The 130,729-nt window shown below is 36.8% G+C and overlaps 4 protein-coding genes across 6 annotated transcripts; 2 read left to right on the forward strand and 2 right to left on the reverse strand.

Annotated features, from left to right (window-relative positions):
- Positions 1–8,552: 8,552 nt before the first annotated feature.
- On the reverse strand, positions 8,553–41,325 carry LOC138335588 (spermine oxidase-like). The gene is made up of 5 exons (XM_069284747.1): positions 40,900–41,325; positions 34,350–35,258; positions 27,494–27,623; positions 14,086–14,203; positions 8,553–11,352 (listed from the first exon to the last, which is right to left on the reverse strand). The coding sequence occupies exons 1-5, from the start codon at positions 41,090–41,092 to the stop codon at positions 11,236–11,238; spliced, it is 1,467 nt and encodes a 488-aa protein (XP_069140848.1). The 5' UTR covers positions 41,093–41,325; the 3' UTR covers positions 8,553–11,235.
- Positions 41,326–41,361: 36 nt separating this feature from the next.
- On the forward strand, positions 41,362–58,374 carry LOC138335589 (uncharacterized). Of its 3 annotated transcripts, none has more exons than XR_011210303.1 (5): positions 41,362–41,446; positions 45,995–46,400; positions 56,743–56,824; positions 57,422–57,710; positions 57,847–58,374. XR_011210303.1 is itself a non-coding variant. In XM_069284750.1 (5 exons), exons 3-5 carry the CDS (start codon positions 46,026–46,028, stop codon positions 57,457–57,459), a joined length of 495 nt encoding a protein of 164 aa, XP_069140851.1. In that variant the 5' UTR covers positions 41,370–41,446; positions 43,884–43,927; positions 45,995–46,025; the 3' UTR covers positions 57,460–58,368. The 3 variants fall into 3 exon arrangements, 2 of the variants coding, with proteins under 2 accessions (XP_069140849.1, XP_069140851.1); XM_069284750.1 differs by adding an exon at positions 43,884–43,927 and having other exon boundaries at positions 41,370–41,446; positions 57,422–58,368; XM_069284748.1 differs by having other exon boundaries at positions 57,422–58,365.
- Positions 58,375–63,945: 5,571 nt separating this feature from the next.
- LOC138335590 (LRP2-binding protein-like) lies at positions 63,946–77,064 on the reverse strand. The gene is made up of 8 exons (XM_069284751.1): positions 76,922–77,064; positions 72,305–72,556; positions 71,897–72,010; positions 71,165–71,310; positions 70,529–70,686; positions 70,234–70,405; positions 69,104–69,269; positions 63,946–64,546 (listed from the first exon to the last, which is right to left on the reverse strand). Exons 2-8 carry the CDS (start codon positions 72,521–72,523, stop codon positions 64,481–64,483), a joined length of 1,041 nt encoding a protein of 346 aa, XP_069140852.1. The 5' UTR covers positions 72,524–72,556; positions 76,922–77,064; the 3' UTR covers positions 63,946–64,480.
- A 3,337-nt stretch (positions 77,065–80,401) lies between these two features.
- Positions 80,402–119,686, forward strand: LOC138335591 (armadillo-like helical domain-containing protein 3). The gene is given in 27 exon segments (XM_069284752.1): positions 80,402–80,489; positions 82,231–82,383; positions 82,909–82,965; positions 83,312–83,377; positions 84,102–84,182; positions 84,757–84,864; positions 85,080–85,173; positions 87,295–87,416; positions 87,418–87,456; positions 89,478–89,534; positions 89,955–89,998; positions 90,372–90,432; positions 90,718–90,764; positions 92,191–92,266; positions 93,122–93,191; positions 97,210–97,311; positions 99,388–99,446; positions 99,924–99,989; positions 106,767–106,836; positions 107,940–108,000; positions 108,470–108,558; positions 109,323–109,408; positions 109,817–109,947; positions 114,566–114,634; positions 117,501–117,579; positions 118,095–118,211; positions 118,809–119,686. Coding segments are annotated over 26 exon segments (2,091 nt in total). The 5' UTR covers positions 80,402–80,489; positions 82,231–82,242; the 3' UTR covers positions 118,908–119,686.
- The last annotated feature ends 11,043 nt before the right edge of the window (positions 119,687–130,729 follow it).

Raw genomic sequence — 130,729 nt, forward strand, 5'->3', positions numbered from 1 at the left:
GTATGCATGGGAGAACACTCATAATGCAATGGTAGCATCCTTACAGGGTGGGGATTAAAAATTGTGCAACTGATGGGGCAGACCCCCCGGGGGCCTGATGGGCGGGGTCAAAAGGGGTCAATTTGGCTATTCCCATGTAAACGACTTCTTCTCTGAAACTAAGCATGGGATAGCACCCATAATGCAATGATAGCATCCTTATAGGATGGAGATTCAAAATTGTACAAATGATGGGGCTGACCCCCAGGAGACCTGAGGGGCGGGGTCAAAAGGGGTCAATTTGGCTATTTCCATATAAAAGACTTCTTCTCTGCAACTGAACATGGGACAGCACTCATAATACAATGGTAGGATCCTTATTGGTTTCGGCTTCAAAATTGTACAAATGATTGGGTTGGTCCCCTGGGAGCCTTAGGGGCGGGGTCAAAAGGGGTCAAGTTGACTACTTCCATGTAAACAATTTTTGCTCAGAAACTAAGCTTGAGAGAGCACTAATAATGCAATGGTAGCATCCTTATAAGGTAGGGACTCAACATTGTACAAATGATGCGGCCGACCCCCGGGGGCCTTAAGCGCGGGGCCAAAAGTGTTAATTAGGCTACTATTTTCATATAAATTACATCCTCTCTGAAACTAAGTATTCGATAGCAAATTTGTAAAATATCTATAGCATCATTATATGGTTGGTATTCAAAATTGCACAAATCGTGGGGTAAATTTGTCTTTGTGATTTTGAATCACTAATTACTAAATTACAGAATTACACACAAAAAACAACCAGTGAGCGATACAGGCCCTCTGGGCCTCTTGTGACAATTACCACATCTACCAATTGAGCGATATAGGCCCTCTTGGAGGGTCTCTTGTTTAAATTCATTGGGGTATGAACCAGATGAGCGATACAGGCCCTCTGGAGGGTCTCTTTTTTAACTTCATTGGGGTATGAACCAGATGAGCGATATAGGCCCTCTGGTTGGGTCGTTTGTTAAACTTCATTGGGGTATGAACCAGATGAGCGATACAGGCCCTCTGGAGGGTATCTTGTTTAACTTCATTGGGGTATGAACCAGATGATTGGTGGGCCTCTTGTTTAAAGATGCTCCACATTGAAAAGTTTGAGCTTCTTATTTTACTTCAAGTTGAAAATATGAAAAATAATTAATTGCATCCCGAAAAAACCGTAGCACTATATCCTATATGGAATGAAGTAATGATTGCGCATGCACCAAAGGCGAAATAGATTATTTTATGTTATTTTTGTGTTAATTAGGCACATATATACACGATTAAACACCAATTATTGCTCAAATAATAAATATCATTCATGTTCTGTCGGCGGTGGAGCATCTTTAACTTTATTGGGGTATGAAAGAATTTTTTTGTTAGCAAACTACGCGGATTCCCACAAAAGTTTGCTAACAAAATTTATTACTGAGTATTAAAACAAAGGAAAATTAATTATTATAGTTTAAATAGGCAAAAAAAATTTTTGTATATAATTTCCTCAATTTTTGATTGGTCGGTATGATCCAGTATGAGATAGCACTTACAAAATTATCAGGTCCAGACAGTTTACCGAATTGTCTCCTGAAAGAATGTGCACAACAAGTTGCGCCGATATGAACAACTATAATGCAAAAATCCTTAGACACAGGGGAACTATACCAAAAGACTGGGGATATGACGAAATATCAATCATCTTTAAAAATGGAGATAAACACCAGCCAGAGAATTAACGACCGGTATCGCTTACATCTGTAACATGCCAAATTCAGGACCACATCATCTGTAGCCATATAGCAAGTCTCAATCATGGGTTTGGAGCAGGCTACTCGTGCAAAACCCTACTACTAACAACATTGGACAACTTTCTACGAGATTACGACAAAGAATTCACTCCAGACACACGATCTGTGTGTAACAGGAGGTCAATCAAACAAATACATATAGAGATGACAGAACAGAGATACATCAATTACATAATAATGTTCTACAAGTTTAGCAATAATACATACATTACACATCCTTACATACATCCTTACATTAACATGTAATATATTTTCATACATACTTTACATACCTGTGTAAATACATTATATTACATTACATATATTATACACATTACATACGTACATCATTCTACATAAATACATTACATATATTATACACATTACATACATATATTATACACATTACATACATATATTATACACATTACATACATATATTATACACATTACATACATATATTATACACATTACATACATATATTATACAACATTACATACATATATTATACACATTACATACATATATTATACACATTACATACATATATTATACACATTACATACATATATTATAACATTACATACATATATTATACACATTATATACATATATTATACACATTACATACATATATTATACACATTACATACATATATTATACACATTACATACATACACTATTCTACATAAATACATAAATCCATTACATTATATACATATATTATACACAATACATATACATACATTTTTCTACATAAATACATCACAAACATTACATTTATTAAGGTACTTGCATACATTACATTACAATTCACACTTTTTTTCAGAAATGCAACATTACATATTGAAAACATACCTTTCATTTTGGATTCACTTGGGCAGTTGTAATAATATTCCGGAATATGTTTGTATCGAATTTCCTTTACTAAATCATTTTCACATTTGTATAAATAATGGAACTCATCACCAATGTCTAGATAACATAATGTACAAATCCTATTTTCTCTACTCACACCCGCCCACCGACCTGTTTCAATCGGTAGCTTAATATTCGAAGTTCTTAATTTACATAAAGTTTTTCGTTCTTCTGGATACAATTTTTTGAGATACATTTCTAGTTCCAACTTACTTTTAAAGATTGAATAAGTTTTACCACGAGATGAAGTATCAATATCGTTATTCCAATGTTGAATAAATTGGTCAATTAATCTTTGTTTAATACATAATTTCAACTTATCTTTACTAATAGTGCATGTGTTGTGGCAATTCCATATATTACTAAAACCAGTATTATCAAAAATGGATTGAACAAAAGCCAGCCATTTGTACTCAATTTGACCTTGCGAATGAAGTTTATTAACGAGAGTATATAATACACTAGATAGTTTTCCACCCCCTGTGATGAGCTTGTGCCAGAAAGTCAGAGTTCTTGTTTTAATTTCAATTTCTAATGGATATCGTCCCAATTCGCCATATACCATAAAATGTGGTGTTTTATTTCTTAATTTTAAAATATTTTTAACAAAATTACATGTGGATTTTTTCAATAATTTGAGTATTTTCATATCCCCATATTTCGCAACCATACAGTAACATAGGAGCCACAAGTGAATCAAACAATTTAAGTTGGATATCAATCGGAAGAGAAGCATTTCGGATTTTCCTGTATAGAGCATAAAGTGCTTTATTCGCTTATTCTATTAACTTATTTTTAGCTTTGCGAAATTTCCCTTTATAATTGAATATAATACCAAGATATGAGTAGGAATCTTCAATTTTTAGCCTATCATTATTAAAAGTAAATGTATGTGTTCTTCTATTTTCTTGTTTTCAAAAATCACTACTTTTGTTTTATTTACATTTACAGTAAGTTTCCATGTTTCGCAATATCTATGGTATCTATAAGTGAATGCGGCCATCTTCGACTTCTCCAAAACCTTTGACACTGTCCCTCGTGACAAATTACTCCGTAAACAAGATCGATGTGGAATCAAAGGTAAATTACACAAATGGCTCATTAACTTCCTAACAACTTGGAAGATGAGAACAATAGTATAAGGAGCCAAGTCAGAAGAAACAGCAGTAGACTACGGACAACCCCAAGGCACCGTTCTCGAACCAATACTATTCCTATGCCATATTAATGACTTACCGGATAGTGTCCGTATCTTTGTGTACAGATCGGCTCTGGTCACCGTCCGGCTGCTGCGTTTTCTCTGGTATACATGTATCTGCCTGTGTTGAGGTATCAAATCGTTCGATTTCTGTAGGAACCGAAATACATAGCTTCTACCGACAGACGAACCATGTTGATTGGATCTTTAGGCGCCCTTCTCTCTGTCTGTCCTCCCACGAGATGCAGGTAAGGTCCTCAGCCATCAGATACAACAAGCGAATTGTCCCAAGGTCCTGCTCCTTCCTGCTCTATAGATATGTCTGTCGACAATGCTTTACTGACCGGACATGAGGTAGAGGTTTGGGCCTTTACTGACTGGACATTTCGAATCCCCTCCCAAGCAACTTGTCCGGAATAGTTACCCAGGAAACCGGATCAAATTTCTGCGACTCAGTTTTTGATATATCTTACATACTGAACTGAAATCAGGATTCCTGTCCATGCATTTTCTGAATACACCTACAATACTTAGTGTCCACTTAGTATTGTACACATTGTAGGTGTATTCAGAAAATAGTTTAATTCGTGTCTTAGCATAACCATTTGCAAAGAAATAAATGTTCATAATACAAGTATTGTACAATACCCAACAACAGTGATGATAAAAAGAGTGATATTTTCAAAATAGCATATACATTACAAATCGTACGACTGCATTTTATACCCACTTACCTTCTTTCTCCTTTTTTACTCTCACCGCACCACATCCTTACCACAGTGTATGAACGGTAGTGTATAGTATTTTTTAAATTTCGTAGTTGCGAGTCTGTATAGCGGTACTCGATCACTTGCTAAGACAAATGAAACAATGGATAGTGGATGATTTTTGTTAATTTTATTTATCATATATGGTTTTTTTTGTAATCTTTAGTTATAAACGGCGTCATGGATAGCAACCTGTACTACCAGTGACTAATGAAATGTTGAGGGTTAACATTTTTTGACACTTTTCGTGAGTTGATCTGCTGTTCATCATCGAAGAATTGAGACACCCGCCTAATATTTTGCGCTATTTTAAGGTATTCTGCCTGGCTTTCATTATTTCAAGCACTATTACATGTTTATAAATGAATGCAACAATATAAAACACATAAATACATATTAATGGACACAATATTTTTTTTACTTAATCGTATTTTGAAGTTGTAAGATTAGCAGTTAAAATTGTATGGTCACTTGCATTGTTTTTAAACTGGCGATGTGTAGTTGCTTGCGAGGATACTTGTATAGTCGCTTGCTATAAGAGGAAATATATTCAGTGATTCATGGCTCTGAAGCTAAAAAATAAAACAAATAAGTCTAATAAAGATATCAAATACACTATCAATATAAACGTTTAGTTTACTTTGTTGCACAGATCATATATATTCATTTACAATTTAAATGGAGTAAATGCAACAAATAGTCAATAGAATGCACCACGTTGATACTTCAGGTATAACTTGGATTTCCATGGACTAGTCATTACTTCAAAAAATGTCGGAATTACGTAGAAAACAAATCCTTCTAAAATCATAAACAAAAATAACTTACGCCATTTCAATATTTCTAATTTCTAAAAACACGCGTTTTTGTAGTAAAAAGTAGTAAAAAAGTCACGTGCTTATACAATGTACCTCATTCATGCGATTGGCAGATATATGGAATTTGTTTTATGGGTAACTAGAGATCACATGATTTGATCACATGATTGTGTGTTTACTTTGACTTTGATTTCTATGACCTGGTATTATGTATATAACTTTGATCCACCGACTTCTCGAACCCATGCATCAGGTATGAAATTCCAGTGCCATATCAAAAAGGAAATATAACCCAAACCAATTTTACTCTTGTTAAATTGAGGTAAAAAATATATAAAGGTTACAGTGATTTGGTTTTGGTACGTCACAAATAACCTTAACAAGGTGAAACCACACATCACATTATAAGTACTAATGCCCTATAGTATTGGGGATAAAACCCAGACAAGACCAAGTACGCAAGGATAAAAGATTGAGTGGTGGAAGGCCGAATTTACTCACAAAAGGACGAACGGACTGACGGAACAACATTTTGACAAAATTTAATTTGGCAATAACGATAACAGTGTTCATTACAAGTTGGGTAAACATAACAGAAAATGGAAATGTATGCATTTAACTGCCTTATTGGGAAAATTATGGTCCAGGATTGCAGACGAATTAACCATAACGAGCTAACGCGCATTATCCAATATGTCTGTTTCTGAAAAATTTCTTACTTTTGATGATGTGGTGTTTTATTCTTGACAACTAATGTAATCTTATACCCGTACATATTACCATACGGTGGTACGTGTGCTATTCCTTTGGTAGCCCCAGATCAACTGTCCACTTTGAATTTCCTGATTGTATTTCTATATATTGGCATGCTTGGTAAAGGATGTACATTATAGATACGTGTAACTAGTTACCACTGATCAGCGTGGGTGTATGGTAGTGACGACGTCTACTTTGTTTTCCGAATGTCATTTGTCAAACTTCGCGTGCTTTGTGGCACGTAGACATTGTCATAGACAGCGATAGGCAGTTCTGACTCGTATCTCTGGGTCAGGGTTCAGAAAAAGGTCAAAGGCCATTGCAGGTCACATGTGTATGTAAGTGTGGGTCAGAGGTCGTTTGAAGGTCACCAACTTTAACTGTATGCTACCAAGATCACTGGCAATATCAATCTGTCACGAAGGAAATGAATAGTGCAAGGTTGTGTTATTGTAGCCAGTTCGTGGGATTTAATTGATTTCAAAATAGCGTAAAGGAAAATGTAAACCTGCAATTAATCTATTAATTAACGTATTAATTAACCCAGTTTTAACAAAATTTTATACTAATCAAATTATACAGATAGCCAGTTCAAATATTTGTTAAAACCAATCGTAAATGACAAATAATTTGTCGCATAAAGGTTTCATATTTAAAGTATGTATTCTCACATATCAAGATTTAATACCGATCTCTAGGTCTTATATTCTACCATTAACCTTCCATCTCTAGGTCTTGGTGGTTAAGTTGGTATTGTGTCTGATATTCTACCATTAACCCTCCATCTGTAGGTCTTGGTGGTTAAGTTGGTGCTGTGTCTGATATTCTACCATTTACCCTCCATCTCTAGGGTTTGGTGGTTAAGTTGGTGTTGTGTCTGATATTCTACCATTAACCCTCCATCTCTAGGTCTTGGTGGTTAAGTTGGTATTGTGTCTGATATTCTACCATTAACCCTCCATCTCTAGGGAGATTAAGTTGGTATTGTGTCTGATATTCTACCATTAACCCTCCATCTCTAGGGTTTGGTGGTTAAGTTGGTGTTGTGTCTGATATTCTACCATTAACCCTCCATCTCTAGGTCTTGGTGTTAAGTTGGTTTGTGTCTGATATTCTACCATTAACCCTCCATCTCTGGTTTGGTGGTTTGATTGTGTCTGATATTCTACCATTAACCCTCCATCTCTAGTTGGGGAGATTAAGTTGGTATTGTGTCTGATATTCTACCATTAACCCTCCATCTCTAGGGTTTGGTGGTTAAGTTGGGTATTGTGTCTGATATTCTACCATTAACCCTCCATCTCTAGGTCTTGGTGGTTAAGTTGGTATTGTGTCTGATATTCTACCATTAACCCTCCATCTCTAGGGTTTGGTGGTTAAGTTGGTATTGTGTCTGATATTCTACCATTAACCCTCCATCTCTAGGTCTTGGTGGTTAAGTTGGTATTGTGTCTGATATTCTACCATTACCCTCCACCTCTAGGTCTTGGTGGTTAAGTTGGTGCTGTGTGAATTGAGTTTTCGCATTAACCCTCCATCTCTAGGTCTTGGTGGTTAAGTTGGTGTTGTGTCTGATATTCTACCATTAACCCTCCATCTCTAGGTCTTGGTGGTTAAGTTGGTATTGTGTCTGATATTCTACCATTAACCCTCCATCTCTAGGTCTTGGTGGTTAAGTTGGTATTGTGTCTGCGGTATATACATGCATTCTACTATTCTACTAGCCACTATTTAATTAAGTATTTGTGGCTAAGTTGGCCACATGGCTGACATTAAACCCCTAAGGCTTTCCTCCAACACCTTGATTCCTGTAACAGTAACTGTACCATTTTTGACAGTGGGCTATATGTTGCAAATGAAGATAAAGACAATGAATTTCTGATGCCATGTATGCATGTTTCCTTCTAACGAGGAACTCACTCGTAAACTATTCAAGCAGGTGGCATACACAGTGAGCCGTGTAACACAGTAACCAATGTCTCATTCCCTAAACACCAGTATCATTTCTTCCCATGCCGTTTTGGGACAAAAAGTGTGATTTGGTATTAACTGGTCACAACAGAAGCTTTATTTTATCATGAATTTTTATATGTATAATAAAATTCTATGATATACTGAAAATGAAAACTTACTAAGATATTAGTAAAACAATCGTGCATATTGACAAAATGTACATATTATCAATCAAATTTTATTACATAAGTGGCCCGTTCTCCAATATACTCTGACAAAGCTCTTCACAACATAGGACTCTATAACTATATCCATCGCTCCATAAAAAAGAAAAGGTCAAAAGCTCCAAATATTTAGTTTTCAAACATTTTATTCATATTGAGTTACAGTTGGTCACCGTCCTGTTGTCAAAATGTTTACAGAATCTAATTAAAATAGCTTTCCCTTGTCTACAGCACAACTTACAGGAATGACATTGTAAAACAAAAAGCCATCACATTTAGCAATTTCACCACTGGAAGTGGAGAGACTTCAGATTAGCATTTTCTGCCTTACAAAAACAACTACTCAATGCATGATGAATAAAGATAATTTCAATTCTACACACACATGCAATTCAAGATCCCAAAACAATGTGCGTAAAGTACAATTTTCTGTCAATTAATGCCAATTTCTGGTGATTGTGATGTCATATTTTCACGTTGCTTTTTGTGATGTCACAATCACGAGAATGCGGGACTACACGACGGTAAATCATACCTTACTCATGTTGTTTTGGGATCTTGAAACACCCCGTATAACAGTTAAAAATTGTATCGAAGAAGTCTGATGGACATTGACCAATATTTGTTTTATCCAAATGAGCTGGCAAAATCAGTGTTGTGTTTTTGTCCTCCTTGATACTCCCGAGAAAGCAGACGTCTTCATGATACTGATGATATCCTTGTTCTCTATGTTACAGAGTTATCTGTCCTTGCTTTGAATGCGCCTTCGTCATATGTTTGAGAACATAACATCATATTTTTTCGCAGAAAACAATTGAAATTCTCCGCTCAAACTAATGATATACTGATCAATTACTACCCTCAAAAGCAGACAACTCTAAAACATGTAAAGACAGAAAAATACAAATCTTAGCCACTCCACCATAGTGTTTCAAACCATGTCATGGCCTTCATATGATTTTATTCTGATTCTAAAATGACAAAATCAAAATTTCTGCTAAAATATGCATAAAAAATAAAAGTAACAAAAATAGGTCATAAATAATTACGGGTCTAGCAACTAGTAAAATGGGAGTTACATAAACACAACAGTTTACTAGTATTGAGCAAATTAAAAGATGTCAATTCATTTCTTTACACCACTGTAAGACTGCTATCAAATGTTAGCTATTTCTTGATGGCCCAGGTTGGGTCCAGTTGAGGAAAATATTTTGAAAATTTTCTCATTACTAAAAATGAAATCTAAAATCAATACCGATATTAAACTGAATCTGGTAAAATTTGTGACTTTATGTTTTAGAATTTCAGTTAGCAGTAAAACCACAGAAAGAGACTAGTAAGTGTGTAACAGTGTACTGCATCTGTGTTGATTAACACCGAACACATGCCCATAATACCAAACTACCTGTCACAGCAATTGTTACATCTGGAATTCTATTACGGTTTGAGGAGAAAGATACATGGGATTAAGATATATGATTGCTTTAGATAACACTACATGTAAACAGGAGACTTTCATACTCAACATCCATCTCCAATGTTCATTCACGATCATGATAAAAAATCAGCGATAATCATTCTATATAAGATTCTCAGAACCTAAAGAAATTTATTATTTTTGGGTTAAAGTAATTTCAAAACAATTATCAATAGTATTCAAGGAATCATTTTTGTAGTATGCATGTCAACATTACAGCACTTCTTGGGTTGAATTTTTTTGAGTCAGTTTACACAATAAGTCTTCAAAGTGAATTGATTTATCCTAAAAAAACTGAAATTAAAACAAAAAAGAGCAGACAAAAAGTTTCAATGTCGGTTTGGACCAGTAGGACTGTCAACATTTAACTTGGGAAAATACGTAAACAATCTGAAAATAGAGACACATACGGAAACAATTTCATCAGTGACCACGTATCAATATGTGCGACTCCAAGACTAGATTTTGTAAATAAGACGTTTGGCTGCTAATTAAGCCGTAATTAACTAATTAAAATCACACTGAAGGACTGTTCTGTATATATATATATCACACTACATTCATTCATCGATGCAAAAACGTTTCCATTGGTTGTCAACAGCATGTGACCTAATGTCAGCATTCATTGCCCAATATCCTTAACGTGTATATATATATATATTATAGAATATTATCTATGTAAGGACACAGTATCCACATCAGTCTCTTTACAAATCCACTTTCACAGAATTCCTTGCCAATCTGACACATGTCCCCATCCAACACTTCCATTCACAATATAAAATCACGCTGACACCACTTCACATCTTTAACATGTGACAACAGAATATTGATAAATCACACATACAACAATCATATTTTCCAACTTTGAGCTGAACACATGTGTAACCGTTTAACAAGCACCCTAAGTGTGACGTAGGTACACTGGGCCAGGCCAACCATGCTGGGCCAGAAATAAACAATCTTTCGTGGAGCCCTTTTCAGGCAGAACACTGTATTTTTTCTCCTAAGGAAACTGTCATTTCAGTTCAAATCAAATATCTATAGCACTGAGAAATCAAATTTACATTGTCTCACATATCCTTTTCTTCATTCACACCGTAAGTGAAAAGGCTGATGATTATTCCAGTCATTGTTTGCAGAGAGAAACCAAATCACAAAAGTAATTCTCACATATCATACAATAGTTGAACATTTTTTTGTTGCTATATAAATTGCATTCTCAACATAATGAATCTCCAACAGCATAAAAAGGATAAGGATCTCTCTCAAACTTCTTAGAAATGTGTCGGTCACGTAACGTTTGGTCAGAATACGCCTAGTAGTACTTGACCTCAGACTCTGGACATATCTAGGATGCGAGCGGCCTCCCTCTTGCCTGTCTCCAGGGCACCGTGGGTAGTTGAGTAGTATTCCGAGTGTGTAGCCTCTCCAGCAAACAATAACTGAGGCTACAACAAATTAACATCACAATGTTAGATTTTAATCCAATTATTAATCTGTAATTGAAATAAGAATACATTTTTGTCAATTTTAGCTAAAGCAAAACTTTTATATTTATTTAATTTTTCTTCTTTTACAAACATTTTCTATAATATTTTGTGATTATGGGGGACAGTCTGATCGCCAAAAATTGACCCACGAAATAACTAGAACTGTCGCCAGGGTGGACTTATACCCCTGCTGCACAAATTTAGTAATAATTCAATTAAAAGGGGACATTGCAGAACCCTATATAGTTGACTCAACTTTGCTTTATGTCAGAGTTCTGTGTACCAAATTTTATCAAAATCTGTCAAGCAGTTTAGGAGGAGTTTGCCTGACAAAGTTGTGTCTGCAGACAGACGGACTGACAACTCAATTCCAGTATACCCGCCTGACAAAGTTGTGTCTGCAGACAGACAGTCTGACAACTCAATTCCAGTATACCCGCCTGACAAAGTTGTGTCTGCAGACAGACGGACTGACAACTCAATTCCAGTATACCCGCCTGACAAAGTTGTGTCTGCAGACAGACGGACTGACAACTCAATTCCAGTATACCCGCCTGACAAAGTTGTGTCTGCAGACAGACAGTCTGACAACTCAATTCCAGTATACCCGCCTGACAAAGTTGTGTCTGCAGACAGACGGACTGACAACTCAATTCCAGTATACCCGCCTGACAAAGTTGTGTCTGCAGACAGACGGACTGACAACTCAATTCCAGTATACCCGCCTGACAAAGTTGTGTCTGCAGACAGACGGACTGACAACTCAATTCCAGTATACCTGCCTGACAAAGTTGTGTCTGCAGACAGACGGTCTGACAACTCAATTCCAGTATACCTGCCTGACAAAGTTGTGTCTGCAGACAGACGGACTGACAACTCAATTCCAGTATACCCCGCCTGACAAAGTTGTGTCTGCAGACAGACAGTCTGACAACTCAATTCCAGTATACCCGCCTGACAAAGTTGTGTCTGCAGACAGACGGACTGACAACTCAATTCCAGTATACCCGCCTGACAAAGTTGTGTCTGCAGACAGACGGTCTGACAACTCAATTCCAGTATACCTGCCTGACAAAGTTGTGTCTGCAGACAGACGGACTGACAACTCAATTCCAGTATACCCGCCTGACAAAGTTGTGTCTGCAGACAGACGGACTGACAACTCAATTCCAGTATACCCGCCTGACAAAGTTGTGTCTGCAGACAGACGGACTGACAACTCAATTCCAGTATACCCGCCTGACAAAGTTGTGTCTGCAGACAGACGAACTGACAACTCAATTCCAGTATACCCGCCTGACAAAGTTGTGTCTGCAGACAAGACGAACTGACAACTCAATTCCAGTATACCCGCCTGACAAAGTTGTGTCTGCAGACAGACGGACTGACAACTCAATTCCAGTATACCCGCCTGACAAAGTTGTGTCTGCAGACAGACGGTCTGACAACTCAATTCCAGTATACCCGCCTGACAAAGTTGTGTCTGCAGACAGACGGACTGACAACTCAATTCCAGTATACCCGCCTGACAAAGTTGTGTCTGCAGACAGACGGACTGACAACTCAATTCCAGTATACCCGCCTGACAAAGTTGTGTCTGCAGACAGACGGACTGACAACTCAATTCCAGTATACCCGCCTGACAAAGTTGTGTCTGCAGACAGACGGACTGACAACTCAATTCCAGTATACCCGCCTGACAAAGTTGTGTCTGCAGACAGACGAACTGACAACTCAATTCCAGTATACCCGCCTGACAAAGTTGTGTCTGCAGAGAGACGAACTGACAACTCAATTCCAGTATACCCGCCTGACAAAGTTGTGTCTGCAGACAGACGGTCTGACAACTCAATTCCAGTATACCCGCCTGACAAAGTTGTGTCTGCAGACAGACGGACTGACAACTCAATTCCAGTATACCCGCCTGACAAAGTTGTGTCTGCAGACAGACGGACTGACAACTCAATTCCAGTATACCCGCCTGACAAAGTTGTGTCTGCAGACAGACGGACTGACAACTCAATTCCAGTATACCCGCCTGACAAAGTTGTGTCTGCAGACAGACGGACTGACAACTCAATTCCAGTATACCCGCCTGACAAAGTTGTGTCTGCAGACAGACGGACTGACAACTCAATTCCAGTATACCCTGCTTAACTTTGTTGCAGGGGTGTAATAATGGCTTTAAAAAGACTTTAATTCATTGAAATTAAATTTTACTTCAAAATAATGAAAAATAGCTTAAACTAAATAACTATATAAAACTTGCACCATCTCATAAAGAAACATTTTGACTGGAAATACAGTTATAGTCTTGAGAACACAACTTCAATAGGAATGACTGGAAACAGGCCAAAATTAGCGTGGTCTATGGTGTAATGTCCTAATGCTTTTGTGGGAGGCAGGATATTCCAAAACCAGAGGAAAATGGCAAATACAAGATTGTGGCACTTGTGGGTATCAGTTGTAATAAGTAAGCACCTAAGGTTGCAGAACAAAAACACAGTCTAAGGACCACATAGTGGTACAAATGAATACAACAAGGTCAAGGGGGCTTGACGGTCATCGAACACAGAATGACACAAAAATGTGTTAACACATGGCCTTAACGATCAACCAAGTTTTGAGAAAGATACATGTTTATTAGTTGTAACATGGAATTGAAGACAAAGCTATGTGAGATGTGCTGACCTTTTCAGAAGCAGATCCATACACTGGCTCAGCTAGTACTTCCGTGTCACTCATACACGCGCCCACCTGGATGAAGCTGTAGGAGCCTCGAGTGTAGCGGTTATTTCCCCATCTTGTTCTGAAAAACAAAATATCAAATTCATTATACTGCTCTTTAAAAGTTTGGGTTCGTAACAAAACAAATTTATGATTACTCTGACTGCTGGGTGGTCTTAATAGAGAGATTTTACTGTATAACCATACATAACAACGAGTGATATCTCGCTTAAAATCTACTCCACAAAATATAGAAAAAAATTAATTTGTTTAATGAGGAAATCCAATTATTATTTTCATTCATAACCATACTATATCAGGTATTGCTAAAACCATGATGCAGCATTTTCTCCTTTCAATAAACATGTCTGCCCTCTGCTCAGCAGTTTCCGAGTGTATTTGCTCTGTAGATCAGAGGAGCGCGATCTCCCAATAAATCTGCCATGTACCTCATTAGACCTTTCTAAATCTGCTTTTACTAAATCAATAAATCAAGTCAATGATGCCGTCTACAAGTATCTGGGACCAAGATTATAGGCCCATACAGCTTATTACTCTTCCTTGATTTATCGACCTAAACAATACAGATATATACCTATAGCTAGCAGCAGTATATATATATATATATATATGTGTAAATGATTTTTATACATTTTACATGCTGCATGTGCATATGTATAGAAAGTCAGAAAGTGATAAATGAATAGACAATACAACTAGGGCCCATGTGGAGCCTACATATAAAATTGGAGCCCTGCAGTACTTTCTGAGAAATGGCGGTAACAAGAATTGTTAATGGATGGACAGAAAGACAGACAGACAACGGACCAGAGACAAAATAAGATTTGTTTTAAGCCCCCCATCTGATGATTATAAAAACAAAAAATAAATTTAACTCTGAAGGTTTGTGTCTATTTTCTTCTTTTGTAGAAATCTGCACAAATTTTCTTGATTTCACTTAGCAGACAAATTAGCAATAACTAAAACAAATATTGTGTAACAGAGTGTTTCATTTTTAGCCCCTTTTTATGAGATAAATGTAGAGGACAAAGAAACTCACCTTTCTCACATAAACAATTAACACAAGAGTCAATAGCTGTTGACAATGCCATATAATATAATGAAATAGACCTGCTGGCATGGTTATATCATAGACCTACTATACAATAAGTGCTCCATGAATAATAAGTCCTACTGTACAATAAGTGCTCCATGAATAATAAATGCCTACACAAAGAAGGCAACACCTTTGATATTGAACTAAATCTGACAACGCTACATATATATATATATATATATATATATATACAAGCCTCATATCATGTCTTAATATCTCAGTAAGTCTGTCCATAGAATTGACAATAGGACAATATAGTTTTCACTGACAACAATATACTTATCTTTGACCACAGAACAAGGGGAGAAAATATAGCTCAATGTGACAAAGTTAACTTTTGAGGTCTGAAACCTGTTACTTGAGTTTGACGGGACACATTCAGCATGTGAGGTCTTCACACACAAATCAACAACAGACATATAGACATGGGAATCTGACAATTGCTCTCCTTGTAAAGAACACTGACCTTTTGCATGCCTCTGTGTTTACTTTTGACCCTCTGCTATTTTATTTATGTCCACTTTCCTGTGATGCAGAAATGGTATACCATCTATCCCCATTCACCAAGTTATAATCTGTTTTATTAGGTTTGTGTTAGGATGATGAGCTCTACATGTATATTTACAAATAATGCCTATGGGGACGGGTACTTATCTCACAAATACATGTGTTCTCTGATCAGTTAATCACCAATTCAGGCTGTGAGTTAGAGTTAAAGATATTGCTTAAGTTTCATTTAACTTTTATATGATATATTTAACATAACACCCGAAACATAATATAGCTCTGCCCAAAATCTTGATTACATTCCGAGTAGGGTTTATTAATTAATTGATGGATGTACAGCTATACATCATGTCATTATGCCTATTATCTCTGACTAGTGGTATGTTAGAGTAATTTTCTTGATGACTATAAGAATCCAGTAGCACTTATCCTCAATATGTACCTGTACTGACTAGGCCCTACAGTGTATGTGTTTACTAGTCTGGTCCCCAATCCTCAATATATAGACCTGTACGTGGTCACTGATTGACCCTTGTATATGTTTACAAGTCTGGTCCCCAATCCTCAATATATAGACCTGTACGTGGTCACTGATTGACCCTTGTATATGTTTACTAGTCTGGTCCCCAATCCTCAATATATAGACCTGTACGTGGTCACTGATTGACCCTTGTATATGTTTACAAGTCTGGTCCCCAATCCTCAATATATAGACCTGTACGTGGTCACTGATTGACCCTTGTATCTGTTTACAAGTCTGGTCCCCAATCCTCAATATATAGACCTGTACTTGGTCACTGACTGACCCTTGTAATCTTTACAAGTCTGGTCCCCAATCCTCAATATATAGACCTGTACTTGTTCACTGACTGACCCTTGTATCTATTCCCAATCCTCAATATATAGACCTGTACTTGGTCACTGACTGACCCTTGTATATGTTTACAAGTCTGGTCCCCAATCCTCAATATATAGACCTGTACTTGGTCACTGACTGACCCTTGTATATGTTTACAAGTCTGGTCCCCAATCCTCAATACATAGACCTGTACTTGGTCACTGATTGACCCTTGTATCTGTTTACAAGTCTGGTCCCCAATCCTCAATATATAGACCTGTACTTGGTCACTGACTAACCCTTGTATATGTTTACAAGTCTGGTCCCCAATCCTCAATATATAGACCTGTACTTGGTCACTGACTGACCCTTGTATATGTTTACAACTCTCGTCCCCAATCCTCAATATATAGACCTGTACGTGGTCACTGACTGACCCTTGTATATGTTTACAAGTCTGGTCCCCAATCCTCAATATATAGACCTGTACGTGGTCACTGACTGACCCTTGTATATGTTTACAACTCTGGTCCCCAATCCTCAATATATAGACCTCTACTTGTTCACTGACTGACCCTTGTATATGTTTACAAGTCTGGTCCCCAATCCTCAATAGATAGACCTGTACTTGGTCACTGACTGACCCTTGTATATGTTTAAAAGTCTGGTCCCCAATCCTCAATATATAGTACCTGTACGTGGTCACTGACTGACCCTTGTATATGTTTACAATTCTGGTCCCCAATCCTCAATATATAGACCTGTACGTGGTCACTGACTGACCCTTGTATATGTTTACAAGTCTGGTCCCAAATCCTCAACATATAGACCTGTACTTGGTCACTGACTGACCCTTGTATATACAAGTCTGGTCCCAAATCCTCAATATATAGACCTGTACGTGGTCACTGACTGACCCTTGTATATGTTTACAATTCTGGTCCCCAATCCTCAATATATAGACCTGTACGTGGTCACTGACTGACCCTTGTATATGTTTACAAGTCTGGTCCCCAATCCTCAATATATAGACCTGTAATTGGTCACTAACTGACCCTTGTATCTATTCCCAATCCTCAATATATAGACCTCTACTTGTTCACTGACTGACCCTTGTATATGTTTACAAGTCTGGTCCCCAATCCTCAATATATAGACCTCTACTTGTTCACTGACTGACCCTTGTATCTGTTTACAAGTCTGGTCCCCAATCCTCAATATATAGTACCTATACAGAGGACTCCACATAATCGAATAACGGTTATTCGAATATTTTGGTTATTTGCATAAAATTCTGCGGTCCCGATTTTTTCCTTCTTTATCTTTGTTTTTCAACTCCGTGTATTTGCATAGACTTTTACATGACCTCCGGTTATTTGAATAAAATATTTGGGAAATTCTAAAAATAAAATCTAATGTTTTTCAATTTTGTAATATATTTTTAGCGAAATTCACCTTTACTAGAGATCATCCAGGTAACAGATTAATGTTATAGTATGGCTTGTTATTTTATGCATGAATCTGCAAAGGTATTCGACGCTGTTACGATTTACATCAGCAGCGGTTGATCATAACTTTAGTATATTCACTGACTCAAACATCTAATTAAAGCATTTGCACTTTCAAATATGTTTATTTATTAACGTAACGTACCTTAGTTCGCGATCGGTTGGAGAAACCATGCTTCCTTACAACAATTGCCATTCATGAGTAGTCTCATTCAACCAGAGTCTTGTTGACTACGACAGACATGTGCGTATCAAGCGTCTCGTTGAACGAGACATAAAAGCATGCAAAGTCGGCGTGCAATGACTACTGCAAGTTTCGTACAGTATGTAAGCTTAGGATACAAAAGATACTTGCTACGTTAATTGTTTCATTGCTACTTGAATATGCATTAATTTCTGAAATGTTATCAAGCTATTCGCCGCATAGATCAACAATACAGGGAGAATTCTCAAAAGACATTTAGGTTGAGTGAACGCATGGCTTCATCACCTGCCGCCATTTTCGAATTCATATGCACATGTGTAAAAGCAACACTACTAGTTGATCGGCACTTTGAAGTTTAATCACGATCGTAAGTTCATTTTGCCAGGCAAATGTACTTAAATTTGTTTATTATTTAGGTTTAGAATTGTAGACACAAATTCAATCCTGTTTAGTAGAATCTAATTGCATTTGATATCGATCGTTTAGTTGTTTCTCAAATATTCACGTGTCGATCTAACGTAAACAAGAATCTAATATTGGAATATTTTTTGTAATTAAACAATTAAAATTGGTTTGCAACTTCGAAAATAATTACTTGTGGTTCGTTTTAAGTGTAAATAATTTACGTATTTATCAAGTAAACGAAACGATATTTATTTGCCTATTCACATACATATGTGTGGGGTCAAACGGAGGTGCAAAATGTCATCTCCGCCTATTCGAATACTCCGGTTATTTGCATATTTTCTTCTGGAAAATGATCTATGCAAATAAGCGGAATCCTCTGTACTTGGTCACTGACTGACCCTTGTGTATGTTTACAAGTCTGGTCCCCAATCCTCAGTATATAGAAGATGTACTTGGTCACTGACTGACCCTTGTATATGTTTACAAGTCTAGTCCCCAATCCTCAATATATAGACCTGTACTTGGTCACTGACTGACCCTTGTATATGTTTACAACTCTGGTCCCCAATCCTCAATATATAGACCTGTACTTGGTCACTGACTGACCCTTGTATATGTTTACAAGTCTGGTCCCAAATCCTCAATATATAGACCTGTACTTGGTCACTGACTGACCCTTGTATATGTTTACAAGTCTGGTCCCCAATCCTCAATATATAGACCTGTACTTGGTCACTGACTAACCCTTGTATATGTTTATAAGTCTGGTCCCCAATCCTCAATATATAGACCTGTACTTGGTCACTGACTAAGCCCTACAGTGTATATGTTATATAGTACCTGTACAGTACTACTTGGTCACTGACTGAGCCCTACAGTGTATATGTTATATAGTACCTGTACAGTACTACTTGGTCACTGACTGAGCCCTACAGTGTATATGTTATAGTACCTGTACAGTACTACTTGGTCACTGACTAAGCCCTACAGTGTAGATGTTATATAGTACCTGTACAGTACTACTTGGTCACTGACTGAGCCCTACAGTGTAGATGTTATATAGTACCTGTACAGTACTACTTGGTCACTGACTGAGCCCTACAGTGTATATGTTATATAGTACCTGTACAGTACTACTTGGTCACTGACTGAGCCCTACAGTGTATATGTTATATAGTACCTGTACAGTACTACTTGGTCACTGACTGAGCCCTACGTGTATATGTTATATAGTACCTGTACAGTACTACTTGGTCACTGACTAAGCCCTACAGTGTATATGATATATAGTACCTGTACAGTACTACTTGGTCACTGACTAAGCCCTACAGTGTAGATGTTATATAGTACCTGTACAGTACTACTTGGTCACTGACTGAGCCCTACAGTGTATATGTTATATAGTACCTGTACAGTACTACTTGGTCACTGACTAAGCCCTACAGTGTATATGTTATATAGTACCTGTACAGTACTACTTGGTCACTGACTGAGCCCTACAGTGTATATGTTATATAGTACCTGTACAGTACTACTTGGTCACTGACTAAGCCCTACAGTGTATATGTTATATAGTACCTGTACAGTACTACTTGGTCACTGACTAAGCCCTACAGTGTAGATGTTATATAGTACCTGTACAGTACTACTTGGTCACTGACTGAGCCCTACAGTGTATATGTTATATAGTACCTGTACAGTACTACTTGGTCACTGACTAAGCCCTACAGTGTATATGTTATATAGTACCTGTACAGTACTACTTGGTCACTGACTAAGCCCTACAGTGTATATGTTATATAGTACCTGTACAGTACTACTTGGTCACTGACTAAGCCCTACAGTGTATATGTTATATAGTACCTGTACAGTACTACTTGGTCACTGACTAAGCCCTACAGTGTATATGTTATATAGTACCTGTACAGTACTACTTGGTCACTGACTAAGCCCTACAGTGTATATGTTATATAGTACCTGTACAATACTACTTGGTCACTGACTAAGCCCTTCAGTGTATATGTTATATAGTACCTGTACAGTACTACTTGGTCACTGACTGAGCCCTACAGTGTATATGTTATATAGTACCTGTACAGTACTACTTGGTCACTGACTAAGCCCTTCAGTGTATATGTTATATAGTACCTGTACAGTACTACTTGGTCACTGACTAAGCCCTACAGTGTATATGTTATATAGTACCTGTACAGTACTACTTGGTCACTGACTGACCCCTACAGTGTATATGTTATATAGTACCTGTACAGTACTACTTAGTCACTGACTAAGCCCTACAGTGTATATGTTATATAGTACCTGTACAGTACTACTTGGTCACTGACTAAGCCCTACAGTGTATATGTTATATAGTACCTGTACAGTACTACTTGGTCACTGACTAAGCCCTACAGTGTATATGTTATATAGTACCTGTACAGTACTACTTGGTCACTGACTAAGCCCTACAGTGTATATGTTATATAGTACCTGTACAGTACTACTTGGTCACTGACTAAGCCCTACAGTGTATATGTTATATAGTACCTGTACAGTACTACTTGGTCACTGACTAGAGCCCTACAGTGTATATGTTATATAGTACCTGTACAGTACTACTTGGTCACTGACTAAGCCCTACAGTGTATATGTTATATAGTACCTGTACAGTACTACTTGGTCACTGACTGAGCCCTACAGTGTATATGTTATATAGTACCTGTACAGTACTACTTGGTCACTGACTGAGCCCTACAGTGTATATGTTATATAGTACCTGTACAGTACTACTTGGTCACTGACTAAGCCCTACAGTGTATATGTTATATAGTACCTGTACAGTACTACTTGGTCACTGACTGACCCCTACAGTGTATATGTTATATAGTACCTGTACAGTACTACTTGGTCACTGACTGACCCTTGTACAATCAATAAGCCTAACATAAAGATAACATGCAGTATATACAGGCCAAGCAGTCAACAACCCAGTCAGAAACTGGGCCACTCTCCTATTTATAGCACAACATTCTTGACCAATGACCTTTAGAAGGTGATGTGACAGCCATGATGGCTACCTCAAACACTAACTACTGGACAGTGAGAGATTTAAACTTGCCATCCACCAAACTGACTTAGACTATAAGCTAGACTTAGTGACATACTTCTTATACACCAGGCTAGGAATACATCATTATAATGGATTTAGGTCTCAGTGTGCTGCCAGTCATGCAGACTATATGTGTGCTGGCAGTGACTAGCTTGTTATATCACTGCACTGTTGTGTGTATATGATACAGGTATACAAATCTGTATGTGTGTGTGTTCACAAATCTGTATGTGTGTGTGATCACAAATCTGTATGTGTGTGTGATCACAAATCTGTATGTGTGTGTGATCACAAATCTGTATGTGTGTGTGATCACAAATCTGTATGTGTGTGTGATCACAAATCTGTATGTGTGTGTGATCACAAATCTGTATGTGTGTGTGATCACAAATCTGTATGTGTGTGTGATCACAAATCTGTATGTGTGTGTGATCACAAATCTGTATGTGTGTGTGTGATCACAAATCTGTATGTGTGTGTGATCCACCCTTCTTCTCCTTCATTTTAAACCCCTCAAAAAATTGTTTACAGTCATAATACACCTGTGTCTCTAATGACGTAAACAAACCATGAACCATGATACATTGACTACGTCATGTGGCTCGACGGATGAGTCTGAACCTCTAACTATTTATTGATATGTATGTATTTTATATTGATCCTGATAGCTACACTCTAACATTCTAAAATACATTTGACGACTTTTCATTAAGCATTTCATACGTTTGTAACACAGATTATGATTATTCTGTCATATTTTGTGTAAGATATTCTAATCTGAATGTTTTGAAAGTGCCACAGTATATCTGATCAATACTACTAAGAAATACCAGTAAACAGTAACAACGTCTAACTGAATTTTCATTGAAACATGCAGTAGCTAGAAAATGAGTTCACACCTGACTGACCTCAGAACTGTAAACAACACGGTCAAATAAACACACTGTTCTGACACAAGTCATCTGGTTCATCACACCAGTGAAATGTCAAACTGCTGCACTCAATAAGTGCACTATGATGGCATATAAACTGCCTTCACCACACCTATCCTCACTTAGTATATTTGATCTGTTTTACCACACCTATCCTCACTTAGTATATTTGATCTGTTTTACCACACCTATCCTCACTTAGTACATTTGATCTGTTTTACCACACCTATCCTCACTTAGTATATTTGATCTGTTTTACCACACCTATCCTCACTTAGTATATTTGATCTGTTTTACCACACCTATCCTCACTTAGTACATTTGATCTGTTTTACCACACCTATCCTCACTTAGTACATTTGATCTGTTTTACCACACCTATCCTCACTTAGTACATTTGATCTGTTTTACCACACCTATCCTCACTTAGTACATTTGATCTGTTTTACCACACCTATCCTCACTTAGTACATTTGATCTGTTTTACCACACCTATCCTCACTTAATACATTTGGTCTGTTTTACCACACCTATCCTCACTTAGTACATTTGGTCTGTTTTACCACCCACACCTATCCTCACTTAGTACATTTGGTCTGTTTTACCACACCTACCCTCACTTAGTATATTTGATCTGTTTTACCACACCTACCCTCACTTAGTACATTTGATCTGTTTTACCACACCTACCCTCACTTAGTACATTTGATCTGTTTTACCACACCTATCCTCACTTAGTACATTTGATCTGTTTTACCACACCTACCCTCACTTAGTACATTTGATCTGTTTTACCACACCTATCCTCACTTAGTACATTTGATCTGTTTTACCACACCTACCCTCACTTAGTACATTTGATCTGTTTTACCACACCTACCCTCACTTAGTACATTTGATCTGTTTTACCACACCTATCCTCACTTAGTACATTTGATCTGTTTTACCACACCTACCCTCACTTAGTACATTTGGTCTGTTTTACCACACCTATCCTCACTTAGTACATTTGGTCTGTTTTACCACACCTACCCTCACTTAGTATATTTGATCTGTTTTACCACACCTATCGTCACTTAGTACATTTGATCTGTTTTACCACACCTACCCTCACTTAGTACATTTGATCTGTTTTACCACACCTATCCTCACTTAGTACATTTGATCTGTTTTACCACACCTATCCTCACTTAGTATATTTGATCTGTTTTACCACACCTACCCTCACTTAGTATATTTGATCTGTTTTACCACACCTATCCTCACTTAGTACATTTGATCTGTTTTACCACACCTACCCTCACTTAATACATTTGGTCTGTTTTACCACACCTACCCTCACTTAGTATATTTGATCTGTTTTACCACACCTACCCTCACTTAGTACATTTGATCTGTTTTACCACACCTACCCTCACTTAGTACATTTGATCTGTTTTACCACACCTACCCTCACTTAGTACATTTGATCTGTTTTACCACACCTATCCTCACTTAGTACATTTGATCTGTTTTACCACACCTACCCTCACTTAGTACATTTGATCTGTTTTACCACACCTACCCTCACTTAGTATATTTGATCTGTTTTACCACACCTACCCTCACTTAGTACATTTGGTCTGTTTTACCACACCTATCGTCACTTAGTACATTTGATCTGTTTTACCACACCTATCCTCACTTAGTACATTTGGTCTGTTTTACCACACCTATCCTCACTTAGTACATTTGATCTGTTTTACCACACCTATCCTCACTTAATACATTTGATCTGTTTTACCACACCTACCCTCACTTAGTATATTTGATCTGTTTTACCACACCTATCCTCACTTAATACATTTGGTCTGTTTTACCACACCTATCCTCACTTAGTACATTTGGTCTGTTTTACCACACCTATCGTCACTTAGTACATTTGATCTGTTTTACCACACCTACCCTCACTTAGTATATTTGATCTGTTTTACCACACCTACCCTCACTTAGTACATTTGATCTGTTTTACCACACCTATCCTCACTTAGTACATTTGATCTGTTTTACCACACCTATCCTCACTTAGTACATTTGGTCTGTTTTACCACACCTATCCTCACTTAGTACATTTGATCTGTTTTACCACACCTATCCTCACTTAGTACATTTGATCTGTTTTACCACACCTATCCTCACTTAATACATTTGATCTGTTTTACCACACCTACCCTCACTTAGTACATTTGATCTGTTTTACCACACCTATCCTCACTTAGTACATTTGGTCTGTTTTACCACACCTATCCTCACTTAGTACATTTGGTCTGTTTTACCACACCTATCCTCACTTAGTATATTTGATCTGTTTTACCACACCTATCGTCACTTAGTACATTTGATCTGTTTTACCACACCTATCCTCACTTAGTACATTTGATCTATTTTACCACACCTACCCTCACTTAGTATATTTGATCTGTTTTACCACACCTACCCTCACTTAGTACATTTGGTCTGTTTTACCACACCTATCGTCACTTAGTACATTTGATCTGTTTTACCACACCTACCCTCACTTAGTATATTTGATCTGTTTTACCACACCTATCCTCACTTAGTACATTTGATCTGTTTTACCACACCTACCCTCACTTAGTACATTTGATCTGTTTTACCACACCTACCCTCACTTAGTACATTTGACCTGTTTTACCACACCTATCCTCACTTAGTACATTTGGTCTGTTTTACCACACCTATCGTCACTTAGTACATTTGATCTGTTTTACCACACCTATCCTCACTTAATACATTTGATCGATTTTCACCAGATCTACCCTTCCTGTTTACAAAAATATTCTATTTTATTTTTGAGGATGAATTGTTTCCTTTCCTACCATCATCCTTTGCTCCTACATTGACAGTACACTTTGATACTTTGATAATTATCATTTTTGCCGACTACATTAACAGCTACTAAAATAGTCTATCATTTCACAGCTACTAAAATAGTCTATCATTTCCTGTCTGCAGTCATCAACAACTGTTATTATTGGATGAGTCTGGCCTATAAGAATACTGAAACAGCATGTTCATAACCTTGGTATTTAATTTCTTATATCAAATACTATTAAGATAAGGAATGTGATTTTTTCAAATTTAACAGAAAATGTAAGGAATTTGGCAAAATAATGGATACATGTTCTGTAAAACTCTCCCTAAAGCATAGAACTGTATAGATCTATTGACATTGTTATAACATATGGTATGGCGTGGGAGTAAGTCACTAGCGTAACACCTAATCCTAGCTATAACAGCTGATGTACCGAAGGAATTATACCTTTGTATAACACCACAGCGTTTCAAATCAGTGACACCAGACAGTTATATAGATACATGAACTTGTAACCATCACACCGTTTAGTACAGTTAAAATCTCATTTAAAATGTGGTACATGTTACGTTTGAAAACAAGATCGACGTAAAGGGGTCTCGTTTATATACACGAACCATGGCACCTTTCTTTGAACAATAGACCAAGATATTTACTCTGTGAGTTCTATCTCTAGCCAGCGTAAACATACCCCATTTCTTTATCGATAACCTCAATTCCACCTTCACCTAGCCGTATCAAAGTGTCGATTGGTTAACCCACTCACTCCCACATTCACTCCCTAATAATACGTCACTTCAACAGATCCACGTACATCAGATGTAAAGAATTTTAAATTTCTTGACATGATTTTAACAGGATTACATTAAACTTGTGAGACCACTCCTCTTTCAATAGACACAGTTATATATCAAACACATGGACACATAGGGCTGATATTGATTTTAATGTTGTCAGGACCTTTTATACAATACTGTAGCTAACAGTAATTGCACCATCATGTTTTAATGCCAAATTAATTTTGGTCAACCGTAGTTGTATAATTAACACACAGAAAAGTTGCATGTATTGTTTCCATTACTGTGCTGTTGTTAATACTTATCACTATCAATAAAGAATCTTACTATTTAATTTCATTTTCTTGCATCTTTTCTCTCCAAGACATATATATCTGACTTTGATCTTCAATGTATAATGTACTACCATTGTGATATTTTGTTTTCTTTCATTAAACCATAACAATGCTCTAGCAGTTCTTCCATTCGAGGGAATCAACAGGACACTTGCAAAACCATCGTTCAGTTTGACAGTGATTGATAAAGGAGTTTGGAATTCAACATTTGTAGATAATGCATCGCAGGGGAAGCTGTCTAATAGTTGTTTCCTGACATGCAGATCAGCAGGACTTTGGAGTACACAACTAGTCATGTGCAAGCCCGTTTATTAAGATTGCGTTTGACTTTAATTGTGGACAAAGATATTGATTTTGACTTCAATCCATGCCAAGTAAAACCAGCAGAAATTGCTGATAGTAAAAGACACAATCACAGATGATCCCAGAGAAGTAGGCCTGAGAAACACTGTGGAGAGTAAAAACAGCTAGTTTTGTAGTTTAGAAAGTAACAAATTTGTTTTAGTAAAAACATCACCAATTTGCTACATAGATTTAGGCCAAAGCTCAGACCGTCAATATTCCACGGATGAGCATATGTAGCTATAGTGGCACTGAAAGTCTTAGATGAAAATTCACATCACTGGCATGTAGGGATTATTTTACGAAAAATTCATGACCCTTGTTTTGGATCGATGCTTCGAAAAAATTATAAGGGCTACATGGACAAAGAAAGTGTATTTGAGTTGTAGAGAAGTTTACCTGATAACTTTCTTGGGTTGGGGAATGTCTTTTTTCTTGAGGAATTTCTTTAAAAATGAAACAATGTCCTGCCCCACTTGCTCTTCTGTCAGAGATTCCATGTACAGAGCCTCTTTTCCACTCAGCCAACCTGTAACATTTACAAAAACTGTCTTAAAGGCAAAGCATTCAAACGGATTATTTTTTGTAGATAAGAAGGGACAAAACATATTTATGTAACGCACGTACAGTATAGGTGCGTGATTATAAGTCATCAGTATTGGACACAGAACATCTATATGTATCCACATAAAGATATTACCACTGCAATACGAGTGCTATCCCATGCTTAATTTATATGGAAATAGCTAAATTGACCCTTTTGTAAAAGGTCAGTCTTATCATTTTTACAATTTTGAATCCACGCCCCATTCAGATGTTAGAACTTAACAATACAATATGAGTTTCTATAGAAATAGCCAAACTGAAACTTTTGTTTCCGCCCCTCAAACCCCCTCAAAGGAGCACAGCCCTATGAATTGTATAATTTTTAGGGCTGAAACGATTAGTCGAATAATCGGAGGCGATTAGATTAATGAAGCTAATTGCTGATAATCGATTAAAGATTTTATTAATCGTTAATCGTAACATGCATAGCCAGTGCATTGTAAGCTGACTAACACGTTGACAGATCATGGATTTCTGAGTAAGCCATTCCGACTGGAGTTTCATCTCTTTATGTACATGTTTTGAACTCAACAAAACATAAATAATGTGAGAAATACTTGTTAAATTACGTCACTGTGGATGTTAAAGTCATTAATCAATGAAAAAGTGGATGTCATGAGAAAGCTTGCAACACGCTGTTCGCCAATTTTCACTAGCGATCGACTCCATGTTGTTACGTCACGGAGGCCTAATCGCCGCCGGGACGCTCGGGAGCGGAAGGAGCAGTAATCTTGAACATTTAAATTTTACTATTGCATGTGTTTATCATATAAAAAGAAAGTTTTTGTTCATATTCTAATTGAATATAAGAGTTGTTGATATATTTTATTTTTTTGATCACGGAAATAAAAAAGTTAATTGACGAAAATTTGGTCATGTCGCTCCGTGGCGGCCAGATTTGGTTGATTAGTCGTACGTGTGAAGGTCACGTCAAAACAGCGGGTTAGCAGACTTGATTTAAACGATGTTACGGAAGACAACACAGGAACGGAATTCAGAGCTAATTTGGGATAAAATACGTTTGTTTTGTCAATAATTTTTTTCTTATTTGTTGGTAGGCTTATATTATATAAGGCATGTCCTCTGTCATATTATACGGTAACGTTAGGTGTTATTATTAGTTGATAAACATGGCGGACGTTTTCAGTAGTCAGTAGTAAACAATATATAGTTGCCTTCAATTCAAACGATTAATCGATTAGTAATCGATTACATGTGACCGAATAATCGAATACAAAAATTACTAATCGTTTCAGCCCTAATAATTTTGCATCCCCATTGCATAAGGATATGCTTAGTTTTAGTCATTTATATAAGAAAAGCCAAATTGACTATCTAACATAACTTTTGCCTAACACGACTATTGCCTAATCCAAAGCCTAACACATCTATTACCTAACATGTCTATTAGCTAATGTCTATTACCTAACACATCTATTACCTAACATGTCTATTAGCTAATGTTTATTACCCAACACATCTATTACCTAACATGTCTATTAGCTAATGTTTATTACCTAACACATCTATTTCCTAACATGTCTATTACCTAACACATCTATTACCTAACATGTCTATTAGCTAATGTCTATTACCTAACACATCTATTTCCTAACATGTCTATTACCTAACACATCTATTTCCTAACATGTCTATTACCTAACACATCTATTAGCTAATGTCTATTACCTAACATATTTATTAGCTAATGCCTATTACCTAACACATCTATTAGCTATAAATGTCTATTACCTAACACATCTATTGCCTAACATGTCTTTTACCTAACACATCTATTAGCTAACGTCTTTTACCTAACACATCTATTAGCTAACGTCTATTACCTTACACATCTATTGCCTTACATGTCTATTACCTAACATATCTATTAGCTAATGTCTATTACCTAACACATCTATTAGCTAACGTCTATTACCTTACACATCTATTAGCTAATGTCTATTACCTAACACATCTATTGGCTATAAATGTCTATTACCTAACACATCTATTGGCTATAAATGTCTATTACCTAACACATCTATTGGCTATAAATGTCTATTACCTAACACATCTATTGGCTATAAATGTCTATTACCTAACACATCTATTAGCTAATGTCTATTACCTAACACATCTATTAGCTAATGTCTATTACCTAACACATCTATTAGCTAATGTCTATTACCTAACACATCTATTAGTTATAAATGTCTATTACCTAACACATCTATTAGCTAACTTCTATTACCTAACACATCTATTGGTTATAAATGTCTATTACCTAACACATCTATTGCCTTACAGATTCTAGCTAGAGACCATGGAATGTTAAGAATGCTCTACATATATATACTGCTACATCCTAAAAGGCGAGTATAATAACACAAACTACTAGCAAACTGTTCTCTAATTAACCGTTCAATCAACCTCAGGTACTACAGGTATTTGGTGCAGCAGTTTAAAGTAATGTAAGTGATTGGAAAGGTTGTACATAACGTGATGTAGCAATACTCTAGATCTGCCCATCATGATTTCAGGGGCTAAAGCATAGCCTGATATAATTACTAAATATAGCAACTATATAGCAACTCACTGACTGGTTAAGGATGTTTACAGGTTTTCAATATATTTACAAACTTTCAAGGTTGCTAAATGTGTCATTTGAACTGAATCCATATTATGTATGATATTCATATCATGGTATGAAGATCATCAAAATAATCTTTTTTCATTTCTTCACTTGTGGATTTTCTGCATCATGTTATGCAATAATGATAAAAGGAATATCAGATAAGCCTAAATTGTTATAGAAACTCTGAGTCTGTTTTGTGTTACATGATATTCTATATTCATCCAATTCAATTCAGGTATGTGTATAAATTATAATACACACAGTTAATGTCTACATATACTTAGTCATGTCATAGGTTCGCTTGCTCTAAAATTATTGGTATGTTCAGAAATAAACAAGCCCCTCTTACGTCAACAAGATCTAATCTTACAAATTCCATCTGAACCAAAGCAAACATGACCTATATTTTAAATGTGATGATCATTCCTGACCATACAGGCTAGTCAAGCCTGTGTAGATAAATCTCAAGGTAATAGAAATTCCAAGACCTTATTTATGAAATATGCTGTACATATATATACATATATATATTAATATTTCATGACAATACATATTTGGTGGTATTCTTTGCTTTTATCTAGCTGTCACGCTGGTTCTAAAGTCTAAGATCATTTATGAAGTAATCATATTTTTGTAAGTCAGGATTGCCATGACTTTGAACATATATACATATCATGCAGTGTCATCACTTTCCGAGAAATAGCACTAGCAGAAAAATTAAAATTAACTACAACTATCACAATCCAAGATGGCTGTAACAGTGTGTGTTGGCCATTGGATCGATCCATACACAGTAGGTGGATTGGCATGCTTTAAAGCACATTCAGGACGACACTCTGATCTGGGAACCGGTTGAAATTTCATGGTCGATCATCAGTTTTGTTTAACCAATCAATGATCAATTAAAATAGATTATTTTTTCCTTAATGTATAAAAAAGTCTCATAAAAAATTTCCTTCAAAAGCTTACGATCGCGAGGCCTCTCTTTCTGTGCTGTCATGTTTTCATGTCGCTTATTTTCTTCACAAATCAAATCATGCTCATCTGAACATTTACATAACTAAGTAGTGCTTATGCACTCTTCAATTCGTCTAGACCGTGAGATTTGAAATGATATGAGTGACAACCACACACAAGGGAATGATTTTAACAAGTTGGCTATGATTTTTTTGCATGTTTTACTGATCAGCTAACTTTAAACTTTGGTTTATCATGGTGTCGAACACCTAAACCAACGATACTCGACAAACTCGATAAATCGGAACACCACTAGTACTACTACAGACTGTTTGGATGCAGCCCTATAGTACATTTAAGTGAACAATGTCGCGGTATGGATTCAGCCCTATATATACCACATGTAAGTCCTGTATACACATGCGAGTCCTATACCACATGTAAGACAACAATGTCCAAATCATGTGTTTCATAAGTTTGGTCCTGATGAACAGCCTCTCCCATCAAGGAAATTATCCATCATACCTGGCCTAGTATGTCATGTGTAAATGAAGAACGTCAAAATATATGTCAAGTGGACATAAATTACATGAAACACTACTACGTATGTACAACAACGTGAATGAACTAAAAATAACTTTATAATATGTTTACCTACATAATTAACGTTTTGATATGGGACCTATATATGAGGAAACAGTAAACTTCACCACACTCTAGCTACAGTCTGCACACATAGCTTGCCAGATATTATCCATGTCAGAAGGAAAGCTCAATGCCTGGCCATATGAATGTATGACCTCTTAAACCGAATGTTCAATCGGATATACAAATTCTATATGTAACTCATTATAATAAGCTTTAATCTTATTTACATTAGTCAGGCTCTATAGTCATGTGTACTTGATATATATGGTGGCATGTCTAGGTAAAACAAATTTTGTATCAGCAAGTTCTAACATCTGTCATATATATATTCTGCAAAAAGGCATCAGATCTGTGATATACCCCTGGTACTTATAATTACAATTGTGACAAAGTTTGGTGTTTTTCATCTCACTTTTGCCAGTTTTGGCTGGTCATCATCAGTTGATCATGAGCAGCTCTGTGAAATAAAATCTGAGTTCTTTACACCGTCTAATATACCTTATTTTCCCTAATGAGGGCGCCAGGCGCGGGTAAATCGCCGTTATTTGAGACCATTTTTAGATGTTTTTTTCTGAAACAGACTATAGTCATCTTGCTTTAAGTTTCATATTTTTCTGAAACTTACTATTACCAACTTACGTTTTGAAGAAATGTATGCACCAGAAGTATTAAACATTGGTTAGATATGTCTGTTTCACGGAATTTCGGCATTTCATGCTAGCCTGCTTGTTTACCATGCGTACACAAAATGGCGGACGGTGTTTTCAATAATCGCTACTTTCGTTTTGTGGCAGATGGGAATTACCGACAAGAGAACACAATAAAATGCTTAAAAATGATAGCTTTCCTGATATTTAGGAACCTTTATCATAGATATACAGTAAGTATTCATAAAACCTGTATAGACATTGCTAAAATGTTGTTGCCAGTTAGTCTTCATCCATACACGTGTGTGGGGCATTATTCAAGTCACACGTTTTATTTTGAACATGGCGTTCTCGCTGTATCTATGTGTAAACACTTGACAAAGATGTCCTAAGTTGCCCAATGCAATAAATTTAGTTCTTATACAAGCTGATCGGATATTGATTAAGCATCAGATTGATGTGAAACAGTATTTTTTTAGCATCTGCAAAAACAAATTGTCACAATCTGGCACAAAAATTGTATGAAATTAGTTTCAGCAAAAAACGTGGGGACACCCTTATTCGAGGAGGCGCACTTAATAGGGAAAATACGGTATGTAGGTTACAAGGAGCTTGTGACAGACAACCAATGTATATTTTATAGGAAAAAAACTATTACAAATAGGCCAAATATGATGACATTTTCTGACATTTTCACAATTTGCTTAAACTTCATACAAGCAACACACCTTATACATGCATATGGGAGGCTGTCCTTACATGACCCTGGCTGTTGATAGAACGTTAATTCAATCAGATAAACAAACAAGCCATGGTAATTAGCTTTAGTACAAGTATCCAAACAAAATATTTAGTCACGCAATATAGATGTCTGTTGTTCAAAATTCAAATTACAATCTGCATTTGTTAATTAAGCCCACATGCCTATGCATGTATTTTTGACACACTCCAGTTTCTTGGCCTGAAACATTTAGGGTCTGTCAGCAGGTGCCCCAATTGTACCACCGATATGGTGCCTCCACAACACTGACCTCATAGAATTCCACAAAATGTGCGTGTGTAGCAGTAGCTGCAGTATTGTATCTTGTTATATGTAGGAGGTGACTTGTAACGTTTCATGGAAGAATGTATAAAGATCTGCTCCACAATTGTAGTTACTATATAACAAACCAGCTGGAAGCAGTAAAGTCGTTATTTTTGGATTTGACTTTTTAATGCCCTGATTAAGGGTTCTGATAAAGCAGCATGTGCAAAAAAATCCTGAACTCGACATGATGCGCGGCTGCACGTAGGCCAAGGTATATAAATGTTATTATTACTTATTTAGATTTTACAGATTTGGTAATCATCCATTTCCTCAAAGATCTCTGGAAAGTGTTGCATCATTGAATGGGTACACATGTGGTCATGATGACTGTTTTGGCAGACAAACAAATGGTAGGAAATGAAGTTACACATGTTCTGGAAACTTTAAATTAAAGTTTATCATTCAATTTTCTCATATAACTTTTTAAACTTTAGTGGTGAACACGGTTTTTGTCTTAAAAATACTGTCATGGGACATAACTTAAGTATTAGTCACAGATGTTTTCTCCCTATATAGTCTTACATCATAAAATCTCAATCCACAGAAATAAAACATCGGGAAATTTTCAAATATTGTGTGCAGAGAGTGTAGACTCTCTATAAGGATACCAAATTTGGTGAAGATGTATTAATCAATATGTGAGACCAGGGAAATTTAAAGAAAAACATTACTTACCCACAAGAACGTTTCCTGCAGTAACCTCCAGAGAGTAGATTTTGCGATACCAAGTGTGACGGAGATCAGGAATTTCAACCTTGGTCTTGTCCCAAAGCATTTCAACATGGAACAATTCTGGAGGTGTGATCGGCTCATCAAACTGAACTATCACCTTGTCTACAATACCAAATCCCACACGATCAATTGACTGCAGCTTATCCGGTGGCAGCGGTGGGTCAAACATGCGATCACAGGCCGCTTTCAGAACACCGAGCGAAACAGTCACTAACACATGATTTGCATAGAACACCTCGCCATTCTCGCACTCCACTTTGACCGGGTACTGGTTGTCGTCGGAATGCTTGCGATTCCAGTGCACACATTTGACTGGGGTGTTGAGTAGGATGTTCTCTGTTGGGATATTTTTTTTAAGAATATTTAACACAGATTTGAAGCCATTAGGAATGGAGTAATGAACTCCAGGCAGTTCCTGATAGCCCCCAAACTCACTGAGTGACACTTCATGTAAGGTGTCACAGCCAGATATACAGCACTCCAGCAGTTTCCTTTGGTCAAATAAAATTTCACGTACATGACGGTCTCCATTGGAATACCTCTCGATCATTGCTGAAAACTCGCGTTCTAAGAATGCACCCACACTGTCATTTTCCTCCGGAGTGGGAATGTTGCTCTGGTAATAATCCTCAGCCTGAATGATAAGTTGTCCATACATGAGGTTGATTTGGTTTACAGTTCGTTCGTTGATCTCCTCGCCGTCCTCTGTGAGAAATGCGTTCTTGTGACGCAGGCCTTTGTCGCCATGTCTCAGTTCCAACAGATTATTGTCATAGGCAATCTTAAAAATGGGATTTCTTTCGATGCCGTGGATCCAATTTGCACCCAACTCCACTTTGTTGTTGTCATCATCTACAACACATATAAGTCATAGATACAAGACCAATGACATTACAAGTCATAGATACAAGACCGATGACATTACAAGTCATAGATACAAGACCAATGACATTACAAGTCATAGATACAAGACCAATGACATTACAAGTCATAGATACAAAATAAATGACACTACAAGTCATATATACAAGACAAATGACATTACAAGTCATAGATACAAGACCAATGACACTACAAGTCATAGATACAAGACCAATATGACATTACAAGTCATAGATACAAGACAATTGACACTATGCTACAAGTCATAGATACAAGATCAATGACACTACAAGTCAAAGATATAAAACAAATGACACTACAAGTCATAGATACAAGACAAATGACACTACAAGTCAGCTTGCCCGAGGTATTTTCTACAACAACAATTGAGTTGACCCATGGAGTCGGTTCGTTAATTTTATAATTTGGCTACAAACTCAGACGATTCCATTATTGTGCAACGATAGGAACTTTACGCGGTGGGCGCTCCACAGGCGGTGCCTTTGGATCAATGCAAATTTTGTGTTCGCCTGGTAAACAACTGATACCTTTGATTACGTCACTGTATTCAGAGAGTATTCGAGACCTATGGTTGGTTGGAATAGCTTCTTGTGGGATGTTTACCTTTCTAGTAAATACACAAGCTTGATAAGTTTAAGGTCTAATCATGTGCTAAAACCAAGTATTGGGTTAGAATATACATCAACAACTTAACAAGACAAGATTGAATGATCTTTGTAATTTTGATTCACATTGCTCTTAACTCTGTAATGGGCTAGCGCCATATATGGATAAACACTTTGTAGGTTTAGCGAAGGTTGGGTATAGGAGAAATTTTGTCAGACTCACTCACCCTTAGGCAACTTACCTGAACCCTTGTGTCGAATTAACCTTTACTTGTTGGGGCCTTCCTTAACTGCTTGGTCTGATTTAGTATCAGAGGTAACAGAGAATACATAGAAATCTGAAGATTCAGCAGACTCATCACTAGCTACATTGATTTCATTCACTGACTTACATTTGATAGCAAAGTGATTGAATTTTTCACATTTCAGGCATTGTCTCCCTTTAGCAGGTCTCTGTACGCGTGTGTCCTCTCTCACAGTTTCTACATTTGCATTGCTGTTTACTTCTGTTTATCCCAATGTTTTAATTTTCTTCTTTCTGTTGTTGTGTTTAAATTTATGCTGGTCCCTTCTAGGTCTGTTATATTTTTTTTTTAATTAGTTGATACTGGTGTTGTTTCACGTTTATCTGTTCGCGAGGACGATGCTAGTATACAGTTAAAGTATGGGGTTGAGGGATATAGCAAGTTTCTGGTTTCCCGAGACTTGTCTATTTCCCGAGGCGGAGCCGAGGGAAATAGGCAAGTTCGAAGGAAACTGGAAACTTGATATATCACTCAATCCCATACTTTAACTGTTTTAATATACCGATACATACAAAAGCTATGATAAGACTAAAAATATATTTCTGTCATACGCTAACGTTCTCTCTATTCCTGTCGCGTACGGCAATGGCCATTGGAGATTGAGATAATTTTACATTGTAATCGATCTACGTAATCTTATCTTCAAACATACAAATTATTCTGAGATGATAACTGTGATTCTATGTCCGTTTTGTTTTGCTTCTATTCAAACCGCAGGTTAAAATTTGATTCCGCTATGATTTCTCGATATTTCAACATTTATACCACTAGGCATAATACTAAATTTGTATATAAATATTGTTGAAATTCCGAGACGTTAACCACTTACAGGTAGCCTAAATATATACATAACAACTGTACGTACATGTAAAAGGTATCGTCCTCTGACCCCATTACATTTTTTCACAAGCCTCTCACTTACAAGATAAACATAATGACGTGTTCGGTAACAGTTTCCGATCGATACTAACGTCGTCTGAGTACGTCAACGGAGATGGCGTGATCGGAAACTAGCTCCGTCCAATTGTTACGTCACCTAGCAACTGATGGCGTGATCGGAAACAAGTCCCGCCCACCTCAAATCTGATTGGTTAAACGGAAATACCCGAGTGCAAGGGTGTGTTAGCTTCCAGGAGTGTGCTAGTTCGATGACTAACACACAGCGGAGAGAGGTTTTTGGAAAAAGCAGGGGGCTAGTAAATTTAACAAAATATCTTTTATATAGTGTAAATAAAGTAGAGGTATATTAATGTTGTTTCAAGTTCAACTGTATGTGAAGATGATGCTTGTTTTGTTTCATGTTTACCTGTGTGCAAGGACGATGCCAGTGTTATTTTACGTTTACCTGTATGTGAAGATGATGATGCTTGTGATGTTTCACGTTTAGCTGTACACGAGGACGATGATGCTTATGTTGTTTTACGTTCACCTGTATGTGATGACGTTGATGTTTGTGTTGTTCCACTTTTTCCTGTATGCGATGACGTTTCTGCTGGGGTTCTTTCATTTTTACCTGAACACGAGGACATTGATGCTTGTGTTGTTTCACGTTTACCTGTATGCAAGGACGTTGATGCTTGTGTTGTTTCACTTTTACCTGTTCACAAGGACATTGATGCTTGTGTTGTTTCAAGTTTACCTGTATGCGAGGACGTTGATGCTTGTGTTGTTTCACTTTTACCTGTTCACAAGGACATTGATGCTTGTGTTGTTTCACGTTTACCTGTATGCGAGGACGTTGATGCTTGTGTTGTTTCACTTTTACCTGTTCATAAGGACATTGATGCTTGTGTTGTTTCACGTTTACCTGTATGCGAGGACGTTGATGCTTGTGTTGTTTCACTTTTACCTGTTCACAAGGACGTTGATGCTTGAATTGTTTCATGTTTACCTGTATGCAAGGACGATGATGCGCGTGTTGTTTCACGTTCACCTGTATGCAAGGACAATGATGCATGTGTTGTTTCACCTTTACCTGTATGCGAGGACGTTGATGCATGTTGTTTCACTTTTACATGTATGCGAGGACGTTGATGCTTGAGTGTTTCACGTTTACCTGTATGCGAGGATGTTGATGCTTGTGTTGTTTCACTTTTACCTGTTCACAAGGACATTGATGCTTGTGTTGTTTCACTTAGGGCTGTTACGAGTACCCGAGTACCCGGTTACAGGTCGGGTTGGGGATGTAACCGGGTCAAAAAATGTGTACCCGAGTACCCGTCAAAATAGGACAATTAGTCAAAATAGGACAATTCGTCTGGATGTACATAAACAAGTCTAGAACTTATATTAAAAGTATTACAAAATCCAACTCATTTGTTTTTGTTTTCACTCACCAAGGATGACACCTTATCTTTTCAATACATTATATTTCTCATGACCGTCTTTTGATGTGAGAACAATCTACATGACGGACATGTGCACTTAAATAGGTCACACTTTAGCTTTTGACAAAGTCATTTTGTTGCCCAACTTAATGAGATATATCAGTCTTCTATCACCTTTGAAAAATTTACCCCAAAAACGTTTCTTTCAGGAATGAATTCATCGCAGATGCTCTGATCGGTCAATGAACACTCAGTTGACAACGGTGACAATTTGGTTTTGAACTGGAAATGACAACAAATCAGAGTTATGGTCTATTGTGAGAAAATAGGGTTTTATTAGCTAGGGTTGCACAAATATTCAGCAAATTTCTTATTATAAATGTCTATCTTCTTTCTCTCTTCTCCAGTGAGTTAGTATCCAAGTGTTCTGGACCCTTTTGACCAAACCAAAGCAATAACTATAAAATTCTTCGTTCTTATCGCTGTGTGGTCCAGAAAAAACCATGTTGTTCAAATTTTTTCCATTGCAAATTGGTTGCCACTTGGGTACTAGCTATAAAGTCCATTGACGCCAAAGAAGGTTTATTCCAGAAAGAGCCATGCATGGTTCGTAGTCTTCTGACACCATGTGTAATGTATCAAAAGACAGCACATCAACGTTGTTAGGCAAGTTAGGTATAAAATACAACGTAAACACGTTTGTCTAACAAACTATAGCTAGGACGTCCATGTTTATTCCGGAGTTCAAGTTACAAGAGAGCAGGGATAGGGGACATAACTCTATGATCTAATACAACATATAAGGTATCACACTTCTATTTAGAGTCAACCTATTACTACATACATATCTGTCCCATACAGTTTGTGAAATCGGACAGGTTTGACAACCCTAGTTGTAACAATTCAGAAACTTTGATAAAAATTCAAATAAATTGAACATAGCAATAATCACACTTTTTCATTGAACCATTGCTGAAAAACACTATATGTGATATGCGACAAGAACGGGTCATGTGTACCTATGTTGAACATTAGTGTTAATTAATATCTTGGTATTTGTAGTTCAGCTTATTCTGAATTTACATAGTACAGAGTTACCTTGTGGTAAGGTATTAATTCTGATATCATATGTTTGTGAGTATAACATCATACTTTTCAGAGAAAAGAACATGAATTTTGCTCACAAAATAGCATCATAACCTGCAACAAGGGAAGTCTGTAATGTGTAAAGACTGAATACCACGCATCTAATATTAAGACTCTACAGTGCCATAAACGAAAAGTTTATGCAAAATTATTAACCAAAATTAGGCATGGAAAATAATCATACACTGCAATATTTTTTTTATTTATCTTTAACGGGACCAACTCCTACAAAAATTCTTTGGGGGATTTTAAGTTTAGGAAATTCCTTAAATTTATGGAATGGTTGTTAAACTAGCCCCTGGATCTCTAATTCATGTGTATTTTATTTCTTATTTTGTAACTTAATGATTTCCTATAGTAAATTGATTTATGATTTACTGATTATAAAAAGTACTAGCTTATTAGAGGATTGGCAGTGTACTCTTTGTCTAACATTCGGGTATCTGTAGTGGATTTATTTCTCTCTTTCATAATTAGCTATTGATATTTAACTTCATTTTGTTTAATGCCTTCGAAAAAATTTGGTCTTTACAACTAGCCTATATATATGCAATCTGAATTTTCTATAGACCCATGGCCAGGGTCGAAGATTCTTCAAGATATATACACATTCTTATGCAGACTGCCTCTGATAACCTGAGAAAAGTAAACATTTATGTGTAGACCTAGTTACTGTATTCAATCTTTAAGGTTTACATCTTTTTGTCTGTGTGTACTTTCATTTTCAAAACACACCACACGACTTGTGAACAAACGCTATACTATTATCTATTATATGAATGACGTCATTGAACTATTTTAGGATACAATGTTTCGTGAATTTGGTTTCCAAGACAATAGTGACATATTTAGATTCATATTGCCATCGGGAAGTAAACGATGTATTGGCACATATATGACCCGCCATTGGTCGGCCCTTATTCGTCACGTAAGTGTACTACGTACACGTCTGCGTCCTTGCGTGACCTTCACACCGGGGGCAGTCATTCACAAAATTTAAACGTCATAGTCGCTGACAAAGAACAACACACACAAAGCAAATACATTACACGTTGGACATTCGAATACAATATATAGAATATACGTGTAAATGAACATTGTAAACATTGTTATTACCAAACAGACAGAAGAAACATATTTGAAGCGCCCAATCACGCAGAGATAACATGACAGCTGATAGAAAGCTCAGTAGGTCACGAAAACTTACCGATGTTTATGGTCCAAATTCGCCCTCCCGTTCGATCAGAGGCTTCAATTATTTTGAAGTCTTTGAACCCGGCTTCTGTAAGGTGATTACCGGCAGCTATTCCCGCAATACCAGCACCGATAATTAATACTTTACAACAATTTCGTTTCTCATTTGTAGTTTCTTTTTCCTGCACAGTCGCATCCATATTCATGCAACAGTTTCAGGCCAGCTGACTGAGAAGTCAGCAGTTGTTGAATGGGAATATATCTATAGAAATTATATTTATAATATTACTAAGTGTTATAAAAACCAGTCGAAGACAGTCCTACTCTCCTCACATACAAGTCCACAGTGTTTAGAGATGTAACTCCACTGGTTCATGAACATCTTCCCAGATCGACTGCGACAAGATTTGTTTCACAACTAGAGCGCTTTACAGCACATATTTTGATGACGTCAAAAGGTGTGGCCTCCGCATGGGGTCAGAGGTCAAAGTTCATTAGAAATTTCACAAACACGACATCCAGAAAAGGATAAGTATTTTTATGAAAAGGAAGATTTTAAGGTTTGTGGTAGGACTATATTTATATAATACACACATAACCATGTTAAGTTAAAAATTATGAGCGAAACTATACAGTAGGGAAAACGATAAACTCAAAACTAAAGATTTCTATTTCGATATGTCGTCTGCTAAATACAATGTAGATCTAAGCGTAACACATTAGGCTAGTAAGTGCTTAGCCCATGTCATAAAGACTAAATTAAGTTAGGAAAAAATATTTATTCTATTATACGTAAGCTTACACATAAATATCAACATTAGCCTATCATAACTTCTGCCTGAAATAAATATTTTTAATTTATAAAGAGGCTTAAAGATGCTCCACCACTGAAATTTTTTTATCTACCAAAAGAGACAGAAGAATTAGTATACTAATAGTTTACACCATATATTACCACCATGGGAAAGTTTGAGCTTCTAATTTTACTTCAAGATAAAAACATTTAAAATAATTAAATGCGTGACCACAAAAAAATGTTCCGCGGCACTAGGCCTATTTTCTAACGTTATAATGAAGTATTGATTGCTCATGCACCAAAAGAAAAGTAAATTATTTCATATAAGGTGAGGGTAGGAATAATTTTGTTGTTGCTGCCCAAATGGAACGCAATATAGATCTGCCCGGAATTACATTTGACATTCAATCAAGGATTTATAAGTGAGACTCATATACGTCCTTGATTCAATGGACAATCACGGGATTAAAATTATAAGGTAGGCCCTTGGTACAATGTAACCGACCTGCGACACCTAAAAAACCAATAATATAAATATAAAATAATGATATAAAAATAATATATAATAATTCATATTATCGCGATAAAACTGGGGTTTTTCTTCTCTCTCACTCTCTTGTTTTTAGCTTTTCTTTTCCTAAACCTGACAGTAGAGGTACATACATTCAAACATGGATTTGAAGGGCTGTAAATAACTAGACTGCACAGCACTTTATAGTTCAATAATCTTTCAGTCAGTATTAATATATTTTACAATAATTAATTTTTCTTTTTTTTCATACCAAATCTGGCTTTCTGATTGGCCATCAATATTTTTTTGCATACCAGTATGAAAAAAATAAAATCCGAGAATGGCGCGAAACACCGACGTTATCGTGACGTCACTATAGAGACATTGACGTTGAGTATCGATTCGGAAAAAAAGAATCCCTTGAAAAACCACTATAATGTTACATTTACACTTACTTCATTTCATCAAATGGAGTATAAAATTAATTATAAGTATTGATGTCACTATTGTTTGATTTTATCGGGTTATGAAAAAAAATGTTTGCAAACTTTTGTGAGAATCCGCTTTTTGAGTGCTTTTAAACAAATAATTATTAACAATTATACGAATTGCATTTAATAACCCTATATATAGATAGCCAAATACAGTGTAATCGGCGGTGGGTGCTTGTTTTTCAAAAACAGAAAAAACAATGAACTTTTTTTCTACACATTTTGTTATATGCATTTGGATTTGGTGCCGTAGTGTTTCATTTCCGTCGAACTTATAAAATATTTTGTTCATCTTCTAACATTTACTTCTTTTATATTCAATATTACAATGAAAATAGAAACAAATCAGCACCAGAGTTAAGTTGACAAATATGCATTCTACGTTATGTATATGATCGTCTTTCCTCACAACTTTACAACCCAAGTACATATAAATACATATCGGCAATCAATTTTTTTTATCATCTTTGAATTACGGAATTATCTATATTCTACGACTATGATATTATCAGGCATCCCTCTAAGCTTCGGCGTGAAATGTTACTGATTTAAAGTCAATAAAAAACAAAAAACAACTACGAAAACTGCTACATTCCCGGTCCGATGACGTGACGTCATACAATAGTCGATTGTGTTACTGTGACGTCATATATGTTCAAATTTCAAAGATGTCTATTCGGACTTGGCACTCTCTAAAGAAAAGCTTGTGGCACTCATACCGACGAATATGCATGTTATTATTTTTGAATGATTTTCACGGCTTAATTCATCAAACCTTACGGTTTTCAATAGATTAATGAAGAAAAAATAAAATTTTCGTTCAGTTACGGCACATATAACTTTAACAGCGAATTTCATCCAAAATGTTTGGTCCTAATTCAGAATCCCATTTATGCATCATCTATGTACCAAGAATGAGTGGTAATATTTATAAAAAGTTGTCCTGCTTGAAACATATGCCTGAAATGGCACGATTTGTCGCCATTTCTCCATGAAATTTTGAGTCACGCGACCCTCTACTCTGACATCTACACGTATATATTTGTATTATCTGGTATACCATTTGAATATTATATAATAATGTATATATATGTCCAACTGATAAGTCAGAAAAATTCAATAAACTAACCTGAACTTAAAAAACCCATTAAAATATCTGTATCTATGGCACAAAAAGTCGCACGAATCCATTATATCAGGAAGCAGTAGCTACAATCGCATGCCAAATGTGAGTCAAATACTGGTATGTATGTTTCCCATATATATTCATTCTAGTATATTATATGTATCTTCGTGTAAAATTTGGTTGAAATCCGTTCATAAATGAGATCGGGAAAACCCAAAGAAAAAAGTAAGAGTGCATACATTTTATAGAGAAAACATGCATGGAGTAGCATTCAGACGATCGTGATATTCATGACGTCATGTTATCTGTGACGTCATTGGTATTGTTGAACCGTTTAAATCTGGGTGAGGCTCTTTGGCACTCAAGGGAATACGCCAAGAGCCTCAATTGAGGCCCTGTGGCACTCTAAGGGTTAAATAAAATCAGCTGTTTGAAAACTGTAAGGTTCTCTCGTCATGTTAGGTATCTGATATTTACACATGTTCAGTCAAGGATTGTTAAGTGATCTACGTCCATGGTACAGTACATTATCGAGTTTTTTTCCAAAAAATATTAAAGATAGTTATGTGTGATGTAAATTTGGTATCAATATAAAGATATCTATATTTGAATCACTAAAAACCAGATGCAGATTTGTCAGTGCAATGGAGAAAACGTGTTTTGTTTATGACCAGTCATATCGTTAGATGGATACGGAGAAAAAAATAGACTACCAAACACCATTTACCAATATATTTGATGATTAATTATTTAGTAAATAAAATAACGAATGGACATACTCTACATGTATTTATTTTGACGAGGAAATACCTTACTTGGGTTATATGTAAGTAAACGATTCCGAAAACAAACCAGCACGTCTTCTGGATTTATGATGAATATTGACGCAGTATATTTATGACGTCATACCGACGAATATGCATGTTATTATTTTTGTGTGTTGTACCTTCATAACATAAAACATATTCAGATTGAATTTTAATTTCAATTTACTAGAGATAATCTCTTCAAAAATTCAAAACTCGTTTTGTTTCTGTGAAATAATTACGTACATTTTATTGTGTACGCCAGCTTATCAGAAGCGACGTTACAAACGCCATTTTTCCCCATATGGACTGATAAGTAAATTTTTAAACCAATGAATTATTTTATATGGTTAAAATTTTCAAGCATTCCCATTGGTGTGATCCGATACACGTGACTCTCACGTACACAGGATTTCTAGATATAGGGCGATTGGAAATTCTCAGAACAAAACGTCTATTTTATCACACTTAGTGAAAAAGTAAAATAAAAAAAATGCTGACCTAACATAGATTTTGAAAGGTATAGCACAAATCATTTTGATTCTATGCTTTCGAGAAATGTATTGTACATGTAAAAGAGAAATTACTTTCGTCTCCTGTTGTATAATTAATAATTGAAACATACTGACCTTGTAAACAATACAGTATAGTCAAGGTGGCACCTTTGAAATATTTCGTCAAATTTGTTTTTTGAAATATTTATATTCAGAATATGAGGCTTTGTTTCGTTGGATTTCTCTGATCATATAATAGCTTATGTGCTGGTAAATATACATTATATACACGATATATCATTTATCACCAGCACTGAAGTCCATTTATAATAACACTTCACTGTTGTATCGATATCGTTTTCCAAAGTTTTCCCAAACTTGGCTTAACATTCCTCGGAATCTTCACAACTTTTGCATCCGAATCGGCTTTTGGTAGTCAGGGTACGTGTGTGATCTGCCCAAATCGGTCTTTGGTAGTTAAATACATTTAGCTTATTTTGATATAATTCAATTTTGCCTGTAAAGAGCATTTTCATTGGCTTAAAATTGTGCTATAACAGCCCATAAAGGAAAAAAGGGTGTCGCCGTTTGTAATGTCGCTTCTGATTGGATGAGATAACGATGTAATGATTTCATAAACAAAAGAGTCCCAAAATGAATTTTGAATATTGAAGAGATTATCTTTTGTAAATTGAATTATAATGATTAATTTGAATATATTATTTGTGTTATATCTCCATTAGAAAAAAAAATATATTCAAGTTCACCTTGAATATTTATATAAACTTCATTTAGGCAAAACCAAAGCAACTAATGAATGAAACCTGAGCGTAGCCAATGACACAATATCATCTCTTTTTCTTTTTTCTTTTTTTTTTCTTCAGCATAGCACAGGACAACAACCGAACAAGAAAGATGGCCAAAGTTAAAAGTAAAGTAAGAAAGCTATATACATTTTCTACACCATACAGCCAGAGTGCTATTAACCAAGAATCCGCAACAAAATCACCCCAAGGAAACACCCAAGTACTTATCTTTGACTTTTGTGATATATTAGACGGAGTTGCGGCTTCAACCAAACAAAAACATACGCCAGGATCTAATGATAAACAGAATGAAGTACAGAAGAGAAACAGCAATGAAGGTCAGAGAAAACAGAAAGAGAAACATAAAGTAACAGCATCCGCCATTGTGGTAGACGGGCAAGGAATAACTGTACGGGAGAAGATTGTCTCGAAGGCCGTGATAAAATCACCACACAGAACAACGAGGGTTGCTGAAAAGAAAATGGTAAGCTTGCCGTTATGTTAAATCTAAATAGGCACTATAATGGTAAGCTTGCTGTTATGTTAAATCTAAATAGGCACTATAATGGTAAGCTTGCTGTTATGTTAAATCTAAATAGGCACTATAATGGTAAGCTTGCTGTTATGTTAAATCTAAATAGGCACTATAATGGTAAGCTTGCCGTTATGTTAAATCTAAATAGGCACTATAATGGTAAGCTTGCCGTTATGTTAAATCTAAATAGGCACTATAATGGTAAGCTTGCCGTTATGTTAAATCTAAATAGGCACTATAATGGTAAGCTTGCCGTTATGTTAAATCTAAATAGGCACTATAATGGTAAGCTTGCCGTTATGTTAAATCTAAATAGGCACTATAATGGTAAGCTTGCTGTTATGTTAAATCTAAATAGGCACTATAATGGTAAGCTTGCTGTTATGTTAAATCTAAATAGGCACTATAATGGTAAGCTTGCTGTTATGTTAAATCTAAATAGGCACTATAATGGTAAGCTTGCTGTTATGTTAAATCTAAATAGGCACTATAATGGTAAGCTTGCTGTTATGTTAATCAAATCTATAATAGCTTGCGTTATGTTAAATCTAAATAGGCACTATAATGGTAAGCTTGCCGTTATGTTAAATCTAAATAGGCACTATAATGGTAAGCTTGCCGTTATGTTAAATCTAAATAGGCACTATAATGGTAAGCTTGCCGTTATGTTAAATCTAAATAGGCACTATAATGGTAAGCTTGCCGTTATGTTAAATCTAAATAGGCACTATAATGGTAAGCTTGCCGTTATGTTAAATCTAAATAGGCACTATAATGGTAAGCTTGCTGTTATGTTAAATCTAAATAGGCACTATAATGGTAAGCTTGCCGTTATGTTAAATCTAAATAGGCACTATAATGGTAAGCTTGCCGTTATGTTAAATCTAAATAGGCAATATAATGGTAAGCTTGCCGTTATGTTAAATCTAAATAGGCACTATAATGGTAAGCTTGCTGTTATGTTAAATCTAAATAGGCACTATAATGGTAAGCTTGCTGTTATGTTAAATCTAAATAGGCACTATAACAGTGAATGGATTTCAGTTTGGGTCAGAAAAAGAAATGAAAGGGAAATAGAGTTTGTGAACATTTTTGACTCTGCATCCCCCTCTCTCTCGTCTTTTGTTTTGACACCTTTGAGATAGTAGATGTATTTTTTTCACGCTGTTTGATCTAAAGTTTCTTGCGATTGTTGGTATTTTTTTTTTCTCTTTCGCCTTTTGAGTTGACGCCTCTTGCGATTGTTGATGCCACTTTTCTTTCGCCTTTTGATTAAGTTCCCTGGTCTACTTAAAATGTAATAGCTTAGACTCTAAAATCGGTGAAAATATACTTAAGAAAACCTAGAATATATATGCATCAAGGTAGTGTGTGTTGCATTGTCGTAAGAACAACGTGCCCTTGACATCAATATATTAACGCTCCATATTTATCATATTCCAATCCGGTTAATAGCTGTATATCATTAATTAGATGGACGTTGCATTGTTTGACTGTCTTGTAGATGACTTGCAGCGTATTTAGACCACTTAGTCTTGACCGAAAAGTAAAGGCCAAGAAATTTGCTATCAAAAAGAATGAAATAATGAAAAAAAAATGGGGTGGAATTTCTCTGGTTCATAACTGAGTGATTAAAATGACTGACTGACTTAATAGAGGAACGGATGGGCACTTGATGGAAGCATTGGATATCATTATACCATTACATATATGTATAACCGATCTTCTAAATATTATAATGAGACTTGTCCCTAACACAGATAAATAAGCCCTCCGCTGCAATCTCCTTGACTGACTGCAAATGGAAGTTGATATGCTCCTTTCTGGACACCTCGTAATTTACATTTGGCGTAATCCACACACCAGAGACACACGGTAAAAATGCATGCATAATGCATGAAAAAGTGGCACAATGGATTTCCACACCCCGATTGAGCACATTTCTGTGCCATCTTTGTTGAAACGGGACTGTTATCTTCTTATTGATTGCACTTTGTATACTTGTGTATTTAAAGCTAAATCGAGGTGGGGTATATTTTTTGTATCTGGGAGTTTTCAACCCTTCTGTAATATATGATAACAGTGGCGAGTCATTTCGCTGTTTTGTCGTCTGGAGCAGTGATAGCCAACTACCCAGCGGTATTTAGGACGGCGGTGTGAAACATAAGACGACCTGCTTTATGAAAATAAACATTTAATTTATTTCAATTAAATTGCTCAGAAGGTGACGATAAGTGTAGTTTTAACAGTAAGTTAATAACTTTTGCAACTCTACAAAATTGTCGATCTCGTTTTACATTCGCATTTTAAAAATTAAAAGCCATTTCGGAAAGGTAGTGGGCCTTTAATTTATGTGATGTGCCTAAACTAAACTTTAATCACAATCATGGCCAAAAAGAATTCTCACTCCCACAGATAAAAACGTTTCTATTAACTAAACTTACATATCTGTTTATTAACATTCCAACCCTGTTTAGTTTTGCTTAGAAAGTGGGAATCTCTTGGTTGCAAAAACTTTTGAAGCAAGATATTGGTCCATGTTTTTACACTGGAACACCGAAGAACTGATTTGGAGAGAATATTCCTTCATTTACAGCACTTCCCTCAAAAGAGGAATATGTTTTACGAGCCATTATGGTTCAACAGCAAATTTAAAGTTTATCAAGAATTTGTCTACTATACTAGTAATCAATGGTCCAAAAACGATATGACTTTTAGATTTAATACTTGTGGTATGAACATGAGAAAATAATTGAAAACTACAGAGCATTTTGTAAAAAATTCTCATTCACGCCTTCAGTTACAATCCCATGGGGCAAGAAATGCCACAGTACAATCAAGGCTTTTTGTAAGAACTCAAAGTTCTCATCTAACCATTCCCCATTGAGTCATACCTTGAAATTAGAACAAATAAGCAAAGAGGAGTGCTATAACATACAATACAAAATTCAAGAACAAGTGTCTGTTTGATCTTCATATAAGGATTAGATTTCGTTTTTATGTTAACCACGTCATTTGAAAGTGACGTAATTATTCATTAAAAGTCGGTCAAAAGTGGGAGGAGCTTACTCAATTGAACAGCGAATGATGACTCTTCACGTAAGATAGAATTATTCATCCGCGACGAAAAAAAGTTTAATATTTTAATGTAAAATAAACATGACAAACAGAGTAAATTTCAGTGATAATTTTATTTAATTTTATCAGAACTTAGATAGGTATTCAATTTTGCTAAAAGTTAATATATAGCGTAATAACATAAAGTATTTGTACTCGGCCACATGTGTGAACTCGGTGACCGTTATTGTGAAGCGAGGCGAGGCTGACGCACGCTTACACACTGGAGTTTTCCGAAGTTGTCAAAACACCGATGTTCAAGTAGCTAAATTTGTTTGAGATTGTCGTCTGACTTGACGATATTACATCCTTCGGAGCCATGTGATTATATAATCTACGCTTAGATCCATCGCCATCTATAGATGGGACAAATTCACTTGTGTTCGATGGATACAATGTATTTGTGGTGACGTGTGACTGTCAACACGTGGATTACTAGCGGTGCATGTTTTATAATACACATGATTAAATTCTCAAAGAACAAAGACAAGAGAATATGTCTATAACTGACCTAGCTCTGTCAGTGGGTCTTACGCCCGTCAATCCCAAAGACTCGATCGTAGGACACAGACACAGAGGTAATGTTTACATTTGACATCCATCATTTTTTAAAAAAAATGAAAGCGCTGCACATCGCCACGGTCGGGATATTTTTCCCGTTTCTTTATACAATTGTTAATTTTAAAAATGTTTGTATCGTATATAAATATAAAACATATATGTATTGTTTACATTTCCCCAAAAGTCTATGAAAAACAGCAATATACACGTAATGTTACGTCAAAATGTAAACAAACAAACATGGCTAACATATCACCAATCTTCAAAAAAGGACAGAAATCCAACCCTGAAAATTATCGGCCCATATCACTCACCTGCATCTGTAGTAAAATAATGGAACACATTGTAGTCTCTAACATCATGACACATGCTGACACAAATGATATCCTTTACCCGCTTCAACATGGCTTTCGCAAATCTCGTTCATGCGAAAGTCAGTTGATAGACTTTATCGATGATGTATCAAGAAACCTTGATGAGGGAAATCAGACTGATATCCTCATTATGGACTTCGCCAAGGCTTTTGACAAGGTCAGTCACTCCCTCCTCATCCATAAATTAAAGCACTATGGGATAAGAGGAAACGTTGTCACCTGATTGAGAATTTCCTTCTTGGTAGAAAGCAGCTGGTTATGGTTGAGGGGGAGGTGTCTGATTATGTCAAAGTCCACTCCGGTGTGCCACAGGGATCGGTCCTCGGACCTAGTTTATTTCTTTACTACATAAACGACATCCCTGTCGGCCTAAACTCCACCATCCGTCTGTTTGCAGACGATACTATTGCCTACTTAGTTGTCAAGTCTGACAGTGATGCTGAAACTTTACAGCAAGACTTGGACAAACTCTCGCTTTGGGAAAAAACATGGAAGATGTCCTTCCACCCAAGCAAGTGCAACGTTTTGTCTGTACACAGAGGGAAAACTCCAATCAAACATAATTACATTCTCCATGGACACACATTAGAACACGTAGATCAAGCCAAGTACCTGGGCATAACATTACAATCAAACCTTAAATGGGACTCACACATAAAAAACATCACTACAACATCAAAATAGGTTCAGCATCAGTTAAGTCCCAGGCATACAAATCACTAGTCCGTCCATCCCTAGAATATGCCTGTACAGTATGGGACCCTTACACCCAGGAAAACACAGAAAAAATTGAAATAGTACAATGTAGGGCTGCACGTTATGTATTAAACAAGAACTTCTACACACATAGAACATCTAGTGTAACTGATATGCTGAAAGATCTTAAATGGCGCCCTCTTGCTGTCTCCTGTCAGTATATACCCAATATTAAAATAAATATGTCATTATCTACCGACTTTACCGGAATCGACTCAATCTCTCTCATGACATTATCTTCAATTTGTTGAAGTTGGCCATTACCAATTAGAAGTAGAAGTAGAAAGCCACGTGTTTCTTTTTTTTTTAAAAGTAGCCCCTTTACGTTGCATAGAATATTTTCATACGCAAGTTCAAAGTTCAATGTTACCATGCAGTTATGGTAAACAAAATAGGCTAGTACTTACGTATAGTGATCAAGCCTAGCAAGTGTAAATATATGTACATATAAATGATTTTTGGTGGAACGAGATTCAACGGGAATGTTCACTTCATGTTTATTAACAGACAACAAGATAAGATTGTTTCAGTTATGAGTCAATATCAGAAATTGCCCATTTTCCTGTCCGAGCACTTAACGATTTACACATTTCTTTCTAATAAAAAGATATAACCAAAAATATGTTAAAATGATAAATTACATGTAATACTTTAATCGAACATGTTTTTTACTAGAAAAAAATAACATTTATTAAAATTGGACAATTTCAAATATTGGACTTTTGAGAAAATTATATTGTCTGATAGCATGGTTACCAAATTTACCTCAATAAAAACAACAACATTGCATATACATGTACTTAAACACCGTCGACGAATGATATTTTTTCTCTTTCAAAAACAGAAAAAAGACTAATTAGTATTTTTCTTCACTTACTTTACACCATAATCACTATTGAACAGTTTGAGGTTCTAATTTTACTTCAAGATAAAAATATAAAAAATAACTAATTGCGTCCCTAAAATATCCATGACATTATATCTTATATGGAATGAAGTACTGGTCGCTCATGTACCAAAAGCAAAATAAATTATTTGATATGTATTTTTGTGTTAATAAGACACATATATACACGATTAGACATTTTTTTTATTTCAACCAATTTTATTGAATAAATTAAAAAGATTGGGCATCAGACTAGGCCTATGTAAACCCTTTCCTACTACGATTAGACACGATTAGACATCAATTATTGTTCAAATGATGGGTATCGTTAATACTCTGTCGGCGGTGGAACATCTTTAATGCTATTTAATATGAAACATATGCTGATATTGCAATCTCAATAAAAGGTTTTTGACCCAAACTTTTGTTGTTTTTATCCTTTGTATCATTTTGTATCATTTTGTGATATGTATTTGTTTGTCCCAAGTTTTCGATTCTGTGTTGTTACCGTGATAACTTGGTGGTTTATTTGAGGACATACAAGCTGAGTAATGATACCCATAATCCTTTGATTAAGCATCATTTCCTGTTATCCTCGTGGAAAAGTTGAGTCAGTCTGAAAATTAAATCTGAAGACATCAAAGGTAAGGAAACCCCTTTAGTACAATTTTCAGGTCTGTGCTGTTGTCTACTTTTTACAATATTCATTAAATTCTTTTTTTACATGTTAAGTATTGATTTTAAGGTTCTTATTAAAATGTTTTGAGATATCAAATGAAATTTCCATCACACGCAGAGATTAAAGAAATAATCTTGGATAAGTAAGAAATCTTCTTTTCTGTTACCTTTTGTGCTGTTACAATAAAACAATTAACATGACAGACATATATCGGTTAACATGAAGGATTATTTTCATCTTTCTAGGTTCTTTTTCTTATGAAACCGGTATTCACAAATAGTGCAATGGCATGAAAATATTTGTTCATGAAATAAACTACATGTAGTTCTACAAGTAGCGAAAAAAAAGTAAGCAATTAGTGAAGAGAAAAATCCATTTTTGACATACACATACATGTACATTTCTCATTTTGTAATAGCACAAAAACCAAATGTCACAGACAGTACAGAAATTTTTTATGTTAGTAAGATACAAAAATGTGTGATATTAAAATGTAAACAAGTTTAAAATTACCCTTTTACCTTTCCATAACCAAAAACAGGAATCATTTAATATATTTAACATTGCGCTGTTGATTTTTTTTTTCATTCAGAAATTAAAATAAAAAGATGATGGAAAACGAAAACGTAACAGCATAGAATGTTGAAACATGTATCTGGTAACAGCACAGAATATATTGTTTTGTTTTGCTTTCTTTATGTATAAAATGTATTTTCTTTTTGATATATTTATACAACAGTTAATTACATAAAACCATATTTGTTTGTTTATGGCTCTAATTTGATGTTTTATTTCATGAGGATAATAAACAATACATGTATGGATACATCAAGCCTGGCAGAAACAACACGAAAAATGCAAGTTTATGACGTGTATTGGCATAATATATTAATTATAATAGCTTGTAGGTTTAATGAGCACAGACCATGAAAATACTTAAGGATTTAGTAGGTCAAAGCAAGATTCAATCCTTATATTTCAATTCAATCGTATTGTTATTTTTTAGTAAAAAGTTTTGCAAGTCTCTGGGCTTGTGCAAGTCTATAACGAGAGACTTAGAAAATAGTGCGTCATTAGAATACAATTTATTAAAATGAATATCGCAAATATAACAAATTGTCATACATTTATTTCGAAACAATTATATTATCAATGTAATCCAGATGGAACATAAAACATTTACAATATATTTAGAAATGATTTCAAAAATCTTTAGTCAAGCTGCGGAAGGATAATGTGTAGACTGTATGAAACGGTTGTCTCCCGCTTCGATTCAAAATAGAGTCACCGTAACGGAAAGGTTCTTGTGGTTTATGCAGCCTTTAGCCTTGATTCAAGTTGAACAAATGATTAAAGGTAAATCAATATTCATTGACTTTTATAAAGTTTTTCTTATCGTCGTCAAGGCTTCATAATGTGTTTGTAACGGAGACGTTCTAACGTAGTTTCGACTGTTACGTCACACAGGGACATGGCACATTTTCTTCTTCGGTATAGGCAATACTGCTCGACTCGAACGATAAACAAGAGTTAATAGAACGATAAACGGACAGAAGTTGATCCGATAGACCCAATCAAAGCATATATTGAACGTTATGTGTATAACAGGCCTAATGACTTTGGCCTACACCCCCCCCCCAAAAAAGTACACGTCTCACGCCTTTCTCCTTTGTTGACGACATTAGCATAACTAATCATAAAACTGCAATTTGATTGTTTATGAAAATATTTTCAAAATTGTAGAAATCTGTCCGTAATATTTGTATTTTTTAAACTAACTTTATTCTGATCTCATCTAGGCCTAGTAGGAAGCTACTCCTTCTTGGGCAAAAGTAGGTCTAGATAAACTATTTTCTTGCGCGAAGACCGATGTTAATATACCCAAGTTCATGAGCAAATGAACCAGGTTTTTAAGTAGTTTCAATAAGCCCAACTTCAGTGAGAATTGTAATGTTATACTATGTAAGAAGTAACAGCGCAGAAACTCATTCAGTAAAACATGTCTATGGTTAAACATTCTCCTTTATTAATTCTATCCTCCTCATTCTTGTTTTTTTAAACATACATTAAAAATTTTATAGAGGAATTTTCTTCTATTTCAGAATCGATATGACATTAAGTGCCGTTGAAAAGCAGAGACGGTACCGCCAAAAGATGATATGCTGATTCTCAAATAAAGAAGTGAATACTTGAAACAAGAGGCACGAAGGCCTTACTGGTCATCGGACAACGTTAGCAACAGTCGTATAGGAAATTCAGTAGAAAAGGTGTCATGGTGGCCATCTTGGATTTGGGAACAACACCCAAAAATAATTAAGTTTCAGCCAAATCCCACTAGTAGAACTTGAAAAGAAGTTCAAAATGTGTTTTTAAGGTGGCTTGCACTGAAGGATACTCACCAGGGAACAAGATTCTGCAGATACAGATGTTATTATGTGGTGCACTATTATACTGATATAACTACAAAACAATGGGTTCCTAGTCATTGTCAGCCCGCGTGACCTGTTGACAAAAGTAATGAGAGTATGAGCAATACACCAATCACATAGGCTGAAGCTGAAGTCAAATCTACCGAATGCCGAGAGCACAGAAGAGCTTAGTCTTCATAAACCACCATACACCTCAGATGGTGGAGGTCTTTTGGAAGACACCAACGATATGGAAGTATGAAATATGAGTCTCTCAGAATATGCAAACCAATGAGAAACACCAGATGGTACAGGTGGTACTGACACTAGTCAACAGCCAAATAACATTTAATTTGGATAAAATTTACATTGGACCACAGGTTGTAGTGTTATATGATCAAGTTGCGTATCCTGGAAAAGTCTTAGCAAAAACGTCTCTGAACAGGAACTAACCTATCGCGGGAAAAGATTACATTTGGCATCGTAAGAAAGATCAGTGCTGGTATACCTTTTCGAATGTAATTTTCCGTATTTATAGCGCTTCTACTTTCCGTAACAACCAAAATGCCCTCGGCTCAAGATTTCATGAAAGAAGTGTAAGGCAATCTTTCAATTGTCGCAGCTTCTGTTGAAAATGACGATCGTCGAAAGAATATGACGTCAACAATATTACGCGCGTGCAAACTATTGACCGACCAATAGTTTCTGAGGAATTTGTACATATGTAATGATTTTCTAGCAATTTCTGGTGAAAACAGTTGGAAATACTTTATTTACATTTATATAGAGAGTCCGTTGACAAAGTTGTCTATCCATTCAACAGTTATTTATTACAATATATTTGTCCATCAGTTCAATAGTCATTACAATATATTTGTCCATTAATTCAATAGTTATTTATTACAATATGTTTATCCATCGATTCAATGGTCATTACAATATATTTGTCCATCAATTCAATATATTTGTCCATCAATTCAATAGTTATTTAAATGTATGTATCCATCAATTCAGTAGTCATTACGATATACGTATATATATATGTATGTGTTCATCTTTTCACCTTTGACTTTTTTGTATGGATCATTTTGGAATGAAAATTAAAACAAAAATTTGTATACATGTATAAACAAAAATATTTTGATTATTTCTGAGTGATTGTAAATGTGTTCTTTTTGAGTGATTGTATCTGGATGATATTTCATTTACACTACTGAGATCTTGCCTGTTGTTTGATACTCAAGATAGAACATCGTTGCGTCTGCTGTGTATGAACGAAGTGAACTATAAATTGTTCATGAAATATTAAGAACCTATCCAAATATAACCGGCTCCAGCGCTAATATGACAGGAGATTCATGAATAAGATATGAGAATCCATTTAATTGCCAATTTGACCATAAATAAATTTGATCTGTATCAGTGATATAAGTGATGGAGATTTTAGTAATCAATATGTGTTTCACAGTTCAGCATATACACTCTGTATTTACACTTTTGTTTTATTTAGATGCGATTGAAAGTCATTGGAACTATTTTCAAGATGAAACAAGAGTTGGACGTAATAAGAAAGCGAAGACTTAGACTAGCAAGTAAGTGTTTTTCCTCTTATAACTTTATCCACAGTATGTCGATTATGTTATGGCGATGCATGTTAGCCTGGATTTATTACATAAATTATCCACGGTTCGGTAAACAAGCGCCAATCACCTGTTTGTTGTAAGACAGCATGTTCTTTGTCTTTATAGCTTGAATTCATTCCAGTGATATTTTATACAAATGTACCTGAAGCCAAGGCCAATAGATTTATAAGCAAACACGGTAACAGATATCTATATAAATGATAGTTATTCAAGAACCGGTTAACGCAGCTCGCGCATGAATACTGTGGCGTCTTTAACGATGCAATTGGTATAATATTATTTCAACCAAATGTTCTTGGTGGAAAAATATGTCGGATGTACATGTATTGAAAATACAGATAATATCAACAAACATAACAGGAAGCTTCAATAAAATATACAGTACACCTGGTATTCTTGATCTTGAATTGTACATATTATGAAACTAATAAGATGTATTTGACTGACATAGTGTATGATAAAGCATGAAACTATCACCAGAAGGGATTTTTATTATGTAGATGATCTATTATAGTGTTGATTTACGTGATTGTTTTTTCGTAACAGAGAAATTACACAATGGACCTACACCTCAAGAAGAGTAAGAAGAATGGTAACCATCGGCTAACATCTTAGGTTTATTTTACTTTGTCAAGGCCTCGGGAGATCGACTATCATCATCGTGTTATATCTTATTACTTGTGATACTCCTTTGTCTCAATACTTTAGAAAGAATGAGTTTGTGAGATGCCTGTTTTTACATAAGGATCCTAACACATCAGGTGAGGTACAGCCTTCTGATCGACAGAATCCGACGATTTCTTGGTTGTCTCCTGTTCTTATCTTCATTAGTGAAGTAAGCACAGGTATTCTGGAAAAAACGCCTTATTTCTACTTTATCATCCGATGATATTTTTAAAGTTTATTTCTAAGTTAATTATCTTCTATTTATTATACTGGAAACCCTCCCTAATTTTACGTTTTCGTTCTAGATGACCTACCTACCTTCCTACCTACCAGAACTGTATTTTGCATTGATATATATTTTGCAATTGTATGAAAGGTGATACATTTTCTTGAATTCAAAATGTCTGCGAAAGATACAATTTATAGTTTGTTTATAGTAATATCTGTGCGGCATTGATTTCATTTATATGTATAAAATTATATATAAAAATATGATATGTATAAATTATAAGATTGAAGAAATGTCCACTGACATCTCATTGATAACCCTAGATGGATATTATCACAATTTTGCTCTTACAGTATATTTTGATAACCGTGTTATTAGTATGTCATATTTGACGTTTCTTAACAATGTCTGTGGAAACTCTCAATTTACATATTAATTTTATTCGTCATAGTTTTATCATTAAACTTTGATTAAAACTTCACAAAATTTGTCTTTTAATATCAAAGGTGTCATTATTCTAGTGTTTTAGGTCATCTGATCCGAAGGGTCAGACTGACCTATATATTGTCACCATATCCGTCCGTCGTCGTCAGCCATGCGTAAACTTCTCATTCAAACGATTTCATCTCAATAAACGAAAGGTCCAGGGTACTGATATTTGGCATGTAGCATGCTGTGATAAAGGGCTACCAAGTTTTTTCAAATGAATGACCTTGACCACCATTAAAATGTCACAGGGGCCAAATAGGCTAAAACTTCTTGTAAATAACTCAGAGGCCTATACATCTGGAGACGTGATATTAGGCCTGCAGCATGCTTAAATGAAGTTTGTTCAAATAAATGACCTTGACTGCCATTCAAGCGAACAATGAATGCTCAAACATGTTTTCCCTATAATTATAGAAATTTTGAGCCCTCTCTAGGGGAAAATCTAAGAACTCAGGGCCGCGAAATTCACAATTTTTGTAGAGAGCGTTAAGACCTTTTAATATATGAAGAGTATTTGATTCCACTCAGGTTTTTTTTGGGTATGATGTTAAAATGATATCACAGTCTTATAATAAAGATGGCCGCTTGTCGGCCCTATTGTTAAAGGATTCGTCTCAATACGCTTTATACAAAACAAAAGGCCAAAGGGGAACGTTCATATAAAATTTGAGAGAAATCCTTTCTGTACTTTCCGAGGAATAAGGATAAGAAGAATTTTGTACAGATGGACAGACAGATGATGGTGATGGGCTAAGACACAAAAACGACACATAAAACATAGTCAATAGCTTTAATTACTCTGTAAATCATCAAAACAAAAATTTAACAATCACAACCGTGTGACACGTCCTAAAAGGCAAGCATAGAAACAATTCAGGAGCTTAATTTTCAGTCACTGTCGATATCACAGAGCTTAATTTTCTGTCAATGTCAATATCACAGAGTTCAACAATAAGGACAGAATATAAATACATCTTACTTTAAGGATTGGCTTTTCTGTTTTTGATGAATGTACAACAATTTTTTTACTTCAATACAAAATTATAAATCATTATCATATATTTAAATAGTAACCTTACGTTTACAAATTTTTATATTGCATCAAATATAATTCTCAATGTTTATGACCTAACTATAATATAACTAATCTGAACAACTTTATAGGATAGTTTGACTAAAACTACACAGAAAACTTAGTTTATTGGGCGTTTAAGTTTTAATTGTTTTGTAAACAAGAGGCCCATGGGCCTTAAAGGTCATCTGACTATTAGCACAATACAGCGTAGTCGTTTAAAATTTTTAGAATATTTGACCCCTGTGATCTTGAATGAAGATCAAGGTCATTCATTTGAACAAACTTGGTAGCCCTTCATCCCAGCATACTACAGGCCAAATATCAGGTCTCTAGGCCTCTTAGTTATTCTCAAGAAGTTGTTTAAATATTTTAGCCAATTCGACCCCTGTGACCTTGAATGAAGGTCAAGGTCATTCATTTGAACAAACTTGGTAGCCCTTCATCTCGTCATGCTGCATGCCCAATATGAGTATCCTGGGCATTTCGGTTCTTGAGAAGAAGTCGTTTAAAGATTTTAGCCTATTTGACCTCTGTGACCTTGAATAAAGATCAAGGTCATTTATTTGAACAAACTTGGTAGCCTTTCATCCCAGCATGTCACAGGCCCAATATCAGGTCTCTAGGCCTCCTATTTATTCTCGAGAAGTCGTTTAATGATTTTAGCCTATTTGATCCCTGTAACCTTGAATGAAGGTCAAGGTCATTCATTTGAACAAACTTGGTAGTCCTTCATCCCAGCATGCTGCAGGCCCAATATGAGTATCCTTGGCCTTTTGTTTCTTGAGAAGAATTTATTTAAAGATTTAAGCTTATTTGACCCCTGTGACCTTCAATGAAGATCAAGGTCATTCATTTGAACAAACTTGGTAGCCCTTCATCCCAGCATGCTGCATGCCCAATATGAGTATCCTGGGCCTTTTGGTTCTTGAAAAGAAGTCTTTTAAAAATTTAAGCCTATTTGACCCCTGTGACCTTCAAAGAAAATCAAGGTCATTGATTTGAACAAACTTGATAGCCCTTCATCCCAGCATGTGACAGGCCCAATATCAGGTCTCTAGGCCTCTTAGTAATTCACAGAAGTTGTTTAAAGGATTTTTAGCCTATTTGACCCCTGTGACCTTCAATGAAGGTCAAGGTCATTCATTTGAACAAACTTGATAGCCCTTCATCCCAGCATACTGCATGCCCAATATGAGTATCCTGGGCCTTTCGGTTCTTGAGAAGAAGTTGTTTAAAGATTTTAGCCTATTTGACCCCTGTGACCTTGAATGAAGGTCAAGGTCATTCATTTGAACAAACTTGGTAGCCTTTCATCCCAGCATGCTACAGGCTAAATATCAGTACCCTGGGCTTTCTGGGTCTTGAGAAGAAGTTGTTTAAAGATTTTAGCCTTTTTGACCCCTGTGACCTTGAATGAAGGTCAAGGTCATTTATTTGAACAAACTTGGTAGCCCTTCATCCCAGCATGCTACAGGCCAAATATCAGTACCCTGGGCCTTTCGGTTATTGAGAAGAAGTCGTTTGAATGAAAAGTTTACGCACGGCAGACGGCGCACGACGACAGACGGTGCATGATGACACAAGGACATGGTTCTTAGTCAACACCTCACATTTATCATGTTTTCTTAAAAAAAGATCGAAATCAATACAACTGCAATCAAGCAAACAAATCACAACAAGAGGCCAAGGATGAAACCATCCTTTGGTCAAATTCTGACCAGTGTTTTTAAGAAGTCAATTATGTGAATTGTTGATGGATGCATGCTGGACGCCACCATATGACACTGGAAAGGTTAGAGGTCACACACCACATTGATGTAAGCATCTTAACCACAAAATATAAATCTCATTAGAAATCAGTCCCTTAGTAAATACTATAGTTTATAAAGAGCTTGGGTTACAATGTACATTGTAATGGTAAATATTAATAATGTTTGGCAGGGACATGTGGTTCAGGGGTCTGACATTATACCACTATAGTCATCAGCCCTGGATCATAGTGTAATACACATCCAAATCAAAATAAACAATTGAAGACATCTCCTAGGGATCAGATCAATAATCTCTGTAAAACAGAGGTCAAGCATTAAAACTATTGTAATCTAAATACAAATAATGCATTTATAACTTCAATTGCACACAGAAATACAAACTAACTACCTAATTATTGTACTACAGGAAGATTTAAAACCTGTCAGCCTTGTATAGCAGTCACATTATATAAATATAGAAAAAAAAATGTTCTAAGAAGTAAAAATAAATATGTCCCAACAATGTAACATGATTATGTAATCATGTGTTTTAGTGGTAATATAATTTCAGCAAATAAAAGATCTTCTTAGACTACTATGTTTTTGTACTGTTTCCTACCTTGTCAGGGAGTATAAAATTACTATTTATGATACATGGAGAAATCAAAATACCTGATTCCATAGTGTCACCTTGTCCCCATTATATGTGTCTAGGTGCTATTATATCTATATATATTATGATTTATTCTTGCATTTTTCCTCGCTTTAGTAAAAGCTGACTCATCCTCGATACTCAGGGGTTCTGATCACCTACAATCTCTACACCCCTGGACTATCTCATAGTAAAATTGAAGGCAGTTCAGGGGAACTTCAAAGCCACACATTCAACCACAGTGTACTGTACGACACTTTGATTGTACATCAAAAGATTAAAATTACCTGTTCTGTTGCCCCCAGTTTTACTATGAGATAGTCCAGGGGTGTAGAGATTATAAGTGATCTGAACCCCTGGAGTATCAAGGATGAAGCTGATTTCACTGGCCTTTGATCCATCGAATCAAAAATATTAAATGGGCTTCAAACAATGAATAAATATCGTTAATATAATCCGCCTTTCTACAAAGTGTACGAAATGCACTTTTTCATAATGGCCTTCAAATTGGTCATTTCCTAATTTTGTGTACAAAATGTTTTACAAGCAATATACATGTACATATATATTAAAGTACAATTTTTTGCCACATATTGTATATGACAAATTGCTACCAAATGAGATATTAATTTTTGAAAATCACAAAAACTCTTTGATAATTGTAATTGAAACAAGACTGAAACCTCACCAGAAAATAGCCTTAAAGATATCTTAATGATAACTGAATAGCAATGACAAAATAGTCCAAGCAGCTAGAGGCACATACCGGTAGGTCAAATATCAAAAGAGGCGATGAACAACATTATAGGTGATATTTAACAATGTTAGGGTCGACAAGGCATCAGTAACTAAGGGCAGATAACTGCTGACACCCAGTATCTGTAGCACTATCGGGCTGGCTCTTTGTAAGAATACAAGTTTATCAGGTTCAGCAATATTTCTACACAATTTGAAATTAATTTCATGTAACACATAAACAAACACATTCTCTGAGAATTCTTAAATGTATATCTCAATAAACGTTCTTGGTGAATTAAAATCATGATTGAAAAAAATTCACAATCCCCTGAAAATTGTCTAAGTGATCATGACCAAGGGCCTGGCCATAGGTTTTGTAAACAATAAATCCCAGAAAAAGTGGATTAACAACTATGATCCAAACATTCAACTGATATTACAAAAATATGTTATGTAATATAACATTTATCATCAAATATTTCATGTTTATATTCTAAATACATAAATAGTTTTAGCTTCAATTACAATACAATTACCCAACATACAGTTTAGATATCTGCAGTTTGTTGTCATTATATTGACAAGTTCAATGAAGGGGAGCACTCGACACAAAATGGTCATGTCTCATCACGGCTACTAATGAAGAGGAGCACTGGACACAAAATGGTCATGTCACATGGCTACTGACTAGTACATTATCTATCACAGATCTCTCACAGATAAAATTGTCATATGTCAAACATAATCTGTCTTTTATTCAGAATAATCTGTTCGTGTGGTAGGGTTTTAATAGTTGCATGGTAATATTAAATGTTAGAATTAAAATGTACACTTTCACCAACTAATCAAACAGATTCCCCATTTCTCCACAGTACGTCATGATCACTATAACAACAGATCACCAACGGGAAGTAAGGGCAGACTACTCTGAATAATAAAAAGACACAATGAAACTATTTTTTTTTTCAAATCCAACTGCAAAATCAAAATCAACCATGAAGCAAATGCATAAATATGCTAGTATTAATTAATATTGAGGCAGGTAGAATTGTATAAAAACATAATTTTATCAAAAATATCACATAGGTTTATGATATGGTGAAGTGAAATGTTTGGGCTAAAATTATTATTCGTGTAAATGTTTGGCAGGTAAAATTATTATTCTTGTATTTTAATAAGTTTGGCAATAAAGCAAGTAATACATACAAATGTTGGTAATACATACAAATGTTGGTAATACATACAAATGTTGGTAATACATACAAATGTTGGTAATACATACAAATGTTGGTAATACATACAAATGTTGGTAATACATACAAATGTTGGTGATACATACAAATGTTGGCTCACTTTTTTCAATTTCAATAATGAATGCTGGCACATGTTAAAATTACTTTATAAAACAGAATGGGTTTTTTTTCAGTTAAAACAAAATTTTCCTAGAATAGAAAAAAACTCTTAAGAGAATTTAATCACATGTTATGATTTTCTTTATTTAAAAAAAAATATGCAACTTAATATAATATTCTACCTTATAAATGCATCTTTATGGTATTCTGTATTTGTGAGAGTATTCCCTAAAACGAACTTGAGAAAACCAAAATTCACCATTCAATATTTATCATGTGTTAGCTAGCTAACAAAAACTTAATAACCACAGTATTGGCTATATAAAAGATTAACAATGTGTTAGCTAACAAAACATTTTGGCTTTAGATAAAGAATTGCCAATGAAGAGATGTGTTATGGTTATCCTCCAAGAAACCTCCAGCTTTGTCTTTATCAACAAGTGTCAGGAAGTAAACAGCAGGCTACTAAACAGTCTTTGGTATTGCTAGACATCATCTTGGATATTATCATGAGAAATCTTAGTGACTCAAATGTTTGCATTGTAAAACCCATGACACTTTCCTGATCAGAGCGTCTCAAAGTCTGTAGGGAATCCAAGGAACAGCCATGATCAGGGTCTCGTAAATGCTTGTACTGGACCAGACAACATTCCTTAAATCACCCCATGTTGAGTTACATTCTGTAGCTGTGCACAAACATCGGGATCAAACTGGTATGACTGAAAAATAAAATAATTTTTATATACACTGTAGATAAAAATATCACTTCAATGTCTTAGCTAGGTTATAATATTTACATAAAAACAAAAACCAGAATGATCTGTGAAACTAATTGCTTTAAATTATACCTAAAATATCCACTGAAATGTTGATTAATAAATCAAAAGCATAAATGAAGATTTTTTGACGAAAGCTGAATTTCTTTTTCAAATTTAAAAAAAAAAAAGAAAAAAAAAAAAAAGATTTCTCTTGCATAATTACATTGGGTTTTTCCTGGATAGAAAATGGTAAAAGGTGTCTGACATTCTACCACTAGACTTCCACCTCTTGGTTGTGCTGGCTGAGTGGTTAAGGTGTCTGACATTCTACCACTAGACTTCCACCTCTGGGTTGTGGTGGCTGGGTGGTTAAGGTGTCTGACATTCTACCACTAGACCTCCACCTCTCGGTTGTGGTGACTGAGTGGTTAAGGTGTCTGACATTCTACCACTAGACTTCCACTTCTGGGTTGTGGTGGCTGAGTGGTTAAGGTGTCTGACATTCTACCACTAGACCTCTACCTCTAGGTTGTGTTGACTGAGTGGTTAAGGTGTCTGACATTCTACCACTAGACCTTCACCTCTCGGTTGTGGTGACTGAGTGGTTAAGGTGTCTGACATTCTACCACTAGACTTCCACCTCTGGGTGGTGGTGGCTGAGTGGTTAAGTGTGTCTGACATTCTACTACTAGACCTCCACCTCTCGGTTGTGGTGACTGAGTGGTTAAGGTGTCTGACATTCTACCACTAGACTTCCACCTCTGGGTGGTGGTGGCTGAGTGGTTAAGGTGTCTGACATTCTACCACTAGACCTCCACCTCTGGGTTGTGGTGACTGAGTGGTTAAGGTGTCTGACATTCTACCACTAGACCTCCACCTCTGGGTTGTGGTGACTGAGTGGTTAAGGTGTCTGACATTCTACCACTAGACTTCCACCTCTGGGTGGTGGTGGCTGAGTGGTTAAGGTGTCTGACATTCTACCACTAGACCTCCACCTCTGGGTTGTGGTGACTGAGTGGTTAAGGTGTCTGACATTCTACCACTAGACTTCCACCTCTGGTTTGTGGTGGCTGAGTGGTTAAGGTGTCTGACATTCTACCACTAGACCTCCACCTCTGGGTTGTGGTGACTGAGTGGTTAAGGTGTCTGACATTCTACCACTAGACCTCCACCTCTGGGTTGTGGTGACTGAGTGGTTAAGGTGTGGTTAGGCCAGGCAGACGATCCATTATGACATCATGTAAACAACTACCGTGGTATGTGACATCAAGCCAGGCAGACGATCCATTACGACATCATGTAAACAACTACTGTGGTATGTGACATCAAGCCAGGCAGACGATCCATTACGACATCATGTAAACAACTACTGTGGTATGTGACATCAAGCCAGGCAGACGATCCATTATGACATCATGTAAACAACTACTGTGGTATGTGACATCAAGCCAGGCAGACAATCCATTACGACATCATGTAAACAACTACCGTGGTATGTGACATCAAGCCAGGCAGACAATCCATTATGACATCATGTAAACAACTACTGTGGTATGTGACATCAAGCCAGGCAGACAAGCCATTATGACATCATGTAAACAACTTACTGTGGTATGTGACATCAAGGCAGGCAGGACAATCCATTACGATATCATGTAAACAACTGTGGTATGTGACATCAAGCCAGGCAGACGATCCATTACGACATCATGTAAACAACTACCGTGGTATGTGACATCAAGGCAGGCAGACAATCCATTACGACATCATGTAAACAACTACCGTGGTATGTGACATCAAGCCAGGCAGACAATCCATTACGACATCATGTAAACAACTACCGTGGTATGTGACATCAAGCCAGGCAGACAATCCATTACGACATCATGTAAACAACTACCGTGGTATGTGACATCAAGCCAGGCAGACGATCCATTACGACATCATGTAAACAACTACCGTGGTATGTGACATCAAGCCAGGCAGACAATCCATTACGACATCATGTAAACAACTACTGTGGTATGTGACATCAAGCCAGGCAGACAATCCATTATGATATCATCATGTAAACAACTACTGTGGTATGTGACATCAAGCCAGGCAGAAAATCCATTCCGACACCATGTAAACAACTACTGTGGTAAGTGACATCAAGCCAGGCAGAAAATCCATAACGACACCATGTAAACAACTACCATGGTATGTGACATCAAGCCAGGCAGATAATCCATTACGACACCATGTAAACAACTCCGTGGTATGTGACATCAAGCCAGGCAGACAATCCATTACGATATCATCATGTAAACAACTACCGTGGTATGTGACATCAAGCCAGGCAGACGATCCATTACGACACCATGTAAACAACTCCGTGGTATGTGACATCAAGCCAGGCAGACAATCCATTATGACATCATGTAAACAACTACTGTGGTTTGTGACTTCAAGGCAGGCAGACGATCCATTACGACATCATGTAAACAACTACTGTGGTATGTGACATCAAGGCAGGCAGACAATCCATTACGATATCATGTAAACAACTACCGTAGTATGTGACATCAAGGCAGGCAGACAATCCATTACGACATCATGTAAACAACTACCGTGGTATGTGACATCAAGGCAGGCAGACGATCCATTACGACATCATGTAAACAACTACCGTGGTATGTGACATCAAGCCAGGCAGACAATCCTTTACGACATCATGTAAACAACTACCATGGTATGTGACATCAAGGCAGGCAGACGATCCATTACGATATCATCATGTGCAAAAATTACTGTGGTAGCATACACAGCCAGGCAGAAATCCATTACGACACATCATGTAAACAACTACGTGGTATGTGACATCAAGCCAGGCAGACAATCCATTAGATAGACATCATGTAAACAACTACTGTGGTATGTGACATCAAGCCAGGCAGACAATCCATTACGACATCATGTAAACAACTACCGTGGTATGTGACATCAAGCCAGGCAGACAATCCATTGTAAAACAACTACCGTGGTATGTGACATCAAGCCAGGCAGACAATCCATTACGACATCATGTAAACAACTACCGTGGTATGTGACATCAAGCCAGGCAGACAATCCATTACGACATCATCATGTAAACAACTACCGTGGTATGTGACATCAAGCCAGGCAGACAATCCATTACGACATCATCATGTAAACAACTACTGTGGTATGTGACATCAAGCCAGGCAGACAATCCATTATGACATCATGTAAACAACTACTGTGGTATGTGACATCAAGCCAGGCAGACAATCCATTACGACATCATCATGTAAACAACAACCGTGTTATGTGACATCAAGCCAGGCAGACAATCCATTACGACATCATGTAAACAACAACTGTGTTATGTGACATCAAGCCAGGCAGACAATCCATTACGACATCATCATGTAAACAACAACCGTGTATGTGACATCAAGCCAGGCAGACAAGCCATTACGACATCATCATGTAAACAACTACTGTGGTATGTGACATCAAGCCAGGCAGACAATCCATTACGACATCATCATGTAAACAACTACTGTGGTATGTGACATCAAGCCAGGCAGACATCCATTACGACATCATCATGTAAACAACTACTGTGGTATGTGACATCAAGCCAGGCAGACAATCCATTACATCATCATGTAAACAACTACTGTGGTATGTGACATCAAGCCAGGCAGACAATCCATTACGATATCATCATGTAAACAACTACTGTGGTATGTGACATCAAGCCAGGCAGACAATCCATTACGACATCATCATGTAAACAACTACTGTGGTATGTGACATCAAGCCAGGCAGACAATCCATTACGACATCATGTAAACAACACGTGGTATGTGACATCAAGCAGGCAGATCCATTACGAATCATGTAAACACTACTGGTATGTGACATCAAGCCAGGCAGACAACATTTAGAATCATCATGTAAACAACTACTGTGGTATGTGACATCAAGCCAGGCAGACAATCCATTACGACATCATCATGTAAACAACTACTGTGGTATGTGACATCAAGCCAGGCAGACAATCCATTACGACATCATCATGTAAACAACTACTGTGGTATGTGACATCAAGCCAGGCAGACAATCCATTACGACATCATCATGTAAACAACTACTGTGGTATGTGACATCAAGCCAGGCAGACAATCCATTACGATCATCATGTAAACAACTACTGTGGTATGTGACATCAAGCCAGGCAGACAATCCATTACGACATCATCATGTAAACAACTACCGTGGTATGTGACATCAAGCCAGGCAGACAATCCATTACGACATCATGTAAACAACAACTGTGTTATGTGACATCAAGAGACAAAAAGTAACATCAGGACATTGTCGCTGTTTCATGTTGCAGTGCTTTGAATTGTAGGTATGTGATAAAACAATCTAATTTTTTTTAAACTCTTGCTAAAACAAAAACTTGTTTAATTTGTTTAATTATATCTCATAATAAATGTTTACCTTAGAGTAGTATTTTTTAGCTTCACTTTTATCTTGCTTCACGCCGTGTCCCTCCTCTAGACAGCGGGCATAATAGAAACAGCCCGTGCTTATGCCTCTTCTGATATAGTTAGGTAGGCACTCCGTCTCCTTGGCAATTTGATCAACATCATTAAATTGGGACACTCTGAAATGGTTTTTCAAATTACAAATTACAATGTAAGAAAATATCTCAGCATGTTTCTGAATTTTAACAAGAAATTAAATTACTATTTCTTCATACATTTTGTAGACAAGAATAGGGAAAAATATATGGAAGAAACAAACAGTGCGGTTTTATTGAATACTGAAGTTGTGTTGAATACTAGGGTTGTATTGAATACTGTGGTTGTATTGAATACTGCGATTGTATGGAATACATTTTATGGTCCTGTCCTTATCCCAAAATTTACATTCATGTGTTGGACATTGAAGCGTCATGCTGTCTCAGTTACAACACTGATCCTAGTATGGCTTAATTTGGTCAAATTCATCGAGTGTGACCAATCAACCGTATCAGTGTTACCTGACTGCTCCATTGTTTTCGGTGAATTTCTCGTTAATTAAACCTATTGTTTACACAGGTGTGACATGTGCTAATCATTTTAAAACAAGAGTATAACGGTAAGATCTGCGACTTAAAACATTTTGATTTAAGCTTACTGTTATGATTTACACAGAAGACGTGACGGAAAAATAAATTTTAAATTCAATAAGATCTATATGAAGTAAATAACAATAACACATATGCATCACAATGTATTATCGAACATTGACTCTATTTTTGATAGATACAAGCTGCCTTTAAAATCTCTGCAAAACATTGTACAGGTAAAGTGTGTCATGTTTTCTATTAAGATTGTTTTATTTTCTTTGTAAAATATATATATGTTATCTATTTAAGATTGTTTTCTCGTGTAATTCTTAAATACATATCCTATAAGCATCGAAGGCAACTCAAACTGATATACATATATTACATTGTATATGACCATTGATACAAACACGGTTGGACGAACTATCGGGTAAGTCAAATATTTTGCCTGGTCCCGTCGACTTGGACGTATCTGTGTTTTACTATTACAATAGAAATGTAGGTCAGGTAGCCTTACCTTGCAGCCAGATCGGACGCCTTCGTGTACAATTTTCGTCGGTAGTATTGGGCGACAAGGTTTCCCATGGCGTACACATTACCTCGTTCGGCTGCCTCTTTTAGACACACGTTAGCTGCATCAGGGCTAGCTTTAACCCCTATACCGTATTCATACATGATCCCTAGGGCTCCTGTTGGAACAAAACCCTCATGTACTGCACACTTTAGATATAGAGGATAAAGGACACAGATTGTAATAAATCTGTTACTAATATATTATCCATCATTTTGACAACATTACATATTTATCATACCTTGTGACTCTAAACTCCCGTTTCCACATGCCTCCGAATGCCAGAAGAAAGCTTTCTCCAGATCTTTTGTATCTTCCCGAGAATAAAACATTCCCAGAGCAGTTTGGGCTTTGACACTACCGCTTGGGTTTCCGTCATCTGCAGCCATCAACCAGTACCTATTAACAACATTGACAAATAGTATTTTTTCTCTATAAAATCAGGAGCAGATGAATTAGTATTTTTGTTCAGTTACAAAAGTTCCTTACTTTACACCATTACCACCATTGAAAAATTTGAGCTTCTTATTTTACTTCAAAATAAAAATATTTAAGATAATTAATTTTGTCTCAAAAAAAGTCTATGACACTATGCCCTATATGTAATGAAGTACATGTACTTGATTGTGCATCCAACAAAAGCAAACTAAATTATTCAATACTATATTTTATGTTAATAAGACATACATTTACACTGAGTATGACACCAATTACCTGTATTTTTCAAATGATGAGTATCGTTTATGCTCTGCCGTGGATGGGCTTCTTCAATATTTATTTTTTATATAGATTCAGGGACAGCAAAATAATAAAGCAAAGTGTGACTTTTATATAACGTTTAGAAGAAAGAAAGGAGTTATTTCAACAGTGACACTACCTCTCCGCCTGCTCATCAGACTGTCGGTTGACTCCGTAACCCTGGAAGTAGGCTCTGCCAATATCAAACTGGGCCGCCTTTACCAAGTGTTTTGCATGTTTAGCTTTAGAAGATTCCACCTTTTGAAGATATTCCATGGCTAACTTCTGCTTGTCAGTTAAAGGAAAGAGGCGCTATCATTAGGGGTGTAACATCGGTCTATTGTTAAATTTTGTATGTATGACTTTGTTTATGTCAAACATTGATGTTAATATTTTTTAATTTCATCATGGAATGAATGAAATTTTGTTTGCTAACTGTGCCAATTCTCAAGTTGGCAAACTGTGCCGATTCTCAAGTTTGATAACAAAATTTACTAGAAGTTCATAACCAGATGAAATATTTTTCAAAAAATGACATCAATGCTCATAATTATTTTTTCAGATAAAGCAAAATATGTACGTTAAAGCATAAGATTCCATTAATTTTCCAATATCCAGGTTTTTGCGTCATTCTCAGACTTTTCTTCATAGAGGTTCGAAGAAAAAGAATAGTCCAATTAGAAAGTCAAGATTTAGTATGAAAACAAAGTAAAAATAATTATGTATATATATAGTAAAATCTCTTTAACTCGAACTGCAGGAGACCTAGATATACTGTTAATAATTCAGCACTGACAATAAAATCAATGGCTTTTTGTGTTTTTTTTTTGACATATTGATAAAAATTTGGTCAAAAAGTAAAGGAACCTACCGTATCAGCCTGTCCACCCACTCCATCGTATAACATGACAGCCAACATAAACAAAGCCTGGAAGTCCATGTCCTTTGCTCTCTCAAAATAGACCCTCGCTTTATCGTAAATTCCCTTTCAACAAAAACAAGATGCTTGATGACAAACTTAGAAAAATTTACAAATAGTGTATCAATCATGTTTGTGTTTCAATCAGATGGACTCTATTTCTCAGCGAAACAATGTCAAAAAATATATTTGAAACATTTCTTGTATCTTTAAATTCAAACACACAAATATCTTATTTATGGATTTAGTGGAATAGATTTTTTGTTATGGAGATATCACACAACAAGAGGCCCAATGGGCCTTAATGGTCTTAAAACTAAAAAATGTTAAACTAATTTTTTTTCACAACAAGGTGAATACCTGTTCATAATAAAACAATGCCAGCTGGAAATAAGCTCGCTTGTCACCATTTTTTATCCTTTCAAGCAAAATGTTTTCCACTTTTTCCATTAATTCATTTTCCGTCAGTGCATTAAATCCCGGAGTGTCGCGTGTCTCCTGCTTCAAGTCATTCAGTATGCTGTTTTCCTTGGACAGTACAGTCTCCTTCTCTGCTGGGAAGTCTGATGGCATCTGCATCTTGACTTATATCACAGGACTACCTTTATAGATCTAGGGAAGGAAGAGCAATAATTAGAAACAGCATAAGGAAAACAATAAAGAGTCCAATATGATCATCTGTCACCAAAATAAAACATTAAAGAACTGTTTTTATTTAGACATAAATTTTAAACTTCAGACGCACCATTTTAGAAAGTTTTGAAATGATATTGATAATGTATGATTCCCTTAAAAAATAATAATAATAACTTTATCTAAATGTTGATGTCTCACTACAGCTAAGGGCTCATCTCCCATAGACACAAAGCATTATCAAAAATCTTAATATTTATATCACTTAAGAACATACAAAAAAAATAAAAAAAAAAATGTATATGTATATCAACTATTATAAGTAAAAAAGAACCATGTCCATGTGATGGTTTCGATATACATAAAAAGAAAACACAACTATTATATATATTGCTACAAATCAAGGTAAACCAATCAATTAATGTAAAAATAAATGCATTACACAATAGGACAGGATCATACTTCTATTGTCTACAACATTTAAACACTTTCCATTTACATTTGCAATCAATTCAATTCGCCCTTTCAATCATCTTGTTTAATATTCTGTCTTTGCATATTACAGAGTTAGCTCCCTTGCGAGTAGGTATCGATTGTTACGTCATTATTTTGTGAGCGCAATTCATTTTGTTTTCTCCGAAAATTATGACGTTGCGCTCACAAACACATGACATCACAATCAATACCTACCCGCAAGGGCAGATAACTCTGTAATATACTAATACAGAATTGAACTGGATCAAGTGTGGTGGAGTACTAGAGCTGTAGCGACACACTTTCTTGGCCGGCAATTTCAGAGTTACCGAGTACTCCAGAACAGCTAATCAGCTTTTTCATTAGTTCTGTATGAAGCTTTCGGAGGAAGAAGGTGTCTTGTGAGGCTGACCTTAGACTATAGGAACACCTGGATGAGACTGGTGTAAATAATATTGATATGTAATCAGGGGCCTTTCTATAATTTGGTTTATATATTAGCATACATAATTATGTAGTATTTAACGTAGACCGTCCCTTCTGTGACGTCATACGTTTGTTACGTCGCTATCCGAATCCCGGCAAACGTATTTTATTTCTCCGTACCCATCTTTTACAACTCGCTTCTGAAATCGGCATTTGAACAAGTATTTCGTCTAGAACCTTTTCGAGTGTTTACTTGAAGTGTATCAATATAAAGGTGTGCCAATCGGTAAAAACTAACAAGGGTAGATGAATAACATAAAACGTTGAAAAGTGCTACAGATTCGCCAATTTTTTTAACATTTTCAGACCAAAATTTAAGGGGTTGTAGGAAGCAAATCGGTCATAATTTGAAAAATAATGCGGTGAGGTATACTTTTTATTGGCTTTTCGTATTGCAAATAAGCCAGTCTTCATGGAAATTCTAAAAAATTGATTTTTCTTTTTTTTTTTTTTAGATCATTTTTTCAGAAAAAAAGAAAACATTACTATTTTTATGCAATTTTTCACTAAAATTGGATCCGGACTTAATTTTAAAATAACGATATTTCGTTTTATTGTGGAAAACCCAGCTTATTGGATATAGTAATGAATTCTATATCACCTACTGAAGGTATGAACATATTACAGGTATATTATTTATATGTTAAAGGCCCACTACCTTTCCTAAACGGCTTTTAATTTTTAAAATGGGAATGTAAAACAAGATCGATACTTTTGTAGAGTCTTAAGAATTATTAACTTACCGTTAATACTACATTTATCATCACCTTCTGAACGATTTGATTAAAATAAATAACATATTTGTTTTCATAACGCGGGTCGTATTATGTTTCCCGCCGTCGTCCTACTGCGCCAGACGGCAAAACAGCGACTTGACTCTCCACTGTTTTCATATGTTATGCAGGAAATCTTGCATATGCTTGGTGTCGTAACCTTATTTTAGGTCATCCGTATGCATTTTCTGATATTATTAATGTTTTTTAAGAAACTTTTATATTTTGCTCCGGAAATGTAATGAGCCTTTAAAGATGCTCCACCGCCAACAGAGTATAAATGGTATTCATCATTTGAACAATAATCGGTGTTTAATCGTGTATATATATGTCTAGTTAACACAAAAAATAATATAAAATAATTTGTTTTGCATTTGGTGCATGCATAATCAGTATTTCATTCCATATAGGATATAGTGCCACGGAATTTTTTCGGGATGCAATTAATTATTTTTCATATTTTTAACTTGAAGTAAAATCAAAAGCTCAAACTTTTCAATGGTGGTAATAATGTAAAGAAAGTAACTTTTGTAACTGAAGAAAAATACTAAATCGTCTGCCTCTGTTTTTGATAGTGAAAAAATACCATTTGTCGGCGGTGGAGCATCTTTAAGGGATGCTACAGGGAGGAAATATTATTCATTTAAAAATCCTTAAAATCCGGATTATTAAGTCATTTGTACATATCTTTAAGCAACCCTGGAAGAAAAATTAACCCGGTGACATATGATTTTTATGCGGTTTTTGTGATCAGGGTATACCTAAAATCAAAATATCAAAAAATGAACGAAATCCATGAGAGGAAACCAGAAGGGACGGTCTACCTTAATTCTATACTCAAAAGTTAATATTTTGAGTTCATTAAACATTTCCATAGATGTTGCAAGAGGTGGTTTTAATTTAGAATTATTCTCTCTGTCTGATTTTGAATTTTATCACTTGTTTAATTTATCTGTTCTTTAGTAAATAATTTCCCCAGACAACAGATGCATAGTCAAGAATTGGTGAGGTATCAAATGTATAAGGAGTGGTTTGTACATAGTGTTAAACATGGTCCTTGTCACATAGCTGATGGAGTATGCTTGTTTGGCTCAGTTGGTAGAGTCGTAGCTTTTCACACCGGAGACCTGGATTCGATTCCTGGTCTTGGCAATCAGCAGGAATCATATGTATTTTCCCTGTTTTACATAAGCATAATAATACAATTCAGCATCTTTTGACAATATTAGGTATTTATTAAAGGAAGGTTTCGCCCAACCAAATAAACATTTTTTTGTAAAATCCCGATAAACGGGAGAAAATGTGAAAACAACATATCAAAAATACCTCAATTTAATTTCTTAATGCGTATGAGATGGAACAAATGTATCTTGAATACAAAATTGAAGGAAATCCTTGATTTATTACGATCGTCAGGCTGACAGGATTGTATGCAAATTAAGCTGCGATTGATTGTGTTGTCGAAGTTTCGCGCATGCGCATTGTTACGCACTAAAAGTAAAGAAAATGGCTGAATGAAAGCGTGTGAGAAAAAAAATGTATCAGAATCAGCATCAAAGAGTAGGAAATTAGAATGGAATCGGTAGCACACTAGGATATATATCTAGGGAATGAAACTCAGAGATGGCATGTAGTAATAGAAAAAACAGAAGCCACATCTTCAGCGGAACCTGCCCGGATTCTGTTTGGACTGTGTTGCACGTGGCGAGTTAAATTTCTACACATATATATATGCCAGCGCACATACAGCAGCGGAATAACTACATGTATGTTTGATGTACTAAGCTAGAGATCGTATGTAAGTAACTTGAAGTGTTATAGATTTTATGACATGTATAAACAATCCATCGTACTTCGATTTGTTATTGTTGTTTTTGACTAAATATGCCATGGCAAGACTGTCACTTCTATCTGACATTTTGTTGCACGCTTCCATTTGTTGATGCGACCTCGTTTTGGAAAAAAAAAATGTCATGTTCTATGTAAAGCTTGAATTCGCCCTATTTTTAGAGGAGTATTTTCCTGGTCAAGCTAGGCAACTGACCACCCATATTGTTCGCTGTATGCATCGAAAATGATCTGAAGATTATATTTATGTACAGGATAAATTTCAATTTCGTAAACTTTATATTTCATTGGGCGAAACCTACCTTTAATTTTCTGAGGAGAGCTATTCTTTCTAAGCAACTAATTAGGCCTAGCTTTGCCAAAATTATCAATCATAATAAGGTAAAAACGGTATAAAGCTAGTACCTGGTTTATTAATAATCCTAAATAAAAGGTCAAAATATTCAATAAATTTTAATTTTCATTACACTACAGTACAGTATATTTGATAACAGTAATGATCTAATTTCTACATTTAATTTCATTAATGGCCTACATTTCGAACAGGATCTAGGCCCTACCAATAATTCATAAATCGTTTACACACACTGGTTACAGTGTACCAATTGCAATATATCACAGCAAGGATTTAGAAGTGAGACTTATATTTTCAGAAGAAAAGTTTTGACAGTTGTGATATAGACAAGTTAAAGAAGGTGCTGAACTCCCCGGTCCCGACAACTAATCAGTGAAATTTATACATAGATTATGAATAGATACACACACCAAGAAATATATACAAGTCTTCACCCGTTAGGGCGGCAGGACAGAGCTACATGTTCATGTAAACCATTCCGGTGTCCATCTGAGCTTGCCAGGACTTCATCAGAGAGTCTTTTGTACCTTGACGACAAAGGTCATGACCCAATACATGGTAGTGCCGGAGTAAATAAATTTTGATAAAAAATATTTATAACGGTGAATTTCAAATAAATAAACCATGTAAGCTTATGTTATAACAATATTACAAAATTTCTTTTTTTTCTGTTTCTTTTCTTTATATTTTTAATTTTTAAGTAGTGAGACTAAACTTCAACTCAGAAATAGTAATGTAAGATCCGGAATTTGTATTCGGGTAACAAATAAAAATTATATTCCTTATTTCCACCAAGGACGTAAAGATTCTTACTTATAAATCATTGTTTCCACTATGAAACCGTAGTCTATATGTTTAGCTCACCTGGCCCGAAGGGCCGGTGAGCTTTTGCCATGGTGCGACGTCCGTCATCCGTCCGTCCGTCGTCCGTCCGTCCGTCAACATTTCCTTTAAATCGCTACTTGTCATAAAGTACTGCATGGATGTTAACAAAATTTGGTCAGAAACTTCCTTAGGGGAAGTTGATCAGATTTTGCATAAATGGTCACCCTGACCCCCCTGGGACCAGAGGGGCTGGGCCCAATAGGGAAAATAGAGGAAATTCCTTTAAATCGCTACTAGTCATATAGTACTTGATGGATTTTAACCAAATTTGGTCAGAAACTTCCTTAGGGGAAGGGGATCAGATTTTGCATAAATGGTGACCCTGACCCCCCTGGGGCCAGAGGGGCTGGGCCCAATAGGGGAAATAGAGGAAATTCCTTTAAATCGCTACTAGTCATAAAGTACTTGATGGATTTTAACCAAATTTGGTCAGAAACTTCCTTAGGGGAAGGGGATCAGATTTTGCATAAATGGTGACCCTGACCCCCCTGGGGCCGGAGGGGCTGGGCCCAATAGGGAAAATAGAGATAATTCCTTTAAATCGCTACAAGCCATAAAGTACTTGATGGATTTTAACCAAATTTGGTCAGATACATCCTTTGTGGAAGGGGATCAGATTTTCCATAAATGGTGACCCTGACCCCCCTTGGGCCGGAGGGGCTGGGCCCAATAAGGAAAATAGAGGAAATTCCTTTAAATGGCTACTTGTCATAAAGTACTTGATGGATTTTGACCAAATTTGGTCAGAAACTTCATTAGGGGAAGGGGATCGGATTTTGCATAAATGGTGACCCTGACCCCCCTGGGGCCAGAGGGGCTGGGCCCAATAGGGGAAATAGAGAAAATTCCTTCAATGGCTACTTGTCATAAAGCACTGAATGGATTTTAACCAAATTTGGTCAGAAACTTCCTTAGGGGAAGGGGATCAGATTTTGCATAAATGGTGACCCTGACCCCCCTGGGGCCGGAGGGGCTGGGCCCAATAGGGAAAATAGAGATAATTCCTTTAAATCGCTACAAGCCATAAAGTACTTGATGGATTTTAACAAAATTTGGTCAGATACATCCTTTGTGGAAGGGGATCAGATTTTGCATAAATGGTGACCCTGACCCCCCTTGGGCCGGAGGGGCTGGGCGCAATAAGGAAAATAGAGGAAATTTCTTTAAATGGCTACTTGTCATAAAGTACTTGATGGATTTTGACCAAATTTGGTCAGAAACTTCCTTAGGGGAAGGGAATCGGATTTTGCATAAATGGTGACCCTGACCCCACTGGGGCCAGAGGGGCTGGGCCCAAGAGGGGAAATAGAGGTAATTCTTATAAAATGGTTCCTTGTTCTTATTGTCAGAGTCTTTGTGATAATTACTAAAAAAAACAGGTGAGCGATACAGGCCCTCTGGGCCTCTTGTTCCAATTTTGATTTTCATGTTTGTGAGGGTAGTGGAGTTTAGACACTGGGTTTCCGAGGGTGAAACAACTCTAATATCACGGCGGTTAGCTCCTCGGCCAAGTTTTTGATATAGACACCCGATCGAACCTTGAAATACAAGCATCATTTAAAACGTACTACCCCGATTACTAAAGACCATTTAGTTTTCAAATATTTTTGGTTGGTAATTTTTATATCCAACAATGTAAGTTGATGGATTTTATAAATATTGAACACATTTAATTTGTTCATAAAAGTTCAAATTATCAAATGTGAAATATATCATGACGAAAATACTGTCCCGACCGAGGCCAGTTTGATATAATAAGAAATTGTTTGTAATTACCGGTAAGTGATTTGTAACTGCTAATTACAGGTGTCACCACTCATCAGGTGTACAGTTGGTCACACCTGGCCACTGCTTTCGGTCATTGCCCCAATTAACTCAACGGGAGTCCATTTACCTGTATCCGGATATGACCCCCATCCCCCACTTATGTAAGTTAGTAAACAACATAGACGATTAGAATTCATATAGAATCATATATATTATTACTGTATAATGTGACGATTATTCCGATTTACCGAGCCATGTTTTCACTGTAATTAAATTTCCCCTTTTCTCCGGTTTTAGCCCATTTAACTTTATTATTTTGATGAATGAATGTAATTTACAAAATATTTTTAGCAAACACAACCCCCAAAAATATAATCCTCAAAATATACAGAATATCAACCAGACTAACACGTTAGAGCTTTGATGTCGCTAGATTACATGTAGGTCAATTTTCATATTTAAACGCAAATATATGTCACCTTCCTATCCCACCGCAATCATTTTGAAATATGATTTATAAACATTGAACTTTAGACATCAAAAGTACAAAAATGTACCTTTTTCATTACCTTCAATTATATTAAGTGTTTGTGTAATGAAAAGAAGATTTGAGGTATTATCAGATATGTCTGTGTAGGTACTAACAACATGAAATTATTAGACCTTCGATAATTCTTAAATCCTTTACACCTTTCAATCTAAAACTAAAAATGAATAAAAAAAATTACCCGGTTATACAACGATATGAGCAACATTTGAATCCTAGCATTGAAGATTTGTTCTTATTTTCTAATGCATATAGACATGTCTAATAAATTAATTGGACTGTAAATGTTTCTGGCGTTGGTGATTCTTTCCTGGCTGTACTTCTGGTAATACACAGAAAGGATTTCAGTTGATGAGCTAAAACATTTCATAGTAATTATATAAGTCACTGATAAACTGTAGCTTATTCTGATTAACTGATTCCTCTGTGTACTACTAATTATGGATTTTAATTAGTTTTACATGCTTTGCGTAACGTTCTTATCATGATACTTTATGGAAGAACTAAATCTCTCTCTCACTACAGTTGTAGGTAAAATTAAAACCTGTTATAATTAAATCAGCAAAAAAAAAAAGTAAATGTTTCTGATTAAATAAGCGAATCGATTTCTTCACTAATTCCATGAGCTGTGCTCTTACATATCCGGAATTTTGGTACGTAATTAATCTCACCTTTGCTCATTCCAATATATTCACTCCGTAATACCGGAAGTGATAGTTGCAGAGGATGACACGAACCGGAGACCAATGCTTATAATTTTAATGTAAACAAACTAATGTATGTGTTCCTTCTTTTGATGTACTTGCCGATTTGTTTTTATATTTGAGTTCCAATGTCAATTTAAAGTTGGTATGCCGTTACACATTTCATTTTAGCTATCCTAAAAAGTTGTAAAGTCTCCCTTTTGAGATTCTACTGTTCTGTGTTCCGAAATGCGTAACTGTTACTGTCACCTTCTTGGTGTTACGACCGTGCCATCAATGTTGGCGATCTTTGGTCGTGGGGATGGGACACAACGGCGTTTCACAGTTATATACACAACGATATTTCTTTTTAGTTTTTGGGGCAATCTGAAAGATAAAATCAGAATAAAAAGAGTGTGGTTTTGTTTGTTGTGAAGGCTTCAGCAAGTCCAGTAGCACGGCTAAACCTGGCTAAGTTGTATAGACCTTCGTTAGCTAGATTTCAAATTGACTATACAGTCAAGTCTGACTTAACATAAAGTGGACAAATGTAAACAAACTGATGAGGTCTGCTCACGTTTTTCTTGTGCAGTATGAAAGCATAGGTGATGAAACGTGTAATAAAATAATTCTACAATGCAAAAAAAATCTGCTAGATCCAATATGGCGTTGTGTGACTTGTGTCTTCTGCAGATAAGCATCCACCTGATGAAGATTAGGGTCATATGTGTGTTTGAAGCATGCAGATCCTGTGTGAAATTGGACATTTGCAAAAAGAACTAAGCAGCTCGAAAACAACAAAATATGTGGCATAGTTTAAATGAAATAGTGGGATTTTTTATCTATTTCATTAGAACATGAAGATGAATGGATGCGAGTGTCAAAATTTGTGTGACGACATTTAAAGTATAAAAATCGAAAGAAATTATTTTGGATCACAAAAATGTTTCGTTCTGGTGATTCGCAAGATTTATCATTTAGTTATCTATGTGTACATTGATTTTTTGACCACTTTTTGTTTACCTTTGTCCTCTGTACATGTTGTTTGATTTTGCTACAGATATATACATAGTCAAATCTAGGTACATGTATATAACCAGATTTAGCTGTGCTACCGGATCTGTTCAAGGAATGTGTATGGGATGTACGTATGCCTTGAAGACTTTGAGTGTCTTGCTTTGAACTACTGTTACCGGTAAGAGATTGTTTTTGGAGGTTTGATGAATGTCTCTCATTGAAGTCCTTACTTGAGCCTTCTAAACTTTATTCTGGAAAAGCAAGTCAAGTTGACCTACCTCACGCTCTTGTAAGAGTTTATTACAGAAATAATCTGATTGCACTCATAATGTTCTCATCTTGGCAGATATCACTAGTGGAGATATTTTTCTCTCCATACACACATACATTATTTAGTATCATGAATTAAAAAAAAAGACCATCTCATTTTTAGTTCACCATCCTGAAGGCTAAAATCTTTAAACAACTTCTCGTCAATAACCAAGAGGCCATGATACCTGACATTGGGCCTGTAGCATGCATGCTGGGACGAAGAGCTACCTTGTTTGTTCGATTGAATGACCTTGACCTTCATTATGATCCCATCATAATAAAATCTATCTTATACCATCATCTGCTGGTGTGGCCTGATAGTTTGACCTCTTTGTCTGTTGCAGTATTCCAATCCAATTGAGATGTTAAATAATATGAGATATTTTGGATATGTAACAGGAGTGATGATCAACCAAATCCAATTCCATTATAAATGATTTATTTATAAAACAAAAATTGATCCATTTATGACCTATCTTGTATGATATTTGGTTGTTTTGCTGCAGGTTTCCACATGTATGCTGTTAGTACCTGAAGAAAACGCAATGAGCCAAGTAGACGTCGGGACAGAGAAGAAGGCGATACTCCTGAGGAAGGGCTCAACAAATAAAATGGCTTTGAAGGAAAAAGTTGTCCAGATTTATGAGGCATTTTTCCAGGTAAAAGCATCTGACCCAAATGGTCTCTGTCAGGATGACCTATAGTCATCATGCTTCGTCAGTCGTCGTCCACTGCGCTGTCCGTAAACTTTCAAATAGGCTATAATCTTCAAAAAAACTTCGTGTGAATGACTAAGAAGCCTATAGACTTGATATTAAGACTGGAATGAAGGGCTACCAAGTTTGTTCAAATGAATGACCTTTACCTACTTTTAAGGTCAAAGTCATCTTATATTTCGGGAACTTAAAGCTTCAACTAAGGAGTTACTGATGTCTTAATTGTTAGCCAGTACATACTCTGACTATGTTGTTTTTGCCTCTTGTTAAATATAACCTATAACCTGGAGTGCTTTATTATCATTGATTGGAAAATCATTTTGATGTCATGGCTTGACTTTGGTAAACAATATTGTGAGGATTTGAGGATATAAGAAAAAAATGGCGACCTCCGCTGGGTATTGTAGTTATGTGGTAAAAAATATCTAAATTTATGTTAATTTGTTATGCTATACTATCTCTTTACAGGGAGAAGATCCATCAGCGGGTAATAGTCATTTCTGGGACGAATTCTTCCTTCTGAAGGTAACTTATAGAATTAAGTTCTATCAATTATCTGATGATTCTATTGAAAAGTATATTCGAATGTGTAAATTAAACAAAGCAATTATTGATCGATTGTTATAGCCTTTACTGAAGTCGGAATTTCATATCTAGAATGTATCAAACAGAACCTGAACCATTTGATGTTCCCAAGCGTTTCGTTTGTGTTATTTCTGTTAGCTAACTTTAACCACTAACAAATGCTGATGATCATGAGATGCTTTGATGATCCGCATTATGGAAATTAACATTGTTAGGTAATTACTGAAATGAAAACTGTTTCCACTACGATTTTATGTAATAAACTTTTTATTTTTATTTCCTATAGGTTAACATTGCCTACATAGAAAATGAGTTTGACAAGTTGACTGGGGAAGCTTTGCTCGTTCTAAAGGTATAAAGTTACTGGTTTAAACCATTTCTGTATTTGGTATCCTAGCATTATTCTAGGGCGTTGTTGACTCTATACTTACTTTGCTCTCATCATCAGATGTTTCTTATTTTCCAGTAAACCATATTCTATATTTGGTTTTTAGCAATATTCTGTGGTGTTGTCAACTCCATGAGAATTTACATTACAACTTTTTCCAAACACTTTTTTATTCAGTTATTTTCCTTTTCAAATCTCATGTACATCAATGTGCCAGTACACAACCTGGATATAACAGACAGTCTACATATTACAGAAAATATCAAGGAGTCTCCTTTATACAATGTATTGTATTTAATAAGCATTTATTTAATATCGTGTGCATAGAAAATTTTAATTGAGGTAAATTTGAAATTTTTGAACTTCCTGTTGTATTGTGATGGGTGGGACCTACCTTTGAATTAAAGATTTAACTGTTACATAAATATTATTTTGTATTTCAATAATACAGAGTTATCTTCCTTTGTTGGTATGCATTGGTTACTGTTTTTATAGAAATCATCAGAAATTTTGTTCGCAAAGCAATAACATCACAGTCAATACCTATGCACAAGGGAGATAACTCTGCGACATGCACTACATAGGATAAATGTCAGTCTGAACTAAATAGGGAAAGAAATTTAGAATATTTACATTATTGTTTTACAAAAACTAAATGCAGGTAAATGCTATTGTTTTGTATTTCCAGGATAATTTAAACATGCTGTTTTATCGGGCTGTTGAAACACTGAAAGAAGAAAATCCAATCCGTGTTGTAAATGCTCTCTATGTAAGTATTAATAAGTGAACATAATGGTATGAGAACGTCTACAATCAACCAGTTATCATGTGTATACCATTACAAAAAGTTTGCATCTTCAAATATTACAAGAAAACAAATAAAAAAACAGCTTACATTTTACAAAAATCTCAGTTTCTGCATCTCCATTCAAAACATTTTGCAAAGCCTCCAAACACTCTAAACAGCAAAATCAAACGATTCCTATTGTTTGTGATATCAAGTAGTAACATTTCTTAATGTTTTTGTCTTGAAATGCTCAAGAGGTCCTTAAATTATTTAAGAGTTGTTTTCTTATTCTCTTTAATTACTTTAGAGGCTTTTAAATTGCTTAAGAGTTTTACTTACTCTGAAATATTAAAGAAGATGCCTTCCTCTTGATACGTTCAAGACTAGTTAGATGTGGTAGTATAAACATACATCATTTAAGTGTTAACAATTAATCATGTTTTAGATAATTAAGTTTTTTTAAGTTGATTTTTTTTATTGTAGAGTAATCTTGTATTAGGTTTGTTTGAGAATAGCCTTTGATATGCCAAGGATTGTTCATTTCTCTGTTTTTCAGACACTAAGTGCTCTGATCAATGGTATTTTCAAGAAAAACCTCGGTGACTTTGGATTTGATGTGATAAACCTACTGATTGGCTTTGATTCTGCTGAGAGGGTTATGCAGGTATTTAAATTACTAGCTTTATCATTCATATTGATTTTGTTCTATAGATTCATATTTTTATGATGTAATTGATTTTCAATAATTATTTTTATTTTAAGAAAATTGATTACAATTTGGACTGTTTGGTGGGAGGCATTTGTAATGACACTTGATGGGGTTAATCATCATGTTTTCTCTAAAACTGATGAGAATAAGAAATCCTTGTTTTTGTTCAGTCCCTTGTAGAGAGCCTGAATGCCATTCTTACCAGAGAATACTCAATTACGCTAAAACAACAGGTCCTGAAGTTCCTACAAGTCCTGGCAACCGTAAGTCTTATAACCCTTGGTTATGGTGATTCAGTGATATCTCATCGCTCATCATTGTGTATTCAAATCACTTTTCATCCATCCATCTATCCGTCCCACTCTCCTTAAACAATTCATGTTATGTCTCAAAAAGTACTGAAGGAATCCTTTTCTTTTAATGTGGATTTTCCTTGGTGCCTTATTGTGCATTTTGAGGCTTATCATATAACAAGATGTCTGACAGGCATTAACTTTGTTATCTTTATTCAAAAGAAAGTACAGCAGTGATCAATTCCATATGCAGGTTTTCCTTGATGCCTAAAATGTAGTGATTCCCTGTATGTAGTTAGTGCTGTATGTAGTTAGTCCTGTATGTATTGAGTCCCTGTATGTAGTGAGTCCCTGTGTGTAGTTAGTCCCTGTATGTAGTGAGTCCCTGTATGTAGTGAGTCCCTGTATGTAGCATGTCCCTGTATGTAGTGACTCTGTATGTGTAGCAAGTCCCTGTATGTAGTGAGTCCCTGCTTGTAGTGAGTCCCTGTATGTAGTGACTCTGTATGTAGTGACTCTGTATGTGTAGTGAGTCCCTGTATGTAGTGAGTCCCGTATGTAGTGAGTCCCGTATGTAGTGAGTCCCTGTATGTAGTGAGTCCCGTATGTAGTGAGTCCCGTATGTAGTGAGTCCCTGTATGTAGTGAGTCCATGTATGTAGTGAGTCCTGTATGTAGTGATTCCCTGTATGTAGTGATTCCCTGTGTCCCTGTATGTAGTGATTCCCTATGTAGTGAGTCCCTGTATGTAGTGAGTCCCGTATGTAGTGAGTCCCGTAGGTAGTGAGTCCTGTATGTAGTGATTCCCTGTGTCCCTGTATGTAGTAAGTCCGTATGTAGTGAGTCCCTGTATGTAGTGAGTCCCTGTATGTAGTGAGTCCCGTATGTAGTGAGTCCCTGTCTGTAGTGAGTCCATGTATGTAGTGAGTCCATGTATGTAGTGAGTCCTGTATGTAGTGATTCCTGTATGTAGTGATTCCCTGTGTCCCTGTATGTAGTGAGTCCCGTATGTAGTGAGTCCTGTATGTAGTGAGTCCCTGTATGTAGTGAGTCCCTGTATGTAGTGAGTCCCTGTATGTAGTGAGTCCCTGTATGTAGTGAGTCCCTGTATGTAGTGAGTCCCTGTATGTAGTGAGTCCCTGTATGTAGTGTCCCTGTATGTAGTGAGTCCCGTATGTAGTGAGTCCCTGTATGTAGTGAGAGTCCCTGTATGTAGTGAGTCCTGTATGTAGTGAGTCCCTGTATGTAGTGAGTCCCTGTATGTAGTGAGTCCCTGTATGTAGTGAGTCCTTGTGTAGTGAGTCCCTGTATGTAGTGATCCTTGTGTAGTGAGTCCCTGTATGTAGTGAGTCCCTGTATGTAGTAAGTCCCTGTATGTAGTAAGTCCCTGTATGTAGTGAGTCCCTGTATGTAGTGAGTCCCTGTATGTAGTGAGTCCCTGTATGTAGTGAGTCCATGTATGTAGTGAGTCCTGTATGTATGTAGTGAGTCCCTGTATGTAGTGATTCCCTGTGTCCCTGTATGTAGTGAGTCCCGTATGTAGTGAGTCCCTGTATGTAGTGAGTCCCTGTATGTAGTGAGTCCCTGTATGTAGTGAGTCCCGTATGTAGTGAGTCCCTGTATGTAGTGAGTCCTGTATGTAGTGAGTCCCTGTATGTAGTGAGTCCTGTATGTAGTGAGTCCATGTATGTAGTGAGTCCTGTATGTAGTGATTTCCCTGTGTGTAGTGATTCCCTGTGTCCCTGTATGTAGTGAGTCCCTGTATGTAGTGATCCTTGTATGTAGTGAGTCCCGTATGTAGTGAGTCCCTGTATGTAGTATTACTCCCTGTTATGGTGTAGTACAGTCCCTGATGTAGGTGAGTCCCTGTCTGTAGTGAGTCCATGGTACTGAAGCTCTTCTGTTGTATATAGTGAGTCCTTGTGTCTTCTGTCTATCCTGTATGTAAGTACAAGTGTGAAGTCCCTGTATGTAGTATGAATCCTTGTCATGACAGTGAAATCCTATTAGTAATTGTGGAAGCCTTCTGTCTGTAGTAATCTGTATAGTAATCTACCGATAAACAATGTTTTATTAATTGTATATAAATTCTTCTGCGGACAATGTGAGCCAGAACACATTGTTAGAGTACTCCTCATCTAACAGTGTGTTTGAATCACTCATACAAATCCTCAGTAACTCCATCTCCAGGCAAATCCTCGGACATGATGCTGTTTTTATTACTCACGTTACTGGTGCAGTACAGAATCTACGAGGTGGGTCAATCTATATAGAAATTTACAAACTGGAAGCTCTTCTGTCTATCTATATAGTAATCTACAAACTGGAAGCTCTTCTGTCTATCTATATAGTAATCTACAAACTGGAAGCTCTTCTGTCTATCTATATAGTAATCTACAAGTTGGAAGCTCTTCTGTCTATCTATATAGTAATCTACAAGTTGGAAGCTCTTCTGTCAATCTATATAGTAATCTACAAACTGGAAGCTCTTCTGTCTATCTATATAGTAATCTACAAGTTGGAAGCTCTTCTGTCTATCTATATAGTAATCTACAAGTTGGAAGCTCTTCTGTCTATCTATATAGTAATCTACAAGCTGGAAGCTCTTCTGTCTATCTATATAGTAATCTACAAGCTGGAAGCTCTTCTGTCTATCTATATAGTAATCTACAAGTTGGAAGCTCTTCTGTCTATCTATATAGTAATCTACAAGCTGGAAGCTCTTCTGTCTATCTATATAGTAATCTACAAACTGGAAGCTCTTCTGTCTATCTATATAGTAATCTACAAACTGGAAGCTCTTCTGTCTATCTATATAGTAATCTACAAACTGGAAGCTCTTCTGTCTATCTATATAGTAATCTACAAGCTGGAAGCTCTTCTGTCTATCTATATAGTAATCTACAAGCTGGAAGCTCTTCTGTCTATCTATATAGTAATCTACAAACTGGAAGCTCTTCTGTCTATCTATATAGTAATCTACAAACTGGAAGCTCTTCTGTCTGTCTATATAGTAATCTACAAACTGGAAGCTCTTCTGTCTATCTATATAGTAATCTACAAGTTGGAAGCTCTTTCTGTCTATCTATATAGTAATCTACAAGTTGGAAGCTCTTCTGTCTATCTACTATAGTAACTACGAAGTCTCTTCTGTCTGGAGTTATCTATGTTTATAGTAATCACAGTGCAATTAATCCACATGCATTGCTATCGTTAGCAATACATACGTATACTATAAACAAGACTTACGTGTACTAGGCCTAACCCATGTACAAGAGTCGTTTGGTAATCTATTTAAGCGATGGTTAATATTACGGAAAGGAATATAAAAACGAAAACACGTTTGTAAAAAATGAAACTAAAAAAGAGGAACGAAAGCGCTACAACACACCTACAAAATACTTCGATTTAGAATGATCGATTTGCTCAAGTATTTATGCCAAAGTTGTGCAATGTAACAGTTTGAGTATGAGTTACTAATAAATGTGGCTCGCTTATTTTACCGTTCCGTAAATTCTACAAACCGCTGACCACTGGCGGCGGCGAACATCAAACACGACTAACTGTATCTTTGCCGTACTAATGATTTAATAACGCAGCTTGTAAAAACAAAGCACCGGGTATCGGCCTGATTATTGATGTTAATATCTGGATTTCAGCTAGCAACACAAGCTGTCATAATTCCTATTGTCGGCGAAGGGCCGTCGCGAGCAGCTAGTGTTTCATGCCGCGGGTATCAGCGAACACCTGATCTGTACAGGTAAATTTTTATTCGATCATGAGTGTCAGTTACTTGTTCTTATAATGGTCCATTCGATACATCGAGAACTTCGATTCATAAAACTTCGATTCATACATGGGTTATTAGTAATGTTGTATAGTGAAGAAATTCGGGACCAGACAAAAAGTTCGATACAGCGAGAAATTCGATTCATCGAAGTTCGAATCATCGAGGTTTGACTATATATTTAATTGAATGATAATAATGGATTGTACATTGTGTGTTTCAGTCAGCTAACCAGTACATTGTAAAGGGAGATAATTTATATATTTAATTGAATAATAATGGATTGGTGTGTTTCAGTCAGCTAACCAGTACATTGTAAAGGGAGATAATTTATATATTTAATTGAATAATAATGGATTGGTGTGTTTCAGTCAGCTAACCAGTACATTGTAAATAATGAATTGATGTGTTTCAGTCAGCTAACCAGTACATTGTAAAGGGAGATAATTAATATATTAAATTGAATGATAATGTATTGATGTGTTTCAGTCAGCTAACCAGTACATTGTAAAGCTGTCCATTGTGGATGATGAGTTGGCTCTCACTGTAAGTACACATGTTTGATAAAATTTGGTACACAGAACCCTGACATAAGGGGGAGTAAGTAAACTATATACCAGGTAGGGTTCTACAATGTCCCCTGTATTAATGGAGTTATTCTAAATATAGTTGTAGAGCATTATCTAATATTAAGAAGTAAGGAATGATCTTTAAGGAATTACTACAGTAGGTCACAAGTTAAGGTCATTGTATCAAGGTCACTCAGTGTCCATTTGATTTTGTTGCCTTTAAGTGGTGTTTGTGATATAACCTTGGGGTAGAATTCCTTCCTGTCAGTATTCTAGTTGTCATAGCTAAATATGTTAAATCTTATTAATCAAACATAAATATTTACTGAAATTAAACACTTTTACTGATCATATTTTATGCTTTGATGTTGATGTTGTGATATTTGTATTTTGACAGGGATATGCACAAGTTGTCCACAGTGCACTCTCAGATTTCAACAAGTAAGTATCAATATACAAAATCAAGTTAAAAAAATAAACATTTGAAAACATTTATTTTTGTTACCGCTATTTCTCAGAAAGTACTGGAGGGATCTGTCTCAAATTTCATCTGTAGGTTCCCTTTGGACCCTAATTGTGCATATTGCATTTTGAGACCGTTCAGTTTACAAAATGGTCGTTAGGTAGCCATCTTGGATTTTGATAATTGAAGTTTGTTACTGCTATATCTCAGAAAGTACTGAAAGGATCTTTCTCAAATTTCATATGTGTAGTCAAAGGTTTAATAGCAGAGAAAAGATCCCTGGTTCCTTTGTCAGAAATATCCTTGGAAGGTGCTTTTTTTTTATTAACTATAGATTTTCTTTCTTTTCAGCAAATTTAGGAACAGAAATGCAGAACAGCAGAATGGCTGGTTTTCAGCTCTGGCTTCAATGGTTTGTATTGGAGTGTATATGTAATGATGTCACAGTTTTGAAAATTTGATGGAATTGATATGATACATATTACTTTCATATGTATGTTCCCCTAGGGCTCTAGTTATGCATAATGCATTTTGGGACCGCTCAGGCTCGGTGTTTCAATGGTGATAGAAAATATTCTGCATGGGAGATAACTCTTACAATAACTTTTGCTGCCTTTTCTGATAGGAATTTTCTTTCTTTCATCAATATGTCATTATTTTCAATCATTCAAAGATAAGTATTCTATTTTATTTTCAGGTTGGAAATATGTTTGTAGCTGACGAAAAACAAATATCAGGAGTGCGGTATGTATTTGTATTTTTATGGGAAATCCAGAGAAATACTGGCCTAGGGAAATACAGGGAAATACTGGCCTAGGGAAATACAGGGAAATACTGGCCTAGGGAAATACAGGGAAATACAACCCCAGGGAAATACAGGGAAATACTGGCCTAGGGAAATACAGGGAAATACTGGCCTACTGGCCTAGGGAAATACTGGCCTAGGGAAATACTGGCCTAGGGAAATACTGGCCTAGGGAAATACAGGGAAATACTGGCCTAGGGAAATACTGGGAAATATAACCCCAGGGAAATACCAGCGAATACCAATTCAATAGTGAATGTTTCTATCTTGCATATCAATTTTGTAGGGTGAAAGGGTCAGGATGACCTATAGCCATTGTGTTTCGTCAGTTGTGATGCACCATTTGTATACTTTTAACATTTTAAACTTCTTCTCTGAAGCTTCTCAAGTTCTACCAGTGCGATTTGGTTGAAATTTGTGTGAAATGATCCTGACATGGTCCTGACAAAGTGTTATTATTTTTCGGGTTGATCTGAAATCCAAGATGGCCACCACAGATGTCATCTTGAAACACACAATTTGAATTTCTTCTCCAGTTCTACCTAAGCGGTTTGGCAGAAACTTGCCTGAAATGATCTTGACATGGTCTCGATGATTTTTTGGGTCAATCATAAATCCAAGATGGCCGCCACCGCTGCTGTCTTGAAAACACGTTTTCAACTTCTTCTCCAGTCCTGACATGGTCCTGACAAGTGTTTCGGGTTGATCCGTAATCGAAGATTGCCACCATGACATCATACATGTATCTAATTAATTTCCTATACTACTGTTGTCAAGGTAGTCAGATGACTGTTAAGGCCCTTGGGCCACTTGTTTAGGATTACTTGAATGAATTGATTACATGGCTGATGACGCTGTTCTTCTGTCTGTATGAATCGTGATTGAATTGTTTGAATTATGATTGAATTGTAAGAAAATGATTACAAGGCTGATGATGCTATTCTTCTGTCTGTATGAATTATGATTGAATTGTTTGAATTATGATTGAATTGTATGAATATGATTACAAGGCTGATGACGCTATTCTTCTGTCTGTATGAATTATGATTGAATTGTATGAATATGATTACAAGGCTGATGACGCTATTCTCCTGTCTGTATGAATTATGATTGAATTGTTTGAATTATGATTACAAGGCTGATGACGCTGTTCTTCTGTCTGTATGAATTATGATTGAATTGTTTGAATTATGATTGAATTGTATGATTTTGATAACAGGGCTGATGACGCTGTCCTCCTGTCTGTATGAATTATGATTGAATTGTATGAATATGATTACAAGGCTGATGACGCTGTTCTTCTGTCTGTATGAATTATGATTGAATTGTATGAATTATGATTGAATTGTATGATTTTGATAACAGGGCTGATGACGCTGTCCTCCTGTCTCTGTACGAAGCCATTCATCTCAACAGAAATTTCATAACTGCCCTTACTCATGTATGTATATCATCATTTGTCCATTTAATCTTTAACTCATTTTCATTAGCTCACCTGGCCCAAAGTGCCAATGAGTTTATGTCTTGGAGCGAGGTCCGTTGTCCGTCCGTCAGTCCGTCTGCTGTCCGCTGTCTGTCCTTCAACATTTCCTTTAAATTGCTACTGGTCATTAAGTTAAATATGGATATAACCAAATTTTGCCTGAAATATCCTTGGGGGAAGGGGAACAGAGTATGTATGAATTTTGGCCCTGACCCTCCCCGGGGACAGGAAGGGCTGGGCCTAATAGAGGAAATAGAGGTAAATCCTTGTAGTCGTTATTAGTCATAGAGTTCTACATGGATTGTGTCTAAATTTGGCCTAATTTTGGCTCTTTGTTAATTACTATGAGTAAGGCCTGTTATAAATAAAAAAATCATAAGGAAATAAATTCTTAGTCTGTATTTATAACATCGCTTAGTTTAACATACCAGGTGAGTGATATAGGCCCTCTGAGCCTCTTGTGAATTCATATATTGAGAAGTTCAAATTTCATTCAATTTATTTTGAAAAATCCTTGTACAAAATTGAAACTTGGCTGTATTGTGTAGAGGTGCATGCAAATTATGGTTAGTCAAAGTTTTGGTTGCCATGGTAACCAGGTCACTATACACAAGTTTTTGTCGAAAAAAATTGTCCGGGCAACTCCTCCTAAACTACTAAATTAATTTCAATGAAACTATGTGCTAATGTTGGGGACCATGTACATTTTTTTTGGTCAAAATTTTGGTTGCCATGGTAACCAGGTCACTATACACTATATATTGTGATAATGATTGGAATGTCGAGATAATACAAGTTGTGTTGTTGTTTCAGACTCACACTCCATCAACACCAACCACACCGCCGTCCTCCCCTACATTGAGTGAGCCTCCCCTTGACAAAGGTAATAACCCTGTGTACTACTGCTGGGCTAATAACCCTGTGTACTACTGCTGGCCTAATAACCCTGTGTACTACTGCTGGCCTAATAACCCTGTGTACTACTGCTGGCCTAATAACCCTGTGTACTACTGCTGACCTAATAACCCTGTGTACTACTGCTGGCCTAATAACCCTATGTATTACTGCTGGCCTAATAACCCTGTGTACTACTGCTGGCCTAATAACCCTGTGTACTACTGCTGGCCTAATAACCCTGTGTACTACTGCTGGCCTAATAACCCTGTGTACTACTGCTGACCTAATAACCCTGTGTACTACTGCTGGCCTAATAACCCTGTGTACTACTGCTGGCCTAATAACCCTGTGTACTACTGCTGCCCTAATAACCCTGTGTACTACTGCTGGCCTAATAACCCTGTGTACTACTGCTGGCCTAATAACCCTATGTATTACTGCTGGCCTAATAACCCTGTGTACTACTGCTGACCTAATAACCCTGTGTACTACTGCTGCCTATAACCCTGTGTACTACTGCTGGCCTAATAACCCTGTGTACTACTGCTGGCCTAATAACCCTGTGTACTACTGCTGCCTAATAACCCTGTGTACTACTGCTGGCCTAATAACCCTGTGTACTACTGCTGGCCTAATAACCCTGTGTACTACTGCTGGCCTAATAACCCTGTGTACTACTGCTGGCCTAATAACCCTGTGTACTACTGCTGACCTAATAACCCTGTGTACTACTGCTGGCCTAATAACCCTGTGTACTACTGCTGGCCTAATAACCCTGTGTACTACTGCTGGCCTAATAACCCTATGTATTACTGCTGGCCTAATAACCCTGTGTACTACTGCTGGCCTAATAACCCTGTGTACTACTGCTGGCCTAATAACCCTGTGTTAATACTGCTGGCCTAATAACCCTGTGTACTACTGCTGGCCTAATAACCCTGTGTACTACTGCTGGCCTAATAACCCTGTGTACTACTGCTGGCCTAATAACCCTGTGTACTACTGCTGGGCTAATAACCCTGTGTACTACTGCTGGCCTAATAACCCTGTGTACTACTGCTGGGCTAATAACCCTGTGTACTACTGCTGGGCTAATAACCCTGTGTACTACTGCTGGCCTAATAACCCTGTGTACTACTGCTGGCCTAATAACCCTGTGTACTACTGCTGGCCTAATAACCCTGTGTACTACTGCTGGCCTAATAACCCTGTGTACTACTGCTGGCCTAATAACCCTGTGTACTACTGCTGGCCTAATAACCCTGTGTACTACTGCTGGCCTAATAACCCTGTTGTACTACTGCTGGCCTAATAACCCTGTGTACTACTGCTGGCCTAATAACCCTGTGTACTACTGCTGGCCTAATAACCCTGTGTACTACTGCTGGCCTAATAACCCTGTGTACTACTGCTGGCCTAATAACCCTGTGTACTACTGCTGGCCTAATAACCCTGTGTACTACTGCTGGCCTAATAACCCTGTGTACTACTGCTGGCCTAATAACCCTGTGTACTACTGCTGGCCTAATAACCCTGTGTACTACTGCTGGCCTAATAACCCTGTGTACTACTGCTGACCTAATAACCCTGTGTACTACTGCTGGCCTAATAACCCTGTGTACTACTGCTGGCCTAATAACCCTGTGTACTACTGCTGGCCTAATAACCCTGTGTACTACTGCTGGCCTAATAACCCTGTGTACTACTGCTGGCCTAATAACCCTGTGTACTACTGCTGGCCTGATAACCCTGTTAATACTGCTGGCCTGATAACCCTGTGTACTACTGCTGGCCTAATAACCCTGTGTACTACTGCTGGCCTAATAACCCTGTGTACTACTGCTGGCCTAATAACCCTGTGTACTACTGCTGGCCTAATAACCCTGTGTACTACTGCTGGCCTAATAACCCTGTGTACTACTGCTGGCCTAATAACCCTGTGTACTACTGCTGGCCTAATAACCCTGTGTACTACTGCTGGACCTAATAACCCTGTGTACTACTGCTGGCCTAATAACCCTGTGTACTACTGCTGGCCTAATAACCCTGTGTACTACTGCTGGCCTAATAACCCTGTGTACTACTGCTGGCCTAATAACCCTGGTGTACTACTGCTGGCCTAATAACCCTGTGTACTACTGCTGGCCTAATAACCCTGTGTACTACTGCTGGCCTAATAACCCTGTGTACTACTGCTGGCCTAATAACCCTGTGTACTGCTGGCCTACTGCTGTACTACTGCCTAATAACCCTGTGTACTACTGCTGGCCTAATAACCCTGTGTACTACTGCTGGCCTAATAACCCTGTGTACTACTGCTGGCCTAATAACCCTGTGTACTACTGCTGGCCTAATAACCCTGTGTACTACTGCTGGCCTAATAACCCTGTGTACTACTGCTGGCCTAATAACCCTGTGTACTACTGCTGGCCTAATAACCCTGTGTACTACTGCTGGCCTAATAACCCTGTGTACTACTGCTGGCCTAATAACCCTGTGTACTACTGCTGGCCTAATAACCCTGTGTACTACTGCTGGCCTAATAACCCTGTGTACTACTGCTGGCCTAATAACCCTGGTGTACTACTGCTGGCCTAATAACCCTGTGTACTACTGCTGGCCTAATAACCCTGTGTACTACTGCTGGCCTAATAACCCTGTGTACTACTGCTGGCCTAATAACCCTGTGTACTACTGCTGGGCTAATAATAATAACCCTGTGTACTACTGCTGGCCTAATAACCCTGTGTACTACTGCTGGCCTAATAACCCTGTGTACTACTGCTGGCCTAATAACCCTGTGTACTACTGCTGGCCTAATAACCCTGTGTACTACTGCTGGCCTAATAACCCTGTGTACTACTGCTGGCCTAATAACCCTGTGTACTACTGCTGGCCTAATAACCCTGTGTACTACTGCTGGCCTAATAACCCTGTGTACTACTGCTGCCCTAATAACCCTGTGTACTACTGCTGGGCTAATAACCCTGTGTACTACTGCTGCCCTAATAACCCTGTGTACTACTGCTGGGCTAATAACCCTGTGTACTACTGCTGGCCTAATAACCCTGTGTACTACTGCTGCCCTAATAACCCTGTGTACTACTGCTGGGCTAATAATAATAACCCTGTGTACTTCTGCTGGCCTAATAACCCTGTGTACTACTGCTGGGCTAATAACCCTGTGTACTACTGCTGGGCTAATAATAATAACCCTGTGTACTTCTGCTGGCCTAATAACCCTGTGTACTACTGCTGGGCTAATAACCCTGTGTACTACTGCTGGGCTAATAACCCTGTGTACTACTGCTGGGCTAATAACCCTGTGTACTACTGCTGGGCTAATAACCCTGTGTACTACTGCTGGGCTAATAACCCTGTGTACTACTGCTGGGCTAATAACCCTGTGTACTACTGCTCACCCTGGCGACGGTAAGGATAAGGTTAAGGTTTTGTTGAAACTGTTCAAATACTGTTGCGTTTGAAGAACATGCTGCATATTGAGAATTTTAAGAGGCCCAATGGGTCAAAATGGCCAGGTTAAGGTTTTGATAAAAGTGTTGAAGTACTGTTATCTGTGAAAACTGACATTGATTTTAACATATATATGATAATGAATGTTGTAATGGTTATGAACAAACAGTTTAATGAAGAACATGCTATTTTTGGTATGGACATTTTAAAGAAGAAAAAATACAATTTTGAGAATTTCAATATGCTCAAGGGGCCAATTTGTACTTTACTTTTCATTACAACTGACATTGATTTCTGCCTGGATATTGAGCCTAGTATTACAATATATGTTGTTATACCGAGTAGATATGGGATATGATTTTAGGGGTAAAACCAAAACAAAAATGTACTCACATGATTAAGCTGTTAGAAGGCCGCCAGAGACTTCATTGTATATAGTATAGAATTATATCTGTTGATGTTATGGGTGTAATGATATAAATTTATACACCATGTGGAAATCTCACAAATATACGTTGTGATGTTTACAGCGTCGCCAGCAGGTTTAGCTGTGATAGAAACGGTGAATCAACCCACCAACTTGTTAGTGACATTTCTGGAGTACAGCTCTGTGGTCATACAGGATACCAAAGGTAGGATTTACTGTATAAATGTGATGTATACTGTTAGTGACATTTCTGGAGTACAGCTCTGTGGTCATACAGGATACCAAAGGTAGGATTTACTGTATAAATGTGATGTATACTGTTAGTGACATTTCTGGAGTATAGGTCTGTGGTCATACAGGATACCAAAGGTAGGATTTACTGTATAAATGTGATGTATACTGTTAGTGACATTTCTGGAGTACAGCTCTGTGGTCATACAGGATACCAAAGGTAGGATTTACTGTATAAATGTGATGTATACTGTTAGTGACATTTCTGGAGTACAGCTCTGTGGTCATACAGGATACCAAAGGTAGGATTTACTGTATAAATGTGATGTATACTGTTAGTGACATTTCTGGAGTATAGCTCTGTGGTCATACAGGATACCAAAGGTAGGATTTACTGTATAAATGTGATGTATACTGTTAGTGACATTTCTGGAGTACAGCTCTGTGGTCATACAGGATACCAAAGGTAGGATTTACTGTATAAATGTGATGTATACTGTTAGTGACATTTCTGGAGTACAGCTCTGTGGTCATACAGGATACCAAAGGTAGGATTTACTGTATAAATGTGATGTATACTGTTAGTGACATTTCTGGAGTACAGCTCTGTGGTCATACAGGACACCAAAGGTAGGATTTACTGTATAAATGTGATGTATACTGTTAGTGACATTTCTGGAGTACAGCTCTGTGGTCATACAGGATACCAAAGGTAGGATTTACTGTATAAATGTGATGTATACTGTTAGTGACATTTCTGGAGTATAGCTCTGTGGTCATACAGGATACCAAAGGTAGGATTTACTGTATAAATGTGATGTATACTGTTAGTGACATTTCTGGAGTACAGCTCTGTGGTCATACAGGATACCAAAGGTAGGATTTACTGTATAAATGTGATGTATACTGTTAGTGACATTTCTGGAGTACAGCTCTGTGGTCATACAGGATACCAAAGGTAGGATTTACTGTATAAATGTGATGTATACTGTTAGTGACATTTCTGGAGTATAGCTCTGTGGTCATACAGGACACCAAAGGTAGGATTTACTGTATAAATGTGATGTATACTGTTAGTGACATTTCTGGAGTATAGCTCTGTGGTCATACAGGACACCAAAGGTAGGATTTACTGTATAAATGTGATGTATACTGTTAGTGACATTTCTGGAGTACAGCTCTGTGGTCATACAGGATACCAAAGGTAGGATTTACTGTATAAATGTGATGTATACTGTTAGTGACATTTCTGGAGTATAGCTCTGTGGTCATACAGGATACCAAAGGTAGGATTTACTGTATAAATGTGATGTATACTGTTAGTGTGACATTTCTGGAGTATAGCTCTGTGGTCATACAGGATACCAAAGGTAGGATTTACTGTATAAATGTGATGTATACTGTTAGTGACATTTCTGGAGTACAGCTCTGTGGTCATACAGGATACCAAAGGTAGGATTTACTGTATAAATGTGATGTATACTGTTAGTGACATTTCTGGAGTACAGCTCTGTGGTCATACAGGATACCAAAGGTAGGATTTACTGTATAAATGTGATGTATACTGTTAGTGACATTTCTACAGGGAGTACTGTATATGATGTAACTGTATGACATTCTGAGTACGTCTGGTCATACAGGATACCAAAGGTAGGATTTACTGTATAAATGTGATGTATACTGTTAGTGACATTTCTGGAGTACAGCTCTGTGGTCATACAGGACACCAAAGGTAGGATTTACTGTATAAATGTGATGTATACTGTTAGTGACATTTCTGGAGTACAAAGGTTCTGTCAAATTTCATGTACAGGTCTATACAGGATACCAAAGGTAGGATGTTACTGTATCTCAGAAAGTAGTCAAGGGATCTTTCTCAAATTTCATGTGTAGTAATATGTAGTAAAAGCTTGAAAAGCAGAGAAAAGATCCCTCTTTCCTTTGTCAGACAAAGATCATTCTTAGGTGGGCGCCAAGATCCCTCTGGGATCTCTTGTTTAGAATTGACATAATTACATGAGTTGATAGTTAATGTTGGATTCTGTTTCAGACACAACCCGATACAGCAACGCCAAACTGTGTTTAGTTATTCTGACGTGTATAGCGGAGGTATGTCATTCCGTTTTATAATTTTCGCTGATGATTGTTGATACAATATAACTAATGGTGACTATAAAATAGAATGGCCAAAACTTGTGGACTACAACAGGAACGACATGCACAAGGCCTGGCTTGATATGTACGTAGGATAGACATGCTGCTATCTGTGTTACCTCCCTTACAAGCAACATTACTTGATTCATGGATCAAGTATACATATTGTGAATACATTGTAATTATAAAATGATTAATAATAAATAGTTTATCTTGTGTGAAAAATAAATAATTGTTGTATGGCAATTAGAATAAAACTGCTTGGTTTAAACAAATAACTTGATAAAAAATTAAAGCTGTAAATGAAGGGAAGTAACTCTGGTAGGTCAGAATGCTGTATTGGTACATGGAAATGCATTGATAACCGCAAAATATTTAAATATTTCAGCAAAGTCTTCACACAAGTTAGTAGTTTGTATTTATTTATTGCAGGATCAGTACGCAAATTCACTCATGCATGATGTCAACATGAACTTCAGAGTTAACCTTCATCGAATGGTATTTATAGCAAGTTTATTGGATTCAGGTTGTCCGTCTGTCTGTCGGTCCGTCTGTCAATCCGTCTGTATGATCAACTTCTTCTCCTAACTACCAGGGATTTCAAGCAAAGTTGTGCAATAATCAAAACACAGGGTATAAGTGCTTTATCTATATCGGAACAAAGACACCTTATCTTTTAACGTAATCTGTTCCAAAAGGTCAGAATGACCTATATTGACCCATCGTCATCCAACGTGGGCCATCTTTAAACTTTACATTTTGATCTTCTTCAGATTTACAATTTATCTTAAACTTACCTAAATTAATCCTGACATGATATTGACCAAGAATTATGATTTTTTGATCAATTCGAAATCCAACATTGCCGCTACAGTCATCATTTTGAAAACAGATTTTAAACCTCTTTTCAAGTTTTACCAATGAGATTTAGCTGAAACTTGCCTGAAATGATCTTGGTTAAGTCCAAACCAAATGACTTCTTCTCTGAAACTAAGCATTGAATAGCTTTTATATTGCATCCTTTTGGGCTGGAAATTCAAAATTATACAAATGTGGGATAGACCCACTGGGAGCACCAGGAGTCTAGTATTTTTATGGGGTGGGGATTCAAAATTATACAGAGAATAGGGCCGACACCCTGGGGATCTGAGGAGTGGGACTCAAGGGGTCAATTTCGCTATTTCCAATTGTAAGAGTTTTTGTGATAATTATATATAAGCCCTCTGGGCCTCTTGTTTACATTTTCATGACAAACAATAATTTCCTAGCTTTCAGTATATAATAAAAATGAAATAGTTCAAAATTGCTCTTTTAAAACAAAGAAATATGCGATCATAAGTGGCACAATAACTTGAACTTAGGGTAGTCAACCCAGTAAGTGCTCCATCCCTATAATTAGCGTAGTCAACCCAGTAAGTGTCCCATCCCTATAATTAGCATAGTCAACCCAGTAAGTGCCCCATCCCTATAATTAGCGTAGTCAACCCAGTAAGTGTCCCATCCCTATATAATTAGCGTAGTCAACCCAGTAAGTGTCCCATCCCTATAATTAGCATAGTAATTAGCATAGTCAACCCAGTAAGTGTCCCATCCCTATAATTAGCGTAGTCAACCCAGTAAGTGACCCATCCCTATAATTAGCGTAGTCAACCCAGTAAGTGCCCCATCCCTATAATTAGCGTAATTAGCATAGTCAACCCAGTAAGTGTCCCATCCCTATAATTAGCGTAGTCAACCCAGTAAGTGTCCCATCCCTATAATTAGCGTAGTCAACCCAGTAAGTGCCCCATCCCTATAATTAGCGTAGTCAACCCAGTAAGTGCCCCATCCTATATAGCGTCAACCCAGTAAGTGCCCCATCCCTATAATTAGCGTAGTCAACCCAGTAAGTGCCCCATCCCTATAATTAGCAGTAGTCAACCCAGTAAGTGCCCCATCCCTATAATTAGCGTAGTCAACCCAGTAAAGTTGCCCCATCCCTATAATTAGCGTAGTCAACCCAGTAAGTGCCCCATCCCTATAATTAGCGTAGTCAACCCAGTAAGTGCCCCATCCCTATAATTAGCGTAGTCAACCCAGTAAGTGTCCCATCCCTATAATTAGCAGTAGTCAACCCAGTAAGTGCCCCATCCCTATAATTAGCTGTAGTCAACCCAGTAAGTGTCCCATCCCTATAAATTAGCGTAGTCAACCCAGTAAGTGCCCCATCCCTATAATTAGCATAGTCAACCCAGTAAGTGCCCCATCCCTATAATTAGCGTAGTCAACCCAGTAAGTGCCCCATCCCTATAATTAGCATAGTCAACCCAGTAAGTGCCCCATCCCTATAATTAGCATAGTCAACCCAGTAAGTGTCCCATCCCTATAATTAGCATAGTCAACCCAGTAAGTGTCCCATCCCTATAATTAGCATAGTCAACCCAGTAAGTGTCCCATCCCTATAATTTTAGCTATAATTAGCATAGTCAACCCAGTAAGTGTCCCATCCCTATAATTAGCGTAGTCCCAACCCAGTAAGTGTAGAAAATTAGCACAGGTCCAACCCCAGTAAGGTATCCCATCCCTATAATTAGCGTAGTCAACCCAGTAAGTGCCAACCCAGTAAGTGTCCCATCCCTATAATTAGCATAGTCAACCCAGTAAGTGTCCCATCCCTATAATTAGCATAGTCAACCCAGTAAGTGCCCCATCCCTATAATTAGCGTAGTCAACCCAGTAAGTGCCCCCATCCCTATAATTAGCGTAGTCAACCCAGTAAGTGCCCCATCCCTATAATTAGCGTAGTCAACCCAGTAAGTGTCCCATCCCTATAATTAGCATAGTCAACCCAGTAAGTGTCCCATCCCTATAATTAGCGTAGTAATTTGCGTAGTATGCCATCCCTATAATTAGCATAGTCAACCCAGTAAGTGCCCCATCCCTATAATTAGCGTAGTCAACCCAGTAAGTGTCCCATCCCTATAATTAGCATAGTCAACCCAGTAAGTGTCCCATCCCTATAATTAGCATAGTCAACCCAGTAAGTGCCCCATCCCTATAATTAGCATAGTCAACCCAGTAAGTGTCCCATCCCTATAATTAGCGTAGTAATTAGCGTAGTCAACCCAGTAAGTGCCCCATCCCTATAATTAGCATAGTCAACCCAGTAAGTGCCCCATCCCTATAATTAGCGTAGCGTAGTCAACCCAGTAAGTGTCCCATCCCTATAATTAGCATAGTCAACCCAGTAAGTGTCCCATCCCTATAATTAGCGTAGTCAACCCAGTAAGTGTCCCATCCCTATAATTAGCATAGTCAACCCAGTAAGTGCCCCATCCCTATAATTAGCGTAGTCAACCCAGTAAGTGCCCATCCTATAATTAGCATAGTCAACCCAGTAAGTGCCCCATCCCTATAATTAGCATAGTCAACCCAGTAAGTGCCCATCCCTATAATTAGCGTAGTCAACCCAGTAAGTGCCCCATCCCTATAATTAGCGTAGTCAACCCAGTAAGTGCCCCATCCCTATAATTAGCATAGTCAACCCAGTAAGTGCCCCATCCCTATAATTAGCATAGTCAACCCAGTAAGTGTCCTATCCCTATAATTAGCGTAGTCAACCCAGTAAGTGTCCCATCCCTATAATTAGCATAGTCAACCCAGTAAGTGTCCCATCCCTATAATTAGCATAGTCAACCCAGTAAGTGTCCCATCCCTATAATTAGCATAGTCGTAGTCAACCCAGTAAGTGCCCCATCCCTATAATTAGCATAGTCAACCCAGTAAGTGTCCCATCCCTATAATTAGCATAGTCAACCCAGTAAGTGCCCCATCCCTATAATTAGCGTAGTCAACCCAGTAAGTGCCCCATCCCTATAATTAGCGTAGTCAACCCAGTAAGTGCCCCATCCCTATAATTTAAGTAGTCAACCCAGTAAGTGTCCCATCCCTATAATTAGCATAGTCAACCCAGTAAGTGCCCCATCCCTATAATTTAGCGTAGTGTCCATCCCATATTAGCGTAGTCAACCCAGTAAGTGCCCCATCCCTATAATTAGCATAGTCAACCCAGTAAGTGTCCCATCCCTATAATTAGCGTAGTAATTAGCGTAGTCAACCCAGTAAGTGCCCCATCCCTATAATTAGCGTAGTCAACCCAGTAAGTGTCCCATCCCTATAATTAGCAATAGTCAACCCAGTAAGTGTCCCATCCCTATAATTAGCGTAGTCAACCCAGTAAGTGCCCCATCCCTATAATTAGCATAGTCAACCCAGTAAGTGTCCCATCCCTATAATTAGCGTAGTCAACCCAGTAAGTGTGCCCCATCCCTATAATTAGCGTAGCAACCCAGTAAGTGCCCCATCCCTATAATTAGCGTAGTCAACCCAGTAAGTGTCCCATCCCTATAATTAGCATAGTCAACCCAGTAAGTGCCCCATCCCTATAATTAGCGTAGTCAACCCAGTAAGTGCCCCATCCCTATAATTAGCGTAGTCAACCCAGTAAGTGCCCCATCCCTATAATTAGCATAGTCAACCCAGTAAGTGCCCCATCCCTATAATTAGCGTAGTCAACCCAGTAAGTGCCCCATCCCTATAATTTAGCGTAGTCAACCCAGTAAGTGCCCCATCCCTATAATTAGCATAGTCAACCCAGTAAGTGCCCCATCCCTATAATTAGCGTAGTCAACCCAGTAAGTGCCCCATCCCTATAATTAGCGTAGTCAACCCAGTAAGTGCCCCATCCCTATAATTAGCGTAGTCAACCAGTAAGTGCCCCATCCCTATAATTAGCGTAGTCAACCCAGTAAGTGCCCCATCCCTATAATTAGCGTAGTCAACCCAGTAAGTGCCCCATCCCTATAATTAGCGTAGTCAACCCAGTAAGTGCCCCATCCCTATAATTAGCGTAGTCAACCCAGTAAGTGCCCCATCCCTATAATTAGCGTAGTCAACCCAGTAAGTGCCCCATCCCTATAATTAGCGTAGTCAACCCAGTAAGTGCCCCATCCCTATAATTAGCGTAGTCAAACCAGTAAGTGCCCCATCCCTATAATTAGCGTAGTCAACCCAGTAAGTGCCCCATCCCTATAATTAGCGTAGTCAACCCAGTAAGTGCCCCATCCCTATAATTAGCGTAGTCAACCCAGTAAGTGCCCCATCCCTATAATTAGCGTAGTCAACCCAGTAAGTGCCCCATCCCTATAATTAGCGTAGTCAACCCAGTAAGTGCCCCATCCCTATAATTAGCGTAGTCAACCCAGTAAGTGCCCCATCCCTATAATTAGCGTAGTCAACCCAGTAAGTGCCCCATCCCTATAATTAGCGTAGTCAACCCAGTAAGTGCCCCATCCCTATAATTAGCGTAGTCAACCCAGTAAGTGCCCCATCCCTATAATTAGCGTAGTCAACCCAGTAAGTGCCCCATCCCTATAATTAGCATAGTCAACCCAGTAAGTGCCCCATCCCTATAATTAGCATAGTCAACCCAGTAAGTGCCCCATCCCTATAATTAGCATAGTCAACCCAGTAAGTGCCCCATCCCTATAATTAGCGTAGTCAACCCAGTAAGTGCCCCATCCCTATAATTAGCGTAGTAATTAGCGTAGTCAACCCAGTAAGTGCCCCATCCCTATAATTAGCGTAGTCAACCCAGTAAGTGCCCCATCCCTATAATTAGCGTAGTCAACCCAGTAAGTGCCCCATCCCTATAATTAGCGTAGTCAACCCAGTAAGTGCCCCATCCCTATAATTAGCGTAGTCAACCCAGTAAGTGTCCCATCCCTATAATTAGCGTAGTCAACCCAGTAAGTGCCCCATCCCTATAATTAGCGTAGTCAACCCAGTAAGTGCCCCATCCCTATAATTAGCGTAGTCAACCCAGTAAGTGCCCCATCCCTATAATTAGCATAGTCAACCCAGTAAGTGCCCCATCCCTATAATTAGCATAGTCAACCCAGTAAGTGTCCCATCCCTATAATTAGCGTAGTCAACCCAGTAAGTGCCCCATCCCTATAATTAGCGTAGTCAACCCAGTAAGTGCCCCATCCCTATAATTAGCGTAGTCAACCCAGTAAGTGCCCCATCCCTATAATTAGCATAGTCAACCCAGTAAGTGCCCCATCCCTATACTTAGCCTAGTCAAACTAGTAAGTGCCCCATCCCTATAATTAGCGTAGTCAACCCAGTAAGTGCCCCATCCCTATAATTAGCGTAGTCAACCCAGTAAGTGCCCCATCCCTATAATTAGCGTAGTCAACCCAGTAAGTGCCCCATCCCTATAATTAGCGTAGTCAAACCAGTAAGTGCCCCATCCCTATAATTAGCGTAGTCAACCCAGTAAGTGTCCCATCCCTATAATTAGCGTAGTAATTAGCGTAGTCAACCCAGTAAGTGCCCCATCCCTATAATTAGCGTAGTCAACCCAGTAAGTGCCCCATCCCTATAATTAGCGTAGTCAACCCAGTAAGTGCCCCATCCCTATAATTAGCGTAGACAACCCAGTAAGTGCCCCATCCCTATAATTATTGTAGTCAAACCCAGTAAGTGCCCATCCCTATAATTAGCATAGTCAACCCAGTAAGTGCCCATCCCTATAATTAGCATAGTCAACCCAGTAAGTGTCCCATCCCTATAATTAGCGTAGTAATTAGCGTAGTCAACCCAGTAAGTGCCCCATCCCTATAATTAGCGTAGTCAACCCAGTAAGTGTCCCATCCCTATAATTAGCATAGTCAACCCAGTAAGTGCCCCATCCCTATAATTAGCGTAGTCAACCCAGTAAGTGCCCCATCCCTATAATTAGCGTAGTCAACCCAGTAAGTGCCCCATCCCTATAATTAGCGTAGCCAACCCAGTAAGCGCCCCATCCCTATACTTAGCGTAGTCAACCCAGTAAATGCCCCATCCCTATACTTAGCGTAGTCAACCCAGTAAGTGCCCCATCCCTATAAGCACTCCTCACTTTTATAGGCTTCAAGTTCATTAACTTTAAATTAAATGTAAACTGAAAATATTAAGACTGTGTTGGTTTCCTTACCGATTTCTTTTGCAAATTGATTTATGGCTTACTTTGTAGAATCATTTTATGAAAGGCTAGTCCAAATTTGTTTCTATTGAGCGCCCCTTTATTTGCTTCATTTTTTAAGCGCTCATTAGATTGAATACGATATGTTTGAATGATTGAACTTTTGTTTTGACTGACAAAATACTAAAAATCAAATAGATAATCAGGGCACACATAAAATGGTTTTGTTATCTAATTGCAATGTTGAATCACATAATGTTCTTTTATAGCCTATGAGACATCGGAAAGTGAAAGTAGCCAATAGCATCCCCTCCAGGCCTTTAGTTTGTGCAGTATTAGGTAAGTACAATCATCATTGTAATCTAGGTTCAATAATCATTATGATATAGTTTAAAGGTTTCATATAAATCTCATGAACAAATGAAAATAAATCAATGCAAAAAACCTTTCCAACTGAAATAAAATGATGATGAAATAATTTTTCTTCTCATATTCATTCTCATTTCACTCTCCATTTATGATACTTATTTTCTCCTGAAGTGTAAATTTTAAAATGCATTTGGAAGAGAAAATATATACTGTATTTTCCCTAATGAGGGCGCCGGTAAATGGCTGTGGGGGGCGCCATTATTTGAGACCATTTTTAGTTGTTTTTTTTCTGAAACAGACTATAGTCATCTTGCTTTTAGTTTCGTATTTTTCTAAAACTTACTATAACCAACTTACGTTTTGAAGTCAAGTAAGTATTGAAAATACATAATAATGAAGAAATGTATGCAACAGAAGTTTGAAACATTGGTTAAACATGTCTGTTTCACGGAAGTTTTGCATTTCATGCTAGTCTGTTTGTTTACAATGCTTACACAAAATGGTGGACGGTGTTTTCGATCGCTACTTTCGTTTTGTGGCAGATGGGAAATACTGACAAGAGCACACAATAAAATGCTTAGAAATGATAATATTTCTGTTATTTAGGAACCTATATCATAGATATACAGTAAGTATTCATAAAACCTGTATAGACACCACTAAAATGTTGTTGCCAGTCATCATCCATACACGTGTGTGGGACATTCAAATGACACGCTTTGTTTTGAACATGGCGTTCTCTCTGTTTCTATGTGTAAACACTTGGCAAAGATGTCCAAAGTTGTCCAATGCAATAAATTTAGTGTTTATACAAGCTGATCGGATATCTGGTAAGCATCAGATTGATGTGAAACTGTATTTCATTAGGGTCTGCAAAGACAAATCGTCACAATCTGGCACAAAAATTGTATGAAATTAGTTGATTTTTTCAGCAAAAAACGTGGGGGCGCCCTTATTAGAGGAGGCGCTCTTAATAGGGAGAATACGGTATATATAATTTCAGGTAAATATCATCTTCTTTTCTTCAATATAGTGTTAGTTTGTGGTGTGAATATTTTATTTCTCTCTTACAGATTTAATGGTAGAGTTTACGATGAGTCATATGATGAAAAATTTTCCAATTGAGTTGTATCTGTAAGTATTTTAAACTTTGATAAACAACAGGGATACAATTTCATATCTTCATAAAGAAAATTCAAACTTCTGACTTTTAAGCCCATCAAATCGCCATTCGTTGTGGTCTGTTCTTCCATCCGTTAACAATTGTTGTTATCGCTATTTCTCTAAAAGTACAGAAGGAGTTTTTCTCAAATTTCATTATAGGTTCCCCTAGGGCCCTAGTTGTGCATATTGCATTTTTGGACCGATCGGTCAACAAGATGACCAAAAGGCCACCATCTTGGATTTGAAGTATGAAGTTTGAAAAGCAGAGAAAGATCCCTTTTTCAATTGTCAGACATAGATCAATCTTTGGTGGGCTCCAAGATCCCGCTAGGATCTCTTATTTATTTCAAACTCAAGTTAAATCATATATCATAAAGTTTGAAAGTATGAACAGAACAATGAAGGAATGTGTGAATTCCGTTTGTCTTGATTTTCACAGTCGATGCCTAGGTATCACACAGCGAGTCTTATGTTACCAAAAGAAATGCCGAGTAAGACTCCAGTATCCCTGGAAGGAATTATGGACAGGTAAGTGTGAACCTACAGAAAGTGACATGTTGTTTAGTTACCTGTAAGTTCAGTCATCTACAGGGAAATCCAGTAATGATTGTCACCATCAATAAGATAACACTCTAATTAAACAGTAAGCTTTAGGCTGAGCATGCTCTGTTTGGTTGAATTGAGGCTGTTATCTGATCGGTTTTTATAATATGTTCTGATTAGTCGATTAAATTTTATACTTTGTTCTGATTGGTTGATTAAATTTTATACTTTGTTCTGATTTGTTGATTGATTGAATTTTATACTTTGCTCTGATTGGTTGATTGAATTTAATACTTTGTTCTGATTGGTTGATTGATTGAATTTTATACTTTGCTCTGATTGGTTGATTGAATTTAATACTTTGTTCTGATTGGTTGATTGATTGAATTTTATACTTTGCTCTGATTGGTTGATTGAATTTAATACTTTGTTCTGATTGGTTGATTGATTGAATTTAATACTTTGTTCTGATTGGTTGATTGATTGAATTTTATACTTTGTTCTGATTGGTAGGTTGATTGAATTTTATACTTTGCTCTGATTGGTTGATTGATTGAATTTTATACTTTGTTCTGATTGGTTGGTTGATTGAATTTTATACTTTGCTCTGATGGATTGGTTGATTGAATTTGATACTTTGTTCTGATTGGTTGTTTGATTGAATTTGATACTTTGTTCTGATTGGTTGATTAAATTTTATACTATGTTCTGATTGGTTGATAAGATTTCCGACTTGGTTTGTTTTTCAGCTCTAATTAATCTGCTGAAGTTTGTTCTGTCACACGAATCGCTCCTGGTGAAGAAACATACCAACATATTTCATCTAGCATCAAAGGTTTGTATCTCCCAGAGGCATCAATAAAATGGAGACAATATCAAACTCATCTTGTCAGTTAATTATAATTATTAATTATGTTAAATCATTATATCATTATGTCCAGTAACTCGCAGCTACCCAGGACAGTAGCCCAACCAGTCACTTGATATATAATTATAAAAGGTTGTTTGAAGCACTGGTTAGCAATACAAAATTAAATTTCTGAAAATCGTACTATATACGAGTATGCATTATATCCACAAAATAAGATAGTTTGTTTAAAAAAACAATCGGAATCAAGCCTTGGTCTCCAATGTGAAAATCTACAGCTCTACTGACTAAGCCAAAGAAGCATGCTTCAGCACTAAGTCACGTAGATGTGCTCCTCATGTTGGACTAAAATTATCTTCAATATTGTATTTCTAGGTTGTGAATATTTTCAACTTATTTATCACGTACGGTGACACATTTTTGCCAAACCCAACAAGTTACGACGAGCTTTACTATGAGATTGTGAGAATGCATCAGGTGTTTGACAACTTATACTCAATGGGTAAGTGTTATCAACTTATACTCAATGGGTAAGTGTTATCAACTTATACTCAATGGGTAAGTGTTATCAACTTATACTCAATGGGTAAGTGTTATCAACTTATACTCAATGGGTAAGTGTTATCAACTTATACTCAATGGGTAAGGGTTATCAATTTATACTCAATGGGTAAGTGTTATCAACTTATACTCAATGGGTAAGTGTTATCAACTTATACTCAATGGGTAAGTGTTATCAACTTATACTCAATGGGTAAGTGTTATCAACTTATACTCAATGGGTAAGTGTTATCAACTTATACTCAATGGGTAAGTGTTATCAACTTATACTCAATGGGTAAGTGTTATCAACTTATACTCAATGGGTAAGGGTTATCAACTTATACTCAATGGGTAAGGGTTATCAACTTATACTCAATGGGTAAGGGTTATCAACTTATACTCAATGGGTAAGGGTTATCAACTTATACTCAATGGGTAAGGGTTATCAACTTATACTCAATGGGTAAATGTTGACAACTTATACTCAATGGGTAAGTGTTATCAACTCATACTCAATGGGTTAGTGTTATCAACTTATACTCAATGGGTAAGGGTTATCAACTTATACTCAATGGGTAAATGTTGACAACTCATACTCAATGGGTAAGGGTTATCAACTTATACTCAATGGGTAAGTGTTATCAACTTATACTCAATGGGTAAGGGTTATCAACTATACTCAATGGGTAAGGTGTTATCAACTTATACTCAATGGGTAAGGGTTATCAACTTATACTCAATGGGTAAGGTGTTATCAACTTATACTCAATGGGTAAGGGTTATCAACTATCCAATGGGTAATGTTATCAACTCATACTCAATGGGTAAGTGTTATCAACTTATACTCAATGGGTAAGGGTTATCAACTCATACTCAATGGGTAAGGGTTACTCAACTTATACTCAATGGGTAAGGGTTAACTTATACTCAATGGGTAAATGTTGATCAACTTATACTCAATGGGTAAGGGTTATCAACTTATACTCAATGGGTAAGGGTATACTCAATGGGTAAGGTTATCAACTTATACTAAAAATGAGGTTAAGGGTAACCATCTCCCTAGTCACTTATACTCAATGGGTATACAAACCATCTCCTAAATATCAGATATGTACAAACCATCTCCTAAATATTTCAGATATGTACAATAGACTGAACAAACCATCTCCTAAATATCAGGTACAATAGACAGACAACCATCTCCTAAATATCATTGGTACAATAGACTGACAAACCATCTCCTAAATATCAGGTACAATAGACTGACAAACCATCTCCTAAATATCAGGTACAATAGACTGACAAAAACCATCTCCTAAATATCATGTACAGGTATTGATAGACAGACAAACCCATCTCCTAAATATCAGGTACAATAGACAGACAAACCATCTCCTAAATATCAGTACAATAGATCTGACAAACCATCTCCTAAATATCAGGTACAATAGATGACAAACCATCTCCTAAATACAGTTATGATGACAACAAACCATCTCCTAAATATCAGGTACAATAGACTGACAAACCATCTCCTAAATATCAGGTACAATAAAGACAGACAAACCATCTCCTAAAAATAGACTGACAAACCATCTCCTAAATATCAGGTACAATAGGACAAACCATCTCCTAAATATCAGGTACAATAGACAGACAAACCATCTCCTAAATATCAGGTACAATAGACTGACAAACCATCTCCTAAATATCAGGTACAATAGACAGACAAACCATCTCCTAAATATCAGGTACAATAGACTGACAAACCATCTCCTAAATATCAGGTACAATAGACTGACAAACCATCTCCTAAATATCAGGTACAATAGACTGACAAACCATCTCCTAAATATCAGGTACAATAGACAGACAAACCATCTCCTAAATATCAGGTACAATAGACAGACAAACCATCTCCTAAATATCAGGTACAATAGACTGACAAACCATCTCCTAAATATCAGGTACAATAGACAGACAAACCATCTCCTAAATATCAGGTACAATAGACAGACAAACCATCTCCTAAATATCAGGTACAATAGACTGACAAACCATCTCCTAAATATCAGGTACAATAGACAGACAAACCATCTCCTAAATATCAGGTACAATAGACAGACAAACCATCTCCTAAATATCAGGTACAATAGACAGACAAACCATCTATCAGGTACAATAGACAGACAAACCATCTCCTAAATATCAGGTACAATAGACTGACAAACCATCTCCTAAATATCAGGTACAATAGACTGACAAACCATCTCCTAAATATCAGGTACAATAGACAGACAAACCATCTCCTAAATATCAGGTACAATAGACAGACAAACCATCTCCTAAATATCAGGTACAATAGACAGACAAACCATCTCCTAAATATCAGGTACAATAGACTGACAAACCATCTCCTAAATATCAGGTACAATAGACAGACAAACCATCTCCTAAATATCAGGTACAATAGACTGACAAACCATCTCCTAAATATCAGGTACAATAGACAGACAAACCATCTCCTAAATATCAGGTACGATAGACAGACAAACCATCTCCTAAATATCAGGTACAATAGACAGACAAACCATCTCCTAAATATCAGGTACAATAGACTGACAAACCATCTCCTAAATATCAGGTACAAGACCAAATCTCCTAAATATCAGGTACAATAGACAGACAAACCATCTCCTAAATATCAGGTACAATAGACAGACAAACCATCTCCTAAATATCATGTACAATAGACAGACAAACCATCTCCTAAATATCAGGTACAATAGACTGACAAACCATCTCCTAAATATCAGGTATGATAGACTGACAAACCATCTCCTAAATATCAGGTACAATAGACAGACAAACCATCTCCTAAATATCAGGTACAATAGACTGACAAACCATCTCCTAAATATCAGGTACAATAGACTGACAAACCATCTCCTAAATATCAGGTACAATAGACAGACAAACCATCTCTAAAATATCAGGTACAATAGACAGACAAACCATCTCCTAAATATCAGGTACAATAGACTGACAAACCATCTCCTAAATATCAGGTACAATAGACTGACAAACCATCTCCTAAATATCAGGTACAATAGACAGACAAACCATCTCCTAAATATCAGGTACAATAGACTGACAAACCATCTCCTAAATATCAGGTACAATAGACTGACAAACCATCTCCTAAATATCAGGTACAATAGACTGACAAACCATCTCCTAAATATCAGGTACAATAGACTGACAAACCATCTCCTAAATATCAGGTACAATAGACTGACAAACCATCTCCTAAATATCAGGTATGATAGACTGACAAACCATCTCCTAAATATCAGGTACAATAGACTGACAAACCATCTCCTAAATATCAGGTACAATAGACAGACAAACCATCTCCTAAATATCAGGTACAATAGACTGACAAACCATCTCCTAAATATCAGGTATGATAGACTGACAAACCATCTCCTAAATATCAGGTACAATAGACTGACAAACCATCTCCTAAATATCAGGTACAATAGACAGACAAACCATCTCCTAAATATCAGGTACAATAGACAGACAAACCATCTCCTAAATATCAGGTACAATAGACTGACAAACCATCTCCTAAATATCAGGTACAATAGACTGACAAACCATCTCCTAAATATCAGGTACAATAGACTGACAAACCATCTCCTAAATATCATATACAATAGACAGACAAACCATCTCCTAAATATCAGGTACAATAGACTGACAAACCATCTCCTAAATATCAGGTACAATAGACTGACAAACCATCTCCTAAATATCAGGTACAATAGACTGACAAACCATCTCCTAAATATCAGGTATGATAGACTGACAAACCATCTCCTAAATATCAGGTACAATAGACAGACAAACCATCTCCTAAATATCAGGTACAATAGACTGACAAACCATCTCCTAAATATCAGGTACAATAGACTGACAAACCATCTCCTAAATATCAGGTACAATAGACTGACAAACCATCTCCTAAATATCAGGTACAATAGACAGACAAACCATCTCCTAAATATCAGGTATGATAGACTGACAAACCATCTCCTAAAATATCAGGTACAATAGACAGACAAACCATCTCCTAAATATCAGGTACAATAGACAGACAAACCATCTCCTAAATATCAGGTACAATAGACAGACAAACCATCTCCTAAATATCAGGTACAATAGACTGACAAACCATCTCCTAAATATCAGGTACAATAGACTGACAAACCATCTCCTAAATATCAGGTACAATAGACTGACAAACCATCTCCTAAATATCAGGTACAATAGACTGACAAACCATCTCCTAAATATCAGGTACAATAGACAGACAAACCATCTCCTAAATATCAGGTACAATAGACAGACAAACCATCTCCTAAATATCAGGTACAATAGACTGACAAACCATCTCCTAAATATCAGGTACAATAGACAGACAAACCATCTCCTAAATATCAGGTACAATAGACAGACAAACCATCTCCTAAATATCAGGTACAATAGACTGACAAACCATCTCCTAAATATCAGGTACAATAGACTGACAACCATCTCCTAAATATCAGGTAATAGACTGACAAACCATCTCCTAAATATCAGGTACAATAGACAGACAAACCATCTCCTAAATATCAGGTACAATAGACTGACAAACCATCTCCTAAATATCAGGTACAATAGACAGACAAACCATCTCCTAAATATCAGGTACAATAGAGAGACAAACCATCTCCTAAATATCAGGTACAATAGACTGACAAACCATCTCCTAAATATCAGGTACAATAGACAGACAAACCATCTCCTAAATATCAGGTACAATAGACTGACAAACCATCTCCTAAATATCAGGTACAATAGACTGACAAACCATCTCCTAAATATCAGGTACAATAGACTGACAAACCATCTCCTAAATATCAGGTACAATAGACTGACAAACCATCTCCTAAATATCAGGTACAATAGACAGACAAACCATCTCCTAAATATCAGGTACAATAGACTGACAAACCATCTCCTAAATATCAGGTACAATAGACTGACAAACCATCTCCTAAATATCAGGTACAATAGACAGACAAACCATCTCCTAAATATCAGGTACAATAGACAGACAAACCATCTCCTAAATATCAGGTATGATAGACTGACAAACCATCTCCTAAATATCAGGTACAATAGACTGACAAACCATCTCCTAAATATCAGGTACAATAGACAGACAAACCATCTCCTAAAATATCAGGTATGATAGACAGACAAAACCATCTCCTAAATATCAGGTACAATAGACTGACAAACCATCTCCTAAATATCAGGTACAATAGACAGACAAACCATCTCCTAAATATCAGGTACAATAGACAGACAAACCATCTCCTAAATATCAGGTACATGATAGACAGACAAACCATCTCCTAAATATCAGGTACAATAGACAGACAAACCATCTCCTAAATATCAGGTACAATAGACAGACAAACCATCTCCTAAATATCAGGTACAATAGACAGACAAACCATCTCCTAAATATCAGGTACAATAGACAGACAAACCATCTCCTAAATATCAGGTACAATAGACTGACAAACCATCCTCCTAAATATCAGGTACAATAGACTGACAAACCATCTCCTAAATATCAGGTACAATAGACAGACAAACCATCTCCTAAATATCAGGTACAATAGACTGACAAACCATCTCCTAAATATCAGGTACAATAGACAGACAAACCATCTCCTAAATATCAGGTACAATAGACAGACAAACCATCTCCTAAATATCAGGTACAATAGACAGACAAACCATCTCCTAAATATCAGGTACAATAGACAGACAAACCATCTCCTAAATATCAGGTATGATAGACAGACAAACCATCTCCTAAATATCAGATGTATAGACAGACAAACCATCTCCTAAATATCAGGTACAATAGACAGACAAACCATCTCCTAAATATCAGGTACAATAGACAGACAAACCATCTCCTAAATATCAGGTATGATAGACAGACAACCATCTCCTAAATATCAGGTATGATAGACTGACAAACCATCTCCTAAATATCAGGTACAATAGACAGACAAACCATCTCCTAAATATCAGGTACAATAGACAGACAAACCATCTCCTAAATATCAGGTAGGATAGACAGACAAACCATCTCCTAAATATCAGGTATGATAGACTGACAAACCATCTCCTAAATATCAGGTATGATAGACTGACAAACCATCTCCGAAATATCAGGTACAATAGACAGACAAACCATCTCCTAAATATCAGGTACAATAGACTGACAAACCATCTCCTAAATATCAGGTACGATAGACTGACAAACCATCTCCTAAATATCAGGTACAATAGACAGACAAACCATCTCCTAAATATCAGGTACGATAGACAGACAAACCATCTCCTAAATATCAGGTACAATAGACTGACAAACCATCTCCTAAATATCAGGTACGATAGACTGACAAACCATCTCCTAAATATCAGGTACGATAGACTGACAAACCATCTCCTAAATATCAGGTACGATAGACAGACAAACCATCTCCTAAATATCAGGTACAATAGACAGACAAACCATCTCCTAAATATCAGGTACAATAGACTGACAAACCATCTCCTAAATATCAGATATGATAGACTGACAAACCATCTCCTAAATATCAGGTATGATAGACTGACAAACCATCTCCTAAATATCAGGTATGATAGACTGACAAACCATCTCCTAAATATCAGGTATGATAGACAAACAAACCATCTCCTAAATATCAGGTATGATCAAACAGAAGTAATTATCATCAATGATATATCATATATCTTGATGGAGGTTTTAGATAATTTACAAAATTATTTCTAAGTAAGTATAAGTAATTGCACTAACCTTTATAGGTTTAATTAATTAGCACATAACAACAGTGGACAATTTATGTAATTTTCTCAAAAACTTCTGGGGGGTGAGACTAATAACTACTTCCTGTACAGTCATGTAAATTTATGTTATTTTCTCAAAAACTTCTGGGGAGTGAGACTAATAACTACTTCCTGTACAGTCATGTAAATTTATGTTATTTTCTCAAAAACTTCTGGGGAGTGAGACTAATAACTACTTCCTGTACAGTCATGTAAATTTATGTTATTTTCTCAAAAACTTCTGGGAGTGAGACTAATAACTACTTCCTGTACAGTCATGTAATTTATGTTATTTTCTCAAAAACTTCTGGGAGTGAGACTAATAACTACTTCCTGTACAGTCATGTAAATTTATGTTATTTTCTCAAAAACTTCTGGGAGTGAGACTAATAACTACTTCCTGTACAGTCATGTAAATTTATGTTATTTTCTCAAAAACTTCTGGGAGTGAGACTAATAACTACTTCCTGTACAGTCATGTAAATTTCATGAGAGCAATTTATTGTTAAGTCATTTTGTAACATTGTAGAGCCATTATCAACCATTTTACACCAAAAGTGGACGCCTGGGCGGCGGATAATCAGCTGGCTTCTCTCACAGAGGAACAAGTAAGTATTAACGACATGTAGCACCTTATGTTACTTACACATGACAAAGATTTGGAGCGATGTTTCTTTGTCATACAAACAATCTGGTGATTTTCTAACTTGAAGAATAAAAATTCATATTTTCGATGCAGCTATGAAACAGCAATTATAGCTACGCTCGGGGAGCCTGAGCACATCAAAACAATGATAACAATTCACAATGAAAATTAAATGTTGTTTTGTTAATTTCACACCCTAATTGAAGGTATGAGTTAATAAAAAAAACCTTCTGTACAATTTTCACAATGCTTGTCTTTTACAATTGCACTATCGGTGATGTTTTTCCGTGTGTTATTTGAAATACTTCATTTTCAAATTCATGAATTTTGTATTCCCAAAAATCACACCAACACCTTTTTAATTCGAGGAAGGTTCAGGGGTTGATTTAAAGACAGTGATAGCAGCCCCTGGAGTATCGTAGATGATAGGGTATATATAACGGAGGTCTAATGATGCATTGTTTTACTTGTAAACAGGTTTTGGAGGTTGTCAAGAGTAACTATGACTCATTGACACTAAAACTGCAAGATAGTCTGGATCAGTTTGAACGCTACTCAGAAAAACCAAGAGAAAACGCATTCTTCACTCAGCTGGTAAGATCTGAATAAAAACAGTATCCCAATCATGTGTAATGCTTATAAGGAAACATCTCTACATATGGCTTTAGTTTAAACCTTATTGTAAATAACTGACAAACGGATCAGACAACTTTATTTATGACAACTCATAAGCTTTTTTCAAGATATGATACAAAATATACAAGTAGGTATGCAATTTTACAAAAAGTAATATTGCTAATCTATAAACACATATGTAGTTTTTGATGAGAGAGAGGGAGGGGGAGGAGAGAGAGAGGGGGAGGGGGAGAGAGAGAGAGAGGGAGGGGGAGGAAAGAAAGAGGGAGGGGGAGAGAGAGAGAGGGAGGGGGAGGAAAGAAAGAGGGAGGAGGAGAGAGAGAGGGAGGGGGAGAAGAGAAAGAGGGAGGGGGAGAGATAGAGAGGGATGGGAGGGGGGGAGGAGAGAGGGAGGGGAGGGGGGGGGGGAGGGAGAGAGTCAATGTTGGAGAGAAACTGCAGGTTTATTTTCCTTTACTATAGCTAGTATAAGTGATACATAGTTAATGGTTTGATATATAAATGGCCACTGAATTGCTGTCAGTTTGTTTATCAATTATTTCTGACTGTCTATAGGTGCGGTCAATTGTGCTGGACGTGAGGAAAACAACGGGGAATTATCTGACATTGAAACAACACGACGTCCTACAGGACGTGGTCACCATGTCAGAGTGATGACCTTGTCTATGACCTTGTGCTATGACCTTGACATTCCAGTGCTGTCTGATTTGCATAATATGACATGAGCAGTGTTTGTTTTACATGAGGGTTTCTTATTCTCATTCCTCGATTCCTCGACGGAAATTAAAAAATCAGAAGATTGAAATCAACCAATAAGTTATTTAAAAGAGTTTAATAAGAAATAATTTCCCCATATCAAGCTCACTGGGCAAAAATTAGAATTTTGGTAAGAAATAGGGACATGTTTGAAAAAAAACCCACTTATTTGACATGTTAACATTTTGACTGAAATGGAAATATTTTGGCTTTTCAAACTTTAACTAATTCTGTTATATTGTAATTTTGGTTTATTTGCTCTGGTGAAAGTTTTTATCATTTTGAGGTAACATTATAATATGTTTTCTTATTTATATATATTTCTTTGATTTTATTAACTTTAATATTCGAGTAAGATGGGGCATTGAAATGGAATATATGGGGAATATAGGTTTACTAGTGGTGCTTGTTATAGATTGTGTTCTGATTGGACACATCCATGTGTGATTGGAACAGCTGTCTGTTAGAATATGCACAGTATATATACATAAGTGTATAAGTCTGTGACAATGTACAGTATATATACAAACATCTTCATATGTCTTTGGAGGTGTTGTCGTTTCAAGTGCAATATTTGTACTATACTATAGAGTAAGTTATTATTTGCCAAAATATATTGATAAAATAAATATAAAGTATTTGTCAGATTTAACTTAATAAAATTGATTGTATATCTATATGTAACTGTATCACAACTATGTAGCAACTATATGGTAGAGCAAAATTTCCATCAGTAATAATTCAAAGTCTTGCCGTGTCAAAAAGTGTTTTTGTCGGTCTCATAAACTTTGAAATATCGAGGTATGGACTGTTGAGGTATGGGCTGTATATGTTGGTGTTTCTAGCTCACATGGCCCAAAGGGTCATCATCTAATGCCATGGCATGGCGTTCATTGTCTGGTCTGTCCGTCAACATTTCCTTTTGATCATGTCATATAGTTCTGTACGTATTTTAACCAAATTTGGTCAGAAACATCCTTGGGGGAAGGGGATCAGATTTTGTATAAATCCTGGCTCTGACTCCCTTTGAGCAGGAGGGGCGGGGCCCAATAGGGCCGAAAGAGGAAATGGAGATGAATCCTTTAAGTCGCTATTAGTCATAGAGATCTTCACGGATTGTAACCAGATTTTGCCAGAAACATCTTTTTGGGAGGGCCAGAAACATCTTTTTGGGAGGGCCAGAAACATCTTTTTGGGAGGGCCAGAAACATCTTTTTGGGAGGGCCAGAAACATCTTTTTGGGAGGGCCAGAAACATCTTTTTGGGAGGGCCAGAAACATCTTTTTGGGAGGGCCAGAAACATCTTTTTGGGAGGGCCAGAAACATCTTTTTGGGAGGGCCAGAAACATCTTTTTGGGAGGGCCAGAAACATCTTTTTGGGAGGGCCAGAAACATCTTTTTGGGAGGGCCAGAAACATCTTTTTGGGAGGGCCAGAAACATCTTTTTGGGAGGGCCAGAAACATCTTTTTGGGAGGGCCAGAAACATCTTTTTGGGAGGGCCAGAAACATCTTTTTGGGAGGGCCAGAAACATCTTTTTGGGAGGGCCAGAAACATCTTTTTGGGAGGGCCAGAAACATCTTTTTGGGAGGGCCAGGAAACATCTTTTTGGGAGGGCCAGAAACATCTTTTTGGGAGGGCCAGAAACATCTTTTTGGGAGGGCCAGAAACATCTTTTTGGGAGGGCCAGAAACATCTTTTTGGGAGGGCCAGAAACATCTTTTTGGGAGGGCCAGAAACATCTTTTTGGGAGGGCCAGAAACATCTTTTTGGGGGGAACAGAGTTTGTATAAATCTTGGCTGTGACCCCCTAGGGCAGGAGAGGGAGGCCCAGTAGGAGAAATAGAGGTAAATTTTCTCTAATTTGCTTCTAGTCATAGAGTTCTGGATAGATTGTAGCCAAATCTGGTCATCCTAGGGAGAAGGGGAACAGTGTTTGTATAAATTTGGCATTGGGCTAGTAGAAGTTAGGCCCGTTAAAAATTAGGGTAATTGTTTAACAATTACCAGGAAATAAACTCTTAGTCTCTACTTATAACATGACTTAACATACTAGGTGAGTAATACAGACCCTCTGGGCCTTTTTAATGTACAGTTGGGTAATAGAATTCCTTTCATCTGAGATCCAATCATTCAAAGTCCCTAACATTACTTATATATAACCAGATTTATTTCATCTCCAAATGAAATCTTACTTTAAAGATGCTCCACCGCTGACAAATGGCATTTTTACACCATCAAAAACAAGAGCAGACGATTTTGTATTTTTCTTCAGTTAAAAAAGTTACTTACTTTACACCATTACCACCTTTGAAAAGTTTGAGCTTCTAATTTTACTTCAAGTTAAAAATATGAAAAATAATTAATTGCATCCCGAAAAAATTCCATGGCACTATATCTTATATAGAATGGAGTAATGATTGCGCATGACCAAAGGCAAAACAAATTATTTTATGATAGTTTTTGTGTTAATTAGGCATATATATACACGATTAAACACCAATTTTTGTTCAAAGGATGAATATCATTTATGCTCTGTCGGCGGTGGAGCATCTTTAACATGTCAAGCAATATTTCTACGAGTATCCTTGTGTCATGTTAGCTGTTCAAGTAAATAGAGGATATTACTCTTCTATTGATGAATACCAGTTATATTTCATTGAGTGAGGTGGAAACTTTGCTATTTTTCGCACGAGTTTATTTTGTTGGCTTCTATATAATTATTTGGCAGCTGCAAAATACAACATTGATTTTCGTTCTCCTAAAAAATATTTTCCTATGTGAGCCTTATAGGATTGCGTAGTTTACTAAGAAAGGATAATAACACGATTACTGAAAGCTTGATACAGTTATATCTTGTGTTAAACATCTAATATTCCTGAACTACTACTTAACTTTCATTTAACAGTACATAGAGCTTTTAATTTTTGAAATGTGAATTTGAAATGAGTTCAAATTTTTTTTTTGCTCACCTGGCCCAAAGGGCCTGTGAGCTTATGTCATGGCGCGGCGTCCGTCGTCCGTCCGTCAACATTTAATTTAAATCGCTATAGCTACTAGTCATAGAGTTCCACATGGATTGAGACCAAATTTGGCCATAAACATCCTTGGGTGAAGGGGAACAGAACTTGTATAAATTTTTGCTCTGACCCCTCAGGGGCAGGAGGGGCGGGGCCCAATAGGGGAAATAGAGGTAAATCCTATAAATCGCTACTTGTCCTAGAGTTCTGCATGGATTGTAACCAAATTTGGCCACAAACATCCTTGGGTGAAGGGGAACAGAACTTGTATAAATTTTGGCTCTGACCCCCCGGGGGCAGGAGGGGCGGGGCCCAATAGGGGAAATAGAGGTAAATCCTATAAATCGCTACTTGTCCTAGAGTTCTGCATGGATTGTAACCAAATTTGGCCACAAACATTCTTTGGTGAAGGGGAACAGAACTTGTATAAATTTTGGCTCTGACCCCCCGGGGGCAGGAGGGGCCCGGTCCAATAGGGGAAATAGAGGTAAATCATATAAATAACTACTTGTCCTAGAGTTCTGCATGGAATGTAATCAAATTTGGCCACAAACATCCTTGGGGGAAGGGGAACAGAACTTTTATAAATTTCCGCTCTGACCCCCCCGGGGCAGGAGGGGCGGGGCCCAATAGGGGAAATAGAGGTAAATCCTATAAATCGCTACTTGTCCTAGAGTTCTGCACGGATTGTAACCAAATTTATCCACAAACATCCTTGGGGGAAGGGGAACAGAACTTGTATAAATTTTGGCTCTGACCCCACGGGGGTAGGAGGGGCGGGGTCCAATAGGGGAAATAGAGGTAAATCCTATAAATCGCTACTTGTCCTAGAGTTCTGCATGGAATGTAACCAAATTTGGCCACAAACATCCTTGGGTGAAGGGGAACAGAACTTGTATAAATTTTGGCTCTGACCCCCCGGGGGTAGGAGGGGCGGGGCCCAATATGGGAAATAGAGGTAAATCCTATAAATCGCTACTTGTCCTAAAGTTCTACATGAATTGTAACCAAATTTGGCCACAAACATCCTTGGGTGAAGGGGAACAGAACTTGTATAAATTTTGGCTCTGACCTCCCCGGGGCAGGAGGGGTGGGGCCCAATATGGGAAATACAGGTAAATCCTATAAATCGCTACTTGTCCTAGAGTTCTGCATGGATTGTAACCAAATTTAGCCAAAAACATCCTTGGGGGAAGGGGAACAGAACCTTAATAAATTTCGGCTCTGACCCTCCCGGGGCAGGAGAGGCGGGGCCCAATAGGGGAAATAGAGGTAAATCCTTTAAATCGCTACTTGTCCTAGCTTTCTGCATGGATTGTAACCAAATTTGGCCACAAACATCCTTGGGGGAAGGGGAACAGAATTTGTATAAATTTTGGCTCTGACCCCATGGGGGCAGGAGGGGTGGGGCCCAATAGGAAATTTAGACGTAAATATTCAAATTCCTTCAGAAAAGAAACAATGAACCTGTATTCAGAACATTACTTGGCATTACAAACCAGATGAGTGATACAGGCCCTCTGGGCCTCTTGTTAGTTTTTAAGTTAAGGTACCATAAATACTGCTCTGTCATCACCTTCTGAATAATTGAATTAAAATAAATTAAATGCTATGTCCATAATGCAGGGCGTCTGTCTAATATGTTAGTCGGTGTTATCCTGATAATACGATATAATGTACTAGTCGACAGTCTATCTTTTGTTTGGTGTTGTAACTTCATTTTAAGGCCCTGAATATAGTTGTTCTAAGGTTATAATTGTTTGCCAAAAACATTGAATAAGTAACACAGAGGGCCTTTAATACAGAAATCATTTGAAACAAGAGATCCCTGAGGGAGCATGTCACCCACCAAAGAATGATGTATCGCAGGCAATGGCCATATCTGACCATTCCTTGTTGTCTCCCTTTCCTATGTGACATTTGCTTGTTATCTCCCTTTCCTATGTGACATTTGCTTGTTGTCTCCCTTTCCTATGTGACATTTCCTTTTTATCTCCCTTTCCTATTTGACACTGTCTCCTGTTTTTGTGATGTCCTAGATATCTCTGAGATACTCTTATATATATACCTAACTATCAGTGGGTAATGACTTGGTTATCTCCCTTGAAATCTTTTTATCGCCTGATTTACCTCCCCTGTTGTAAACCTGCATGTTTGGTTTTAAAATGATGTTATAACTTGTATAATGTATATAGAAAAGAGGAATGGTCCAGCAAATGCTGAAATAAAACTTTCAAAAAGTATTGCCGATTTGTCTTGTTTATCTGTGTCATCTGATAAGAATTACAGATAAAACATGGTCTATTAACCTACTAGGCTCTGAATAACTGTGGAAGATTCTCTGAGAATCAGAAGGAGTACAGAGAGAACATTACAAGAACAAAATACTCAGTAAAACAGATGACATTCTATCTAAAATAATGAAATTTCCTATCTTGGCAATTGACAGAGTTTTCTCTCACCCCACACTGGGATATCTGCAATTTTACTGATGTATGATTTCTCTAACTCACCCGAGGTTATAGACCAGGTACACAAGATCTTTGCACATGCTCACACAGAGTAAGAGAAAAAGAATCATTCATTTTCTTTGGGGTGAGACAGGAGATCTCAACCATTGGGATAAGATTCTTAAGCAGTCAAAGATTCAGCAGACTCATGTTTGACAACTTAAGAATCTTGCCCCAAGTGTTGGGATTCTCCTGTCTCACCCAAAAGGAGGTGAAAGATTCAATTAAATTTTTCCCTTGAAACTGCAGGATAACCCTGTCAAGTATGGGATATAATCCATTCAAGTATGGGAGATAGCCCTGTCAGGTATGGGAGATAGCCCTGTCAAGTATGGGAGATAGCCCTGTCAGGTATGGGAGATAGCCCTGTCAGGTATGGGAGATAGCCCTGTCAAGTATGGGAGATAACTCTATCAGGTATGGGAGATAGCCCTGTCAAGTATGGGAGATAGCCCTGTCAAGTATGGGAGATAACTCTATCAGGTATGGGAGATAGCCCTGTCAAGTATGGGAGATAGCCCTGTCAAGTATGGGAGATAGCCCTGTCAGGTATGGGAGATAGCCCTGTCAGGTATGGGAGATAGCCCTGTCAAGTATGGGAGATAACTCTATCAGGTATGGGAGATAGCCCTGTCAGGTATGGGAGATAGCCCTGTCAAGTATGGGAGATAGCCCTGTCAGGTATGGGAGATAGCCCTGTCAGGTATGGGAGATAGCCCTGTCAAGTATGGGAGATAACTCTATCAGGTATGGGAGATAGCCCTGTCAGGTATGGGAGATAGCCCTGTCAAGTATGGGAGATAGCCCTGTCAGGTATGGGAGATAGCCCTGTCAAGTATGGGAGATAACCCTGTCAAGTATGGGAGATAACTCTATCAGGTATGGGAGATAGCCCTGTCAGGTATGGGAGATAGCCCTGTCAAGTATGGGAGATAGCCCTGTCAGGTATGGGAGATAACCCTGTCAAGTATGGGAGATAACTCTATCAGGTATGGGAGATAGCCCTGTCAAGTATGGGAGATAACCCTGTCAAGTATGGGAGATAACTCTATCAAGTATGGGAGATAGCCCTGTCAAGTATGGGAGATAACCCTGTTAAGTATGGGAGAAAACCCTATCAGGTATGGGAGATAACCCTGTCAAGGATAGGAGATAACCCTGTCATGTATGGGAGATAACCTTGTCAGGTATGGACGATAACCCTGTCAAGTATGGGAGATAACCCTGTCAAGTATGGGAGATAACCCTGTCTGGTATGGGAGATAACCCTGTCAGGTATGGGAGATAACCCTGTCAAGTATGGGAGATAACCCTGGTAGGTATGGGAGATAACCGTGTAAATTATGGGAGATAACCCTGTTATGTATGGGAGATAACACTGTCATGTATGGGAGATAACCCTGTCAGGTATGGGAAATAACCCTGTTAGGTATGGGAAATAACCCTATCAGGTATGGGAGATAACCCTGTCAAGGATGGGAGATAACCCAATCAGCTATGTGAGATAACCTTGTCAGGTATGGGAGATAACCCTGTCAAGTATGGGAGATAACCCTATCAAGTATGGGAGATAACCCTGTCAAGTATGGGAGATAACCCTGTCAGGTATGGGAGATAACCCTGTCAGGTATGGGAGATAACCCTGTCAAGTATGGGAGATAACCCTGGTAGGTATGGGAGATAACCGTGTAAATTATGGGAGATAACCCTGTCATGTATGGGAGATAACACTGTCATGTATGGGAGATAACCCTGTCAGGTATGGGAAATAACCCTGTCAGGTATGGGAAATAACCCTATCAGGTATGGGAGATAACCCTGTCAAGGATGGGAGATAACCCAATCAGCTATGTGAGATAACCTTGTCAGGTATGGGAGATAACCCTGTCAAGTATGGGAGATAACCCTATCAAGTATGGGAGATAACCCTGTCAGGTATGGGAGATAACCCTGTCAAGTATGGGAGATAACCCTGGTAGGTATGGGAGATAACCGTGTAAATTATGGGAGATAACCCTGTCATGTATGGGAGATAACACTGTCATGTATGGGAGATAACCCTGTCAGGTATGGGAAATAACCCTGTCAGGTATGGGAGATAACCCTATCAGGTATGGGAGATAACCCTGTCAAGGATTGGGAATAACCCAATCAGCTATGTGAGATAACCTTGTCAGGTATGGGAGATAACCCTGTCAAGTATGGGAGATAACCCTATCAAGTATGGGAGATAACCCTGTCAGGTATGGGAGATAACCCTGTCAAGTATGGGAGATAACCCTGGTAGGTATGGGAGATAACCGTGTAAATTATGGGAGATAACCCTGTCATGTATGGGAGATAACACTGTCATGTATGGGAGATAACCCTGTCAGGTATGGGAAATAACCCTGTCAGGTATGGGAGATAACCCTATCAGGTATGGGAGATAACCCTGTCAAGGATTGGAGATAACCCAATCAGCTATGTGAGATAACATTGTCAGGTATGGGAGATAATCCTGTCAAGTATGGGAGATAACCCTATCAAGTATGGGAGATAACCCTGTCAGGTATGGGAGATAACCCTGTCAAGTATGGGAGATAACCCTGTCAAGTATTGGAGATAACCCTGTCAAGTATGGGAGATAACCCTGTCAGGTATGGGAGATAACACTGTAAATTATGGGAGATAACCCTGTCATGTATGGGAGATAACCCTGTCAGGTATGGGAGATAACCCTGTCAAGTATTGGAGATTAATAAAATCTATTACCTGTAAAGTGATCGAGATCGGGTTATCTTAGTCTAACGTTGGTTGGGATTATGTTACAAAATCTTAGCCCGAGACTGAGATCACCCAATCTCGATCAATTATAGGTAATAGATTTTTTTTCTCGCGCCTCTAAGATATAACAAAACCCATCTATACGAGTTCAGAGTGTCAAATTATCCCGTCTTTGGCCTCCTGGTTCAAAGCTGATTAACCATTTCATCTGCGCTTCGATTTCAGTCATTCCGCGTAAAACTATAGTTGGGTTATATCAAAGAAAAATGATGATCAATCGGTACATAGTGTTTTCATAATTAAAAACAACAACCAAACAATGCATGGTAAATGACTGAATGCACATATTTCTAATAATATTGATTATCTGAAGCGTGCGAGTTTACCGATTCGATAGTATGACGTCACATGCGCGGAATGTTACATGAATGGCGTAAAATTCCACCAAAAATCACGTTAAGGTACCAGACAGATCGGACGAGATAGAAAAATCTAGCACCGGGTATCATGTGAGATTTCCCTGTCCGAGGTGCGAGAAAACCCTATCAGGTATGGGAGATAACCCTGTCAAGTATTTTAAAATTATTTATAGAATACAGATAGTATTAAATAAAGACAAAAAAGGACAAAAACAAGAAGACAAAATATAAAACATCTTTAATGTTACTTAACAGCTTGATTCCAGCACCAAGATAATATAGCTTCATAAAAATTACAGGTAGAATAAGGTAAAAATTGATATGGCTATGTGATACTAACTGTATCTTAACATCCGAAACAAAATATAACCCATACATGATATCCTCTGTTACTCACTCAGTTCATCCATATACTATACACACTTGTGTTAGATACTCCCTTGATGATCCAATGTTGTACTGGTTTGGTGTCATGGTATTTTGGTACAATAGATTTCATCAAGACGTAACCAAACTCTGACAATTATAAATGCAGTTTTACATCTACAATAACAGCAGGATAGGGTCTTTCTATTCAGAAAATGTTTGGTTTTAGTGTGGTAATGAGTCAATTATAATAAAGTTTGATTTTAGTGTGGTAATGAGTCAATTATAATGTTTGGTTTTAGTGTGGTAATGAGCCAATTATAATAAAGTTTGGTTTTAGTGTGGTAATGAGTTCATTATAATGTTTGGTTTTAGTGTGGTAATGAGTTCATTATAATGTTTGGTTTTAGTGTGGTAATGAGTTCATTATAATGTTTGGTTTTATTGTGGTAATGAGTCCATTATAATAATGTTTGGTTTTAGTGTGGTAATGAGCCAATTATAATGTTTGGTTTTAGTGTGGTAATGAGTTCATTACTGGTGTTATTGTGGTAATAAGTCAATTATAATGTTTGGTTTTAGTGTGGTAATGAGCCAATTATAATGTTTTGTTTTAGTGTGGTAATGAGTTCATTATAATGTTTGGTTTTAGTGTGGTAATGAGTCAATTATGATGTTTGGTTTTAGTGTGGTAATGAGTCAATTATAATGTTTGGTTTTAGTGTGGTAATGAGTCAATTATAATAAAGTTTGGTTTTAGTGTGGTAATGAGCCAATTACAAGGTCTGGTTTTAGTGTGGTAATGAGCCAATTACAATGTTTGGTTTTATTGTGGTAATGAGTCCATTATAATAATGTTTGGTTTTAGTGTGGGATTGAGTCAATTATAATGTTTGGTTTTAGTGTGGTAATGAGTTCATTATAATGTTTGGTTTTAGTGTGGTAATGAGTCCATTATAATGTTTGGTTTTAGTGTGGTAATGAGTCAATTATAATGTTTGGTTTTAGTGTGGTAATGAGTCAATTATAATGTTTGGTTTAAGTGTGGTAATGAGCCAATTACAAGGTCTGGTTTAAGTGTGGTAATGAGCCAATTATAATGTTTGGTTTTAGTGTGGTAATGAGTTCATTATAATGTTTGGTTTTAGTGTGGTAATGAGTTCATTACTAGTGTTAGTGTGGTAATGAGCCAATTACAAGGTCTGGTTTTAGTGTGGTAATGAGTTCATTACTAGTGTTAGTGTGGTAATGAGCCAATTACAAGGTCTGGTTTTAGTGTGGTAATGAGTTCATTATAATGTTTGGTTTTAGTGTGGTAATGAGTTCATTATAATGTTTGGTTTTATTGTGGTAATGAGTCCATTATAATAATGTTTGGTTTTAGTGTGGTAATGAGCCAATTATTGTGTTTGGTTTTAGTGTGGTAATGAGTCAATTATAATGTTTGGTTTTAGTGTGGTAATGAGTCAATTATAATGTTTGGTTTAAGTGTGGTAATGAGTCAATTATAATGTTTGGTTTAAGTGTGGTAATGAGTCAATTATAATGTTTGGTTTAAGTGTGGTAATGAGCCAATTACAATGTTTGGTTTTATTGTGGTAATGAGTCCATTATAATAATGTTTGGTTTTAGTGTGGGATTGAGTCAATTATAATGTTTGGTTTTAGTGTGGTAATGAGTTCATTATAATGTTTGGTTTTAGTGTGGTAATGAGTCCATTATAATGTTTGGTTTTAGTGTGGTAATGAGTCAATTATAATGTTTGGTTTTAGTGTGGTAATGAGTCAATTATAATGTTTGGTTTAAGTGTGGTAATGAGCCAATTACAAGGTCTGGTTTAAGTGTGGTAATGAGCCAATTATAATGTTTGGTTTTAGTGTGGTAATGAGTTCATTATAATGTTTGGTTTTAGTGTGGTAATGAGTTCATTACTAGTGTTAGTGTGGTAATGAGCCAATTACAAGGTCTGGTTTTAGTGTGGTAATGAGTTCATTACTAGTGTTAGTGTGGTAATGAGCCAATTACAAGGTCTGGTTTTAGTGTGGTAATGAGTTCATTATAATGTTTGGTTTTAGTGTGGTAATGAGTTCATTATAATGTTTGGTTTTATTGTGGTAATGAGTCCATTATAATAATGTTTGGTTTTAGTGTGGTAATGAGCCAATTATAATGTTTGGTTTTAGTGTGGTAATGAGTCAATTATAATGTTTGGTTTTAGTGTGGTAATGAGTCAATTATAATGTTTGGTTTAAGTGTGGTAATGAGTCAATTATAATGTTTGGTTTAAGTGTGGTAATGAGCCAATTACAAGGTCTGGTTTTAGTGTGGTAATGAGTTCATTACTAGTGTTAGTGTGGTAATGAGCCAATTACAAGGTCTGGTTTTATTGTGGTAATGAGTTCATTATAATGTTTGGGTTTAGTGTGGTAATGAGTTCATTATAATGTTTGGTTTTAGTGTGGTAATGAGTTCATTACTAGTGTTAGTGTGGTAATGAGCCAATTACAAGGTCTGGTTTTAGTGTGGTAATGATTCAATTATAATGTTTGTTTTTAGTGTGGTAATGAGTTCATTATAATAAAGTTTGATTTTAGTGTGGTAATGAGTCAATTATAATGTTTGGTTTTAGTGTGGTAATGA

The sequence above is a fragment of the Argopecten irradians genome, chromosome 11, assembly GCF_041381155.1.
Source record: "Argopecten irradians isolate NY chromosome 11, Ai_NY, whole genome shotgun sequence".
Taxonomy (NCBI): Eukaryota; Metazoa; Mollusca; class Bivalvia; order Pectinida; family Pectinidae; genus Argopecten; species Argopecten irradians.

Bases quoted from the DNA above. Each gene is read 5' to 3' on its own strand.
- LOC138335588 (XM_069284747.1), bottom strand. From the start codon at position 41,092: ATGAATATGGATGCGACTGTGCAGGAAAAAGAAACTACAAATGAGAAA. The intron at 35,259-40,899 runs GTAAGTTTTCGT...TATGTGTTGTAG, and splicing joins AATTTGGACCATAAACATCG to ATGATGACAACAACAAAGTG. The intron at 14,204-27,493 runs GTAAACTTCTCT...TTTGTTTTTCAG, and splicing joins CAACCCAAGAAAGTTATCAG to AACAAGATGGGGAAATAACC.
- LOC138335589 (XM_069284748.1), top strand. From the start codon at position 41,427: ATGAAAAGGAAGATTTTAAG. The intron at 41,447-45,994 runs GTTTGTGGTAGG...TTTTTTCTTCAG, and splicing joins ATGAAAAGGAAGATTTTAAG to CATAGCACAGGACAACAACC. The intron at 46,401-56,742 runs GTAAGCTTGCCG...TGTTTTATTTAG, and splicing joins GGGTTGCTGAAAAGAAAATG to ATGCGATTGAAAGTCATTGG.
- LOC138335590 (XM_069284751.1), bottom strand. From the start codon at position 72,523: ATGCAGATGCCATCAGACTTCCCAGCAGAGAAGGAGACTGTACTGTCC. The intron at 69,270-70,233 runs GTAAGGCTACCT...AAACCATTTCAG, and splicing joins GCGTCCGATCTGGCTGCAAG to AGTGTCCCAATTTAATGATG. The intron at 64,547-69,103 runs GTAAACATTTAT...TTTATTTTTCAG, and splicing joins CTAAAAAATACTACTCTAAG to TCATACCAGTTTGATCCCGA.